The 135,073-nt window shown below is 48.0% G+C and overlaps 4 protein-coding genes across 10 annotated transcripts; 2 read left to right on the forward strand and 2 right to left on the reverse strand.

Annotated features, from left to right (window-relative positions):
- Positions 1-15,512: 15,512 nt before the first annotated feature.
- On the reverse strand, positions 15,513-22,379 carry LOC146356612 (vomeronasal type-2 receptor 26-like). The gene is made up of 4 exons (XM_084830220.1): positions 22,218-22,379; positions 18,883-19,656; positions 17,199-17,429; positions 15,513-15,674 (listed from the first exon to the last, which is right to left on the reverse strand). The coding sequence occupies exons 1-4, from the start codon at positions 22,377-22,379 to the stop codon at positions 15,513-15,515; spliced, it is 1,329 nt and encodes a 442-aa protein (XP_084686346.1).
- A 10,390-nt stretch (positions 22,380-32,769) lies between these two features.
- LOC146356613 (vomeronasal type-2 receptor 26-like) lies at positions 32,770-62,515 on the reverse strand. The gene is made up of 6 exons (XM_084841124.1): positions 62,045-62,515; positions 54,593-54,884; positions 41,998-42,786; positions 39,202-39,432; positions 38,733-38,859; positions 32,770-35,908 (listed from the first exon to the last, which is right to left on the reverse strand). Exons 1-6 carry the CDS (start codon positions 62,296-62,298, stop codon positions 34,998-35,000), a joined length of 2,604 nt encoding a protein of 867 aa, XP_084697250.1. The 5' UTR covers positions 62,299-62,515; the 3' UTR covers positions 32,770-34,997.
- Positions 62,516-71,166: 8,651 nt separating this feature from the next.
- LOC146356614 (major histocompatibility complex class I-related protein 1-like) lies at positions 71,167-92,351 on the forward strand. 7 transcript variants are annotated; one of them, XR_014788658.1, is made up of 12 exons: positions 71,167-71,235; positions 73,432-73,657; positions 75,696-75,953; positions 77,826-78,101; positions 80,380-80,664; positions 82,402-82,485; positions 83,621-83,653; positions 85,315-85,396; positions 86,004-86,036; positions 86,853-87,080; positions 88,367-88,797; positions 89,244-92,351. XR_014788658.1 is itself a non-coding variant. In XM_084841208.1 (10 exons), exons 2-9 carry the CDS (start codon positions 73,462-73,464, stop codon positions 86,008-86,010), a joined length of 1,221 nt encoding a protein of 406 aa, XP_084697334.1. In that variant the 5' UTR covers positions 71,167-73,353; positions 73,432-73,461; the 3' UTR covers positions 86,011-86,036; positions 86,853-87,808. The 7 variants fall into 7 exon arrangements, 3 of the variants coding, with proteins under 3 accessions (XP_084697334.1, XP_084697333.1, XP_084697335.1); XR_014788657.1 differs by having other exon boundaries at positions 88,367-92,351; XR_014788660.1 differs by lacking the exon at positions 85,315-85,396.
- A 21,261-nt stretch (positions 92,352-113,612) lies between these two features.
- On the forward strand, positions 113,613-129,141 carry LOC146356615 (extracellular calcium-sensing receptor-like). The gene is made up of 5 exons (XM_084841197.1): positions 113,613-113,669; positions 115,635-115,926; positions 120,098-120,913; positions 123,555-123,679; positions 129,093-129,141. The coding sequence occupies exons 1-5, from the start codon at positions 113,626-113,628 to the stop codon at positions 129,139-129,141; spliced, it is 1,326 nt and encodes a 441-aa protein (XP_084697323.1). The 5' UTR covers positions 113,613-113,625.
- Positions 129,142-135,073: the final 5,932 nt, after the last annotated feature.

Genomic DNA, 135,073 nt, shown 5'->3' on the forward strand with positions numbered 1-135,073 from the left:
CTCCCAACAAATATTGGGGAAATTGAAGTCCCCCATTACTACTACATCATGCTTCCTTAAAACATTGGCTATTTGCTTTTCAAAAGTTTCATCCTTGTCTTCTCCTTGATTGGGTGGCTGTTAGTAGACTCCGACCACCAGGTTCCTTTTATTCTTTGCTCCATTTATTTCAACCCAGATGCTCTCGATGGGGCTACCAAGCTCCTCCTCCTGTATTTCTGTGCAGAGATATATATTTTTCACATACAGTGCAACCCCACCTCCCTTTCTGTTCCTCCTGTTCTTTTTGAACCAGTTATATCCTTCAATTGCTGTATTCCAGTCATGAGAGTCATCCCACCAAGTCTCAGTTATACCTATCAGGTCATAATTTCCCTCTTGTATTAAGAGTTCAAGTTCATTCTGTTTGTTTCCCATACTCTGGGCATTAGTATATAGACATCGAAGACCATGTGCTTCATAGTCTGGCTTTCTTCCTACATGTGTCTGAAGACTATTATTGGGTGCTATCAGAGCTGTTCTCTCCATTGCAGTGCATGCGCCTATGTCCATCGTTACCCCCAACATTACATCTCCCTTCCCCGTAGGATTCAGTTTAAAGCCCTCCTGATGAAGTTCTTCATGCTGTGGCCAAACACATTCTTCCCATCCTTTGTGAGGTGCAACCCATCCCTAGCCAACAGCCCATCTTCCAGGAAGTATAGCCCATGGTCCCAGAATCCAAATCTCTCTCGTCGGCACCACCTTCGTAGCCAGTCATTCACCCGGAGTATTTTTCATTCCCTTTCTATCCCTCTTCTAACTACTGGAAGGATGGATGAGAAAACTATCTGGGCCCCAAAGTTCTGGAGTTTCCTTCCCAAAGCTTCAAAGTCTGACGTGATCTCTTCGTAGCTCCGCTTGGCGGTATCATTTGTTCCCACATGGATGAGAAGAAAGGGATACCTGTCAGTGGGCTTTATGAGTGCAGGCAACCTTTCAGTCACGTCTCTAATCTGTCCTCCCGGGAGACAACATACCTGGCAAGTCCATGGGTCTTCACGACATACTTGGGTCTCGATCCCACGCAGCAAGGAGTCTCCCACTACTACCACTCTTCTCTTCTTCTTCTTGTAGGCCTGGGTTTCATCACCTCTGTTTGACTGACCTTTAGCCTCTTGCTCACTCTCATGCAGGTTGCCCTGTGATTCTTCCTCTGCAGGCTGTCCTCCAGTCTCATCCTCAAGTACCTGGAATCGGTTCCACAGCTCCACTGCTTCCACTGGTGCAGAGTGGCGTCTAGTTCTTCTTCTCCTAACTATCACCCTTTTCCAAGGAGTATCCTCTATTCCATTTTTCTTCACCTCAGCATTTCCCACTGCCTCATCTTGCTGTTGCTCCTCAAGCTTCTGGTCTGCCCTTTGCTGCTGTAGTTCCCCCATTCTGTCCAAGAACTCTTCGTGTTCTCTTATCCCCCAGAGGGTCGACAGTCGCCGCTCCAGTCCACTTACTTTTTCCTCCAGCAGCGTGATCAACTTGCACTTGTTGCAGGTATAGGCCATGTTGTTCTCAGGCAAGAAAACAAACATTGCACACACCTTGCAGGTCACCACCACTGGAGAGTCCTGTCCTTCCATTGCCTCTTTTCCCTTTTTGTGTCTAGCTTTGTGATTGTTCTAGACTAGCCTGTGCCTGCTCCTCTACTCAGTAGAGGTTAAAAGCAGAGTCCCACTGGTGTGAAAGTGTGTGTTACAAGACAAATACATGGAAAAAAGTTAGCTAAAATAAAAATGAAAAAAATGCTAGGGGCCTCCCCTTTGACCTCCCCTGCCGAACTCCCCTGGCCAACTCCTGTTTGCTCCCCCTGTTCACTCGCTTTGGTTGCTCGCTCTCTGGGAGCTTGCCTGCTTCTGTAGTCCCTGGACCAGCTGGAGCAGCTTGCTCTGCTCTGCTCTGCTCAGCTCGGAGGCAGGAAACCCTCCCAGAAGAGAAGGAAAAGAAGAAGAAGAAGAAGAAGAAGAAGAAGAAGAAGAAGAAGAAGAAGGGTTTCAGGAAGGGATTTCTCCTTCAGGCAGGCTTCCCTGGGCTCTAATTGACAGCTGAATAATAATAGTAAATAACAATAACAATATAATAAGGGTTTCGGGAAGGGATTTCTCCTGCAGGCTACCCTGGTTAGTGCACTTGTGGGTTTTCTGCCCTACCCTCCAAAACGTGGCTTCGCTCACTTGCTCAGATCATCCTCTGGAATTGTTCGATGTACACCCACTTCTCCACTGTGCTTCTACCACATTTTGGTCTGGAAAATGTGTGGCAGAACCTGGGCTGGACTGAGGGGTGTGCGTGTGTGTGCAATTCCGCAGCACAGCTAGAGTTCGTTCAAATTTCCGCTTAGTTCCTTCCATTTCTGTGATTTTAACGTAGGGAGGTACGAAAATCACTTACCTGTTTGCAGATTATGTTTATGGGGGGGGGCGCTCCGTTCCTCCCCCCCAGAATCCTCCACGGCCGGCTGTGCTCTGCGGCGGCTCCGTGGAGCAGCCAGCCAGGCCCAGCCAGGCCAGAGCCATCCGCAGCCTGATTTCCGGCCGCGGAGGGCTCTAGGGGAAAAAAAAAACGCCTACACAAATGGTGGCGGCTATGGCCGCCACCATTTGCATTCCTTATTTTTGACGTCTTAATCTACGTAAGTATTTACGTAGACTAAGACGGTGAAAATAAGGGGAACGCAAATAGCGTAGTGGACGCTATTTGCATTCCCCTTATTTTTGCTGTCTTAGTCTACGTAATTATTTACGTAGACTAAGACGGCCCAAAATAAGGAATGCAAATGGCTGTGGCCGTAGCCGCTGCCATTTGCGTACGCCTTTTTTTTTTTACCCAGTCGTTTTAGGCTACGTAAAAACTTACGTAGCCTATCACGTCTGTGTAAAAAAAACAAAAAAACTGCAAATGGCGGTGGTGGCAGCCGGTCGGAAGACCAGCCGCTGCAGCTGCCGCCGCAGCCACCGCCACCTGGAAGATCCGCCCCAGGTAAGTCTCGTCCCGGGGCATCCGCAGGGGGGCAGGGGGGCAGGCCGTTCCGCCACAGATTTTGGGGGGCCGAATGCACTGGCATTCGGCCTCCCCGAGATCCATGGCAGAATTCTCTGCCATCCCTATTTAATGCCCCCACACCGACTGTTCTGGGATGCTAGGTTAATTTTACACTCTCCTGTTTTCAGTTTCTGGAACCTGATATCTCCTTGGTGTGTGAGAAGGGAGGAGAAAATAATCTGTGCTACTCAAGTGCTCTTGTCAGCCTTTCAGGGCACAACCCTATGCATGTTTAAATAGAAGAAGTCTGGCTGGGGAATGCTGCGAGTTGTAGGACTTTTTTTCTGTCCAAACATGCATGGGGTTGCGTCCTTTATATATCATACTGCCTAATCCTGGCTTTGGCCGCACGTGCACCAGCTCCCTGACTCCCACTGGAATAATGGCTCGGATCTGAGGGGTTTTCTGAAGGGCTTGGGTTTCCCCTCACCTGTGAGGGACGCTGTTACTACCTGGTTTTATTGTTACGGTGTTGCAATGTATTTCATTATATAATTACATTTTTAATTATTTATTGTTGTCTCTTCTTTTATCTTCTCACGTTGTATTTTAATGTGAAGCGCTTAGGGATTTTAAGATGTCAAGCAGTAGAAAAGTATTATAGGTAATAATAATCTAAGAGCTGAGTTTTAAAAGGACTGAGAATATCCCTTTATAGTACATGTCATCCACATTTGCTTTGGCAGCATTTACAGCTCAGCTGCTGATGTTTCAAGTTCTACTCCCTCACTGCCGCCACAGCGCTGTATCACTGATACGACATAGGCTGCTTCCACGCTGGGTGTTTAGTGTGGAATTGACACACTTTGTCCACTCACTTTTTACAGGGCTCTCCAGAAGACATTATCATCTTCCTGCAACTTCCTCATGTTCCTTCCTTATTTGATCAAACTGAAGAATATCAGACTTTTTATTTAAGACCAGAAGACCTGCACAGTCACCGCAGGTGCGGACCGCCTTTTGCGATGCCTTCCTTGTGAGGTGCGGTTCTGATGTGGAGTTTTTCTACATGAGGCTATTAATCGGCTGCTAATCCACTGTATCTACTTCAGGGTTTGTCGCAGAATTGAGATCCAAGCACGATGCGTAGCGTGTTTCCTTCCCTGCCTTTCCACGACATAACCTCTAGGTGGCACTGTGGTATGACAGAATAGTGCAAATGCGCAACAGGAAATCGTGCTTTCTTTTGCTTTCACAATGCAAAGCCACATTTTCCCTGCTCTAAAAAAACCTCACCGGAAGTGCTGGTTAAACACAGAAGTGAAACTGGAGGGTCGCAATGTTGTCTAAAGAGCCCCTGTAGAGGAAACGCCAGAAGACCTTTGTATCTTGAGGAGATAGGTATGACATGCTGCAACTATGCCTTAAATGACTAAACTTTCTGTGAGCCCTTAAAAGTTAGGCCTTTTAGGTTTCCTGGCTTGACTCTTGGTTTCCAGGCTCCTTGGCCAGAAAACATGTTTTTTCTAAGGTTTCTCAAGGTTAGAATCTGGATGGTACAACCTTGGAATGCAGGAAGATTTCCCTGGCTGTGGTCCACCTGCCTTAGCTTATCTCATGGGAGGATGCATAAACATCATGAGACTAAGAATCGGACCACCAAAACAGGTGTGATTGATTAAGGAGGTTGTGGACAGTGCCACATAGACACAAGGGGTTTGGGGTATATAAGTACCTTCGCAGTGGCTATCAAGCTCAGCTTCGGTGCAGGCCGGCACCATGGAGGTGCTGCACATCGGCCACCTGGAGTCTCTGTTGTTATGTGGGGCTCCCGACAGCAGAATGGGGAAGGGTGAGATCTTGCTTGGTTTTGCTTTGAAACCCACATTTTCATTTGTACTCTTTTGCCTGCTACTTAATAAACTCTTTGACTCTTACCTACTGGCGTGCTTATTGCTTCTGAATCTAAAATAAGAGCCTCTCTGCTTTTGGCAGAACAGCTCCTAAGCAACCATCCGTGGGGAGTGACGAGCGCATGATAAATGCCTTGTGTAGAAAAGCCCTTGGACAGGGACGTGTCATGGGCTGAGGCCTTGTCACATGGGGTGGGCAAAGCTTACATATAAAGCAAAGCTTACATATAAAGCACCCAACAGCTCTAATGATGATGCTCTTAACATTCCCATTGTGCAATGAACTCCACTGCTTCATCCAATTCCACTTTCAATGGTCATCAGCAGGGAGGGGGCTGAATGAACCCCACGCTCCTCTTTCCCTGTGCTGCAGGCACGTGCTGCAGGGCAGGTAGGGCTGGGAAAGACTCCTCTCTGAGACTCTGGAGAGCAGCTGCCAGCCAGTGTTTCCAGTGCCGAGTCAGATGGACTAGCTGCTGCTGTTCTGCCACAAATGACACTTGACCATCCCCATATTAATTCCTTCCCGGTGAACTCTGCAGAAAATACTGTGTGCCTCTCTCTCCCCCTGTCCCCTTCTAAATAATCACCTGTTCTGAGAAGGGAATGTGTTACCTGAGGGCTACCACTGAACAGTGGGGGAGCACACTGGTGTAAGAAATAAGACTGCAACTCCTAGAAGAGGAGCTGTGAGCCACCATGTGCCTGAGAAAGAATGGAGGGAGAAATAGCAACATTCCTGGAGCAGATGAAGCTGCTAGTCCAGCAACAAACGGATGTCTCACAGCAGCGAATGGAGGACCAGAGGTGGTGGTGTTGTGAACAGGGGCAGGCCCTGAGAGGGCTGAACCACCAGGCAGAGTAGGGATGGGTAGGGATGGCGGAGAATTTCTCCACGAATCTCTGGGAGGCCGAATACCAACGCATTCGGCCCCCTGAAATTGGTGGTGAAATTCTCCGCCGGTCCCCCGCCCCCCCCCCCCCGGGATGGGACTTACCTCGTGCAAATGTCCCTCTTGGCGGCAGGTCCCGGCGGCGTTTTGGTGGGGGCGGTGGCGGCAGCCAGTCTTCTGACCGGCTGCCGCCGCCGCCATTGCAAAATAAAAAAGGAAAGTAAAAAAACAACAACACACACCCGTGATAGGCTACGTAACGATTTACGTAGCCTATCACGGCTACATTTCCAAAGTCAGCCGTGATAGGCTACGTAAATCATCATGTAGCCTATCATGGGTGACTTTGAAAAAAAAAAAAAAAGCGTGTATGCAAATGGCGGCGCCCATGGGGCGCCGCCATTTACGTTCCTTAGTTTGGCACGTCTAGTCTACGTAAAGATTTACGTAGACTATGGTGAAAATAAGGGAACGCTATTTGCGTTGCCCTTATTTTCGCCGTAGTCTACGTAAATCTTTATGTAGACTAGATGTGCCAAACTAAGGAATGCAAATGGCAGTGCCCCATGGGCGCCGCCATTTGCGTACGCACTTTTTTTTTTCAAAGTCACCCATGGTAGGCTACGTGACGATTTACGTAGCCTATCACGGCTGACTTTGGAAATCTAGCCCGTGATAGGCTACGTAAATCGTTACGTAGCCTATCAAGGGTGTGTGTGTGGGGGGGTTACTTTCCTTTTTTTTTTCACAGCCAGGTAGACGGAGCGCTCCTCCCCGGCCTGAATTTCACCGGTGAGGGATGGGGCGCCTCCCCCCCGGCCTGACTTTCGGCCGGGCGAGGCAGGGCGCCTCCCCCTCCTCGCCTGAACTTCGGGGGGAGAACCGAAGCGCCTCCCCCCCACCGCGAAGCAAGCTGCGGGACCAGGTAAGTCCCTTTCATCCATCCCTAGTTCTGGGGCATGCTGCAGAGAAATCTGCAGTCCCACCCAGCAGCTTCCTTTTTCCATATGGCCTCTCAGCTTCTCCTCATGGGCCCGGATGCACACTGGGGAAATCAACTCTGCAGCACAGCAAAACTCTCTGAAATGTTAAAATAAAAGGGATGGAGGAAAGCTTCCCTTTGGGATTGCTGGGAGCCAGAAAGGGGGGGGGGAATTCAGATTCCCTTATTTTGGAAATGTAAAATCCCGCTGTTACTGAGGAATGCTTCCACGCCAGGCGAAGCAACAACGCCTACTAAAACCCGCCTCATCTGAATGTCTGCAGAAAGCCTTCACACAGTGCACGGTTAAACTATGGAACTCGCAACTGCAGGATGTAGTGATGGCCATCAATTTGGATGGCTTTAAAAAGGGGGTGGAGAAATTTCTGGAAGAAAAGGCTATCCATGGCTATTAGTGCTGATGGCTATGTGCTCCCTCCAGTACCAGAGGCAGTAAGCCTGTGTACCCCAGTTCCTGGGGAACATGGGCAGGAGGGTGCTGTTGCACTCATGTTGTGCTTGTGGGTTCCCGGTCGACAGCTGCTTGACCACTGTGTGAGCAGAATGCTGGACTAGATGACCCTTGGTCTGATCCAGCAGGGCTCTTCTTAGGTTTTTATGATCCTTCCTTCCCCACCATCTTGGGACTCCAAATGTGCAAACACCATGACTTCACAGGGTCAGATTTCCCCCCTCATCTCTTCCCCCTCCCCCATTTTGCTGAACTCTGTTCACTGGTGTCTTGTGTCTGCCTCCGTCCACCTCTATACAGCAGGGCAATGGGTGAAATTTCAGGGGAAAAAATAATAATGTTATAAAATTTAATGAAGGGGAGGAGACCAATAGACCCCCCCCCCCGCTATTTCCTGAGCAGAGAATCCTGGTGACTGGAAGAGCATTTCCCCAGGCAGTGCCAGTTTGCTAGAAAAAGAAGGCACAATCGTGGTTGATCACCGTGAAACAATGTGTATTTGCACATGAATGTATCTGGGAATCCTGGAAGATGACACAGTTGTGCTCTGTGTGTGACCAGATCCTATATATGTCAGATGCCCCAAATCCTGAAAGAGTTATCCCCAGTCTCTCCATCCTACCCACCTTGCAGGCACATGGGTTCCTGCTCCTTTAACACTTCTCATTATCCCACCCACTACTCTCCTCACAGCATGCATGAGTTAATACCCCCCTTTAAAAAAACAAAACAAAACAGGAAACTTTAAAAACACATCATGGAGGGGATGGAGGGGGGCAGGAAGGAGAGAGAATGACCCAGCTTGGATGACCAAAACAAGCCACAATTTGCATAACCACCGCCTGGTTGTGTCATGTTTGCATGTCGAGTCAGCAAGCATGGCTTGCTGGAGGGTTAAACAGCCCTAAAATAACCCATGGGCTGTTCTGTGTTTTTTTTGAGGGTTGTCGAACCCTCCAACAAGCCACGCTGGCCAGGTTCAGGTAACACGACAAGCCATGGCCGGGCGGTGATTATGCAAATCATGCGCGGCATTCACTGCAGCTCACAACAAGCTGCTGTGGCACGTTTAAGCCACTGTGGGTCGTTTTGGTCATTTGAATGGGTCCAATGACAATAACACCTTGGACTGCTACTGCCTCCCACCGCTGGCTTTATCTGAGTGCACAGTTGTTGAACGTCTCTCTACAGGTGGTCAAGGGAAAGTCCAGTTTATTGTTCCTTCCTCCCACATCTGACAGTCTTAGCTGTAAGCTAGTGTGCTATATATTTCCCTCATGAAGAAGTAGACAAGGACCGATGTATTTGTGCCGAGGCTTACTTCTAGATTTGAATGGCTGCTTTATTGATTCCTGTGCTGTTTTCTTAAGAACATAAGAAGAGTCCTGCTGGATCAGACCAAGGGTCCATCTAGTCCAGCAATCTGTTCACATACTGGCCAACCAGCTGTTGACTGGGAACCCACAAGCAAGACACTAGCGCAACAGCACCCTCCCAGCCATGTTTCTTTCTCTCTTTTTCTTTTTTTCCATTGAATCGTATTTTATTATTTCATATATTTGTATGGCACTTGATTTTTTTCTAATGTTTGTATTACATGTTAGTCTTTTAAGTTTCTGAAATCCTCCCAGAGCACATTGGTTACTGGGCAGATTAATAATAATAATAATAATAATAATAATAATAATAATTGCCAATAGAGAGTATTCTGGCAGAGTATGATAGACAAAAGAGAGTAATACTGTCAGAGAGAGCAGAGAGAGAGACAGCAGAGAGTCATACCAGCTGAGACAGCAGAGAGTCGTACCAGCTGAGACAGCAGAGAGTCGTAGCAGCTGAGACAGCAGAGTCGTACCAGCTGAGACAGCAGAGAGTCATACTAGCTGAGACAGCAGAGAGTCATACTAGCTGAGACAGCAGAGAGTCGTACCAGCTGAGACAACAGAGAGTCGTACCAGCTGAGACAGCAGAGAGTCATACCAGCTGAGACAGCAGAGAGTCGTACCAGCTGAGACAGCAGAGAGTCGTAGCAGCTGAGACAGCAGAGTCGTACCAGCTGAGACAGCAGAGAGACGTACCAGCTGAGACAGCAGAGAGTTGTACCAGCTGAGACAGCAGAGAGTTGTACCAGCTGAGACAGACTGCTGCATGACAGGGTCACAACAGTGCCATGCAACTCACACACTACGGCAGTCTTCCACAACTTGGTTCCTCCAGATGTGTCAGTCTACATGCTTTTCACACGCAGCCAGCATAACCAATGACCTTGGTGTCTGGGGATGATAGGAGTTGTAATCAAAACCATACATTTTTAGCATGGTTTTTAAAATAATCATGTTTTACCATGACATTTTATTTGCATCCCCTGAGGAAGGAAATATCTCTCCAAACAGTGTTGGGCTTGTAAAAGCTTTTGGGGGCACTTGAGAACATTTTTCGGCACTTGAGAACAATTGCTTCCCTGCTGCCACCCCACATTTGAAAAAAAACATTTAATGAGTTGTATCATTGGTTTTAATGTATTTGGGTTTTTTTTTTATGTCATCTTGAGAGCACCAGTGATCGGGCGACTCATAAATTGAATGAATGAATGAATGGACAACCATGTGCCTGTACAAGAAGCTGTGATACAGGTCCAGATTCTGGTGGGAGAGGAATTCTTCCCCATATCTAGTATTAACAATCAGCTGCCATCTTTAATTTTCATCATTAGATGCTCCTTTGTATTTAGATCAGGCCTTAATACAATAATGTAACATTTGGGAATAAAGATGCAGCCCAGTAACCCAGCACTGGAAGCCAAGATGGAGAAGATCTGTACAGCCACCATGTATTTCCCCTTGGTGCTCAGGTATGTGGGCACAAAGGACACCCAAACACTGCAGAAGACCAGCATGCTGAAGGTGATCAGCTTGGCTTCATTGAAGGCCCCAGGCAGCTTCCTGGCTAGGAAAGCCACCGTGAAGCAGATGGCAGCCAGGAAGCCCATGTAGCCAAGGGCAGCATAGAACAGAGCAACAGACCCTTCGTTGCATTGCAGGATGATCTCTCCAGGCTGGGAGTGCATGTCTGAGTCTGAGAATGGGGGAGAGGTTCCCAGCCAGATGGTGCAAAGGCCAGCTTGGGCACCGGAGCAAGAAAGGACAATGGCATTTGCCAGACTCTTCCCCAGCCATCTCCTCACTCTGTTCCCTGGCTTTGTGGCCAGGAAAGCCAAGACCACAGTGATAGTTTTTGCCAACAGAGAAGAGACGGCAACTGAGAAGATGATGCTGAAGGCCGTTTGTCTGAGAAGGCAAGTCACTGTCCTTGGCTGGCCAATGAACAGGAAGGCAGACAAGAAAGAAAGCAGGAGGGAGATGAGGAGAATGTAGGAGAGGTCCCGGTTATTGGCTTTGACTATTGGAGTTTCAAGGTATTTAAGGAAGATTCCTAACACAAAGCCTGCAGTTAAGGACAAAAATAGGGCAAAGGAAGCCAGGACGATCCCCAAATATTCTTCATAGGACAGGAAGGTGATAACTTTGGGGACACATTGATCTCTCTCATTGTTCGGGTGTTGATCTTCTGGGCACTTGGTGCAGTGGTCTGCGTCTGAGAAGAAAAAGAGTGATTCAGTATCATTGCCTTGCATTCATAATAATCTGTGTTTAATTACATTGCATAAAAGATATGTTTTGTGCTGAAAGCCTATTTCCCAGAGCCAGACAAGTCAGGGTTGGGGAGGAGATCAAGAAGTGAGAGCATGTAGTAAGGATGAGTTTGGATGCCAGAGCCCTGGACACCCCCCCCCCAAGTGAAGATGGCAACAGAGGCAGAAGCAGAAGTGAGAGCTCTCTCTGCAGCAACCAGAAACCTCATTTAATTTTAGATTTAGAACCTTAGGATCTATGAGAGAGTTTCTGGTGGAGTCGGCAGAATGATAAAACAATCTCAAGGCTGGAGAGAGATAAAGGAGACAAAGGAGAGAATGTTGACTCTTGCACAGCATCCTACCATTAGAGATAAAGTAAGTTGGACATCCCAGCATGAGTGCTTTTGCGTGAAGCTGCTGTGGGCTTTTCTTCTTCTCACCTTTTCTCAAGGGAAAGGTTCTTCTTCAGAATGGGAAACACAAAAGAGCAGTGATTTGCAGAATCACTAAGCATGTGAAGGACCTCCAGTTCCTAATTTACAGTTCTGCAAGTCCTGCGTTTGTTATAAAGGTACTCCTGAGGAGATATACTCTAGGAAAAATTTTGCTTAAAATCCTTCCCAGGTAACTTATCTAATTCTGCTATTCTGCTCCCTTTGTGGATATTTGTTGTTCTTTGAGAAGGAAACAAACAAACTCCACCCTGTCCATGTTTATTTGCTGCTTTTGGGGAGGATACAAACTTGGTATCTATTTATCTTGGTAGCTATTTGTGTTGCCCTTATTTTCGCCGTAGTCTACGTAAATCTTTAGGTAGACTACAGGGACCAAATAAGGAATGCGAATGGCGGCTCCCTATGGGGGCCGCCATTAGCCGTACGCGCTTTTTTTTTTTAAAGTCACCCGTGATAGGCTACGTGGCAATTAATGTAGCCTATCATGGCTGACTTTGCAAATCTAGCCGTGATAGGCTATGTTAATCGTTACGTAGCCTATCACAGGGGCGTTTTTGTTTTTTTTACTTTGCTTGTAATGGCGGCGGCGGCAGCCGGTCAAAAGACCGGCTGCCGCCCCCGCCCCTGACGAAGACCTGCCGAACCGCCGCCGGGACCCGCCGCCGGGAGGGACATTCGTGAAAGGTAAGTCCCATCCCGGGGGGGGGCGGGGGGCAGGGGGGCAGAGAAGTTCTCCCCGAACAACCTTCCGAGGACCGAATGCGTTGGCGCTCGGCCCCCCAAAGTTTCGGGGAGAAATTCTCCCCCATCCCTAGTCCATACCAACAGTTCCTAACAGGACTATGAATCTGCCTGAGATCCGTTCTGGGGCAGGGAGGGTGGAAATGCCTGTACGACACATCCAGCTTCACAAGCCAGTTCAGATACGGGTAGGCGTGCGTCTCAGGTTACCAGCTCCCAGATGGCCAGGCATGAAGTTTCACCTTCACCCTCCTCTGTGAGAAGCAGCGAGCAGGAGGAGGAGGGGATTGGGGACTGTGACCTAAGAGATGCGAGGAGGCGGCACAGAGCTAAGAGGGAAATGTCACTGGCGGAGCTCAGATGGTCACCCCGGCTAGCGATGCATGAGAGGCTACGCAGGGAAGCATCACAAGAGGGGCGGGACCTCCATCCCTAAGTTAGCCTAGGTAGATAGCCTCCCTTTCTAACTGTGGGCAACTTTCGGTGATCCCATTTGAGTCTTGGAGGATTTTCATCTGTAATGAGCCTGTGAATAATGAAATAAAGGCCTGAGACTGGAGCCTCTCCTTTTGTGTGTGTGTGAGTGCTTAAGTCATTCCAGAGTGCAGGACACGGAATCATGGGCTCAAGTGACAGGAAGCCAGATTCCGGTTGAACATCAGGAAAAACTTCCTGACTGTTAGAGCAAGACGACAATGGAACCAGTTACCTAGGGAGGTGGTGGGCTCTCCCACACTGGAGGCATTCAAGATGGGGCTGGGCAGCCATCGGTCGGGGATGCTCTGACTTGGATTCCTGCATTGAGCAGGGGGTTAGACTTGATGGCCTTGTAGGCCCCTTCCAACCCTAATGTTCTATGACTCTACGATTCTAAGGGAAGAGGGGCCCAAGGGATTTGTGGTACCTGAGGCTAGACAGCTGAAATTGTCTGTCTTGCAGCAAATGCAGGGCAGGAGAAGCACGGAGGGAATGATCCCCTCCCCTGTGCTTTTCCTGCCCTGCATTGAATAGGTGGTTGCCTCCGAGTTCAGAGGCGGCCGCCTATCCCCGTAGGATTGTGCCCTAAATGTATTACCTGTTAGGCTGCAGGAGAAGAGGAAGAATAACTGCCTGGATTATCTTTTGTAGCACAAAGGCAGGCTGACAGAACAGGAAGGGGGTTACACTCTTGCTGGTAAGACTGGACCTGCCAGTGGTAGTTGGTGCCTCCTTTCTACCTCGCTTTTAACAGAGCCCGGAGCCATGAGATGAAGACAACATCAGCAACAGATTACCAGGCAACACTGGCCCTAGTGAGGAAGAGCAGACTAGCCTAGGGAATACCAGCTGTCCAGTACAAATGAGGATACCATGGAGATGACTGGAGTGAGGACCTGACCCAACCAGTCCTCTTCGCCCTCAGCAACCTCATCTTGAATGTCTCCAGTGTGGGAGAGCCAACCACCTCCCTAGGTCATTGGTTCCATTGTCGTCTTGCTCTAACAGTCAGGAAGTTTTTCCTGATGTTCAATAATGGGCTCAAGTTACAGGAAGCCAGATTCCGGCTGAACATCAGGAAAAACTTCCTGAGTGTCAGAGCAATACGACAATGGAACCAATTACCTGGGGAGGTGGTGGGCTCTCCCACATTGGAGGCCTTCAAGACGAGGCTGGACAGCCATTTGTCAGGGATGCTCTGACTTGGATTCCTGCATTGAACAGGGGGTTGGACTCGATGGCCTTGTAGGCCCCTTCCAACCCTACTATTCTATGATTCTATGATTCTATGAGTGGGCACAGCATGGAGCTCAAGCACTTCAGCTGTAGGACTCCAGTCCGGCTGGGGCCTCTGCTGCCCATGACCACCAAGCTAAGTGACGATGATGGAGCAGTCCATGGGCCCCCAACCCCAAGGTTCTTCCCGCCACCCTGAGAACTGGCTACTGGACCTCTGCCTCAGTCACAGCCGTATTTGTCTCGGACAGAAGCATGGCCCAGCCAGCAGCTCTCCCCCACCCCCCCCATCTGAACAGGGATCTGAAAAGACGGAGAGCTGCTTCCATGAGCACCCTCGGAAGGCAGCAACCACAAGAACACCAGCAGCTAGAGCTGCCCACTAGAGACAAGCCCCCAGAGTTACTGAACAGGCAGTCTTGCCCCTGTACTGTAACCCTACTGACTCTTCCGCAGAGTTTCTTGGACTTCAGGAGGGCACCTCTTCCCTCCCAGGCCAAGTCTCAGGGGAGGAGGAGGCAACCCTACCCCCACCAGCGTATACACCTTCAGATGTGCTGTCATGGACCATTGAAGCTCTCAAGAGCTTCAGGTATCTCTCAAGAGCTTCAGGTAAGATAACCAGGTTATCTTCAGACAGGGGCAGGCAACCAGAATGGTGGTGATGGTGGTGGTAGACATAACACACACCCCATTCTCCACAGATCAAACAATGACAGGGTTGAGGCCACACACCCTGATGTCATTGGGTCCCTGGTGGGCATGTCGGGAAAATAGCCTCCCAGCACATCTACCAGGAACTACTTGCTGTGTGCAGTTCTTCTTCCCCCAATCCTCTTGTTGTCTCCAGTCAGAGATCTGATCATGGGAGATGGGGCTTCTGGATAGGGCTGCAGAGGAAGCTGAAGCCTCCGCGGGCCAGATGGGCACCTCTGTAGGCCAGATTAGACCCTGGACCAGAGGTTCCCCTCTCCTGCCTTAAGATGGTATGGATCTGTCCATGCTTTAAGATAATCCACTGGTGCGCTGCTTTCTTGCCTGTTGCCACCAGGGTCACCAGGGACAGGGCTTGCTCAGCAGTGACTCCAAAGTTAAGAACATAAGAAGAGCCAGGCTGGATCAGTCCAAATGTCTATCTGCCAGTTGCACCCTTCTGCCCATGTTCCCCAGCCACTGATGTGCATACTGCACAGTTGTAGAATACACTCCTTGGGAAGATCTGATCTCTTTTTATATGGGCTGTGAAAGCTTTTATTCGGGCAGATATTTGAGGTGTGCTTTCTTGCTGGGATGACTGTGTTTATGCTGCTGTAGTTTTGTTGATGGTTTTATTGTTTGTTCTAGTTATAGTGTTTTGTTTTAGGATAGCATTTTGTATACCACTGTGAGTGCATTTTATGTGGAAGAATGGGATAAAAATGAAATGAAATGAAAAACAAAAGCCGACTATGGCCCCTTTAATCTTGAACAGGGTTTGTTTGTTTAATAAATCTGTGCTCCACATTTCCTGGATAACCTGAGAGGTCCAAACTTAAATGTGTGCACCTGGGGCATTGCTAGGAGATTCAGTGCTGCATCAAACTAACTGATGAATAAATTCCCCTATAATGACAGGTGAAACTCATGGTAATTGCCTCTTGCTGTTTAAGGGTGCATCTGCTGCTGTTTTTGTTTTCCCAAAACTTTCCCTTTTCCTAAGGGTCCATTTCTTCCCTCTGGAGTTCCCTACCTTCCTGATTGGAGATGGTCCCTTCTGTGCACTGTGTGCAGCCATGGCAGCAAAATGGCTTCCCTTCCTCAATCACCTTGGTGTATCCATGGCGACAGCTTTCAGTACACCTCGAACGAGGCTGGGTCTGTTCATAAAGAGAAGGAACATCAAGCAAAGAAGGTGTTAAGGGTTTTTCTACCTCTGCTTGTCCACTAAGTCTGTGGCTGTGTTTGGATGTTCAGAGTAGGAAAAGAAGCCGTTCTGGCTTCTTTTCCCCACTGCATGCATGCGGCTGCCATTTGCATAATTACCTGCAATGCTGCATGGGTTGCCATATTGCCCGAACCCAGAACAGTGTGTGGCAGAGGTGATTTCTTACCCATACCACAACCCCTACTACATGTCATGGGTTGTAGGGTAGGTAAAAACACCCCCTCCACACACCACGCCAGGATCGGACAACACAGCAACCCACATGGTGAAGCAGGTAATTATGCAAATGGTGGTCACACACGCAGCACACGTGGGGGCACAGGAAGAAGCCATGGTGACTTCTTCCCACCCACCCCCGCCCCCCGTGATCCTCCAAGCCCAGTCTGTATAAATGAGTCAGAGGGCCAGTTCGCATGACATGAGGGTGGTTAACAAACCAGAGTGGCTTCGGCTATTGGGCAGTATAGAAATGGATTAAATAAATACATGTCAATAAATAAATAGACCACCCCCGTGTGTGCTGGCTGTATTCCCTAATGACCTTTGCTGGGCGTGGGTTGTTGTGACATCCGAACTTGGCGAGGGTGGGTGGCTGGAGTGGTTAATGAACACCTATCGTGACAGCCATTTTTGTTTTTGGTGCCACTGCTCTGAATAGTTGTACAGCCCTCTTGTCTCAACCTTGTTTTTACTATCAAGTGACACAGGCTTTTTAGTGGTGGGTTTTCATTTCTGATGCTCCGTGCCGCATGGAAAGCACACCACTTTGTTATACTTTCTCTTCCTGGTCTGTAATAGCCTGTGATTAATCCCATCAGAACCGGTAATCTCCTGCTCCAACCTCCACCCAGCTAAGCCCCTCTGCCCTTTCCCAGCTGTCACTTCCCAACTCTACACTGATGCTTCAAAGTGGGAGCGTAGCAGTGATCAAAACATAAGCATCCAAATACACATCCATTTCAATCAGGTCTCTAATTCGTTAGGGCTGTAATCCCATGTACACTTATCTACGTATAAGCTCTATTGAACACAATAGGGTTTTATATTGAGTAGACATGCATAGGATTCCACTGTACATGTTTACAGGGCCAGCCCTACCATTCGACGGAGAGGCAGTGATCTCAGGCAACAGATGCTGGGAGGCAGCAGCAAGGAGCTGGAGGAGAGATCTGTGTGCCATGCATCCTGCTCTGTCCCACCCCCCCTAAGATAGCCTGTTGCCTTCAGGTTCAGTATCTGAACTGTACCCATTTTCTGTCATGTATAGCAGCCATTCCCAACCTGGTTCTCTCCCGGTGTGTTGGACCACAACTCCTGGCACCTGGGGATCTAGAGAGTTGTAGTCCAACACATCTGGAGGGAACCAGGTTGTGAAAGGCTGATGACTAGTGCCTGAATGTTACCGGAATGTAAGAGTTGGCAAAGGGAATGCAATGAAACAAATGTCCTTCCCCACCTGGTTGAACCACCTAGGCCAAGTGATGGCATCCTGCTCCATGGTGAGCATTATTGCTTGGGACACCTGTCTCTCGATGCTCCCCACTTTCACTTCAGCAACTGACACGTTATTGGTAAACACTAACAAGTTCACGATGTCAAAGTTGGCTGCCAGGTCTCCTTTCTCATCCAAATACATCCCATGCATGGAAGCGTTGTAAAACTGGGCATTTCCCAGGAAAGGGTGAAGCTAGAATGGCCGAGAAAACACCAGCATTGAGAATACAAATGAGCTCAGGCCTGCCTTATCGGAGCTCAAATCTGCAAGACCTCACAGTGTGCGGACCAGAGACTTCTTCCAGAATCATAGATAGATAATTTTAATTATGGTCACAGACCAGCCACTTTCCAGAATCATAACGGCTGTATAATTTCCCCCTACATTCGCTATGGACCTGAGGCCCATTCTTGGGTCACCTCTTTCTGCTTTAGCATTTGGGGAGAAAATAAAGATGTAGTCATTTATTTTAAAAATGTCTAGGCTGTCATTGCACTACATCACAGCAACTAAAAAAAATCATTAACAAAAATTAACTCAAAAACTACATAAAACAGCACGTCAGACTAAAAGTGATAGTTTAAAAACAAGCAAACAGAAACACACACCATGAACATAAAATAGAAGAAACAAACAGAAAATCAATATCATTTACCATCAACGACCAAGGAGAACTGGAATGTAGCAGTGGGAACGAATGGGTCTGGGGAGGGGGATTCACAACCAGGATGGCACCACAAAGAAGGCTGTGTCTCTTTTAAGTACCCACATTACATTTGGTGGTGAGAGCACCCACAGCCGAGTTTTGGATTGTACTTTCAGCAGACAGACTTTGTTTTTTGCTTCCACTTCAGAATTTAGCAAGCAGGTGCTGGTTCTGCCATGAGGCAAAGGGAAGATGGCTGCTTCAAACACTATGTTTTGGCCATCGTTAAAGGACAGCAAATATAAGTAGTTTATGTGTGTGTGTGTGTGTGTGTGTGTGTGTGTTAAAGGACAGCAAATATAAGTAGTATGTATGTGTGTGTGTGTGTATATAGATATAGATATAGATATAGATATAGATATAGATATAGATATAGATATAGATATATCTTGTGTGGTGAGTAAGGCATTATTTTTACTTTCTGCCTTATGCATCAGATTATATTTTGCCAGCCTGATCCATAGGAAATCTGTGTTGGGACGTAAATGAGATATGTCTGAAGTTTGGTTAACTTAACTTGACCAGCTCTTTTATGGCCCAACACCTCCTTCTGCCCCTTGCAAGCTATTGGTCAGACAGTATGGGCGTATGTACAGGAATTTTGTTCTACACAAGGAACTAGTTATGGATTCTCCCTCACACAGACAACCAGAAGTCTCTTCCCCTTCATTTGGATGAGTTTAGGGAGTCTGGTTTGCCTCCTCTTCCATGATTTTCTAGTTCTCATTCCACCTCCTCATTGACCTCATAGGGGAAAACTGTGTTGCGAGATCCTTGGAAGCAAGGTGGAACATAAAAGAAAGAAAGAAATACACACAAAATTTCACCCCAACACTACATTTGAAATTTTCTCACACTACAGGTACAGAATAGAACAACTGGCAGTCATTTCCAATGAAACTACCTCTGAAGAAAAGGGAGTACCTGCCATGGCTGTACCTTTTGGACACCCAAGCCATTTCCTCCCATAATCCCCATGCGCTTGAATTTGGATGAGCCTACAACATTTAAGGCCTGCACCACAGCCTGAATAAGGTTGTAGATACTGTAGCTGTCCCGGAGGGAGCTACTTCCAAACACATCTTGAGACACGGTCTTCTCTTTCTCTGTGCATCTTCTTCGGTCTTTCACAGACAGAATATGCTTTGACTTAAAACAACGAAATGCTTTCTGCCCAACCTGTGGCTGGACATTTTCATATTCTGTCCTTGTTTTGGTCTGTATTAACAAAGCAAAACTGGTATGAATGTTTTGGAACTGAAATATTTTGTAAAACGCATTCAAATTGATGTCCTGCAAATCAGTTGTGATCCAGACTTTCCCTGCAGTGGGTTGCTCATTCTTTACAGCATGGTACATGACCAGTGCTAGACCGAACATAGTTTGGGAGTCCCCAGAAAAAATGGCAACATTGATTTTTCTCTGCTTGAGGAAAGAAAACATGTGTGAATAGTCTCTGTACACACTTAGTATTGGGATTTTTTCTGAGAAGTCCACACAAATCCTGTTCTTGGTAAGCACAGCTGTCAATGTCCTCATGAACCTCTCTCCATTGTCATTGTCTGGACCAATAAGGCCGATCCATGTCCATCTGAAATGCAAGAGCAGTTTTGCGATGCCCAGGTACTTGGTCTGTGCTGTTGGGACCATCCGGTAGACGAAAGGGAACTGGGTTTTATCATTAACAGCAGGAGAAGCAAAATCATAACTGACCTAGTGAGAAGAAGGAAGAGACTGGAGTTTGGTTCTAGTTTCAGGATCAAGCCCAGATATCTGCAAAAATAAAGAAAATCAGGAATAACTGTCAAAAATGCCTGTTGTTTATATGTAATGTTTATTTGTTTATTTTAAAAAAATTTCTCCTGCCTTTTTGTGCGAGCTTCCAAGGTGGCTAAAGATAGGAAGTTAAAAATCAACTATCTATCTATCTATCCATCCATCCATCCATCCATCCATCCATCTATCAACACAATAATGTATCTAAAACACCAAGGTAAGAACAACAGTAACAACACCAGTAGAAATAGTAGAACAGCAAAGGCAGGGGCCAATACACCATCCATTAAAACCTTGGAGGAATGAAATGGTTGTCTTCACCTGGTCTCTAAAAGCTGCCACAGGAGGTCCCAGCTAGAGATGGTGGAGAATTCCACCACAGAACCCAATGAGTCTGGATTCTAAAGAATCCGGGCCCCTGGAGTCCATGGAGGAATGGAGCACTTACTTCCGCCTCCCTCTGGAAACCTCTTCAGCTGGATCCTCCTTGTGGTGATCATGTGGAGCTGCTGGCCTGCTCCAGAGCACCAGCGATATGGCTGCCATTGCCATATCGCTGGGTGAGGGGAACTGTCTCCAGGCGCAAATGGCATCCAGTATGCCATTTGCGGCCATAAAGGTCTTAGATTAAGGTAAATGCAGCCGTAAATGGCTGCATTTAGCTTACACTAATTATTATTTTATTATTTATTGCATTTATATCCCGCCTTTTTTCCTCTCGCAAGGAACCCAAGGCGGCTTACATTATCCTCCTCCTCTCCATTTTATCCTAACAACAACCCTGTGAGTTAGGTTGGGCTGAGAGTCTGTGACTGGCCCAAAGTCACCCAGTGAGCTTCCATGGCTGAGTGGGGACTAGAACCCGGATCTCCCGGCTCCCAGTCCAACACTCTAGCCACTACACCACACTGGCTCTGTGTGACCTTTACACACAGACCTTTACAGTCACAAATGGCATAGTGGACGCCATTTGCATCCCTGTTTTTTCACACAATAGGCTACGCATAGCCTATCATGTGTCAGGAGCACCCTAGCGGCCTCTTTCACTAGACTCCATTAGCCAACTCAAGACACAGATGAAAGGATTCTTTTCAAGGCTTTAATCCTTTTATAACTTAATGACTCTTGCAGATGTTAATCACCAGCGACTAAGCAAGGAACAGCAGAGTAGCCTATGCTCCAAGTAGGCAGTTGATCCCCGTTTGAAGGAGATTCACTTGAAGACCCTGAACTTATGGGCTAGAGAGAGATCCTCCCTCTTTCCCTTGGGTCCATGGGAGGCGGCCATTGCTTGCGACCAAATGAGCGCTATGCCTCCTTTCCCTGCCCTCCATCACTCGTCACTCCCTGCATCTGAGTCGAGCATCTAGCATGCCCCTTCCCACGCTCTGTCACTGCTTGGATCACTATCTATCTCAGGAATGCCGGCAGGAGGAATCTCTGCCAGCTGCTGTGCCTGTGAGGGATGAGCTGGCTCCTCTCCCACGGATTGCTGATCCTCCACAGAATCAGAACTGCTCGGGGTTCTATCGGCTCAGTTTCCACCCTGACATCACGTAAAAAAAGCAGGGATGCAAATGGCGTCCTGGACACCATTTGCGTCCACAGTCAATACCCCTCCGCCAGCGATACGGCATGGCGGCAGTATCGCTGGCACTTTGGAGCCGTCTGGTGGCTCCGCGGAATTGCTGCGGGGCGGAGCTGGCCGGAGAAGATTCTGGGGGGAGGAACGAATCGCCTCCCCCCCACGGGCAGATTCCCCATGGACCGGAAGGTAAGGAATCCGCCCATCCCTAAATAAAAGTATGGCTTCTAATTCACATGAAGTATTAGTTCCCCTCTACTCAGCACTGGTTAGGCCTCATCTAGAGTACTGTGTCCAGTCCTAGGTACCACACTTTAAAAAGGATGCAGACAAAGTGGAACAGGTTCAGAGGAGGGCAGGTTCAGAAGAATCGGCTGAAGTTACAGGAAGCCAGATTCTGGCTGAATATCAGGAAAAATGTCCTGACTGTTAGAGCAATATGACAATGGAACCAATAACCTAGGGAGGTAGTGGGCTCTCCCACACTGGAGGCATTCAAGATGAAGCTGGACAGCCATCTGTTAGGGATGCTTTGACTTGGTTACCTGCATTGAGCAGGGGGTTGGACTTAATGGTCTTATAGGCCCCTTCCAACCCTACTATTCTATGAATCTATGATGCTATGACCCATGGTGTGATCCAGCTTGGCTCTTCTTATGTTCTGCTACTGAGCTACAGCACTTCCTCTGTTTCTGCTGCTTTCACCAACTTCCCAGTGAACGGAGCTGACATTGGGGCAAAGGAAAGATGAGTGCACACTAGATGGAGTGACATTTCTCCATCCATTTCAGCTCTTTCTAAAGACAAGTATCAGTCTCCAGCTGCAATTTTTGATAGACAGTTCCTTGACTTTTCTGGGTGGATTACAAAGTGGAATTAGACTTATCTTCCTCCTCTCCACCCCCATTCACACCTGTGGGATTTTGTAGATGTTCAACAGAGCTGAAATCTGATTGGAAATTTCAGATTCAGCTCCTTCAAGAACAGCCAGCAGGTGATTCCGCCTTCCGCAGTAGTAGTTGGGAATGTTCTTCTGCCCAGTAGAGAGCAGGTCCACTGTGGCTTCATAAGTCATTCTTGTATTGAAATAGTTCTCATAGATGTTGTAGCCCAGGGTGATGTTGGGTAAGAGGCTGGGATTCTGGTTGACCTCCTGAATGGCAATTGAGAAGGGCAGGATGTGCCAAGGCTTCATGTCTGTTAATCTGCAACAAAAGTTGTGGGTCACAATGCCAGCCTCCATTCAATGATGAGAATGTCACCAAATCTGGCTGCTTTTTTCTGGGTATTTCAGACTCTGGGATTTACTCTTAACATTATATTCATACTTGAAGCACAGGAGCCACTCAACACATAAGGGGTTGTGGGTGCAAGTGTAGGGATGAAGGGAAGGTGGGGTCTTAAGGCAAGTGGATAGCCATTTGCCACATAAAAACAAACCAGAGCTGGTCAGGTCCAGTCCAGTGCTGTAGAAGAGGAGAGCACAGCATTCATTCATTCATTCATTCATTCATCTTGTTACATTTGGGCATTTCTAATCTGCCCAATAACTAATATTCACTAAATATTCACTAAATAACATCCACTAAGGTCCAAATGCATGGCTGGCTGAGGAATGCTGGGAGTTGTAGCACTTTTTTTCTGTCTGTGCATAGGATTGCATCCTAAATGTTTTTAAAGTTCATGAAATGGAAGGATACTTTTTCTGGGAAAGGACTATAACTTAGTTGTGGTTTGCTTCTGAAGCGCAGGAGGAGAAACTCAACCTCTACAATAGAAAACAAACAAATGAGATAGTTTACATGACCTCCCACCTCTTAACGTGCCTAGCTTTGGTAGCCCAACAAAGATACATTCTGTCCTTTAATCTCTGTGAAAAGCAGTTCAGTGGCTCAGTAACGGGGAAGTCCTTGAGATCTGGGGATATGTTGGGTAGCCAGACAGAAAGGTGGGTTATGATGGCTTGAAGAAAGGCTCCAGGGTCCAGCCTCATACATTCTTACTTTTCAATGGCAAACATTGGTTTGGAGAAAGGGAAAAGCATTGTGCAGGTCCAGATGGACATTTTTCTCTTGAACTAGAATTTCTCTCAGCTACAAAGAAGAGGCCCTCTTGTCATGATTGGAGAGTTACCATGATTTCAAGAGTTACCATGATTTCATGATTGGAGAGTTACCTTGATTTCAAGTTACAAGGCCCACTTGTCATGGTTGGAGAGTTACCAGGCCATTAATTTCTCTCCCTGGGGGAGTCATAGTGAAGTTTCCAGTCATATTGCAAAGCCACTGGGAAACTTGACAGTTTCCAGGTTGTTATTTCCTGTCAGCACGGGAGGAGCTAAAATAACATATGCATCAACATTGCATAGCTGAGTATTCTTGTAACCCTCTTTATTTTCACATCAAAGATCACCGCCAGAAAGTATGTCCATCCCTTACCTACAAGGCTAAAGGGCACATGAGATATGCTGTGATCTCTCATTTGTGCATCAGTCGCTGGTCCTGCCCCAGCTTCCAAAGCAGCTCATCATAACAGCCACCATTTTCTAAATATTATGGCTGTTCAGTAGAATGCTCAGGGCTTCTTCACACAAAGCTTTTACCTTGCTACTGAGATTGGTTTCTCATGACATTTGCAGGTCCTTTACGTGACGTCACCAAACTCCACAGTGTCTCCCGCCCAAATGACCATTATTCCATTTTTTTGAAAGATCAGAGATAATGAGTTATGAAATTACCACGCTTGAGTTCCACTTGAGTTCCCTCGTGAAAAAGAAAAAGCCTCAATAAGAGGAGCCAGACCACAGTGCCATCTAGCAGCTGTGTAATGAAATATCTGGAAGGCTCAGATAAGGGGGGAAAGGAGAGGGAAAGGAGGGTGGAAGGGTGGAAGGAAGCATGTGTAAAGAGGGTCCGTCATGATCCTGCATTTAAAACAGAAGTAGAAAGCCTCATTTTAAATGTGGGATTTTAGGATGGTGTAGAGATGCTCTCGGTTTCATAATGGACAGGGGGCCATTTAATAGAGAACAGCTGCAACTAAAAACACATTCAGCGACATTTATGATCTTAATAGTCTGGGCATAGAGGTAGGGATGTCAGAGAACTCTGTGACGGATCTCAGTGATGCTGAATGCCAGTGCATTCGGCCCCCCAAAATCCATCGCGGAATGGCCTGCCACCCCCCCCCCCGCGCTCCCTGTGGATCCCCCCCGGGATGAGACTTACCTGAGGCAGATGTTTCGGATGGCGGTGGCTCCAGCTGCCTCCGCCGCCACCATTTGCAGTCTGTGTTTTTTTCTCTTTTTTTTCCCCCATAGACGGGACAGGGGTCTCTAGCAAAGCATTCTCAGTACCCTCATGAAACTGCAGGATCCCTTTAGATAAACCGCTTTGAAACCAGTTTAAAGTTGTAATGTAGATTGACCCCTAGACTCATTCACAGCAATCAGAGAGCAAACTCAAACCCCCAGATCATCACACTTTCCAGTTTAAAATGACTCACACCAGCTGCATCCTGTGAAATGACAGGCAGTTGCCTCTGTGTTCAAGCCACCCCATAAACCTTTTGGCACAATCAAAACAGGGTAAAAATGGGGGGAGGGGGGTTAAAAAGGGGACAGAGACTAGAAAATAGGAACTGTTCCTGATAAAGAGGGACGATTAGAGCATATGAAATCAGAACTGGTGAAATTACGATAAACCTAGCACTGTGTAATTACTTACGAGCAATTACTTACGAGTAAAGTTGAGTACAGGGAGAGTAGGAGAAGTTGTTGATTAGGAATATGGCATTTGTGGCAGAAATGATCCCACCAATGAGATAGTCCCCTGCTCTGTAATAATTGAACGGATCAGATCGATCGCTTACTAAATTCAGGGGGCATTTTGCCGTCGGCATCCCACAGACTCCATGGGGAAGCAGCAGCAGCAGCAGCACAACTTGGATATGCCTGCTACGGTCACCTCCTTGGTAACTGCTCTCCATGACACATCCAGCCACCAAACGCTCTTGCAGGACGAGGGCTGCAGGGACTTTGCGCACTGCTGGAGTCCATCCATGGCTGCAGAGTCACCCGGGATTATATCAGATCTCTCACTGACAGTCCTCCCCACCTGTCCACGTGCTCCCATTGACACAGGAGGTCTACATAGTTTCAGGCTCCTTACAAGAAGTTACATTTTGTCGCTTTTGATTCTGGTGCTTATTGGTCTCAGAGGTGACCTTTGGCACATCCCCTTGAGCTTTGGAAAGAAGATGAAGAAATCACCACAATTTTAATAATTATATGGGCAAGAATCATCTCACTCCCCGACCCTCTGAGTGGCTCTGGCTGCAGGTGCAGATGTGGAGGAAAACATGTCTGTGTGCGATACTCAGCGATGCAGCGTCATGTTCTGATTTTGGTCAGCAATGGGGGAGATCAGAGAGGCTGACCTGACCTTTAGTCCGGAGATGTCCCCAAAAATAATCCAGGTGGAACTTATCCCATTAAGAGTTCTATGGATGGATAGTTGTGCTCCATTAATTCCCGGAGGGGTCGCCATTTTACTCCTTACTCTGCAAGGCTCTCTGTCATTTTTGCGCTAGAAATTAGTTATTCTCAAATAGGAAATTGGAAGCTAAGGCTGATGCCTCAACCGATGTGCCCCATGATCAGTGATGATGTAGGATGTCAGACCTTGTGCTTGCTTACAACTTACCCTCCTTGGTCAGCACAGATGTTCCACGTTGTCTAGGTTCTATGTTGCCTTATGAAGCATCTAGCCTTACTCCTAGGTGACAGTTTGTGAAGAAACAAACTGGCATGAGTCAACTCACAGGAGGACTCCTCTAACTATACAGTAATTAAACAGTAAAGTTCAGACTCTTCATAAGGCAATTTTGGACCAGGAAAACATGGGTCCTCTTTGCTGGTCCCAGGCACTCTATCCTCCCCATCTGGATTTGGGCCTGCCAGACCAAGGAAAAGTGTGGGCACATGAAGGGTAATGTCAGGAGGCCCTAGCCGTCCTCTTTCAGTCTACTCCAGTAGCCAACTCCAGACACAGACAAAGGATTCTTTTCAAGGCTTTATTCCTTTTACAACTTTTTACAAGCCAGACCTCCTCCCATGGTCTTTCACTCCCAGGACTGCTATCTATGTCTGGAATGCTGGTAGGAGGAATCTCTGCCAGCTGCAGGGCCTGGGAGGGAAGAGCGCACTCCTCTCCCATGGACGGCTGTTCCTCCTCAGAATCAGAACTGCTCTGAGGTTCTATGGGCTCAGTGTCCACCCTAACAGGTAAAACTCTATGCACAAGAGCCATATAAACCATGTTTTGTTATTTATTTGTTCAGTTGCTTCTGACTCTTCATGACTTCATGGACCAGCCCACGCCAGAGCTTCCTATCAGCCATTGCCATGCTCAGCTCCCCCAAGGTCGAGTCCGTCACCTCCAGAATATCATCCATCCATCTTGCCCTTGGTCGGCCCCTCTTCCTTTTGCCTTCCACTTTCCCTAGCATCAGCATCTTCTCCAGGGTATCCTGTCTTCTCATTATGTGGCCAGAGTACTTCAGTTTTGCCTTTCATATCCTTCCCTCAAGTGAGCAGTCTGGCTTTATTTCCTGGAGGATGGACTGGTTTGATCTTCTTGCAGTCCAAGGCACTCTCAGAATTTTCCTCAGCACACCACAGTTCAAAAGCATCTATCTTCCTTCTAGGGATGTACGAAAGGGACTTTCCTTGTCCCGCAGCTTTTTTCGTGGTGGGGGGGAGGTGCTTCGCTTCTCTCCCCGAAGTTCATGCGAGCAGGGGGTGTCTTCCCGCCTCGCCTGGCTGAAATTCAGACCGGGGGGGAAGCTTCCCACCTCGCCCCCGGCCGAAATTCAGGCCGGGGAGAAGCGCCCCATCTCCCCGGCCGCGAACTTCAACAGAAAAGTAAAAAAAAAAAACGCCCCGTGATAGGCTACGTGACAATTAACGTAGCCTATCACGGCTAGTTCTGCAAAGTCAGCCATGATAGGCTACGTTAATTGTCACGTAGCCTATCACGGGTGACTTAAAAAAAAAAAAGCGCGTACGCAAATGGCAGCCCCCATAGGGAGCTGCCATTCGCGTTCCTTATTTGGTTGCTGTAGTCTACGTAAAGATTTACGCAGACTATGGCGAAAATAAGGGCAACGCAAATAGCATTGCCCTTACTTTCGCCGTAGTCTACGTAATCTTCATGCAGACTACAGCGACCAAATAAGGAACGCAAATGGCGGCTCCCTATGGGGGCCGCCATTAGCCGTACACGCTTTTTTTTTTTTTTAAGTCACCCGTGATAGGCTACATGACGATTTACGTAGCCTATCACAGCTGACTTTGCAAATCTAGCCATCATAGGCTACGTTAATCATCACGTAGCCTATCACGGGGGCGTTGTTTTTTTTTACTTTTCTTGGAATGGTGGCGGCGGCAGCAGCTGGTCAAAAGACCAGCTGCTGCCCCCGCCCCTGTCGAAGCCCTGCCGAACTGCCGCTGCGACCCGCCACTGGGAGCGACATTCGGGAAAGGTAAGTCCCATCCTGGGGGGGGCGGGGGGCGGGGGGGCGGAGAATTTCTCCCCGAAACTACTTCGGGGGGCCGAATACATTGGCGCTCAGCCCCCCGAAGTTTCGGTGAGAAATTCTCTGACACCCCTACTTCCTTCGCTCAGCCTTCGTTATGGTCCACCTCTCGCAGCCATAGGCTACTACAGGGAATACCATGGCTTTAACTATGCGGACCTTTGTTGTCAGTGTGATGTCTCTGCTCTTCACTATTTTATCAAGATTTGTCATTGCTCTCCTCCCAAGAAGTAAACGTCTTCTGATTTCCTGGCTGCAGTCAGCGACTGCAGTAATCTTTGCGCCTAGAAAGACAAACTCTGTCACTGCCTCCACATTTTCTCCCTCTATTTGCCAGTTATCAATCAAGCTGGTTGCCATAATCTTGGTTTTTTTGAGGTTGAACTGCAACCCAGCTTTTGCACTTTCTTCTTTCACCATGTACAAACTTTAATATGTCCAGGGGTGGGGTGCTGAAACCCTCGGTTTCTTTTACAAAGAACTGGCTTAAAATATTTTGGGTAAACTAGGAATAGGAAAACAACCCAGTATAAGACCAGTAGCATAAATAACTCATAGCCTCAAAGACAAATCAACTGAACTCCCTGTTCCCCCAAGCCTCCCATCGCTTTCTAACCCTCTCCCTCAAATGCCTACTTTAACTGCCCTAATGCCCGATCTCCCCTACCATCTCCCTCTGAAATCAGCCCCATAGGTAGGACCGGAACCACTGTAGCACAGTGCCTCCAATACCCATCCCATGGAATAGTGTTGCCCTTATTTTCTCCGTAGTCTACGTAAATCTTTACGCAGACTACAGGGACCAAATAAGGAATGCGAATGGTGGCTCCCTATGGGGGCCGCCATTAGCCGTACGCGCTTTTTTTTTTTTTTTTCAAAGTCACCCGTGATAGGCTACGTGACGATTAACATAGCCTATCATGGCTGACTTTGCAAATCTAGCCGTGATGGGCTACGTTAATCGTTACGTAGCCTATCACAGGGGCATTTTTGGTTTTTTTTACTTTTCTTGTAATGGCGGTGGCGGCAGTCGGTCGAAAGACTGGCTGCCGCCCCCGCCCCTGACGAAGACCTGCCGGACTGTAGGGGTGGACGAAAGTCACTTACCTGTCCTCGAAGCTTGTTCGCGGTGGGGGGGAGGCGCTTCGCTGCTCCCCCCGCGAAGTTCAGGCCGGGGGGGAGGCTTCCCTCCTCACCCGGCTGAAATTCAGGCCAGGGAGGAGGCGCCTTGCCTCGCCCGGCCGCGAACTCAAAAGTTTTTTTTTTAAACGCTTTAAAGAAAAAAAAAGCGCGTATGCAAATGGCGGCCCCCATAGGGAGCCGCCATTCGCGTTCCTTATTTGGTCGCTGTAGTCTACGTAATCTTTATGTAGACTACAGCGACCAAATAAGGAAGGGGAATGGCGGCTCCCTATGGGGGCCGCCATTATCCGTACGCGCTTTTTTTTTTTTTTTTAAGTCACCTGTGATAGGCTACGTGATGATTTACGTAGCCTATCACGGCTGACTTTGCAGATCTTGCCGTGATAGGCTACGTTAATCGTCACGTAGCCTATCACGGGGGCATTTTTTTTTCTTTTATTGGAATGGCGGGGGCAGCAGCCAGTCGAAAGACCGGCTGCCGCTCCCGCCCCGGACGAACACCCGCCGAACCGCTGGCTGGACCCGCCGCCGGGAGGGACATTCGGCAAAGTTAAGTCCCGTCCCCGGGGGGGTGTGCGGGGGGCGGAGGGGTGCAGAGAATTTCTCCCCAAAACTTGTTTGGGGGGCCGAACACATTGGCGCTCGGCCACCCGAAGTTTCGGGGAGAAATTCTCCTCCATCCCTACCGAACCATCGCCGGGACCCACCGCCAGGAGGGACATTCGTGAAAGGTAAGTCCCATCCCGGGGGGGGCAGAGAATTTCTCCCCGAACAACCTTCGGAGGACTGAATGCGTTGGCACTCGGCCCCCCAAAGTTTCCGGGAGAAATTCTCCCCCATCCCTAGACTAGTGTTGGACTGGTGCTTGGGAACCCAGGTTCTAGTCCCCACTTGGCCGTGAAGCTCACTGGGTGTCTTTGGGCCAGTCACTGACTCTCAGCCTAACCTACCTCACCGGGTTGCGAGGCTAAAATGGAGAGGAGGAAGGTCACGTGTGTCACCTTGGGTTCCTTGCAAGGAGGGGAAAAGGCAGGATATAAATGTATAATAATAATAATAATAATAATAATGATGATGATGATGATGATGATGATGATGATGCAGCAGAAGTAATCATGGGGCCCTGTCAGACCTTCCCTCAGCATGCAGCAGTGGCCCATTCTTACCACCTGATAGCCGAAGCTCTCTGGGCGGTTCACAAAAATTAAAACCACAAAGTGCAGCATAAAACCATATAAAGCATGAAAGCTTAAAACCACAATAGAACAGTACAACTGGAATAAAACCTAGCAGCAATGCAGAGATTTAAAATACAGATTGAAAACACCAGAGCTAAGAGACAAGGAAGCAAAATGCTAAAATACTGGGAAAATAAAAAGGTCTTCACCTGGCGCTGGAAGAAGTACAACATAGGTGCCAGCTGAACCTCTCTAGGGAGCTTATTCCACAGCCAGGGGGCCACAGCAGAAAAGGCCCTCATCCTGGTAGCCACCCGCCTCATTTCCTTTGGCAGGGGCTCACAGAGAAGGACCACTGAGGATGATCTTAGGGTCCAGGCAGGCACATACGGGAGGAGGCAATCCTTCAGATAACCTGGCCCCAAGCCATGAAGGGCTTTGAATGTTAAAACCAGTGTAACACTTTTCTTCAGGGTCTCTAAAGGGACTCACAACAAAGGCCTTGTACAGGGACAATTATCATATATCATTTTAATTTCTTAATTAAAAATATTAATACACATGTAATAATTTTACCTCCAGCAAAGGAGATCGTTACATTGTCGTGTGCTGGAGCTTGAGCACCTCAATGACATCATGAGCTAAACCGTGAAGGGACACCCAAGACGGGAAGGTCAGGGCAGAGAGGTCAGACTAAATACGATCCCTGGGGAAGGAAACGGCAACCCACCCCAGTATTCTTGCCATGAAAACTCAATGGATCAGTACAACCAGACATATGTCGGTATACCATCGGAAGATGGGACTCCCAGGTCGGAAGACGGTCAAAATGCTACTGGGGAGGAACAGAGGATAAGTTCAACTAGCCCCAGATGTGATGATGCAGCTAGCTCCAAGCCGAAAGGATGGCTAGCAGCCGACGGTGCTGGTGGTGAACGACGAATCCGATGTTCTAAAGATCAACACACCATAGGAACCTGGAATGTAAGATCTATGAGCCAGGGCAAATTGGATGTGGTTATTGGGGAGATGTCAAGATTAAAGATAGACATTTTGGGTGTCAGTGAACTGAAATGGACTGGATTGGGCCACTTCACATCTAATGACCACCAGATCTACGCCTGTGGACAAGAGGACCACAGGAGAAATGGAGTAGCCTTCATCATTAATAATAAAGTGGCTAAAGCAGTGCTTGGATGCAATCCAAACAATGACAGAATGATCTCAATTCGAATTCAGGGTAAGCCATTTAACATCACAGTGATCCAAATATACGCCCCAACCACAGATGCTGAAGAAGCAGAAGAAGATAATTCTATGAGGATCTGCAGCACCTACTGGATAGTACGCCAAAAAAAGATGTTATTTTCATTATAGGAGACTGGAATGCTAAGGTGATAGTCAAACGACACCTGGAATTACAGGCAAGCATGGTCTGGGAGAGCAAAATGAAGCAGGACATAGGCTGATAGAATTTTGCCAAGACAACTCACTATGCATAACAAACACTCTCTTCCAACAACCTAAGAGATGACTTTATACATGGACTTCACCAGACGGTCGACACCGAAATCAGATTGACGACATCCTTTGTAGCCAAAGGTGGCGGACATCTATGCAGTCGGTAAAAACAAGACCTGGAGCTGATTGTAGTTCAGATCACAAACTTCTTATTGCACAGTTGAGAATCAGAATAAAGAGAATAGGGAAGACCCACAGATCAGTTAGATATGAGCTCACTAATATTCCTGATGAATATGCAGTGGAGGTGAAGAATAGATTCAAGGGACTAGATGTAGTGGGTAGGGTCCCAGAAGAACTATGGACAGAAGTTCGCAACATTGTTCAGGAGGTGGCAACAAAAAACCTCCCCAAGAAAAAGAAAACCAAGAAGGAAAGATCACGGCTGACTTTGAAAAAAAAAAAAAAAAGTGCACACGCAAATGGCAGTGCCCACGGGCGCCGCCATTGGCGTTCCTTATGTGGGCACGTGTAGTCTATGTAAACATTTACGTAGACTACGGCGAAAATAAGGGCAACGCAAATAGCGTTGCCCTTATTTTCGCCATAGTCTACATAATCTTAACGTAGACTACAGTGACCAAATAAGGAACATGAATGGCGGCTCCTTATGGGGGCCGCCATTAGCCGTACGCGCTTTTTTTTTTTTTAAAGTCACCCGTGATAGGCTACGTGACGATTTACGTAGCCTATCACGGCTGACTTTGCAAATCTAGCCGTGATAGGCTACGTTAATTGTCACGTAGCCTATCACGGGGGCGTTTTTTTTTTTTTTACTTTTATTGGAATGGCGGCGGTGGCAGCCAGTCGAAAGACCGGCTGCCGCCTCCGCCCCTGACGAAGACCTGCCAAACCGCCGCCGGGACCCGCCGCCGGGAGGGACATTCGGGAAAGGTAAGTCCCATCCCGGGGGGGGTGCGGGGGGCAGGGGGGTGGAGAATTTCTCCCCAAAACTACTTCAGGGGGCCGAATACGTTGGCACTCGGCCCCCCGAAGTTTCGGGGAGAAATTCTCCCCCATCCCTAGTCTCCAGGGCATCTCGTGCATTAAATGCCCTTTGTTCCATTTTTAAATAGATCAAAGATAATTTGGGGGTTGGACTCGATGGTCTGATAGGCCCCTTCCAACCCTACTATTCTATGTCTATTCTAGGATAATGAGCTATCAAATTACCCTGTTGTGTTCCGCTTGAGTTCCCTCCATGAAAAGGGGAAAAGTGGCAAGAAGAGGAGCTAGGCCAGTGAAACATTTGGAAGACTCAGATAAGGAGGACAAGGAGGGGGAAAGGGGAGGGGGGAAAGGAAGCGCATGTAAAGGGAGTCGTTGTGATCCTGCATTTAAAATGGAAGCAGAAAGCCCCATTTTAAATGCAGGATTTTAGGCTGGTGTAGAGATGCACTTATTAGGGATGTACGAAAGTCACTTACCTGAACCTGAAAGTTGATTTGCGGTGGGGGGGAGGCACTCCGTCCCTCCCCCCGAAATTCTGGCTGGGGGGGAGGCGCCCCGTCCATCCGGCCATGAATCCTGTTCTGCCGGGATGCAAATGGCGGCGGCTGTAACCGCCGCCGTTTGCGTCCCTGCAGTCAGCTGTGATAGGCTACATAAATGTTTACGCAGCCTATCACGGCTGAGTGAAAAACAAAAAAACCCGCACGTACGCAAATGGCGGCGCCCATGGGCGCCACCTTTTTGCGTTCCTTATTTTGGCACGTGTAGTCTACGTAAACATTTACGTAGACTACAGCGAAAATGCGTTCCCCTTATTTTTGCCGTAGTCTACGTAAATGTTTACTTAGACTACACGTGCCAAAATAAGGAACGCAAATGGCAGCACCCATGGGCGCCACCATTTGCGTACGCGCAGGGTTTTTTTTTTTTCACTCAGCCGTGATAGGCTACATAAACATTTACGTAGCCTATCATGGTGTTTTTAAAAAATGTAGCCGTGATAGGCTACGTAAATCTTTATGTAGCCTATCACGTTTTTTTATTTTTATATTTATTTTAATTGGAAATGGCGGCGGTGGCAGCCGGTCAGAAGACCGGCTGCTGCAGCCACCACCGCCGAACCGCCTCTGAACCACCGCCGGAGCTGCCACCACCAGGGACATTTGCACAAGGTTAGTCCCATCCCAGGGGCGCCGGGTGGGCAGACCATTTCTCCACCAATTTCGGGGGGCCGAATGCACTGGCATTTGGCCTCCCCGAGATTCATGGAGAAATTCTCTGACATCCCTACTTATAGTCAAGGTGAAAAAGAAGGATAAAAAACTTTATTCAAGGTAAAAATGAACATACACATAGTCATATCAGCTGGCGGAAAATAAAACATCATCTCATTTCAAATGGAGGGGAAGAAAGGGAGGAGACAAGATAAGAAGGGAAGTGGTCAAGATATAGGAATGGACAAAGGGCAATTAAAGACAGGTTAAGCAAGTATACCCCTTATCTACCAGAGAGAGGATTAGTCAGCAAGCACAGAAAGATTATCACAACTACCACCTCCCACTGGCCCGAACAATTAACTAAGAAGTGTTGTTGCCCATTTCTAACAAGTGTACCAGTAGAGATGTCTCTGGCTGCATCTGAGGGATACATGACAGGGCTTGACCACCACCGTGCTATGTGACTTATACGCTAAAGCAGCCTTCCCCAAACTGTTTTGCTCCAGATGTGGTGGACTACAATGATCATGATGGCTGTGGATGATGGGAGCTGAATTCAAGCACATTTGGAGGGCACTGGATGGGTGCAGGCTAGTTCCAGACGAATAGATGGTGGTGCTTTGCTATGTTGATCTTTTTTAATTTTCAGTCTTTGAATCACTTCCCCCGCCCCACCCTACTGCAGACATCATCCCATAAGAAGATTTTTTTTTCTCCTCCAGTGTCCAACAATTTGCATGTTCCAAGGTCCCTGGGACAGGGATAGGGTGGCAGATACTGCAATTATAGTTGCTGTTTCTAAAACTGTTGCAAAAAATGGTTAATGTATTTTTATCATTGGTTTTATTCTTTATGTTTTTGTTATGTACATTGCCCTAAGAGCTTTGGTTATCATGTGACTCATAAACTGAATGAATAAGTCAATACATCACCCCTTCCCTACAGTGGCAGCCACCCTGTATTTCTGGATCAGGTCACAATCTGTCCAAAATCATTAAAGACAAAAAAAGTGCCTCTAAAAGAAGCTGTGATCCAAGTCCAGATACTGGTTGGAGAGGAATTCTTCCCCATACCAAGTATGAAGAATCAGATGCCATCATTAATTTTCATCATTAGATGCTCCTTAGTATTGAGATCAGGCCTCAATATAATAATGTAGCACTTCGGAATGAAGATGCAGCCCAGCACCCCAGCACTGGAGGCCAAGGTAGAGAAGACCTGCACGGCTACCATGTATTTCCCCTTGGTGCTCAGGTAGGTGGGCACAAAGGACACCCAAACACTGCAGAAGACCAGCATGCTGAAGGTGATCAGCTTGGCTTCATTGAAGGCCCCAGGCAGCCTTCTGGCTAGGAAAGCCACCATGAAGCATATGGCAGCCAGGAAGCCCATGTAGCCAAGGGCAGCATAGAACAGAGCAACAGACCCTTCGTTGCATTGCAGGATGATCTCTCCAGGCTGGGAGTGCATGTCTGAGTCTGAGAATGGGGGAGAGGTTCCTAGCCAGATGGTGCAAAGGCCAGCTTGGGCACCAGAGCAAGAAAGGACAATGGCATTTGCCAAGCTCTTCCCTAACCATCTCCTCATTTTGTTCCCTGGCTTTGTGGCCAGGAAGGCCAGCACCACGGTTATAGTTTTGGCCAACAGAGAAGAGACAGCAACTGAGAAGATAATGCTGAAGGCTGTTTGTCGGAGAAAGCAAGTTGCTGTCCTTGGCTGGCCAATGAACAGGAAGGAGGACAAGAAGGAAAGCAGGAGGGAGATGAGGAGAATGTAGGAGAGGTCCCGGTTGTTGGCTTTGACTATGGGAGTTTCTAGGTATTTAATGAAGATACCTAACACCAAGCCCGTTGTTAAGGACAAGAGTAGGGCAAAGGAAGCCAGGACGATCCCCAAATATTCTTCATAGGACAGGAAGGTGATAACTTTGGGGACACATTGATCTCGGTCCTTGTTTGGATGCTGATCTTCTGGACACTTGGTGCAATGGTCTGCATCTGAGAAGAAAAAGAGCGAGTCAGTATCATCGCCATACATTTATAATAATCTGTGTTCAACTACATTGCATCAATGATATGTTTTGTGCTGAAGGCTTACTTCCCAGAGCCAGACGAATCAGGGATGGGGATGAGATCAAGAAATGGCAATGTGTCGAAAGGATGCGTTCAGATGCCACAGCCCAGGACCCCAGCCCCCCCCTCCACCCCACTTCATCTGAACAGGATCTGAAGACACTGAGCATGGTGGAAAGCTGGTCCCATGACCACCCTGAGAAGGCAGCCACCAAAACAATATCAACACTAGTCACACACCCCCAGGAACCTCTGGGGCCAGTGAGTAGGCAGCCTTGCCCTTGAATGCTAACCCTACGGACTCTTCCCAGAAATTCCTGCACTTCAGGAGGGCGGTTCTCCTCGCCCCAGACACGTCAGTGAGCAGAAGGCGGCCAGCCCACCTGCCAGCACATCTCCCCTCTGAAGTGCTGATATGGACCTCTGAAGCACTAAACAGCTGGGGTCCCAGTTAACTTAAGGCACAGCAGGGCGACCGGAACAGGGGGCAGGACCCCCTCCCCCGCTGGCTGCATGAGGCCACCTGGTCCCTGGTGGGAGGGTTGGCTGCACGGTGCTCTTCTTCCCCCGGTCCTCCTGTTATCTCTGACCAGCAGTCAGAGATCTGTGTAGTGCAACAACAAGTCCTGCTTGCTGGACTAGACGGACCCTTGTTTTGATCCAGCATAGCTCTTCTTATATTCTTAGGTAAGGGGATTCCCCAGCTTCACTCACCCCTCACTGGCATGCAGGGCAATGCTCTTGTTCAACTTCTCTTGGATCAGAGAGAACAAGGGGATTTCTCTCCTCAGCTCCTCACAAAGTGCCCCCATAGCTTCCAGACCAGTGGGCAGGGCTTATTTATTCATTTATTACACTTATATCCCACCTTTCTTCCATTGTGGAACTTAAGGTGGCTACATGTAGGGATGTACAAATTACTTACCTGACATTCTGGTGGGGGGGGGGTCCATGGGGGGGAGGCGATCCATCCCTCCCCGCAGAATGCTCGCTGGCTGGCTCTGCTCCGTGGCAATTCCGCGGAGCCACTGGCCGGCTCCATAGCACCAGCAATACGGTCACTATTGCCATACCGCTGGCTGAGACTCCAGACGCAAATGGCATTTGCAGCCGTAAAGCCCTTAGTTTAAGCTAAATGCAGCCTCAGCCAGCTCTACGGCAATGGCGACTGTATTGCTGGTGCTACAGAGCCGGCCGGTGAAGAGGATCCGGTTCCGCGGGGGTGCAGAGGGAGGCAGAGGGAGGTGGAGCTGCTCCGCCACAGACTCTGGAGGCCGGATTCAAATGAATCCGGCCTCTTGGAGTCTGTGGTGGAATTCTCTGTCATCCCTAGCTACATGTCATTCCTAGGTGGTCTCCCCTCCAAGCACTGACCAGACCCAGACCTGCTTAGCTTCAGCAAGGTGGCTGCCTCATGTGCCTTCGGACCATGTCTTGGGACTTGGGGAGGGGCTCGGGAAGGTGAGAGGCTTGGGGAGGCGGAGGGGCCTGCAGCTGGGCCCAAAGCCTCTGTGGGTTGGCTGAGCAACCTCTGTAGGCCAGGTCAGGCCATAGGTCAGAGGTTCCCCTGCCTCAAAGTGATAGGAACCTGTCTGTGCTTTGAGATAGGCTATAGATACTCTGTTCTCTTGACTGTTGCCATCATGGTGACCAGGGACAGGGCCTGCTGAGCAGAGACACCACAATTATAAACAGGAGAACATAAGGAGAGCCATGCTGGATCAGAACCAAAGGTCCACCTGCCTGTAAGAAACCCACAAATAGGACATGAGTCCAACAGCACCCTCCTGCTAATGTTCCCGAGCAACTAGTGTGCACACTGCACAATTGTGGAATACCTTCCATGGGAAGATTTGATTTGGTTTTATATGGGCTGTGAAAACATCTGTTCAGGCAGATATTTGAGGTGTGATTCATTGCTGGGTTGACTGTGTTTATGCTGCTGTAGGCTTGCTGATGGTTCTATAGTTGCTTTATTCTGATAATATTTTGTTTGTTTGTTTTTAAGATAATATATTGTATTCCACTGCGAGTACATTTAATGTAGGAGAACTGGAGAAAAGTGAAATGAAAAGCAGAGCCTGGCCCATTTAATCTTGAACAGGGTTCAATAAATATATACCTATCATGATCTGAAAAGCCAAAGAGGTCCAAACACTCAGCCTGCTACAGTCTCTAGGAGATCCAGTGTTGTGTCTAGCTAAATGATGAGTAAATCCCCCTGATAAAGACAGGTGAAACTCGGGGTAATCGCCTCTTGCTGTTTAATGGTGCATGTGGCCTATTTTCTTTTCTTTTTCAAAAATTGAAAAATTTCAATTGAAAATTGAGTCCTTCTGCATGCCAAGTATATGGTCTACCCCTGAGCTATGGCTCCCTCTGGAGTTTATTCATTTAAAACATTTCTTGGCTGCCTGTCAGGGCGGAAGCCCTCCCAAGGCAGCGTACAGCAATAAAATACATAAAAACAATTAAAATATTAAAAATGATACAAACAATAAAAATGACAATGAAAGCCAACAATAAAACCAGCAGCAATGATAAAGGCAGCAACAACATTAGTCATATCAAGAGAAGGTCACGGTAAAATAATGTTTTCAAGGCCTTCTTAAAAGCCTGCAATGACGGAACATGGTGGACCACTGATGGCAACTTGTTCTAAATGTGTGGGGCCACTGCAGAGAAGGCCCTCTCACATGTGATCACCCACCTGGCTGCTCTCACGGGTGGGCACCCACAAATTCCCTACCTTCCTGATTGGAGATTGTCCCTTCTGTACACTGTGCGCAGCCGTAGCAGCAAAATGGCTTCCCTTCCTCAATCACCTTGGCAAATCCATGGCGACAGCTTTTAGTGCACCTTGAATGAGGCGGGGTCTGTACATTAAGAGGAATATCAAACAAAGGAAGTGTTAGGGGCATTTCCATGATTAGCCAGTCAGTGTCAAAACCTGACTTCCGGATAAAGAGGCACAAATCTCAGTAAAACCTTTTTTATTGCAGTAATTCCAGGAATTAGCTAGAAGCCTTTACACTCCCGATGAAGATCCTCAGACAACAGGTTACAATGAAGTTCCTTGACCAGAATCAGTTCATGCATGAGCATCACAACAACACATCCGGAGGGAACCAGGTTGGGAAAGGCTGAATAGTACCTGAACATTACTGGAATGTAAGAGTTGGTAAAAGGAATGTAGTGAAACAAATGTCTTTCCTCACCTGGTTGAACCTCCTGGGCCATGTGATGGCATCCTGCTCCATGGTGAGCATTACTTCTTGGGACGCCTGTCTCTCGATGCTCCCCACTTTCACTTCAGCAACTGACATGTTGTTGGTAAACACTAACAAGTTCATGATGTCAAAGTTGGCTGCCAGGTCTCCTTTCTCATCCAAATACACCCCATCCACGGAAGCGTTGTAAAACTGGGCATTTCCCAGGAAAGGGTGAAGCTAGAACAGGAGAGAAAACACCAGCATTGAGAACACTATGGTGGATAAGCTCAGGCTTGCCTTATTGGAGCTCGAATCTGCAAGACCTCACAGTGTGTGTGGACCAGAGGCGTCTTCCAGAATCATAATGGCTGTATACATTTTTCCCCACATTTACAATAGACCTGAGGCACTTATTTCTGCTTTAGCATTTGGCAAGAGAATAAAGATCATAGAATCATAGAATCATAGGGTCAGAAGGGGCCTACAAGACCACTGAGTCCAACCCCCTGCTCAGTGCAGGAAGCCTGATTCCCAGGCGGTCTCCCATCCAAGTACTAACCAGGGCTGACCCTGCTTAGCTTCCGATATAGTCATTTATTTTAAAACTGTCTATGCTGTCATTGCACCACATCACAGCAGCTAAAAACTCATTTTAAACACAAAATAAAAATAAAGTACAACAGAGCCAATCATTAAAACAATAAAACAATGGTAGAAACAATAAAATATTAAAACAGCATGTCAAACTAAAGTCTTTTGATACAGTCTTAAAAGCCCAAAACAAACCCTACACACGTAAAATAGAAGAGATGAACAGAAAATCAATATCATTTGCCATCAAAGGCCAAGGAGAACTGGAATGTAGCAATGTGGGTGAATGTGTCTGGGGAGGGACATTCACAGCCAGGATGCCACTACAAAGAAGGCTATGTCTCTGTTAACTACCCACTTAGCATTTGGTGGTGAGAGCACTGAGAGCATCTAAAAACTCATTTTAATTTTTTAAAAAATATTTATTTATTTATTTATTTCTAGAGAAATTCTATCCCAGTTTTCATTAAAAAAATAAATATGTAAATCCCAAAGCATTTTAGAACATGTAATCACGATAAAGTACAACAGAGCCAATCATTCAAACAATGAAACAACGGTAAAAACAATAAAATATTAAAATAACTAGGGGTAGCTGATCATGCTAGTGCAACAAACTAAAAATTATATTATCCAGAAAAACAGCAAACACACACCAAACCTGAGCACAGAAGAGATCAACAGAAAATCAATATCATTTACATTCAAAGACCAGGGAGTCGATCTGGAAAGTTTTAAGCTGGTGCCTAAAGGATAGCAGTGTGGGCGAAAGTGTCTGGGGAAGGAGATTCACAATCAGGGTGCCACCACAGAGAAGGCTGTGCCTCTGTCAAATACCCACTGGACATTTGGCGGAGGGACCATCTAGAGCTGGGTTTCGGATTGTGCTTTCAGGACACAGGCTTCGTTTTGCCTCAGCTTGAGAATTCAAAAAGCAGGTACCAGTTCTGCCATGGGGCAATAGGAGGGATGGTTGTTTCAAGTGCTAAATTTTGGGCATCGTTAAAGGGTAGCAAATGTAAGTTATTTAAATAAGCATTATTTTTTATATGGTGTGGTGAGAGGGGCACCATGTTTATTTTCTGCCTTATGCATCAAATTATATTTTGCCAGCCTGATCCATTAGGAAAACTGTGTAGGGATGAAAATGAGATATGTCTGAAGTTTGGTCAACTTAACTTGACCAGCTCCTTCAAGGCCCAACGCCTCCTCCCTCCCATTGCAAGGTATTGGTCAGACCGTATGGGTGTATGTACAGGAATTTTGCTCCACACAAGGAACCAGATACGGATTCTCCATCACACAGACAGCCAGAATTTACTTCCCCTTCATTTGGATGAGTTTTGGGAGTCTGGTTTGCCTCCGCTTCTATGATTTTCTAGTTCTCAGTCCACCATTGACCTCATGGGGTTGTTGTGAGGATAAAATTGAGGGGTGGGGAGGGGGGAAAAATCATGTTGAGAATTCCTTAGAAGCAAGGCAGAATATAAAAGTAAGAAAGAAGCACAAACGTTCACCCCAGCACTACATCTGAATTGTTCTCATTGTACTGATACTAGGGATGGCGGAGAAATCTGCCACAGACTCAAATGAGGCCGGATTCTTTAGAATCCGGACCCCCGGAGTCTGCGGTGGAACGGACTGCTCCCCCCCCACCCCGTGAAGGCCGGTCAGGATGGACCCTACCTGGCGGCGACCGGTCCAGGTCCGTCGTCTTCATTCCGCAGCCATCCACTGCCGGGCTGCGGAACAAAATGGCGTTCGGCATAGTGGACGCCATTTGCGTCCCTGCCCTTGGCCGAGATAGGCTATGTAAATATTTACATAGCCTATCACAGCAAAGAGCAGGGACGCAAATGGCATCGACTACACCATTTGCGTCCCTGCTCTTTGCTGTGATAGGCTACGTAAATATTTACATAGCCTATCATGGCCAAGGGCAGGGACGCAAATGGCATCTGCTACACCGGATGCCATTTGCGTGGCAGCAGCTGGAAGTCCGGCTGCGGACAGGCCCAGCTGGAGGCTCCATGGACTTGCTGCAGAGCAGAGCCAGCCAGGGAGGATTCCGGGGGGAAGGACGGATCGCCTCCCCCCCCAGTGGACCCCTTCAGCGGAAGAGTAAGTAGGTTTCGTACACCCCTAACTGATATAGAATTGAAGAACTGGCAATAATTTTCAATGGAGCTACTTTTGAGGAAAATGGAATACCTGCCACGGATGTACCCTTTTGACATCCAAGCCATTTCCACCCATCATCCCTATATGCTTGGATCTGGATGAGCACACAGCATCAGAGGCCCGCGCTACAGCTTGGACGAGGCTGTGAATACTGTAGCTTTCTTGGATGAGGCCACTTCCAAGCACATCTTGAGACGCGGTCTCCTCTTTCTCTGTGCATCTTCTCCGGTCTTTCACAGACAGAATATGCTTTGACTTAAAACAACGAAATGCTTTATCTTCAACCTGTGGCTGGACATTTTCATATTCTGCCCTTTTGGGGGTCTGTATTAAGAAAGCAAAACTGGTATGAATGTTTTGGAACTGAAATATTTTGTAAAACGTATTCAAATTGATGTCCTGCAAGGACGTTGTGATCCAGACTTTCCCTGCAGTGGGTTTCTTGTGCTTTACAACCTGCTGCATAATTAATGCTAGACCAATCATAGTTTGGGAGTCCCCAGAAAAAATGGCAACATTGATTTTTCTCTGCTTGAGGAAAGAAAACATGTGTGAATAGTCTCTGTACACACTTAGTATTGGGATTTTTTCTGAGAAGTCCACACAAATCCTGTTCTTGGTAAGCACAGCTGTCAATGTCCTCATGAACCTCTCTCCATTGTCATTGTCTGGACCAACGAGGCCGATCCACGTCCATCTGAAATGCAAGAGCAGTTTTGCGATGCCCAGGTACTTGGTCTGTGCTGTTGGGACCATCCGGTAGACAAAAGGGAACTGGGCTTCATCATTAAGAGCAGGAGAATCAAAATCATAACTGACCTAGTGAGGAAAGGAAGAGACTGGAGATTAGTTCTAGGTTCAGGATCAAGCCCATATATCTGCAAACCATTAAAAAAAATCACAAATAACTGTCAAAATGGCTGTTATTGATGGGTAATTAATTGTATGTTGGTTTACATGTTTTTTCTTCTGCCTTTCTGTGCGAGCTTCCAAGATGGCTAAACAGGAAAAGTTAAAAATGAACAATAAACATAAAAAACAAGAAATTATCTAAAACAGCAAGTAGCAGTAAGAACAACAGTAAAAACACTGGTAGAAATAGTAGAACAGCCAAGGCATGGGTCCAATACATCATCCATTAAAACTTTGGGAGAATGGAATGGGCTTCTTCACCTGGTCTCTAAAAGCTGCCACAGGAGGTCCCAGCTAAATGGTCCAGTCATCATCCAAAAGAACAAAATGGGAGGGGGGCAGCTACATGGTTTGGGAGGAGGGGACATACTTCTGTTGTATGTGGTGAGCCCTTGGCTACTATATATATATTTAATCTGTATTGTAAATAACTTCTGTTTTCCTCATCTTCATATGCAGCTTTAGCATTGTTTTATGATGTTTAGACAACAGCATGTTGTTCCTCACTAACTTCCTTTTTCTTCTTTCAATGTCATCCCACCTCTGCCTGCTCCATCCATCTGAATCATTTGCCACATTCAGAGAGCAATCCTCTGGCCACTAGACACTGTCTAGAGGGCCACAGGATATGCTCTATTCTGGGAACCAAACTTGTGTATGCCCCGGCCGTGGGCTGCTAAGGTTTGGAGGTGCGGCGGAAGTGATAAGCCAGATCCAGGTTTACTTACAAGGAGACTTTATTGAGTACTTACAGCACACAGGCATACCCAGTGGTTGGATCAGACAGCTTCTGTGAACCCCTAGACAAGGGGTACAATGGGTTTTATACCATATGTTAATCTGGTACTAAAAAGGGTTAACAAAGAGTAAAGATGGCTGATTTAATCTGGGAGAGGCCTACAAGAAGAGCCCCTAGAAGACCCCAGACTCATAACCAGCTGTATATTTCAGACTCTTGACCCCTGGGCGAGAAGACTGTGAAGTTTGATTCTATACTAAATGATGTTATTTCACTAACTGAGACTCTGAGATTTTTCAGGACTGTCTTTGAAGGAGGGGAAAAAAATGCAGCGGTCTTTACAAGCAGCTTCACAGAGCTTGCTCAAGGCCACGACGTGCTAGCAGAGTGTCTAAAGGAGATGAACAGCAGAACTGAGCATGCTCAGATGCCTACTGAGAGGAGGAAAAGTAGTGTTTTGACTTCTCGTGGTGTACACCTGCTGATAAGAGAATGTCCCTACTTGATGCTAGCTGGGTGGGGAAGTGTAGCTGGGTGGGGAAGAGCATGAGTAACAACTAGGAGGAGGTGTTTGGGCAGGTATGACCAAAAATGGCCAAAGATGACCGGGAGTTCAAAGAAGATATACCAAAGAGAAATGCGTCAGTCAAGATAGCATGCCCAGATGGTAGACTTTGGGTCATATGTTGGGACATTTCCAAGTAGCCCGTTTGTAATGGTGCCAGACACATTCCCCAGACACATGAAATTATGGGAGATAGATGGGGCACCTTGTTTCTGGTGAGTAAATGCTCTAATGTGCACCCCATTTTCTATTGGAGGCTGATTGTCTCATTGCTTCTTGGGCCCCACCTTTGACCAGAGCAGGGGTATAAAAGCCCAGGGAATGGGAGCTCCGGGGTGATGTTTTTTTGTTCCTGCTGCTAGTCCACTTCCCTCTTTCTGCAGTGCCACCAGACCCACGGACTTAGGTAACTATGGACCTCTTTAGACTCTTAGACGTTGGCACTTAGAATGATTTCTGGGTTTGGGACTTGGAGTGTTTTTCTAAGCTTGAGACTTGGAGGTTATATCTGAGGAGGAGATTTGGAATCCCATCTTCAGAGGTGACAACTGGAATTATTCCCAGGTCTTGAGTTTTCTGTTCATTCCAATTCCTTCCTCTACTCTTCCTATGCCTAGAAGAACTTAGTAATGCTGCAGCATAAGTTTTGTATTTAAGTAAGAAGCAGGAGGAGGCCACGGGAGGATTAACACATAGGTTGGATTGTTTTCGTTTAGCTTTGAACTGCAAGTAGTAAACAGGAGTAAGTTGGAAAGAGGAGTCATAGCAATGTGAGAAGCTCAAGCCGTTATCTTGTTGGCCAAGTTCATAGTACCCGCTTTGGCAGTTGAGGGAATTTCTAATGCTCATATAACCACCATTTTCTTTGTTTTGTATTTCTCCTGACTTTTCTGTAATAAAGCCATAAATATGGAGGTTCTGAGGTTAAACAGAACCAAATTTATGTACACCATACATGTTAGCAGTGAGGCAGCACGACAGCAGCAAGCACTCATTAGCGTTCATCTGTGACTAGGGATGTCAGAGAATTTCGTCACGAATCTCATGGAGGTCGAATGCCAGTGCATTCGGCCCCCAGAAATTGGTGGCGAAACGGTCTGCTCCCCCGCCCCCCCAGGACGGGATTTACCTTGTGCGAATGTCCCTGGCGGCAGCGGCTCTGCCGGCGGTTTGGCAGCGGTTCGGCGGTGGCGGCGGCCGGTCTTTGGGCTGGCTGCTGCCCCCACCATTTCCAGTAAAAAAAAAAAAAAACCGTGATAGGCTACGTAAACTTTTACGTAGCCTATAACGGCTAGATTTTAAAAAAATACCGTGATAGGCTACGTAAATGTTTATGTAGCCTATCACGGCTGAGTGAGAAAAAAAAACAGCCCCCCCTGCCCCTGTCCCCCAGCAACCATGCGGAGAGGAGTGCTGCCTCCGACCCTTGTGGAGGGATATGCAGCCCCAACGACTAGATACCATCAGGGACGTGGCGCAGCTCAAGACTTTGGGTCTCATCAGAACACCATGGAGAATGCGGCCCCTGGAGAGTGTGGGGCGGGGCGCTGCTAGACTCTTAAGAGATCCGGGGCACAGGCCCATAATGCAAATTTGTTCATGCGCATGCATCTCCGAGTCGAAGCGGACCTCTCAGAAGTGTGTTGGGGGGGCGTGCGTGCAGTGTGCTCATGTGTGTGTATAGATTACATACATACATACATACGAAGTGTGCATTGACCCCCACCCCACTTCAACTCAGTCCCCGATTCAGCATTTTGGAAAACATCCCACTTCTGCTCAGGCCAATTTGTAGTCGGACCACTTCAGCTCAGCACCAAACCTGAGTGAAGGTTTGGGAAAATGAGTCTTTGTGCTTCCTGTTGACTACAGGGATGGCGGAGAATTTCTCCACGAATCTTCAGGAGGCCGAGTGCCGACGCATTCGGCCCCCCGAAATTGGTGGGGAAATTCTCCGCCGGCCAACCGCCCCCCCCCCCGGATGGAACTTACATTCGGCGAATGTCCCTCTCGGCGGCGGGTCCCAGCGGCGGTTCGGCAGCAGTTCGTCGGGGGCGGGGGCGGCGGCCAGTTTCCCAACCGGCTGCCGCCGCCATTACAAAATAAAAAAGTAAAGTTAAAAACACACACACACCCGTGATAGGCTACGTGACGATTTACGTAGCCTATCACGGCTAGATTTCCAAAGTCAGCCATGATAGGCTATGTAAATCGTCACGTAGCCTATCACGGGTGACTTTGGGGGAAAAAAAAAAGTGCATACGCAAATGGCGGCGCCCCATGGGCACCCCCATTTGCGTTCCTTATTTGGACAGGGGTAGTCTACGTAAAGATTTACGTAGACTACGGCGAAAATAAGGGAATGCTATTTGCGTTGCCCTTGTTTTCGCCGTAGTCTACGTAAATCTTTACGTAGACTACCCCTGTCCAAATAAGGAACGCAAATGGCGGCGCCCATGGCGCGCGGCCATTTGCGTACGCGCTTTTTTTTTTTCAAAGTCACCCTTGATAGGCTACGTGACAATTTATGTAGCCTATCACGGCTGACTTTGGAAATCTATTTGTGATAGGCTTTGTAAATCTTCATGTAGCCTATCACGGGTATGTGTGTGTGTGTGTTTTGTCTGTACTTTTTTTTCGCGGCCGAGGAGACGGGGCGCTCCTCCCCGGCCTGAATTTCGCCAGCGAGGAATGGGGCGCCTCCCCCCCCGGCCTGAATTTCGGCCGGGCGAGGCGGGGTGCCTCCCCCCCTTGCCTGAACTTCGGGGGGAGAAGCGAAGCGCCTCCCCCCCACCGCGAAGCAAGCTGCGGGACAAGGTAAGTCCCTTTCATCCATCCCTAGTTGACTACCATGGGGAATTAGGGAAAACTGTAACTTTTTTCTCTTGGTCAGAACTGGATAATTTCTGGCATAGGAGCCCTCTAGAAGGGAATTACACCTGCCCAATGTTAGAAAAATAGGTGCAGGGTTTGTATTTTTATTTTCTTTTAAAGGGAACTGCCAATAACATTTTTATTCCTTGGAAGAATTGGATACAAATTTCAGGATTCATTGCCCCATCTTAGGAGATGATGCCTGCCAAATTTCAGAATGATAGCCACAAGGTTTTGTGCAAGGGTGGCCCTGGCATTTTGAGGTCTCCAAAAGACAACATACTTATCTCCCTATGATCCTTGTGGACCATTGTTCTCAAAGTTACAGACAGTCTACAGTTGTCCCTAACTAAGAAACCAGCAAAGTTTTAGAAGGACAGGTGCAGCAGTTCATGTGGAAGGGGAGTTCTCCAGTTTGGGGTAGGGAGTGATTTGCTTTCCCTTCCATTCACCCCTTCCCCAATATTTTTTGGGTAAATTTGTATGAAAATGCACAGGTCATTAGAGGTTTCCCTCAGGCAAGAAACCTGCAGAGTTTCTGAGGGATATACATGCATGCAAATTTAGAATTACTAGAATGTATTTGCATTTTGTATGACCTAAATCATATCTATTATGAATATACAGTGGAGGTGATGAATAGATTTAAGGGATTAGACCTGATAGACAGGGTGCCTGAGGAACTATGGATGGAGGTCCGTAACATTGTTCAGGAGGCAGCAACGAAATCCATCCCAAACAAAAAGAAATGCAAGAAAGCAAAGTGGCTGTCTGATGAGGCTTTACAAGTAGCTGTGGAAAGAAGAGAAGCGAAAAGCAAGGGAGACAGGGGAAGATATATCCAACTGAATGCAAAGTTCCAGAGAATAGCAAGGACAGACAAGAAGGCCTTCTTAAATGATGATTGCAAAGAAATCGAGGAAAACAATAGCATGGGAAAGACTAGAGATCTCTTCGAGAAAATCGGAGATCTCAAGGGAATGTTTTGGGCAAAGACGGGCATGATAAAGGACAAAGAAGGCAGGGACCTAACAGAAGCAGATGAGATTCAGAAGAGGCGGAAAGAATACACATAAGAACTATACAGGAAAGATCTGAATGTCCCTGATAGCCATGATAGTGCGGCCACTGAACTTGAGCCGGACATCGTAGAAAGTGAAGTCAAGTGGGCCTTAGGAAGCATTATTAACAACAAAGCTAGCGGAGATTACAGTATTCCAGCTGAGCTATTTAAAATCCTAAAAGATGATGCTGTTAAAGTACTGCACTCAATATGCCAACAAATTTGGAACACTCAACAGTGGCCACAAGACTGGAAAAGGTCAGTTTACATTCCAATTCCAAAGAAGGGCAATGCCAAAGAGTGTTCAAACTACCGCACAATTGTGCTCATTTCACATGCCAGCAAGGTGATGCTCAAAATCCTACAAGCTAGGCTTCAGCAGTATGTGAACTGAGAACTACCAGAAGTACAAGCTGGTTTTCGAAGAGGCAGAGGAACTATAGATCAAATCGCCAACTTTCGCTGGATCATGGAGGAAACAAGAGAATTCCAGAAAAACGTCTATTTCTGCTTCATTGACTACGCTAAAGCCTTTGATTGTGTGGATCACAACAGACTCTGGCAAATTCTGAAAGAGATGGGGGTACCAGACCACCTTACCTGTCTCCTGAGAAACCTGTACGAGGGTCAAGAAGCAACAGTAAGAACCAGACATGGAACAATCGATTGGTTCCAAATTGGGAAAGGAGTATGACAAGGCTGCATATTGTCACCCTACTTATTTAACTTATATGCAGAGTACATCATGAGAAACGCCAGGTTGGATGAATCACAGGTCGGAATTAAGACTGCCAGGAGAATTATCAACAACCTCAGATACGCAGATGATTTTATTTTTATTTTCTTGGGCTCCAAGATCACCACATACGGTGACTGTAGCCATGAAATTAAAAGATGCTTGCTCCATGGGAGGAAAGCTATGGCAAATCTAGACAGCATAGTAAGAAGCAGAGACATCACCTTGCCGGCAAAGGTCCATATAATCAAATCTATAGTTTTCTCAGTAGTAATGTATGGCTGTGAGAGCTGGACTATAAGGAAGGCAGAGCACCGAAGATTTGATGCTTTCGAACTGTGATGCTGGAGAAGACTCTTACGAGTCCCCTGGACTGCAAGAAGGTCAGATCAGTCAATCCTGAAGGAAATCAACCCTGATTGCTCATTGGAAGGACAGATCCTGAAGCTGAAGCTCAAATATTTTGGCCACCAAACGCGAAGAGAAAACTCTCTGGAAAAGACCCTGATGCTGGGAAAGACTGAAGGCAAAAGGAGAAGGGGACGGCAGAGGATGAGATGGCTAGATAGCATCACCAATGCAATGAATATGAACTTGAGCACGCTCCGGGAGAGAGCGGAGGACAGGAAGGCCTGGCGTGCTATGGTCCATGGGGCCACGAAGAGTCGGACATGACTGAACGACTCAGCAACAACAACAACAACAATAACAACAACTATGAGCCAAAGCAAAGCATTATGGATCTCTAGGACCCTCTAAAACTACAGATGACTTGGTTACAGGTCATTACACCTCAGAGCCCACCTTACGAGGTTGGTTCCTGGAAAACTGACCTCCCCCCTCATCTGCGCAGCCTCCAAGGCAGCGTGGAGAAGCCCCATCCTCCAATCTCAGAAGATGAGCGCAGAGCAACTGCAAAGGGGCGGGGCAGGGTGGCGTTCGGGGGCAGAGAGCGGAGCCGCACGTACAACACATCCAATGTGTTGTATGGCAGCTTCCTCTCTCAGTCGCCCCCCCCCCGCCACCTCTAGACAGCTGAAAACATCTCTCTACCAAAAAAGAGCAAGGCGGGAGAGGCGCGGAGGGAACGATCCCCCCTGTGCCTCCCCTGCCTTGCTTTGGATAGGTGGTCACCTCTGAGGTCAGAGGTGGCTGCCTATCTACTTAGGATTGCACCCTAAGTAATCTGATCTGTCTGTCTGTCTGTCTGTCTGTCTGTCGATAGAGAGATATAGATATAGATAATAACACCTTCCAAATTTCAGAGTTAGAAGAACTGTTTGGATAGAACTACGATCCAGTATGTTAACTGAATGTTTTTAATGTGCATACGCAATAGTATCGTAATGTTTGCCAAGCTTGGATGTTGTCTTTTTTATTTTAAATGCTGTGCAGGGATCATCCTCTTCTGCTCAAGCTTCCATGGAGAGTCACCACTGGTTCATAGTTCTAGTATAGGAGGAACGGCTGAGAATGTAACGTTATATGGATGAGCTGGTGTTTTACATTTAAAAACAGCAATAATGATTTGAAAGAGATGGACATTAATTTTCCCAGAGGGGAAAAAAGGACGATAGGAAGGTGACACACTCAGTCAGACTGCTGTTGTTGTTCAGTTGTTCAGTCATGTCCGACTCTCCGTGACCCCATGGACCATAGCACGCCAGGCCTTCCTGTCCTGCGCTCTCTCCCGGAGCGTGCTCAAGTTCATATTCATTGCATCGGTGATGCTATCTAGCCATCTCATCCTCTGCCACCCCCTTCTCTTTTTGCCTTCAGTCTTTCCCAGCATCAGGGTCTTTTCCAGGGAGTTTTCTCTTCGCATTAGGTGGCCAAAATATTTGAGCTTCAGTTTCAGTATCTGTCCTTCCAATGAGCACTCAGGGTTGATTTCCTTTAGGTGTGACTGATTTGACCTCCTTGCAGTCCAGGGGACTCGTAAGAGTCTTCTCCAGCACCACAGTTTGAAAGCATCAATTCTTCGGCGCTCAGCCTTCCTTATAGTCCAGCTCTCACAGCCAGACATTACTACTGGGAAAACCATAGCTTTGATTAGACGGACATTTGTCGGCAAGGTGATGTCTCTGCTTCTTACCATGCTGTCTAGATTTGCCATAGCTTTCCTCCCAAGGAGCAAGCATCTTTTAATTTCATGGCTACAGTCACCGTCTGCGGTGATCTTGGAGCCCAAGAAAATAAAATCTGTCACTGCTTCCATTTTTTCCCCTTCTATATGCCAGGAATTGATGGGGCCGGATGCCATGCTCTTCGTTTTTTTTTAAAGTTGAGTTTCAAACCAGCTTTTGCACTCTCCTCTTTCACCCTCAACAAGAGGCTCTTGAGATCCTCTTCACTTTCTGTCATTAGGGTGGTATCGTCTGCATATTGGAGGTTGTTGATAATTCTCCCAGCAATCTTAATTCCAACCTGTGATTCATCCAACCCGGCATTTCTCATGATGTACTCTGCATATAAGTTAAATAAGAAGGGTGACAATATGCAGCCTTGTCGTATTCTGTTCCCAATTTTGAACCACTCGATTGTTCCATGTCTGGTTCTTACTATTGCTTCTTGACCCTGGTACAGGTTTCTCAGGAGACAGGTAAGGTGGTCTGGTACTCCCATCACTTTAAGAATTTGCCACAGTTTGTTGTGATCCACACAATCAAAGGCTTTAGCGTAGTCAATGAAGCAGAAATAGACCTTGCTTTCTCCATGATGCAGTGAATGTTGGCGATTTGATCTCTAGTTCCTCTGCCTCTTCGAAAACCAGCTTGTACTTCCGGTAGTTCTCGGTTCGCATACTGCTGAAGCCTAGCTTGTAGGATTTTGAGCATCACCTTGCTGGCATGTGAAATGAGCGCAATGGTGCGGTAGTTTGAACACTCTTTGGCGTTGCCCTTCTTTGGAATTGGAATGTAAACTGACCTTTTCCAGTCTTGCGGCCATTGTTGAGTGTGCCAAATTTGTTGGCATATTGAATGCAGAACTTCAACAGCATCATCTTTTAGGATTTTAAATAGCTCAGCTGGAATACTGTCATCTCCACTAGCTTTGTTGTTAGTAATGCTTCCTAAGGCCCACTTGACTTCACTCTCTAGGATGTCTGGCTCAAGTTCAGTGACCGCACTATCATTGCTATCAGGGACATTCAGATCTTTCCTGTATAGTTCTGTGTATTCTTTCCACCTCTTCTTAATCTCATCTGCTTCTGTTAGGTCCCTGCCTTCTTTGTCCTTTATCATGCCCGTCTTTGCATAAAAAGTTCCCTTGAGATCTCCAATTTTCTTGAAGAGATCTCTAGTCTTTCCCATTCTGTTGTTTTCCTCGATTTCTTTGCATTGTTCATTTAAGAAGGCCTTCTTGTCTCTCCTTGCTATTCTCTGGAACTCTGCATTCAGTTGGATATATCTTCCCCTTTCTCCCTTGCTTTTCGCTTCCCTTCTTTCATGAGCTACTTGTAAAGCCTCATCAGACAGCCACTTGGCTTTCTTGCATTTCTTTTTCTTTGGGATGGATTGAGCTGCTGCCTCCTGAACAATGTTACGGACCTCCGTCCATAGTTCCTCAGGCACTCTGTCTATCAGGTCTAATCCCTTCAATCTATTCCTCACCTCCACTGTATATTCATAAGGGATATGATTTAAGTCATACCTGAATGGTTTAGTGGTTTTCCCTACAGTCTTCAATTTCAGCCGAAATTTTGCACCAAGAAGCTCATGTTCTGAGCCACAGTCAGCTCCAGGCCTTGTTTTGACTGACTGTATAGAGCTTCTCCATCTTTGGCTGCAAAGGACATAATCAATCTGATTTCGATATTGACCATCTGGTGATGTCCATGTGTAGAGTCGTCTCTTGTGCTGTTGGAAAAGAGTGTTTGCTATGATCAGCGTGTTCTCTTGGCAAAACTCTATTAGCTTTTGTCCTGCTTCATTTTGTACACCAAGGCCATGCCTGCCTGTTATCCCGGTGATTTCTTGACTTCCTACTTTAGCATTCCAATCCCCTATGATGAAGAGGACATCTTTGTTTGGTGTTAGTTCTAGAAGGTGTTGTAGGTCTTCATAGAACCGATCAACCTCAGCTTCTTCGGCCTCAGTGGTTGGGGCATAGACTTGAATGACTGTGATGTTGAATGGTTTGCCTTGGATTTGTACTGAGATCATTCTATCATTTTTAAGATTGTACCCCAGTACTGCTTTTCCCACCCTTTTGTTGACTATGAGTGCTACTCCATTTCTTCTAAGGGATTCCTGCCCACAATAGTAGACATGATGGTCACCTGAATTAAATTCGCTCATGCCTGTCCATTTGAGTTCGCTGATTCCCAAGATGTCGATGTTCAATCTTGCCATCTCATGTTTGTCCACCTCCAGCTTACCTTGATTCATTGATCTGACATTCCAGGTTCCTAAACAATATTGTTCTTTTCAGCATCGGACTTTTTTTTCACCACCAGACACATCCACAGCTGAGTGTCCTTTCGGCTTTGGCCCAGCCGCTTCACTCTTTCTGGCACTACTTGGAAATACCCTCTGCTCTTCCCCAGTAGTATATTGGACACCTTCCGACCTGAGGGGCTCATCTTCCGGCGTCATCTCTTTTAGCCTTGTGATACGTTCCATGGGGTTTTCTTGGCAAGAATACTGGAGTGGGTTGCCATTTCCTTCTCCAGTGGACCACATTTTGTCAGAACTCTCTGCCATGACCTGTCCGTCTTGGGTGGCCCTGCACGGCATAGCTTATGGCTTCACTGTGTTACGCAAGCCCCTTCGCCACAACAAGGCAGTGATCCATGAAGGGGAGCTTCATCTAGAGTCAGACTAGTCATTCATCTTGCCCAGTATTGTCAACACTGACTGGCAGCTGCTGTTCCTCAAGATTTCAGGCAGAGTTTGTTTTTTTCCAGTCCTTCCTTGAGATACCAAGCACTGGACCTGGGACTTTCTGCATGCCAAGCTTGTGCTATCACAATAGGGAGGTGCTATTGCACTCATATTCTAAAGGTAAAAAATGTAAAGGTGTTCCCAGCCAGTCGTGTCCAACTCTAGGGGGTGGTGCTCATCTCCATTTCTAAGCCGAAGAGTCAGGGCTGTCCAAAGACGCTTCCGTGCTCATGTGGCCGGCATGGCTGAACACCGAGGTGCACGGAATGCTGTTACCTTTCCTGCCGAAGCGGTACCTATTTATCTACTTGCAATTTCTTGCTTTCCAACTGCTAGGTTGGCAGGAGCTGGGACTGAAGACGGGAGCTCACTCTGTCACGCGGCACTCGGGTCTCGAACTGCTGTCCTGCAGACCTTCCGGTCTGAGATTCAGCGACTTAGCCACTAAGCCACCGCAGTCCACCGCACTCATATTGAGGGTTTCCCACAGGCAGATCATTGGCAACTGTGAGCTCAGAATGCCAGATGAGATGGACCCTTGGTCTGATCCAGCATGGCACGTTCTTGCAGTTTTATGTTCCACCACTGAACTACGCCCCTTCCTCTGTTTCTGCTGCTCTCACCTTCTCCCCAGCAAACAGAGCTGACACTGGGGAAAAGGAAAGATGAGTTCACAGTAGAGGGAGCAAAACTTCTCCCTCCAGTTTCAGCTCTTTCTAAAGAGCATTGTGAATCTCCAGCTGCGCTTTTTGATGCCCAGTGTCCCCTCCCCGCCCTTGACTTTTCTGAATGGATTGCAAAGTGGAATTAGACATTTCTTCCTTCCTCCCATTCCACCCACCATTCTCACCTGTGGGATTTTGTAGGTGTTCAAAACAGCTGAAATCTGGTTAGAGATTTCGGATACGGCTCCTTCAAGAACAGCCAGCAGGTGATTCCGCCTTCCGCAGTAGTAGTTGGGAATATTTTTCAGCCCAGTGGAGAGCAGGTCCACTGTGGCGTCATAAGTCATTATTGCATTGAAATAGTTCTCATAGATGTTGTAGCCCAGGGTGATGTTGGGTAAGAGGCTGGGATTCTGGTTGACCTCCTGAATGGCAATTGAGAAGGGCAGGATGTGCCAAGGCTTCATGTCTGTTAATCTGCAACAAAACATAAGTGTCAGAATGCCAGCCCTCATTCAGTGTCAACCATGTGATCTGTTGGATCCTACGGGCCTTTCTGAGTCTTTCATCAGTCTCTAGGTTTTGCACTTAGAACTATATTCATGCCTAGATCAGATCCACAGCCAGAAGCACAGCAGCCCAATCCCCATATAATGGTTTGTGCGTGTCACCTGCAGATGGAGGGATGTCACCTGCAGATGGAGGGTCACCTGGGCATGGAGGTCAGGTTTTAAGGCAAATGAATAGCCATTTGTCACTTAAAAACACAACACCCAAGACAGATGCCTGCCCAGTGCTGGAGAAGAGGACAGCACAGTACAGAGAAGATAGGCTTGCGGTCAAGTTTGGCAGCCTCCACAGGGAGATGGTGGCTCTGAAGTCATTGGGAGGATATGAAGGATATCAATAGAGGATATGAAGTGGAAGTTTGGAAAGTTGCCGGCAGTCTGGGCAAGAACTTCATAGCCAGGCTTCGCAGGGATGCCCCTCCGTTAGGCTCCCTACTTTGTCTATCACGGAGTGGCCAACCTGGCAGAGCATCTTAGCTCTGCCCCTAACTTTTCCCACTTTACTCTGCAATGGACTCTCATATCCTTCAAGTCATGCCCTTGACCCCCTCCTCCTTTGAACCTTGCCTTCTCATGCTGGAGGAATGGGGGAGCTGTTCTGTCCTTTAAAATGTGTCAGCTCAGTGGCACAGTGACGGGGAAGTCCTTGGCCCCAGGGCATAGTTTGAAGCCACATGAGGCAACCACCTTGCTGAAGCTAAGCAGGGCTGGGTCTGGTCAGTTCTTGGGGGGGAGACCACCTGGGGACCACATGTAGCCAACTTGAGTTCCACCATCATCATCATGATCATCATCTGGGGATATATTAGGTAGCCAGACTGAAAGGTGGGTTATGATGGCTTGACCAAAGGCTCCAGCCTCATATATCATCACTTTGCAGGACTTTAGGGATAGATACTATGGACCTATGAGAATATGATGGATTGGTACTATACTTTATACTGTTGTCCTTTTAAATTCTGATATTTTAGACAATTCTAATATTACTGATGCCCCGTCATGGATCACTGACTTGTTGTGGTGAATGGGCTTGCGTAACTCAGTGAAGCAATAAGCTATGCCATGTAGGGCCACGCAAGATGTACAGGTCATGGCAGAGAGTTCTGACAAAATGTGGTCCACTGGAGAAGGAAATGGCAACCCACTCCAGTATTCTTGCCAAGAAAACCCCATGGAACGTATCACAAGGCTAAAAGAGATAACGCCGGAAGATGAGCCCCTCAGGTTGGAAGGTGTCCAATATACTACTGGGGAAGAGCAGAGGGTATTTCCAAGTAGCGCCAGAAAGAGTGAAGTGGCTGGGACAAAGCCGAAAGGACACTCAGCTGTGGATGTGTCTGGTGGTGAAAAGAAAATCCGATGCTGTAAAGAACAATATTGTTTAGGAACCTGGAATGTCAGATCAATGAATCAAGGTAAGCTGGAGGTGGTCAAACATGAGATGGCAAGACTGAACATCGACATCTTGGGAATCAGCGAACTCAAATGGACAGGCATGGGCGAATGTAATTCAGGTGACCATCATATCTACTACTGTGGGCAAAAATCCCTTAGAAGAAATGGAGTAGCACTCATAGTCAACAAAAGGGTGGGAAAAGCAGTACTAGGGTACAATCTCAAAAACGATAGAATGATCTCAGTGTGAATCCAAGGCAAACCAATCAACATCACAGTCATTCAAGTCTATGTCCCAACCACTGAGGCCGAAGAAGCTGAGGTTGATCGGTTGTATGAAGACCTACAACACCTTCTAGAACTAACACCAAACAAAGATGTCCTCTTCATCATAGGGGATTGGAATGCTAAAGTAGGAAGTCAAGAAATCACCGGGATAACAGGCAAGCATGGCCTTGGTGTACAAAATGAAGCAGGACAAAAGCTAATAGATTTTTGCCAAGAGAACACGCTGATCATAGCAAACACTCTTTTCCAACAGCACAAGAGACGACTCTACACATGGACATCACCAGATGGTCAATATCGAAATCAGATTGATTATGTCCTTTGCAGCCAAAGATGGAGAAGCTCTATACAGTCAGTAAAAACAAGACCTGGAGCTGACTGTGGCTCAGAACATGAGCTTCTTGTTGCAAAATTTCGGCTGAAATTGAAGACTGTAGGGAAAACCACTAAACCATTCAGGTATGAACTAAATCATATCCCTGATGAATATACAGTGGAGGTGAGGAAAAGATTAAGGGATTAGACATGATAGACAGAGTGCCTGAGGAACTATAGAGGGAGGTCCGTAACATTGTTCAGGAGGCAGCAACAAAATCCATCCCAAAGAAAAAGAAATGCAAGAAAGCCAAGTGGCTGTCTGATGAGGCTTTACAAGTAGCTGAGGAAAGAAGGGAAGCGAAAAGCAAAGGAGAAAGGGGAAAATATATCCAACTGAATGCAGAGTTCCAGAGAATAGCAAGGAGAGACAAGAAGGCCTTCTTAAATGAACAATGCAAAGAAATCGAGGAAAACAACAGAATGGGAAAGACTAGAGATCTCTTCAAGAAAATCGGAGATCTCAAGGGAACGTTTTGTGCAAAGACGGGCATGATAAAGGACAAAGAAGGCAGGGACCTAACAGAAGCAGATGAGATTAAGAAGAGGTGGAAAGAACACACAGAAGAACTATACAGGAAAGATCTGAATGTCCCTGATAGCCAGGAGAGTGCAGTCACTGAACCTGAGCCGGACATCCTCGAGAGTGAAGTCAAGTGGGCCGTAGGAAGCATTACTAACAACAAAGCTAGCGGAGATGACAGTCTTCCAGCTGAGCTATTTAAAATCCTAAAAGATGATGCTGTTAAAGTACTGCACTCAATATGCCAACAAATTTGGAACACTCAACAGTGGCCACAAGACTGGAAAAGGTCAGTTCACATTCCAATTCCAAAGAAGGGCAATGCCAAAGAGTGTTCAAACTACCGCACAATTGCGCTCAATTCACATGCCAGCAAGGTGATGCTCAAAATCCTACAAGCTAGGCTTCAGCAGCATGCGAACTGAGAACTACCGGAAGTAGAAGCTGGTTTTCGAAGAGGCAGAGGAACTATAGATCAAATCGCCAACATTCGCTGGATCATGGAGACAGCAAGAGAATTCCAGAAAAACGTCTATTTCTGCTTCATTGACTACGCTAAAGCCTTGATTGTGTGGATCACAACAAACTGTGGCAAATTCTTAAAGAGATGGGATTTCCAGACCACCTTACCTGTCTCCTGAGAAACCTGTACGAGGGTCAAGAAGCAACAGTAAGAACCAGACATGGAATAACCAATTGGTTCAAAATTGGGAAAGGAGTACAACAAGGCTGCATACTGTCGCCCTGCTTATTTAACGTATATGTAGAGTACATCATGAGAAACGCCGGGTTGGATGAATCACAGGTCGGAATTAAGATTGCCAGGAAAATTATCAACAACCTCAGATATGCAGACGATACCACCCTAATGGCAGAAAGTGAAGAGGATCTCAGCAGCCTCTTGTTGAGGGTGAAAGAGGAGAGTGCAAAAGCTGGTTTGAAACTCAACTTTAAAAAAAACTAAGATCATGGCATCCGGCCCCATCACTTCCTGGCATATAGAAGGGGAAAAAATGGAAGCAGTGACAGATTTTATTTTCTTGGGCTCCAAGATCACCGCAGACGGTGACTGTAGCCATGAAATTAAAAGACGCTTGCTCCTTGGGAGGAAAGCTATGGCCAACCTAGACAGCATGGTAAGAAGCAGAGACATCACCTTGCCGACAAATGTCCGTCTAATCAAAGCTATGGTTTTCCCAGTAGTAATGTCTGGCTGTGAGGGCTGGACTATAAGGAAGGCTGAGCGCCAAAGAATTGATGTTTTTGAACTGTGGTGCTGGAGAAGACTCTTACGAGTCCCCTGGACTGCAAGGAGGTCAAATCAGTCAATCCTAAAGGAAATCAACCCAGGCTGCTCATTGGAAGGACGGATTCTGAAGCTGAAGCTCAAATATATTGGCCATCAAATGCGAAGAGAAAAGTCACTGGAAAAGACCCTGATGCTGGAACGTATTGAAGGCAAAAGGAGAAGTGGACGGCAGAGGATGAGATGACTAGATAGCATCACCGATGCATAGGGATGTACGAAAGTCACTTACCATTTCGCAGCTTGGCTTCGCGGTGGGGGGGAGGCGCTTCGCTTTTCCCCCCGAAGTTCAGGCAAGGGGGGGGAGGCTTCCCGCCTCACCCGGCCGAAATTCAGGCCAGGGGGGGGAGGCTTCCCGCCTCGCCCGGCTGAAATTCGGGCCGGGGAGAAGTGCCCCGTCTCCCCGGCTGCGAAACAAAAAGTAAAAACAAACAAACAAAAAAAGACCCCATGATAGGCTACATGACGATTTACGTAGCCTATCGTGGCTAGATTTCCAAAGTCAGCCATGATAGGCTACGTAAATCATCACGTAGCCTATCACGGGTGACTTTAGGAAAAAAAAAAAAAGCGCGTACGCAAATGGCGGTGTGCCCTTATTTTCGCCGTAGTCTACGTAAATCTTTAAGTAGACTAGACTTGCCAAAATAAGGAGCGCAAATGGCGGCGCCCCATGGGCGCCGCCATTTGCGTACGCGCTTTTTTTTTTTCCGAAGTCACCCGTGATAGCTACGTGACGATTTACGTAGCCTATCACGGCTGAATTTGGAAATCTAGCCATGATAGGCTACGTAAATCATTACGTAGCCTATCACGGGTGTTTGTTTGTTTTTTACTTTAGTTTTTTTTTTTTTTTGCAATGGCGGCAGCGGCAGCCGGTCGGGAGACCGGCCGCCGCCCCCGCCCACGACGAAATGCCGCCGAACTGCTGCCAGGACCCGCCGCCCAGAGGGACATTCGCCGAAGGTAAGTCCCATCCCGGGGGGGTGGGGGGCCAGCGGAGAATTTCCCAACGAACTTCCGGGGGCCGAATGAGTCGGCGCTCAGCCTCCCGAAGATTCGGGGAGAAATTCTCCACCATCCCTACCAATGCAATGAATATGAACTTGAGCACACTCCGGGAGAGAGCAGAGGACAGGAATGCCTGGCGTGCTATGGTCCATGGGGTCACAAAGAGTCGGACACGACTGAACAACAAAAAAATTTATAAGTTTTACTAGTTTTTGATGTTGTAAAGTCTTCAGTCCCAGGAATGGAGAAAAGGTGGGATAATAATAATAATAATAATAATAATAATAGTAGTAGTAGTAGTAGTAGTAGTAATTTACCTTGGCAAAAATTGGTTTGGAGAAAGGGAAACTCATTGTGCAGGTCCAGCTGGAAAATATTCTCTTGAACTAGCGTTTTCCTCAGCTACAAAGAAGAGGAAGCTTGTCCTGACAGGAGAGTTACCAGACCATTGATTTATGTCTCTGGGGGAGTCATACTGAAGTTCCCAGTCATGTTGCAAAGCTCTGAGAAACTAACCTGAATACTTCCCAGGGTTTTATTTCATCTCAGATGGGAAGAGCTCAAAACACCATCTGCATAATCATTGCATAGCTGGAAATTCCTGTAACCTCTTTATTCTAACATCAAATAGGATTACCTGAAATTACATCCTCCCCTCCCACCCCCCATTACAAGGCAAATGGTGTTTCTTTGCCCTGCTCTATGCTGTGTTCCTTAATCTTTGCACCAATAGCTGGTCATGACCCTATTTCCAAACTTTCAAGTAACAGTTGCATTTTCAAAAATATATTAAGACTGATAGAATGCTCAGTTTCATAATGGACAAGGTTTTACCTAGTTTTATGCTGGGTAAGGGGGGATGCGATGAACCGACATTTGATGTGTTGACAACCCACCAAATGGTACAGTCATACTGTTATGTGCTCTACACTACCCACAGTTCCTAGTGCAGCACTGTCTGGGTTTGTATATCACCTTCCTCAAACATAATTCAGAACAATCCATTCTAGCAATCTCCTCCCATAAAGAGAAACCTCATTGTTGATTAAGGAGCATTCAGGCACATTGACACTCCTTTGTCCAAATCAGACGGCCAACTCACAACACCAGATGATCACATGTTCACTTCAACACCTTCACTTTCACCAGCTGCAACCTGTGAAATGGCTGGCTGTGGATTAGCTGGTACCTCAGTGTTCAAGCAGTCCATAAGCCTTCTTCCCAAATCAAAATAGTTCTTATCTCAGAGGCATTTCACCATTTCTGTGAACATGGGCAGTAGGATGACGTTGCACTCATGCCCTGCATGTGGGTTTCCCGTGGGTGGCTGGGTGGTCACTGTGTGAACAGAATGTTGGACTAGATAGACCCTTGGTCTGATCCAGCAGGGCTCTTCCTATGTTTGTATGTCTCTTCCTGCTCTTCCTCAAGTAATTTGCTCTGCATCTCTTCTGAGATTTCTGCCCTGAGATGTCTGAGGTGGGCTACATTCCAAAGTCACTGTGTTATAATAACAACGCAGCAAGAGCAAGAGGAGGAGGAGGAGGAGGAAGTAGAAGAAGAAGAAGAAGAAGAAGAAGAAGAAGAAGAAGAAGAAGAAGAAGAAGAAGAAGAATTCAGCTACATTGCCCCCTGGCCCCCTTGGATGGGGGAGGTTAATTTTACTGCAGCTCTACAATTCTTAGGTTTTATATTGTGCTTTACTGTAGTGAAACTATGGAATTCGCTACAACAGGAAGTAGTGGTGGCCACCAATTTGGATGGCTTGAAAAGGGGGTTGGACAAATTCCTGGAGGAAAAGGGTATCGAGGGCTACTAGTCCTGATGGCTATGTGCTACCTCCAGTACCAGAGGCAGTGAGCCTATGTACATCAGTTGCTGGGGAACATGGGCATGAAGGTGCTGTTGCACTCATGTCCTGCTTGTGGGTTCCTGGTGGACAGCTGGTTGGCCACTGTGTGAACAGAATGCTGGACTAGATGGGCCCTGGGTCTGATCTAGCAGGGCTCTTCTTATGGCTCTCTATAGGGCAAAAACAGGGGTGGGGGTCTTATGTAGAAGGGGCAGAGAGTAGAAATAGAGATTCTTCCTGGTAAACAGGGACAATTGGATCATATGAAATCAGAATCAGCAAGAATCACAATACATCCTTCACTGTGTAACTACTTACGAGAAAAGTCTTGTAGAGGGAGGCTCTGAGAACTTGTTGGGTAGAAATATGGCACTCGTGGCAGATATGATCCCGCTGATGAGATAGTCCCCTGCTCTGTAATAATTGAATGGGTCAGATCGATCGCTTACTAAATTCAGTGGGCATTTTGCCTTCAGCATCCCACAGATTGCATGGGGAAGCAGCAACAGCAGCATTACAATTTGGAGATGCCTGCTACAGTCGACTCCTTCGTAAGTGCTCTCCATGACCATGACACATCCAGCTACCAAACCCTCTTGCAAGACAAGAGCTGCAGGGACTTGACTCACAGCTGGAGTCCATCCATGGCTGCAGAGTCACCTGGGATGATAATAGACTGACCTAGTCCACCCCACCTTTCCATGGGCTCCCAGTGGCACAGAAGGTATTTATGCACCAGTAGTTTCAGCCTTGTGACAAGAAGTTGCATCATGTTGCTCTCGGTTCCGATGTTTATGTTATTGGTCTCAGAGGCGATCTTTGGAAAATCCCCTTGAGCTCTGGAAGATAATGAATAAATCACCGCAATTTTAATAATGATGGGGAGGGGTTACTGAGATTCACCTCACTTCCTGGACTCTCTGTTCTGCTCTGGCCGCAGGTGCAGATCTGGAGAAAAACATGTTTGTGTGATACTCAGCGATGTAGCATCAGATTCTGATCTTGGTCAGTGATGGGGGAAACCAGAGAGGGTCACTTGACCTTTAATACAAAGACCTCCCAAAATAATGCAGGTGAAACCTATTCCATTACATTTTATATGAATGGTTATGCTCTATTAATTCACAGAGGGGTAATCAATTTACTCTGTTGCACGACTCTTTATTCTTTTCGCACTATAAATTAGTTACTCTCAATAGTATACATATAATGCCCCCCCCCTTTGAGCATATAATGCCATGCCTTCCTTCCTGAGAGCCAGCAGGGTGTAGTGGTGAGAGTGTTGGAACGGGAGCCGGGAGATCTGGGTCCTAGTCCCCACTCAGCCATGGAAGCTCACTGGGTGGCTTTGGGCCAGTCACAGACTCTCAGCCCAATCTACCTCACAGGGTTGTTGTTGTGAGGCTAAAATAGAGAGGAGAAGGATAATGTAAGCCACCTTGGGTTCCTTGCAAGAGGAAAAAAGGCAGGATATACATGCAATAAATACATGTATAAAATAAATAAAAATAGCGCTCATCCACTTCACCCAATATTGTCTGAAGTTGGTTACTATTCCTCTGTTGCTGATTTGTGCAAAACTTTGAAAAAGAACTCAGTGAGTTAACTGAATATGAACCTAATGTTTAAATGGTGTTGTTGTTCAGTCGTTAAGCCGTGTCTGACTCTTCGTGACCCCATGGACCATAGCACGCCAGGCCTTCCTGTCCTCCGCTCTCTCCCGGAGTGTGCTCAAGTTCATATTCATTGCATCCGTGATGCTATCTAGCCATCTCATCCCCTGCTGTCCCCTTCTCCTTTTGCCTTCCATCTTTGCCAGCATCAGGGTCTTTTCCAGGGAGTTTTCTCTTCGCATTAGGTGGCCAAAATATTTGAGCTTCAGCTTCAGGATCTGTCCTTCCAATGAGCAGTCAGGGTTGATTTCCTTTAGGATTGACTGATTTGACCTCCTTGCAGTCCAGGGGGCTTGTAAGAGTCTTCTCCAGCACCACAGTTTGAAAGCATCAATTCTTCGGCGCTCAGCCTTCCTTATAGTCCAGCTCTCACAGCCATACATTACTACTGGGAAAACCATAGCTTTGATTAGACAGACCTTTGTCGGCAAGGTGATGTCTCTGCTTCTTACTATGCTGTCTAGGTTTGCCATAGCTTTCCTGGGGCCAGATGCCATGATCTGAGTTTTTTTAACGTTGGGTTTCAAGCCAGCTTTTGCACTCTCCTCTTTCACCCTCAACAAGAGGCTCTTGAGATCCTCTTCACTTTCTGCCATTAGGGTGGTATCATCTGCATATCTGAGTTTGTTGATAATTCTCCCGGCAATCTTAATTCCGACCTGTGATTCATCCAACCCGGCGTTTCTGATGATGTACTCTGCATATAAGTTAAATAAGCAGGGTGACAATATGCAGCCTTGTCGTTGTCCTTTCCCAATTTTGAACCAATCGGTTGTTCCATGTCTGGTTCTTACTGTTGCTTCTTGACCCTCGTACAAGTTTCTCAGGAGACAGGTGAGGTGGTCTGGTACTCCCATCACTTTAAGAATTTGCCACAGTTTGTTGTGATCCACACAATCAAAGGCTTTAGTGTAGTCAATGAAGCAGAAATAGATGTTTTTTCTGGAATTCTCTTGCTTTCTCCATTATCCAGCAAATGTTGGCGATTTGATCTCTAGTTCCTCTGCCTCTTCGAAAAACAGCTTGTACTTCTGGTAGTTCTCGGTTCGCATACTGCTGAAGCCTAGCTTGTAGGATTTTGAGCATCACCTTGCTGGCATGTGAAATGAGCGCAATTGTGCAGTAGTTTGAACACTCTTTGGCGTTGCCCTTCTTTGGAATTGGAATGTAAACTGACCTTTTCCAGTCTTGCGGCCATTGCTGAGTGTGCCAAATTTGTTGGCATATTGAATGCAGCACTTTAACAGCATCATCTTTTAGGATTTTAAATTGTTCAGCTGGAAGACTGTCATCTCCGCTAGCTTTGTTGTTACTAATGCTTCCTAAGGATCACTTGACTTCACTCTCTAGGATGTCTGGCTCAAGTTCAGTGACCGCACTATCATGGCTATCAGGGACTGTTAAAGTGCTGCACTCAATATGCCCACAAATCTGGAACACTCAACAGTGGCCACAAGACTGGAAAAGGTCAGTTTACATTCCAATCCCAAAGAAGGGCAGTGCCAAAGAGTGTTCAAACTACTGTACAATTGCGCTCATTTCACATGCCAGCAAGGTGATGCTCAAAATCCTACAAGCTAGGCTTTAGTAGTTTGTGAACCGAGAACTACTGGAAATACAAGCTGGGTTTCGAAAAGGCTAGGGATGGCAGAGAATTTCTCCACAAATCTCTGGGAGGCAGAATGCCAACGCATTCAGCTCCCTGAAATTAGTGGAGAAACGGGCTGCCCCCCTGCCCCCACCCCGTGATGGGACTTACCTTTGGCAAATGTCCCTGATGCTGGCATCTCCCGGTGGCGGTTCCGTGGCGGCCGGTCTTCTGACCGGCTGCCGCCACCGCCATTTCCAAGTAAAAAAAACCTCAAGCAAACGTGATAGGCTACGTAAAGATTTACGTAGCCTATCATGGCTGACTGCAGGGACGCAAACGGCGGCGGCTACGGCCGCCACCATTTGCATCCCAGCTGGCAAGGAGGATTTGCGGCTGGAGGGATGGGGCGTCTCCCCCCCGGCCAGAATTTTGGCGGGGAGGGATGGGGCGCCTCCCCCCCTGCCAAGAATTTCAGGGGGAGGAACGGAGCGCCTCCCCCCCACTGTGAAGCAAGCTGCGGGACCAGGTAAAGGACTTTCGTCCATCCCTAGAAAAGGCAGAGGAACAAGAGATGTAATTGCCAATATTCGCTGGATCATGGAGAAAGTAAGAGAATTCCAGAAAAAACATCTATTTCTGCTTCATTGACTATGCTAAAGCCTTTGATTGTGTGGATCACAACAAACTGTGGCAAATTCTTAACGAGATGGCAGTACCAGACCATCTTACCTGTCTCCTGAGAAACCTGTATTAGGGTCAAGAAGCAACAGTAAGAACCGGACATGGAACAACCGATTGGTTCAAAATTGGGAAAGGAGTACGACAGGGCTGCATATTGTCACCCTGCTTATTTTATTTATTTGCGAAGTACATCATGAGAAATGCCAGGTAGGATGATTCGCAGGTTGGAATTAAGATTGCCAGGAGAATTATCAACAACCTCAGATACGCAGATGATACCACCCTAATGGCAGAAATCGAAGAAGATCTAAAGAGCCTCTTGTTGAGGGTGAAAGTGGAGAGTGCAAAAGCTGGTTTGAAACTCAACATTAAAAAATCAAAGTTCATGGCATCTGGCCCCATCACTTCCTGGCATATGGAAGGGGAGAAATGGAAGCAGTTAAAAGACAGATGTGATTTTCTTGGGCTCCAAGAATGGAGCCCAAGAAAATCATACAGTCAGATGGTGACTGTAGCCATGAAATTAAAAGACACTTACTCCATGGGAGGAAAGCTATGGCAAACCTAGACAGCATAGTAAGAAGCAGAGACATCACCTTTCCGACAAAGGTTTGTCTAATCAAAGCTATGGGTTTCCCAGTAGCAACGTATGGCTGTGAGAGCTGGATTATAAGGAAGGCTGAGCACTGAAGAATCGATGCTTTTGAACTGTGGTGCTGGAGAAGACTCTTACAAGTCCCCTGGACTGCAAGGAGGTCCAATCTGTCCGTCCTAAAGGAAATCAACCCTGAGTGCTCATTGGAAGGACAGATCCTGAAGCTGAAGCTCAAATATTTTGGCCACCTAATGTGAAGAGAAAACTCCTTGGAAAAGATCCTGATGGTGGGAAAGATTGAAGGCAAAAGGAGAAGGGAACGGCAGAGGATGAGATGGCTAGATAGCATCACCGATGCAATGAATATGGACTTCAGCACGCTCCAGGAGAGAGCACAGGACAGGAAGGCCTGGCATGTTATGGTCCGTGGAGTCACGAAGAGTTGGAGACAACTGAACGACTGAACAACTTAGGATTGCGCCCTAAATTTCATGCCACTCGTTTCCCGGACAGTGCATGGATACTAGATGTGGCAGTCATTTCCCTGCAAGGCTGACTCACCTCTACCTAAAGATCTTCACATTTGCGCAAAGGCAAATTTTTTTTTTTTTTTTAAACAATTTCTGGCGATCTAGTGAACGATTGCACAATTGCTTGTCTGCTATGCAGCCCCCAGAGGCATATTCCCCTCTTGTAAATATCCTTGCCACTTTCTTCTCTGTACATGACTTCACCTAGCCCAGCAGAGCCATATTCCGCCTTTGTCTTGTCAAAGAACTTGTAGTCAAAGCAGATGTCAAAGCTGGTAATGAGCGCTCCATGTCACCGAGGTCACCTGGGCCTTTAGTGACAAAGATGGTCCAGGAGCACACTCCAGATGCCATCCCTGTTCCTTCAGCGGGAGTGCAACCCCACCCGAATGTATCAAGTTTATACAGTGGCCTAAGACTGATATATGGGGCCACGGTGGCTTAGTGGTTAAGACGCTGAACTGCAGACTGGAAGGTCAGCAGGACAGCAGTTCGAGACCCGAGTGCTGCGTGACGGAGTGAGCTCCCGTCTTCAGTCCCAGCTCCTGCCAACCTAGCAGTTCGAAAGCAAGAAATTGCAAGTAGATAAATAGGTATCGCTTCGGCAGGAAAGGTAACAGTGTTCCGTGCACCTCGGTGTTCAGTCATGCCGGCCACATGACCACGGAAGCGTCTTCAGACAGCGCTGGCTCTTCGGCTTAGAAACAGGGATGAGCACCGCACCCTAGAGTCGGACACGACTGGTTGGGGACACCTTTACATTTTTAAGACTGATATGCCCCTGCACCCCCACATAAGCTAGGGGCTGACCCCTATCATATATCACTATGGCTGGGGGACCTTCCCCAAGATAAACAATAGTTCACTCCAATTAAAACCATCGTATTTGCACAATGCCTAGTAATGCATGATGACCTCAGATGACAATTACAAATACGGAACGGGAGGTATGAAACCCAGAATAAGGTTTGAGCCATCCCAAATGACACATCCATGCCTCTGGGAAAGTGTTCTCTGTGTGACAGAATGGAATCCTATCCAACTCAAAAGCTTTCTTTGGGAACAGGACATGGTTGAGCATGGCACCTCCTGCCAATAGAAAACAATGGGGAAAAGAAATGTAGAAATCCCAAGTGCCTATAGAAAAAGGTTTATCATAGTTCTTTTTTGATTGGCCTGACACGTTTCAGAAAGGTTGATTTCCTTCTTCAGGTTCTTATCTTGTGTTACTCTTGAGTTCCCTCCATGAAAAGAGGAAAAGTGGCAAGAAGAGGAGGGAGACCAATGAAAGATAACGGAAGGCTCACATACGGGGAGAAGTGGGGGGGAGGAAGCAGGTGAAAAAGGGAGTCATTATGAGCCTGCACAGAAGCAGAAAGTCCCGTTTTAAATGCAGGATTTTAGGCTGGTGTAGGGATGCCCTGTCAATCCCTAGTTTGTGGGCACTGCGGTATATTTGCTAGCTCAGACCAAACAAACCAAGAACATGTGACCTGGTCTAGGAGAAGCGATTGCATTGCGCAGGAACTCTGCTCAGCGTCTGAAACCATAAGATAAGACAGACCACTTTCTGATATCTGGATGTTGTGGTAATTTATCTTTCACTCGCTTCCAATTAGGGGCGTGAGAGAATTCTGCCACGGACTGAAATGGGCCCCCTTAACCCAAGCAGTGAGAAACAGTCTGCTTCTTATATTGTCAGTCATCGTTACTTCAGTTTTGGGCTAGATTAGCCTTCAATTAACTAGCTCCAATTTAGTCCCCTACTATGGTCTAAAACTGAGCTTGTCCTGTGATTGGAGGATTTTCATTGGCTGTAGAGTGAAAGAACTGTGTCCTAATACTTAATATATCCACCCCTCTTCACCAAAAAATGCTAGACCATCATGCTCAACAGCCCTACTGAGAAAGGAACAGAATGGATGGCTGCAAAAAAGGCAAATGCTATTTGGGGCTGCATTAATAGTATACCTTCCAAATCACATGAAGTACTTGTTTCCCTCTACTCGGCACTGGTGGTTAGGCTTCATCTTGAGAAGTGTATCCAGTCCTGGGCACCACACTTTAAGAATGATGCCGTCCCCTTCTCCTTTTGCCTTCAATCTTTCCCAGCATCAGGGTCTTTTCCAAGGCGTTTTCTCTTCGCATTAGGTGGCCAAAATATTTGAGCTTCACCTTCAGTATCTGTCCTTCCAGTGAGCAGTCAGGGTTGATTTCCTTTTGGATTGACTGATTTGACCTCCTTGCAGTCCAGGGGACTCGTAAGAGTCTTCTCCAGTACCACAGTTCGAAAGCATCTGCATTTGTTTGCATTAAGGAGGATGCAGACAAACGAGAAGTAGGGATGTACGAAAGGTATGAAACCTTTCACGGATTATGTTGATGGTGGGGGGGAGGTGCTCCGTTCCTCCCCCCCCCCCGGAATCCTGGCCGGCCGGCTGTGCTCCGCACATTTAAAGTAGCATCTGTTTGACCCTAAGACAAGTAACACAGAATCGCCTTGGGGATGTGTTTGTACACTGCACGGCTTCCCAGCCAACATTCTTAAGGCAGGAGGGCCAAAAGTATATTGGTTCTTTGAAATGGCCACAGGAACACAGGAAGCTGCCCTGTGCTGATTCAAGCCCCTAGTTCACTTAGACAAGTATTGCCGACACTGACTGGCAGCCATGGCTCTCCAGGGTTTCAGGCAGGAGCCTTTCCCAGCCCTACCTGGAGATGATGAGGATCGAACCTGGGACTTTCTGCATGCAAAGCAGGTGCGCTACCCCAAGCTGCCCCCCTCCCCACACTGAATTTCCAAGTGGCCCATTGGAGTGCACTATCCGGAGCATGAGTTTTTACTTTGGGGCAGGGGGCGAGGGCCTCAGGCCCAGGGATACAACGCACTCCTTCACAGTTCCCCATTCTCCTTGCCCCCTTCGCCTGTAGCCCTGCCCCTGCCTACCACTGGATTGCAGCCCCTAAGAACCTGCCCACGATGGAAATCAGCACTGGGGCTGAAGGAAGTCCTGCACCCCAGTCCACCCACTAGGGGTGTGGGAACTTGCCTGAGTCTGCCCTGCGACCTGCTCACTGGAACAGTGCTGACTGCCGGACCCGGCTCGCGCTGGTGGTTCGCAGGGGCCCAGCAGGTGCTGTCGCTCCCACCACCATGAGCATCTGTGTCCCTGTGTGCTGAGCTCCAGGAGAGAGGGGGACAGTTGCTGTGGGCAGTGGCGGCCATGGGAGAGGGCCTCCCCCGCCACTGCTGCCACCCAGAACAACTGGGCCCTCTCTGCCAAGCACCGGCAGATTGGAGAGCAGTTGCTTTTGGCAGCAGGATGGGAAGGCTTCCCATCTTGCCGTCGCCCCTCGGGCAAGGAGCAGGGGCCTCTGCTCTTGCCCGACTCGGCATGTGCCTAGTCAGGTGAGAGCAGGAAGTCACTGAATGGAATTCAGGGGGCCGACCTGGAGGGAACCCGCTGAGCTCGAGCCCCCAAATGGACGCTTGTCACATCCCTAACAGCCACTCATATTCCTCAGTCCTTGGTGGGGTAGAGAGGCAAACAGAAGGTTTGCTAATGAGCTGGATGTGGAAATACAAAGCTGAGCTGGGGGCAAGTGGGGTGCTGACATGTGTAGGAGTAAGTCGCATTGAACTCAGTAAGACTTACTTCTGAGTAGACATGCACAGAGGTGGTTCTCCTCTCCATTTGAGCCTCACAACGTCACCAACAAGGCTGGATGTGGAAACAGAAAGCCTAGCAGGGGGAATAATACCCATGCAGGGCTCCAGACCGGCATGGTCATTTTAAAAGGGTTTTTCTTTCTTCCTTTCAAACAGCATTGCTTTAAGCCAAGAGTGCATCACTCAGGCACACCTAGGGCAGCCTTGTTTTGGGAAGCCCTGAAGTGGAGGAAGTGTTCTGGCTGAAAGTAAATGGAGATGGAGGATTTCAACTGAAAAAGAACACCCACAAACAAGGCGGTGAGCACAATTCATTAAAAAAAAAAACTTAGGTATTTATTATCGGAATATACTACCTTGCGTTTTTATTTACGAAAATTTCACGACTGTGAGGATGACCAAAAAAAAGCCGCATGACTGCTGGCTCCTTAGGACCTCGTGGTGCCATTCTGCAGAGGATTCCGTGGCACAGACTGAAGGGAATTCGATCCCATTTCAGTCTGTGGCAGAATTCTCTGACATCCCTAAGATTCAGGGTACAGATAGACAGTTTAACTTCCTCTTTCCATCTTGAAAGGCAAGATCTGCCCAGCAACCCTCTAGCCCATTCTCCCCATTGGTCAAATGGTCCCTTATCAGCCAGTCCCAGCCCCAGGAGAAGGCCGGGACCCTACGACTACGAGGATCGCTGTCTGAGTCCAGATGGCAAGAGACGCGGTGGAAAGCGGTTTGTGGGTTTCGTGGTTCCTGCTGATAGGGGGCTGCTCTGGTGAGTACGTGGGGAATTGCAGATAAACAGGGAGGGTGCTATGGGTGGCAGAAATGGCTCCCAACTTACCAGGGAGAGAGAGCACGCATGCAGTGTGCGGGTCCCGGCAGCCTGGAAGTGGTATCTGCCATTGCAACAGCCGGACGCAGCTGCCTCTCTCTTCTGATTATTGTCGGGGGTCACATCGGTATGTGGGTTGTGTGCATCAGCTCCTCATGTGTGCATACGACGTTGCTGGCCCAGCTGGTGGTTTTTGTGGGTTACCCGAATGCTCCATTTGCCAGTCGCTTTTGACACTGTAGAAATGAGAGTTAAGTGGGGTGAAGCGGCGGACGACTCCCTAGCTTCTCGATGCCCTAGCTGTTTACAACATCAAGAAGGAGACTGTAATCTCGAATTCGAGGGGGTTTGCAGTTTTGGTTCCCCTTGCCGGGGCTGCACCAAAGTAGAGACAGAAGTGCGGGGAGGCGAAGGCGGAGACCCCTCCACCCAGGAGAGAGTCAATTCCCCTCATTCCCCAGAGCAGCCCCCCCATCATGGCACCTGTAGGTACTGTGGTGCCCACAGGCACCTCCAACGATGGCGTCCTTGGAGGCGGTCCCCAGTGTTGCACCCACAAATCTTGGTTCCTGTTTTGTGTTTTTATTATACATACATGGAATCATATATATCCATGCCTACCTTTGAAATGCATACAACTTAGGCTTCAGCAAAAAGTGGAGCAAATATCCAAATAAGTATCCACTTGATGGTTGAAATGGATTTTGAACCTGTTCAGATTTTGAAAGCATTGCAAAGTCCTCAATCCATTGTGTTCTAGGAGGTGAGTCTTTATCTTCCCAATGTAGTAATATCAATCTCTTCTCTGTCAAAAGGGCACAGTGAACCTGTTTGTGCCGCCTGTGCGTTAATTTCCAAGAAGCAAGTGAAATTTATTTATTTATTTATTTATTTATTTCTATACCACCCAATAGCTGAAGCTTGTTAAATTCTATGAAGCAGGTAAACAATTTAAAGAGCATGTCCATCAGTGAATATTAAAGAGTGAGCATGCTCCGGGAGAGAGCGCAGGACAGGAAGGCCTGGCGTGCTATGGTCCATGGGGTCACGAAGAGTCAGACACGACTGAACGACTGAACAACAACAACAACAACAACCTCCTCCCCTCAAAATCCACTACAGGACATTGGCAGAATATACGTATGTTTAAGAGAAGCATGATCAGAATTCCACTGCCAGCAAATCACCAAATTAGACAGTTATTCAGGAGACATTGTGGTGTCCAACAGACATGAAAGAAAAGATGCCACCTAAAATCCATAGACACAATGGTGATTCGTGGATTAGGCATTTTGTGGTGCTGCCCACAGCAGTCTCTAAAATTCCCAAATGGACCCACAGGTCCAAAAAGAGAGGGGACCCCTGCCCTAGAGTGAGCATGTGAATGTCAACACCCGTATGATTTGGATTAAGGATCTGTTCTCAGGAAAGCAATAGATTAAACACATTTGTAAGGGTCAGTTGGGAAAAAAAATATGCTAAATTATTCTGGGCATAGTCTCCAGCTACCAGATGTAGGGCGGTCGTAAGAGTGAGGGGCTGGAATGCAGATTGGGGGATAAAGCAACTGGGTTGGAAAAGTTGAGACATATCTTGTGGACTTCGGATGCAATCCTGGTGCATTTGCCAGGGCACAAGTCTCACTGAATTCCCTTCAGAGGAGACATGCGAAGGATTGCAATTCTGGCAGAACACCACTGCAAGATCCTTTAAGCGCAATGTTAGACACTCTGACTATTTTCTTCCTTGGTGCATTCATGTGATGGAGTGCCTGTATTAATGTCCAATGCTCTAATCTTTTGGATCCAGACACCGCTCTAGGGAAACCAACAGCTTATCGAGTAGTTCAACTGTTGTTGTTTTGGTCTTGAGGAAGCAGACGCGGTCGCCCTCACTCACCATACTTGACACAGACAAATACACCATGTGACGTGCTCTTAGTTACCTCTTCAGAAGAAACTTCCTGTCATGCCTGTGTGTTTTCTTTATAGTGGCTTAGGGAGAAGCTTGTTCCCAAGGTGTGGGCGGTCTCTGCTGAGTTGTGTCGAGATAGAGATGGTACCTTCAAGTTAAACAAGAAAAGACTAATGCGCTCTATCCAGGCACTTAATTTCTGTGCAAATTTCTCTTTGTCAGTGATGCAGAGTCTCAGGGGAAGTCTTCTGAATGACTGTCAACAGAATTGGGAGCGCCTTTCCCCCGAACGGTTGGCTATTTCCCTGTTGGCCAATCCCAGTTCCTTCCTTCCCATCACGGATTGCAATGAAAACAAGCAGTCAAGAGGACTTTCGATGTCCGGTGCAGAGGGGTCTGGCTTGGCTTTTGGGGGCATATGCCCTCTTGTTGCTGTGGGGCTGCTGTGGTGAGTATCTCGGAGCATTAAACTCCCCTGGTTGTAGGGAAGGGAGAGCAGGATTTGCACATAGTCCAATTGTCTGGGGGATTGCTGCATGAAATGCATTTGGGGGGCATCCAGAAAAGGGAGTTGGATGTTTAGGCAGAGAAAGATCAAGGCCATGATCACAGAATCATAGACTAGTAGGGTGGGAAGGGGCCTACAAGACCATCAATTCCAACCCCCTGCTCAATGCAGGAATCCAAGTCACAGCACCCCCGACAGGTGAGTCCAGCCTCATCTTGACTGCCTCCAGTGTGGGAGAGCCCACCACCTCCCCAGGTCATGGGTTCCATTGTTGTATTGCTCTAACAGTCAGGAAGTTTCTCCTGATGTTCAGCCAGCATCTGGCTTCCTGTCACTTGAGCTCATGATTCCGTGTCCTGAAATCTGGGAAGATCGACAAGAGATGCTGGCCGTCCTCTGTGACAGCCTTTCTTTCAACTACTTAAAGAGTGCTATCCTATCTCCCCTCAGTCTTCTCTTCTCAAGGCTAAACATGCCCAGTTCTTTCAGTCTCTCCTCATGGACCCCAGGACTAACCATTTGCAGTGCGGCCTTTACTGAATTTACTGAATCTGGCCCAAATACTGAACTCACACATGACGCTTGGACGCATGCGCACACACCATCAACAATGTTCAACGCACAAACAATTTTCACTGCATGTTTTCAAGGAAAGCATTTTTGTTGTTCCCTGGAAGCGATGGACTAATATATCTAATATATTTTTGTGAACCTCCCAAAGAGCTCCAGCTATTGGGTGGTATAGAAAATAAATACATACATACATACATACATACATATCTTCCATGGTAAAGAATGCAAATACAAACACAAGCTTCCCTTTTGGCAGCAAATAGCACACACGGAAAAGATAAACACATATTGAAGCACTCTCTCTCTGTCACACACACACACACACACACACACACACGAAAGAGACATAGGCTGACTCAAGGCCTCATTCAGACACAGCAGCCAGACAGAACACACACACATACACAGCCAGTCTGGCCCAGGACACTTTGCTGCCGGAGCAGAACCAGGGAATGCCTCCCACTTCTCACTGGATGACCATTACCTCCCAGCCTAACCTACTTCACAGGATTGTTGTGAAGGTAAAAATGGGGAGCTCTTTATTTCCTGGAGGAAATGCAAAACATAAATACAGTAACATGAAGTAAATAACTGGATGCTAGAAAAACATAATGGTCTTACAGTATGTTCCTCCTAAGCCTCCCTGGCCTGTAAAATGGCCACCTGTGTGTTTCATTACTGTGTGCTCTCATTTGGTACCCCGCTTGGCAATTTATCTTACAGAGACCCTGGAGGGGGCAGGGGTGGGCAGCCGGAGGACCGACACCATCTCTTGTAATTCGTATTAAACATTCAAACTTTGAAAAACACCCTCCTGCTTCTCCTGTGCCCCAACTCTAAGCCTCCACCTTCTGCACGAACATCAGCTCAAAGGAGCGTCATTCACTTCATTACTAAGACTAGCCAATGTATTTCGATTCAAGCATTGATACATTTATATCCCGCCTTTCTTCCTCTTGCAAAGAACCCAAGGCGGCTTACAAGTTCCTCCTCCTCTCCATTTTTATCCTCACAGCAACCCTGCGAGGTGGGTTGGGCTGGGAGTCTGTGGCTGGCCCAAAGTCACCCAGTGAGCTTCCATGGCAGAGTGGGGCCAGAAGCCGGTTCTCCTGGCTCCCAGTCCAACCTCTCGCCACACGCTGGCTCACACTCTCCCTCTGAAAGGCAACCTTTCTCTTGCCTCGCTCCACCTCCCTGCCCGGGCTGTCCTCAGTGTTCACAGACATCCCCACCCAGCCATCTGCAAAGAGCTTATCAGGGGCTGTTTGGGAGTGGCGTTGTGTGCTTTTCCACGGTGGAGCAAACGTGCTTCTTCCCACCTTCATGGAGGAATCACGGGAAGCGAGGCGGCTCGTAGCTCACCCCTGCCCTCACTCCGCCTTCCCTCTCTCCTCCTCCCTGACAGGCTGTTCCTCACACTCCCTGCGCTTTCTCTACACGGGGCTGTCGCAGCCCGCCAAGGGGCAGCCCGCCTGCACGCTCGCAGTGCTTGTGGATGACCAGCCCATCAGTCTCTACGACAGCAGCACAAGGCGGAACCTGCCCCGCGTGCCGTGGCTGGATGAGACTTGCTGGGACCGGGACATGCAGGACACGCAGACAGTTGATCGCACATGCAGCGTGCAGCTGGGGGTCCTACGGAATCGCTACAACCGGAGCACTGGTGAGTAACAGGGGGGCACCAACAGCGTATTGTTCAAGGACGATGTCATCCACTGAAGGGAAGACACCTGAGCTATCTACACCTACTAGCCGAGAGCGGAAACTGTGCCGTGAAGGGGTACCCCTCGTTGGCTGAAAGACTATGATGGCCAAGGGTGGGGGGCAGAATGTTATGCATCGGGGGGGAGTTACTGTGGGTTAATTATTGTTTGAACCTTGGCAGCTTTTGTAGAGTTGGGAGTAGCAGCAGTGGGTGGAGCTTCTGCTAAGAGCTTCTGGAGCTCTGCTTCTCGAGCTTCTGCTTCTGGAGCTCTGCTTCCGGAGCGTCTGCTTAGCTTCTTCTAAGACAGCAGTGGGTGGAGCTTCTGCTAAGAGCTTCTGGAGCTCTGCTTCTCGAGCTTCTGCTTCTGGAGCTTCTGCTTAGCTTCTTCTAAAGGACAGCAGTGGGAGGAGCTTCTGCTAACAGCTTCTGGAACTCTGCTTCTGGAGCTTCTGCTTCTGGAGCTTCTGCTTAGCTTCTTCTAAAAGACAGCAGTGGGTGAAATTCTGCTAAGAGCTTCTGGAACTCTGCTTCTGGAGCTTCTGCTTAGCTTCTAAAGGACAGCAGTGGGAGGAGCTTCTGCTAACAGCTTCTGCTAAGTGCTTCTGGAGCTCTGCTTCTGGAGCTTCTGCTTAGCTTCTTCTAAAATACAGCAGTGGGTGGAGCTTCTGCTAACAGCTTCTGGAGCTTCTGTTTCTGGAGCTTCTACCTAGCTTCTTCTAAAAGACAGCAGTGGGTGGAGCTTCTGCTAAGCATGCAAAGGGTAGGGTAGGGCTGCAGTGTACACTGAAATTAAATGCCTTTTGACACAAGTTTCTGCTATAAAAATGGATTTATTGAGAGAAGCAGATATTTACAGGCATTTGAAAGATGGGAAAATAATAAAAAAAAGGGTCAAGAGTTCCTGGAGGAAAAGGCTATCAATGGCTACTAGTCTTGATGGCTATGTGCTGCCTCCAGTACCAGAGGCAGTGAGCCTGTGTGCACCAGTTGCTGGGGATGCACATAGTGGGGTGGGTGGGTGCTGTTGCGCTCATGCCCTGCTTGTGGGTTTCCTGTGGGCAGCTGGCTGGCCACCGTGTGAACAGAATGCTGGACTACATGGACCCTTGGTCTGATCCAGCACGGCTCTTCTTATATTCTTATGTTCAAGAAGACAACACAGCAATGTTCATACACCATCATGAGGGGAACCATCATATGGGGAATTTGGCCCCAAATTCCCTTGGGCATAACCTGTTTTGGCCAAAGCCCGCAGTGACAAGGCGATATCTGAAAGAGCTAGCCCCCCGCCACACACACACACACACACACACACACGCACACACACACAGACACCCCATTGTAATGATGTATTATTGAAATGGATAGATTGAGATGCATTCTTGTATGTATATTGCTGTTGTTGTGTCGTGAGCAGCTTTGGGCACACTGTGAAGGAAAATGGCATGCAGATTAAAGTGGTCCACGAATCATCCATTTACCTCACACTCTTCCTTTCTTGTTCAAACACACACATCCATTCACACATCCCATCCGTTCGTTCATTGACACACACGTCCAAACAGAGACGCGTCGCCGAGTCCCACATTTTTGGAAATATAAAGTCCCTAAGGCTTGTCTCCAATCCTAGGCGGAACGCACAAGTTCCTTCACAGGCAGGCCGTTCTCACAAAGCTCGAGCCTTTGAAGAAACAGTGTCTTGACCACATTGGGCAACGATGAAACTGAGCAAGGCCAGCCACTCTGGGATGCCTATCAAACGAGAGTAGCAGAGTAGCGATTGGTCCCTACCCTACTTTTGAGGCACTCACCGAAATGTGTCCCTTTCAGGATCTCACACCTGGCAGCGCATGTTTGGCTGTGATGTCAGTGACAATGGCCACAAAAGAGGCTATTACCAGTGCGCGTTTGATGGGAGGAGCTACATTAGCTTTGACAAGGAGACCCTCACCTGGACGGCAGCCGATACCTCGGCGCAAAGACAGAAGAGGCGCTGGGATGCCAACTTGCCCCTCTGTCAATCCTGGAAGAACTACCTGGAGGAAGACTGCATTGGGTGGCTGCGGAAATATCTAGACTCTGGGAAGGAGGCTCTGCTGAGGAAAGGTGAGGATGGCATACTTCTGGGAGGAGGGGATGGGGCGTCCTCTGCATTTACCCTGCCTCTGCATCCTTCCTAGAGTGAAGAGCCAAATGTACTCATTGCACAGGTGACAGAATTCGGGGCAGTGCCATTTCAGACCAAGAGGGGTGGAGGAGATTGGGGTCATAGTTTTGAATGATCTCCTCTGTCAACCCCTTCCCTTGAAAAAAAAAAGTAGAACATCATTGTGAAGGATTGTTGGTTTCACCCCAACAACCCTGCAAGGTAGGACAGGCCCAACTTGGCCACAGATTTCCCCAAAGTAACCCATTAGCTCCCACCCAGGCCAATAGGCACTATATTTAGCACTGAAGTTATTCAGGTAAACCACACCAACTGAAGGTTGGATAAAAGTTTATTAAAAACAAAAAAAAGGAAGGGGGCAAAGAGGAAGGAATAGGGGAGAGGTGGTAGGTTGAACAGGAAATTACAAGCAAAGTACAGAACTCTAAAGAAAACCAAAAAACACCAAACACCAAGGCACACACTCCCAAGAGTAAAACAATAAAGTTTGCTAGTCTATCCTATACATACCAGAGCATGGGCCTCCCAGCCAGGACGTCCATCGACCAGCAGCACACCCTAGTCCCGTCAGGGCCAGGAGAGACACCCACCCCTTCCTTAGTGCTCTTTTTATTGCCCAGCGCTAGCAACTCCAGGCTGATTTGGAACACGCAATCTAAGCCCAGTCCCAGGACACCCCACTCGACCCTCCTAAGGAGGTTGCATCTTCCCACCAGCCATGGCTGTTATCCCTTCCCCAATTAGTCAGAGAGCAACCCCTGGCCTTGAGCTGCCAGAATGCGAAAGGGCCAAAACCCACCAACCTCCAGGTGGCTGCTCTATACCTGACTGCCCCAATGGCCCTTCCTCTATTAACCGTTTCTTGACAATCATCCTTTATTTCTGCTGTAAATGCAAGTCACTCTTCTTTTCTCCCCGCCCCCCTTCTTCACTTCCCTGTGACGGGCAGTCAAAGATATCCTCTCTCCCAGTCTTTGGAGGGCATGTTTTTTTCCTGCACTCCCTTGTCCAGGCTCATGACTTGCCCATCTGTAGGGAACACAAAGGATTAATTGCAAGGGAGGGAGGTTCAAAGGGGGGCTCCAGAGCATCCAGGAGGAGGAGTGTGGCATATGCCCTGGTTCAGAGATTCTCTCAAACTATATTGGCAGTATGTTGGCAACCTCTGATCACCCGTCTACTGTGTATACAGTCAGATTTCTCTTACAACCAGATACATCTAGAGCCAGTTCAATACTTCACTCTAATATGGGTACTACCGAATTCTATTTCTTAAGAAACACTCCCTCAGACAAGGGGACGGCAGAGGATGAGATGGCTAGATAGCATCACTGATGCAATGAATATGGACTTGAGCACGCTCCGGGAGAGAGCGCAGGCCTGGAGTGCTATGGTCCATGGTGTCACGAAGAGTCGGACATGACTGAACGACTGAACAACAACAACAAAGTATTAGCATAACAGTACTAAATAGGAGAGCTTAGGCATGCATAAATCCAAGCACACGACACATCTAACATCATTCTTAAACAAGGCTCCTAAACAGGGTCAAGTGCATTTTGTTGTTGTTCAGTCGTTAAGTCGTGTCCGACTCTTCTTGACCCCATGGATCCTAGCACGCCAGGCCTTCCTAGTTCTCAACAATAATCAATACCAAGCTTACCAGGTTGATTCTACAGGCAACACGTTGGGGAAAGCTGATCCTAAAGGAGAGCTTTCTCTGCTTCATGTTCTGAGTCTCCTTTATATACTTTTTGGATACTATAAAATATGTCCAAACTATTTTTTCCTATGGCTTATATTTCTTATTCAAGAATTCCAAAGATGACTTTTCTACTGTAAATCTTTATACGTCTAAGCAAAATTATCAAATTTTGAAGTTTCTTATCGAGATTAATGTGCATACTGACGTACTTATCGAAACATTTCAGCTTTTTCTGACATGTTGCAGGCATGTTTTTGACACAAACATATTTACTTGACATCATCCTGTCTTGTGAGCTTGTTTTTCTGACATCTTTACCGTCTCCAGTGAGGCCTCCTGGTCACTTACCTGATGGCCCACCTGACCTTATAACCTTAAGAGGCTCAACTAAGGTCTGATCCAGTAGAGCTCTTTTCACGTCTCTGCTTTCTTGATCTTAAAGCACCTTCCATGAGGGACGCTGGGAAGCACTGTGTTACCAACACTAATTAATGTCATTACCAAATTTGCAGAGCCTCCCATAGCGGTGGTTGGACGCAAGGCAGGCTATGAAGGCTTGGAGACCCTTGTTTGTAGAGTCCACGGCTTCTACCCCAAGGAGATCGACGCCACCTGGAGGAAGGACGGGGAGGTCTGGGACCACAGCACCTTCCACAGTGGCATCAGCCCCAACGCAGATGGGACCTACCACACCATGCTCAGCATCAAGATTGACCCCAAGGACAGGGGCTGCTACCACTGCCACGTAGAGCATGCTGGCCTCCAGGAGCCCCTTGATGTGGCCTGGGAGGACTCTGGTGAGGGGCTGCAGGGGAGGAAAGGCTGGATTCTTTGGTGTGATTGATATGTGACACTTGGAATCCGTGACCTACCCAGTGGAGTCTACAATTGTGCAAAACTTTAAAGCAATCCGATAAGATTTGCCAGAGGGGCAGCAAGCTACATTGTTCTGAAAACTGGCACATTTGTACTTTTTACTTCACGCTGCAGCTCAGCATATCATATATTTCTCTCAAATTCTGGTGTAATCTTCTGATGTGCTTGATTCAGGCTGGTTGAGGAGGCATGCCTTTGGTGAAGTTCTGAGCAGCAGTTAAAGGTTATTAAAATGCGTTTTGCCCCATGAAAGCCTTTTGCAACAACTGCTGGCAAATTTATATTGGGCATGCTCAGTTTCACTCTGAAGCTAGAATGCCGCCAGTACTCCAGTGTTTTCAGAGGAGTTCCAGTGCACCTGTCAGCATTCTGACAGTCAGGGAGGGAAAGCGGGAAACTGTCCAGTGAGAAAAGAGTGAGGTAATTGTGAAGGCAGAGGGAATCACTCTCACTGATTGACAGATCCCCGATGAAGAGGGGATAGGGAGGGAAAGGGTATGCTGGAATCCTCTGCAGGCTTACTCAGAAGTAATCCTTTCTGAACATAGAGAGAGCCAATGTGGCATAGTGATTTGAGTGTTGGACGAAGTCAGGAGATGGAGGTTCTAGTCCCCACTCAGCCATGGAAACTGGGTGACTTTGGGCAGTTACAAACTCTCAGCCCAACCTACCTCACAGGGTTGTTGTTGTGAGGATAAAATGGAGAGGAGGAGGTTATGTACGCCGCCTTGAGTCCCTTAAGGAGGAAAAAAGGTGGGATAGAAATGTAATGAATGAATGAATTCATTCATTCATTCATTCTTTCATTTGTATACATCTAGTCACTTCACGACTTGTTAATGTTTTCCTTTCAAGTCTGTGTTTTTTTCAGGACATTAATAATACATTTCATTTTTAAAAACAGGATCAATTTCATGATTAAAGAACCTGACAGTTGAAGACCATAGTTAAGGCTATCTCGTTTTGCCCCAAGCTCCCCAAAGCCAGGAAACGGGAAGCTAAGGGTGATGCATTCACAAACATGCCCCGTGATCAGTGACAATGTTTTGCATTGTCACAAAGTGTGCTTGCTTACAAGCAACACGTATGCATGGGTCCCTCACAGGGGGATTCTTCTAGCAATATAGTAAGGCTTAGATGCTTCATAAGGCAATACAGAACCAGAACAACATGAGGTACCTTTGCTGTTTCCAGTCACTCCATCCTCCCGATCTGGATTTGGTCCTGAAAGACCTAGGAAAAGTGTGTGTGCGTGGAGGGTAAATTATAAGCCAGTACAATTTGTGACATTGCACAACAGCATGGTCTCTTGAGTTTCTCTGTGGGGAGAGAATTCTGCTGTAGTGGGGCCCCTGCAGAGAAGGCCCTGCTTTGCACCCTCCTTAAATGGATGTCATTCTTTTATGTAGGAAGAGAGAGAGCCCCAACTTCCAGCTCCACAGGGTCTCTTGTGAACCTCTCCACTCATCTGTAGACTCTAAGTGATGAACGGTTTGGGCGGGAGGTAGGGCTGTTCCTCTAAATTCTTCATTTTCTTGCTTAGCATGACTAAGTCCACTGGTTCTTCTACTCTTCACACTCATACAGGGCTTTCCCAGTAGCAAAGACAAGCTCTGGGATTTCCTGTTCGGTCATGTTAATTCTTTTCTCCATTTCAGCTTCCTTGGAGCTCATTGTGGGAGGTGTCTTGGGATCCATGGGCGCTGTCCTGTTGATGGCTGTCATGACTGTCGTGTACTTCAGTAAGTAAACTATGAAGGGGCTGTGTAAGGATTCTGGGAGGGGGACCTGGCACCCCAATCCCCAAATCCCCCCCCATAAATGGCATCTGGATGTGGAAAGGAAAGTTCTCTGCACATTGGGGTAAATCTGTCCTCTCTAGATGAAAACACAAAATCCAGATGTAGGTCTGGAGCCTGAATATAGCTGTGGGTCACCATCTATTGGCTAGATAGCATCACCAATGCAATGAATATGAACTTGAGCATGCTCCGGGAGAGAGCGCAGGACAGGAAGTCCTGGCGTGCTATGGTCCATGGGGTCACGAAGAGTCGGACACGACTGAACGACTGAACAACAACAACACCATCTATAGTCCTTGGCTGAATGCCTAGCCTGGTCTTAAATCTATTTGTTAGATATTCCCTCCGAGTGACTTCTATGGAATCCCTAACATCTATAATATTTATTATTATCACTATTAGAAACATAGTTTGTTAAGAAAACCACACACTCAACTAGTAAGGGGTTGGACTTGATGGTCTTATAGGCCCCTTCCAATCCTACTATTATATGAAGGGAATATGTGATAGCATGGATGAGCAGGACTTTGGTTTTCTCGTTTATTTCAGCATTCCCAGCAGGGCGGCTTACAAAAGAGTAAAAAAAACAGACAAACAAATAGCACAATGCAACTAAGGGTGCAATTCTGTACCTGAGATCTGCCAGCTGAGGGCTTCTTCGACCCCCCAGAAACCTCACTACCCTGGCAGAACACCAGACGCCCCAGCGGGACACACCACAGATATGCCGGTGGAACACAATACCGGCTGAGCTGTTGTGCTGGCCAAGTCATGCTGGCGGAGTGGCCAAAAAGGGGTGGAGACAACAGATGGTGGTGGTGGCAGAGATTCCAGGCAAGGGCAAGTGTGTTGAACCTGTGGACCTCAGATGTTGGACTCCAACTCCCATCAGCCCTAGCCAGCATAGCTGATGGCCATAGGTCATGTTTCTTGTAGTCCAGCAACATCTGGATGGCCCCTGGTTTCCCAACAAGGAATTTGGGTCTGTGAGAGCCCTGGCCTTGCTGCAGGGGGTGGGATGGGATGAGTTCTAGAGGTCCCTTCCAGCCCTGACTTTCTGATTCTGTCCCTCCAGAGAAACGGCAAAGTGGTCACCCAGCAGGATCGAGTAAGTGACGGTTCCTTCTTTGAAATGTTCTTAACACGTGGGGCAGCCCTGGAATGGGAGGTGATGGCACACAGGTGGATTAGCCGAATTCTGTGTGTACCTGCACCATTACTAGGGCAGCTGTGAAGATGCAGAAGGGATGCACCAATGAACCCAGCCCCCTATCAGGGGAACCCATCAGGGACCCTGTTGCTGTTTCTCATGTACATGCATCACAAGGGGGCTGGACTCAACAGTCTTATAGGCCCCGTCCAACCCTACTATTCTATGATACTATGATCATAAGAAGGCACTTCTGGTCTGGTCCCAGAAATGAATTGCAGAGACCCAGGCCTCTGTTCATCCACCTATACTCCAGAGCCATCCTTACTGTTATTTGAGCACCTAGACATCTTCAACTCTAGTTAGATCTTTGTACAAACTTGCACACGTTCTAATGAGACTCACACACCTGCTTATAAGGACTACTTAGACATTGGCAATAGAGCATCTATGGCTAAGAAGGTGCTTCCCACCCAAAGAGATCCACACTCAGACACTGTTGGAGAGGCCAATGCCACAATGGCACATTTATCGGGGTTTACAAAGATTCGAATGTACAAGCGAGTTTCGGGGGAAGTAGCTGAGCAAATGGATGTAACACTTAGGATCAACTGGGGATGCTCCGGCCTTCACCAAGTTATGCTTTGGTGGGGAAATTAGCGGCATTCTTGGTGAAGTTGAGCTCCAGGGCTAAAAGCAGCTTGCACAACTGTGGGAAGGAGTGTTGCTGAGGCTTGAAGCACGCAGAGAGAGAGACACAGAAGGGAAAGTTGGGGTGGAGGCTACAATTTCTCCTAAGAAGAAATTACTAAGAACTTTCCTTGGGCTGAAGCCCTTTCCTGCAGACAGGAATGAGTGTGCCTTGCAACTTCAGCTCTCAGGTGAAGAGGAAGGAGAGCAGAGAGCCTTGACTAGGGGAGGCAAAGCCCCCACCGTTAGTTAGCACCTTGCTCTGGCAAGCAAGGAGCTTAGCCATTTCGGAGATTTCAGCATGCTGCCTTTCCTCTGGGAGGAGAGCCTCAGAGCGAGTTCAGCGGCAGTGTGGCACCGTACCCCTGGAGGGGTGAGGCGCCTAGTGATTTCAGCAGCATGGCCCCCCACCACTGGGAAGAGGGGGACTTGGGACTGCCCCAACCGGAGGCTTCTTGTATAGTTCAGAGAAAGGCAGTGACATCACAACTTCGATGAGCCAGACACTGCTCATCGGCACTGGAAAATGGTGCTGCTTGCTGTGGCAGAAAAACTGAGTTGGGCTCCCATCTCGTATAACAAAAGATGGTGCGTGGGGATGATGGCTGTACTTGCGGGAAACAAAAGTTCTACTTGCTATCTCTCACTCTTTTAACAAAAGAGAACTTTATATGCTAATGGTTGTCTTAAGGACAGGTGTCAAGGCTGGAGTTCAACAATAGGAGCACATTGCAGGTGGCTGACTAGGTAACTTACCAGATACCACTCTTGCTATCCAGCCCATTCATGTTTTGCTGAATTTTGGCCACCACCTTTGCCTTTGGGGAATGCATTTTAGGAAGCCCATCGGAAACAGAATTGCTTGATCTAGTCTTGCACGATGCTCTCAACCCATTCCTGTGCCTTTCTCCCATCTTTGCTGAGGCTAGGGATGAAGATGCCTGGCTTTCTGGCCATGTCTCAAAATGGAGTCAGTACTGTTCACTCAAAAGAGAGCTACCTTGCAACAAGGTAACATACTATAAAGTTCTGTACTCCAAAACAATACAAACAACTAGTTTATAAATCAATAGGGATAGGGATACACACACACACACACACACACAGAGTGAGATTTTTTATTTTTGTTATCACAAAATTTTATTTTGGCATAAAATGCCACTTTTGGTCACAAATAGCTCACTGAAGCTGGTGTTTTATGCCAAAACCTTTCTAAATTTTGAAACCTGTTTGTAATTTTTTTAAAAAAAATCGACACGTGTATGAACTGGTTAGGCCATCATTGGTCATTTGGTTTGGTTTGGAGTGCTGTGTTGTGTGCATCACATCACCTATGTCTTGTTTTATAGAGTAATGTACAGTAACATCCAATGAAACACAACGGGGTGGTGCTACAGACAAAGCCCTGTGTCTTGGACCCACCCGTCTCACCTCTCTTGGTGGTGTAATTTTGTTTGTGTTCATCTTTTGTGTGTCTCCTATATGAATGGTTTGAAAGTGAAGCTGTGTCTGTCAGTGTGTCTGAGAAAATGGAGAGGGAGGGAGGTCTGGGGAGACCAGCTACTGGAAATGCTCAAAGTTATACTGACTCCCTTCCTTCCTCTTCTCCCCTTTGCAGGAAATGAAGAGAACTCAGCCAGCTCTTCTGAGAGTAAGTGCTGTGGGTGGAAAGTGGTTAGCAACCATCTCAAAGGGAGGGGAGCTGACCCATAATTAGGATTCAAGAAGGGACTTCTCTTCTGGGCCAGGCTGCCTAGAGGTCCTCCAAATATTTTGGATTCCCCCCCCACACACTAAAACATGCACCTTGGCTGAACTCATCTGCAGTAGGGATGGCAGAGAATTCCGACATGGCCTCCATTGAGGCCGGATTCTTTCGAATCTGGCCTCCAGAGTCCATGGCGGAACTGGTCCACCTATCCCTGCCTCCTGCCAGATCCTCATGGAGCCGGATCCTCCTCGCCAGCTGGCTCTGTACAGCAAGCGATACGGCCGCCATTGCCATGCTGTATCGCTGGGCACTCACTGCAGGAAGGGATCCAGATGCAAATGGCATCCACTACGCCATTTGTGTCTCTGTTTTTTCTTGTGATAGGCTACGCATGTTTATTTATGTAGATAATTGCGTCCAGATCCCTTCATTCAATGAGTGCTCAGTGATATGGCACGGCGATGGCGGACGTATCACTTGCTGTATGGAGCCGGCCAGCCAGGATTCTGGGGGAGGGGGATGGGTCGCCTCCTTCCCTGCGTACCCCCCTCCTGGACTGGCAGGTCTGCAGGCAGCCTTTGGCAGTACGCATGTGGCTTGATCTGTGGTGGGATGGTGGTTGAGACATCCCTGCCCCAGCTGGGAAGTGGGAGGACTAGATGGCCTTTGAGTTGCCTCCAACTCTGGGATTCTGATGTCCCCATACAGAGCACACCATGATGTTAACTTTACCCTCTTCTGCTTTTGGCTTTGCAGAATTATGTCCTCCTAGAGCTTGAGAAGAGAGCAAAGGGAAATCCATACGCTGTATTCCTCATGAACTCCTGCCAGTCAAGGACAATGTTTCCAATATGGCCAATTTCTGGTTATGGTGCAGAGAAGTGACAGTGTGGTTTGGATTTTGAGTGACAAGAGTTTGGAGTGATTTGTTTTTCAACTTATTTTCTTCTCAGAAATGGAGAAAAAAACCATATTCTTTAAAAGGTATGGGAATAGTCATGTATACTTTCTGCCAGTTCCACATACCATCTGCAGAGTTTTTGCCATTATCTATAGCTCATTCACTGGTCAGTCTCAACACTCCCGGCTGAATTTAATTCAATATATACTTCTGAATTTTACTCTGCAAGTGAAGTAAAATGCACCATTTACGACTGTAGTTTTCCTGCGATAGGCTCATGGCAGCCGCCATCAGCATATTGCGTCTTTAGAAAGCTGGAGAGCCACTCTGCCAACTCCAGTGGATGTGGCAGGGCTCCAGAGGACTTGGTGGGGCCCCAAGCAACCCGAATTGCCCTGCAGCAGACCCGGCCGGGACAGTGGGGGTTTCGTACATCCCTACTAAGGAGACTGGGATGTCACGGGAAAAAGAGAGCAGGAATTCAACTGTGGAGAAGGAGGAGAGAGAAAGAGAGATGATGTTAGTGAAGGGGAAGGGGAAAAGTGTTCTTGCTGGAATCCTTGAAAGTTGATTTATTGAGTCAGGCAATATGGGCTGTGTTTGGAGGCTGGCAACAGAGCTTGGTCTAAAGATGGGGCAACAAAGCCTTAACTGCGAAGGACGGAATGGCCTGGAGGGGGGGGGATTGGCAGCTTGCAACACAGCGTGCCTTTCTGGATCTTGCCTTCTATCATTGGGCGTATTTGGCCAACCCCAGTACTTGCCCTGGGAAGGAGGGTATAATACAAATAAAGCTTGTATTGGAACATTCTTTAATATTTACTGTTATTAGGGGTGTACGGATTCCCCACCATCTGGGGAATCTGTGTGCGGGGGGAGGTGATCCGTTCCCCCCTCTGAATCCTCCAGAGCAGCTTCACTCTGCGAGGATTCCAGGGGGGGGACTGTCTTGGGGGCCACTTACCTTCCCTCCTGCCAGCCAGAGCCATTCACCTCTTCCCTGTCCTGCTGATTGCCATGTCTTTTATTTAAAAAAAAAAAATGGATACATAGACTTAGATGTAAGCTTCATTACTCTATTTGTGTCTAAGTCTATGGGCACATCCTGCCGATCACCATTTTTTTTTTTTTTAAGACATGGCGATCGGCAGGGATGGGGAGGAGGCGAACGGCTCTGGCTGGCAAGAAGCAGCCGAGTGCCGTTCCGCCTCCAGTCCTCCGGAGTTCTTTGGAATCCGGCCTCATTTGAATCCGCAGCAGATTTCTCTGACATCCCTAACTGTTGTATGTGTCCTCTTCAATTATCTACCTGCTTCCTGGAAGTTAACGCACGGGCAGCACACACAGATTCTCTGCACTCTTTTGACAGCTAACAGACCTTTGCATCCGGTTATGCGACAACGTGCCGGCACTGTCGTTGTCCAGGTCAGTTATGTGCCTCGTGCAGGACCAGATATTGCACAGGCAGCAGCGCAATTCAATGCTACCGCCAGAGCCGTTGCTTTCGGATTGTGGGAGGACTGTGTTAATTACATGAATGGAGGCCTGACCTTCTCGCACCAAAGAGAATTTAGGAATTTGGCAGTAAACATTAGATCTGCCCATAAAAGTGCTGCTACGTGTAGGAGAAGTTCCAGTGATTGGGATCCTGAAAGATCAGAGTGGCCAACCCTTGGGCCCGCCACTCCACGCAGTACCATTCTGCAAATTGAGCCTATAACCCAACCCACTGGAGGCATCAAAGCACATCTGCAGCTCAGCCTCGACGAGGAACTCGTGTTGCCTGAAGTGGAAACTCTGGTGAGCTCTGGAAAAATTGTAGCCCAAACCAAAATCCTCTCCCACGGCACGAAAAACCCTAACTTAGTGGTATGGGAGCCTAAGCCCTTTTGCCTTCCCCTTTGCCCACTCCTTTTTGTCTCACAGGAGCACCATAAGCCACTTTACCTCAGGAAAATGCTTGGGAGCGGTACTGCTGTGCTACTCCTCAATGATTTCCATTCTCACCTCAGAAAGCAGCAAACGTAGGCATGGTAATCAATCAATCAATCAATATCCAATAATTTTTATACAAATTAACAATGTGGCCATCTAAACCAGATGATCAATAAATATACCAGTAAAATAACAGCAAACACATCATCAGTAACATAATCTAAAAATAACATTCCCTTGGCCCCGTCCTTCCTCCAGCAAACACACCAAGGAGTGGCTTCATTCTCAGGCCTTTATTTCATTATTCACAGGTCCATTGCAGATGCAAATCCGCGAAGACTCTCTGGCTGCAGAGGGATGCCTCCAGGGGATTCAAGTGGGACCACCAAAAGTTGCCCGCAGTTGAAAGGGCAGCTGTCTGGCTACGCTAACTTAGGGAGGGAGGTCCCTCCCCTCACCTGCTGCTCCCCAGCATAGCCTCTCACACATTGCTAAATGGTTCGAACGTCTAAGCTCCAGCCCTGATGTTTCCCACTTAGCTCTGCATCTCCACATGGCATCTCTTAGGTCACAGCCCCCAATCCCCTCCTCCTCCTGCTCGCTGCTTCTCACAGAGGGGGGCGAGGAGGAAGCTTCATGCCCGGCCATCTGGGAGCTGGTAACCTGGGACGCACACCTACCCGTATCTGAACTGGCCTGTGAAAAAACCTCCCCCAGTTCTGGCTGCTCCTCTTCTGAATCTCAGCTGCTAACTCTCTCCATGCACTCAGAATCAATCCTGATTTTGGCACAGATTAATGGAGTTCAGCACAATCACCCAGAGACATAAAAATGGATAGTGGTCCTTTGGTCTTCTCATTGGGAAGAGTATTCCCAGTTCCTTGGTCACCATTCCGAACACTTAGATTAAGTTAGAGGATTGGGCAGTAACCCCCAGGGGCCATAACAGAAGATCATCTGAATCATGGACCATACTCTGCAAACCCATCCTGTCTCTCGCCCCCATTCAAAAGGTGCCCACTGCTGAGTTGAAAAGGGCTACAGGTCAACCAGCATCCCACCAAGCACCCGTTAGCCACTATTGCTCAGGAAGGGACTCTCAGATTAAGAACCGACAAGGCTGCCTGCAACAGGCCTAGAATCCTGCTTGCTGCTCCTCCTGATCAATATTTAATTTAACCAAATGTTCCTGCTGTGGATAGATTTCTGATTCAGAGAAAAGAGGGCCTTACGCTAGCCAGGAAACGAATCCCAGAGCCCTTCCAAAATTCCCTTTTCAGAGCACCCTGTATCCTCCTGCCACAGGATCGCCACAATGGTCACAAGAGGGGCTACTGGAGAGGCACGGGGCAATAGCCCTATCTAATAACCCAAGGATGGTACCCTTTAGATAGGGCTATTGCCCCATGCCAGCCTTCTGCCCTGTTTATCCAGCCTAAGGTCCTGCAACCATTAACTTTGGGGGCAGCTGGGGCAAGTATGTAACCCACTTCCTATTGTGCCTTCTTAGTAGAATAAGAATAAGCAGATCCAGACACAGGAAACTTGTGAACAAAATCCCTCACTGCAGTGGGACATTGTGTGATCTGGATGTGGTCACTGCTGGACCTACCTCAAAGCCCAGCCTGGCCGGAGTCCAAAATCACAGCCAGTGTTCCTGATCCTTGATGTCCCTCCCATTGAATGAAGGGGTCAAAGGCCAATCCAACCCCTTTGCAGAAATGTATGTTGGAGAACACCAGTGAAAATGATGAAACCAGGCACAAAGTACCCCGTATGTGACACCATCTCCCGTCTCACCCTGTCTTGTTCCCTATCCCCCGGCTTGTTATCCTTTAATTACTGTTCAAAAAATGGGTGGAGAATTACGTCTACAACTCACCCCTCTGTAACTTCTCTGGTAGCTGGCAGTAGATAGCATCACACTGGTGGTAGTACCATCACTTGGAATTGCATCTTTATCAGCCTTGACATACAGGTCATCCCTCCCTAAGATCCCTGCTATACCACAGCCCCATGTAATCCCCCCCTCCACAGGTGCTATACCACAGCCACATCGGTCCCAGGAAATGCAAGCACATGACCCTTCTCACCTCGATCCTGAGTTGCTGTGGCAATAGCATCAATAGCCTGGCCTGGTTCTGCCACTGCAGACACCTGGGAGATGGCTGACATAGGGGGCGGGAGAGTTGAAACTATATGTGCTAACACTGAAGCTGACCCGGTACTGGGTAACTATAAAACTACAGAAGGTTTAATAGCATGTAGGTAGCCTGAGTCTATGCAATGAATATGAACTTGAGCACGCTCCGGGAGAGAGCGCAGGACAGGAAGGCCTGGCGTGCTATGGTCCATGGGGTCACGAAGAGTCGGACACGACTGAACGACTGAACAACAACAACAACAACAACAAGCCTGAGTCCATAATTACTGACATAGAGGGTGCCAAAGTCTATGAGGATGCCACTAACTCAGATACTATGCCTGATGACATAGGCTAGCTTGATCTCTTGATAGCCGCAGGAGAAACTGTGCCCATAACCTGTGGCACAGCCATGCTGGATGAAGCTTCAGTCGTTCCAAGCATGCTGCAGTGGGAAGCAATGAGCTGTGTTGGGTCTGGCCCCACGTTTGTTTGGGCCGGGAGCCCCCTGCTGCATTGGAGATGGGCAAAGCGCACAATCCCTTTATCTTTCTCTACTGCCTCCAATCTGGCCAAAATGTACGATAACTCTGGGTTGGCCTCATCTTCAGAGGAAGACTCACGCCTCCCCCAAGACTGCTGAGTGGGTGGATGAGGTGCTTTCCCCTCCCCGTTCTTGCACCCATGCCCTTTCTTGGGGGGCATCCTGTTAATGTAAACGTGTGTCTGGCCTCTTGAAGTCAAATCACCCACCCCACCAAAACCAAAGACACAGGGTGGTTAACTAAGGCCACACACACACACACACATGAACGGGATCCTCAGGTGGTCACTTGTATTGGCCCCAGGAATGTAACCAAGTCATTTGTAGTGTTAGAGGGGCCTAGAGATCCATATTGCTTGCTTATTAGTTCATAAGTTCATTATTGTTGCAATTCCCTTGTTAGTAAGCCTCTGATCATGTGAAGATGAGTCAAAGGGCCGACAGGGCAGCCTAGCACATTCCATACTAATGAGTGAATCAAGATGTGTCTGGGAAGCGAAGATTGTTTGTTTTAAAGCTGCAGGTGGCTGTGCTAAGAACTAAGCCCTGCTAGTCTATGCTGGGAATGAATGCTAGGGGGCGCTTGCTGCTGCTGTGCTGACTTATGGCTAACATGTATGTTATAAGACCCATTGTGCCCCATGGCTCTGGGTTCAGAGAAGCTGTTTGATCCAGCCATTGGGTACACCTGTGTGCTGTAAGTTACCCAATAAAGTATCTCCTTGTAAGTAATCCATTGAATCTGATTTATCGCTATCTTGGCACTTCTAACCTAAGAGTTCAACGCCCACTACAGGAGTGATGCATCACCCATCCAAGCACAGACCAGACCCGACCCTGCTTAGCTTCAGCAAAGCAGCAGCCTAACATTCCTTCATCCAATGCCCTTAGAGTGAAACTAGGGATGTACGAAAGTCACTTACCGTTTCGCGGATCTGCTTTGCGGTGGGGGGGAGGCACTCCATCCCTCCCCCCAGAATCCTCAACGGGGGGGAGATGCTCCATCCCTCCCCCCGGAATCCTGCCTGGCCGGCTCCACTCCGCGGGGATTCTGCGGAGCTGCCAGCCGGCTCTGCCGGCAACCGGACATCCAGCCGCTGGGCAGCAGGGATGCAAATGTTGGCAGCCGTAGCCGCTGCCGTTTGCTTCCCTGTACTTAACCATGATAGGCTACTTAAATATTTACGTAGCCTATCACAGCAAAGTAAAAAAAAATGCGTACACAAATGGTGGTGGCTACAGTGGCCGCCATTTGCGTTAGCTATTTTTCACCATTCTAGCCTACGTAAATATTTACATGGCAGGGGATTGAACCTGGACATGGCAAGGATTGAACCTGGGACCTTGGGCACAAAAATCAGGGGCTCTACCACTGAGCCAATGCCTTTTCCTGCGACGCCGATGGGGAAAGAACCCGGGATCCCCTGTATGCAAAGCAAGGGCTCTTCCACTGAGCTGCTACACCAGCCCTTAAGGACCTCCTGCCCCAGCAGGCTGCTGGTCTCCCTGCCACCCACACGAAGAAATTGCCACAGGGCCCACTCGCACATCCTGGCCTAAAGGAAAAAAGCAATTCTCAAGTCGGGCCTCACCCTTTCTGCTCCTTGGAGAACGACGGGAGGCGATCTAGAAGGCAGGAGGGCAGCAGCAGCCATGGCCCTATCCCATGCCCTGGCACACACCCGCCAGCCTCATCAGGTGGGCAGGCAGCTGGAGCACCCTGCTGCTCCTCCACACCGAAAAAATGCTGGGCCCCCTCACTGCTGCTGTGACGTGGCAAGAACCAGGCCAACACGCGGCCACAGAAGAGGGAGCCACTCTCTGGCAGATGCCTCCACTGCTTGGAGAGCCGCTCCCTTGGCGCTGCTCCCTGAAACCAGCCAACCGACCAGCACCAAGGCCGCCTCTCTCCTGGTTGCAGGAGCGCATGCCACTCTCTCAGCAGCCGCGCTTCTGAGAGGAGGGGTCCGGAGAGCTCACAGCACCTCTCTGGCCCCTCCCACACCCCATGGCAACACCAGAAACTGACAATGGTGGTCGCCAATGCCCCTCCTCTCCCCCACCACCTGCAATCCCCCACCCACCCATGGCCAGGCAAGCCGGACGCAGGGTAGGTCAGAAATTAATGGAAACTTTGAGTTCTTACGTTATGTTTGAAATGTTATAACTGTCTCTATTTTTGCTCTTTTGGGGGGGGATTATATCTTGTGATTTGTGAAAAGAAAATTTAAAAATGCAAAAAAAGAAAAGAAAAATGTTTTCCACAACTGTTTTTTTTTAATCTATTTAATATTTAATAGCATACGTTATCCTACAGAACTTATTGAAGAGCAGTTGCTTCTTTCTGTCATGATGTCTGAAGGAACAGATCTGTCTGACAATTTTGTATGTAGTTTGGCTTGGGTATGATGGGATTAGTGGCTGGATCAAGAGCTGGGGGATGATGAATCAGAGTCTGGGGAGCCAAACTAACAAAAGCTCGTTCAGCTCCACCCCCAACTGAATTCTTCCGACATCCCTAACTGCAGGTTAAATAGTATTGAAAATTGACACCACTGTACTTCTTACCCAAGCTGCAGCTTGGTATACTGTATACTTCTGAGAAATTTGGAAGAGGGTGGGACTACTGAGGTATGTTATTCAGTCCCTTTCATTGTTTTGGTGAAGTTCTGAGCAGCAGTCCGTTTCTCCGTATGTCAAAGCAGGCACAGTGTTGAGTGGACTAGAACACCTGGACTCTGCCACAGAAGCACTGTGGGTGACAATACCAGGCTCCAAAGCTAACTCAGTGCTAGGAGCATGTTATCATCCCCCAGACCAGAATGCTCAGGGTGATGTTGAGATGGAAAACAAAATCAGGAAGCTTCCAAATGTAGGGATGTACAAAAACCACTTACCTTTGCTCCGTCCCTCCCCGCGGAATCCTCAACGGGGGGGGGGAGGCGATCCGATCCTCCCCCCCCGGAATCCTTGATGGCTGGCTCCGCTCCGCGGCCAGGGCCATCCGCAGCCGGATTTCCGGCCACAGACGGTCTGGTGTGGACGCAAATGGCAGCCGCCGTAGTGGCCGCCATTTGCGTCCAGCTAGACAGCCATGATAGGCTACGTAAGAATTTACGTAGCCTATCACAGCTAACATCAAAAAACAAAACAAAACACACAGCGTATGCAAATGGCGGCGGCTACGGCAGCCACCATTTGCGTTCCCTATTTTTCGCTGACTTATCTTACGTAAATATTTACGTAAGATGAAATGGCGAAAAAAAGGGGAATGTAAATAGCGTAGCGGATGCTAGTTGCATTCCTTTATTTTTCACCGTTCTAGCCTACGTAAATATTTCCTAGCGGTGACCAACAGCAGCAAAATAACGTACCCTCCCCTCTCACCGGTCTCCATGAGTTTCCCCCTTGCTTTCTGAGCTATCAGTTCATGACTGAGGACCAAATGACACAAGTTAATCACGTGACATGCCCCCAAGTGCAGAGTTTTCCTTTCACAAATAGCCAGCATGGGACACCCAATCCCCATAAGTGCTGAGGCATTGTGGATAGAGGGATTTAACCCTTTGACCCCCACTCCTATTTGCATGTGGTGGGAAAGCATCCACTGAAGCTCTTTTTCATTTTCCTGGAGGGAATCCTGACTCAAGTTAACCCCCCCCCCGCCCCCACCACGCAACCTGTGGTATTTTGTAGATGCCCAATATGGTTGAAATCTGCATGGAGTTTTCAGAGTTAGCCCCTTCAAGGAAAGCCAACAAGTTATTCCATCTTCCACAGTTGTAGTTTGCAATGTATGCCTGCCTTGTAGATAGGGATGTACGAAAGTCACTTACCTTTCCGCAAATTATGTTGATGGGGGGAGGCATTCCATCCCTCCCCCTGGCATCCTCGACGGGTGGGGAGGCGATCCGTTCCTCCCCCCCGGAATCCTCCACGGCCGGCTGTGCTCCGCGGCAGCTCCATGGAGCAGCCAGCCAGGCCCAGCCAGGCCACAGCCATCCACAGCCGGATTTCCGGCCGCAGAGGGCTCTGGGAAAAAAACAAAAACAAAACCGCGTATGCAAATGGCAGCGGCTACGGCCACCGCCATTTGCGTTCCTTATATTGGCCGTCTTAGTCTACGTAAATATTTACGTAGAGTATGACAGCGAAAATAAAGGGGAATGCAAATAGCGTAGCGGGTGCTATTTGCGTTAGGGATGGCGGAGAATTTCTCCCCGAAACTTCGGGGGGCCGAGCGCCAACGTGTTCGGCCCCCCGAACAAGTTTCGGGGAGAAATTCTCTGCACCCCCCCGCACCCCCCCCCCGGGACGGGACTTACCTTTGCCGAATGTCCCTCCCGGTGGCGGGTCCGGCCGGCGGTTCGGCGGGTGTTCGTGCGGGCGGGAGCGGCCGCTGCCGCCATTCCAATAAAAGAAAAAAAAACGCCCCCGTGATAGGCTACGTTAATCGTCACGTAGCCTATCACGGGGGCGTTTTTTTTAAAAAAAAAAATTTGGAGTTCGCGGCAGGGCAAGGCGGAAAGCCTCCTCCCCGGCCTGAATTTCGGCCGGGCGAGGCGGGAACCCTCCCCCCCGGCCTGAATTTCGTTAATCCAAGAAAAGTAAAAAAAAAAAACGCCCCCGTGATAGGCTACGTGACGATTAACGTAGCCTATCACAGCTAGATTTGCAAAGTCAGCCGTGATAGGCTACGTAAATCGTCACGTAGCCTACCACGGGTGACTTAAAAAAAAAAAAAGCGTGTACGCAAATGGCGGCCCCCATAGGGAGCCGCCATTCACGTTCCTTATTTGGTCGCTGTAGTCTACGTAAATCTTTACGTAGACTACGGCGAAAATAAGGGCATCGCAAATAGCGTTGCCCTTATTTTCGCCGTAGTCTACGTAATCTTTACATAGACTACAGCGACCAAATAAGGAACGCGAATGGCGGCTCCCTATGGGGGCCACTATTAGCCGTACACGCTTTTTTTTTTTTAAGTCACCCGTGATAGGCTACGTGACGATTTACGTAGCCTATCACGGCTGACTTTGCAAATCTAGCTGTGATAGGCTACGTTAATCGTCACGTAGCCTATCACGGGGGCGTTTTTTTTTTTTTTACTTTTCTTGGAATGGTGGCGGCGGCAGCCGGTCGAAAGACCGGCTGCCGCCCCCGCCCCTGTCGAAGCCCTGCCGAACCACCTCTGCGACCTGCCACCGGGAGCGACATTCGGGAAAGGTAAGTCCCATCCCGGGGTGGGGGGTGGGGGGGCGGAGAATTTCTCCCCGAAACTACTTCGGGGGGCTGAATACGTTGGCACTCGGCCCCCCGAAGTTTCGGCGAGAAATTCTCTGACACCCCTATTGAACCCTTCCCTGAAAAGGAATACATATCAAATTGTCAACCTGTCTTCAATGAAACTAAAAAACTCAGTTTTTGCTTCATTGATTCTACAAGCTTTTCTAGGGAATATAAATCCCCAAATCACATTTCTAGAACTTTTTACTCATGCCAGCACTGATCCAGAAGCACAACAGCCAATACCCACTTAATGGTTTGCTTGTGTTGAGGCAGCCGGTGGACCTGGAAGGAGCCTTGTTTTAGTGTCAATAACTGTTATCCATTATAAAACAAAACCAGCACAGATGTATGTTCCAGGGCTAGAATTAGACATGTGCAAGGTTCATTCAACAATGGGTCATTGCTCTAAGGCAGGGGTGCACAACTTTTTCCACCACAAGGGCCAAATCTGGCTCCAGCTGTGGACCAGGGACTGCACATGCATACGAAGAGCCCTGCTGGATCAGACCAAGGGTCCATCTAGTCCAGCATTCTGTTCACACAGTGGCCAACCAGCTAGCAATTGGGAACCCACAAGCAGGACATGAGGGCAAGACCACCTCCCACCCCTGTTCCCAGCAACAGATGCTGTGATACTGGAGGTAACACATAGCCAACAGGCTTAGTAGTCATGCATAACTTTATCTTCAATGAATTTGTCTAACCTTCTAAAGCCATTCAAATTGGTGGCTGTGAAGGATTGTTAGTCTCTCTCCAACAATCCTGCAAGGTAGAACCAACCCAGCCAGGTATCCGATTTTCCCAAAGTAACCCAGTAGCTCCCACCCAGGCCAAAAGGCACTGTATTTAGCACTGAATTTACTCAGACAAGTCACACCAACAAAAAGTTGGGATAAAGTTTATTGGTAAGGAAAGGGGCAAAGAGAAGGGGATTGGGGAAAAGGGTTTGGGTGTTACGAGATTTTATAAGCACACTGACTGAATACAAATCTGCAACCCAATCCAGAGATCACCACTCTCCAAGCGTATACTCCCAAAAGAAAGCAATAAAGCTAGCTAGACTATCCTATACATACCAAAGTATGGGCCTCCCAGGATAACCAACGACCAGCAGCATCCCCTGGTATCGTCAGGGCAAGACAAGACGCTCACCTCTTTCTTTGTTCTCCTTTTAAGGTCCGGCCCTAGCAACTCCAGGCAGATTTTGGCAGTGCCCAATGCCAGCTCAGTTCCAGATCACCCCATCCTGCCCGTCTAAGGAGGGCACCTCATTCCGCCAGGCACCGTTGTTATCTCCTCCCCCCCTTATGCAGAGCAACTTCATGGCCTTGAGCTGCCCAGCTGAATAATGGCCCGGGCCCAGTAGTCTCCAGGTGTCTGCTGTGTACATGACTGGTCCTCCAACTCCTTACTCTATGGACCCATTCTCGACATTCCTCCCTTTAAAAGATGGGGACTCAGGGGACAATCTCCCGAGTCTCTCTCTTTCTACTTAACCTATGTCTAAAAACTTTTCAAAAAAATATTCCCTCTTAAAAACAAGAAATAGCTACCCCCCCAAACAAGACTCAGCACTCTTGAATTATCCAACTAACAACCCCTCCCTTCCCCCGCCTGAGTCATGCACCCAGGAGAGACTGTCAGCCAGGATATTCTTCTTGCCCAGTATATGAGAAACCTCAAAGTCATAGTCCTAAAGTCAAAGGCTAAACTCCATCATAACATCTTCTGGTTGGACCCTTTGACCCGGTCTAGCCAGCACAAGGGAGAATGGTCAGTGTGTAACAGGAATTTCCGGCCCCACAGATAAGGTCTGAGCATGCCCAAAGCCCACACAATGGCTAGACACTCCTTCTCTACTGTGGCCAAGTTCCGCTCCCGGGGCAGCAACTTTTTGCTCAGATAGACCACCGGATGCAACTCTCGATCAGGCCCCTCTTGCAGAAGAACAGCCTCCGTTCCTGCTTCAGAGGCATCTGTTTGTCGAACAAAAGGGCCCTCAAAATCTGGGGCCTGTAAAATCGGGTAGTCTACCAATCGTTTTTTCAGTTGATCAAAGGCTTGTTGACATAGAGCCGTCCACCTCACTTGGATCGGCTGCTTCTTTTTACACAGATCTGTCAAAGGAGCCACTAAGTCACTAAAGTGAGGGACAAAACGTCAGTAATACCCCGCTAGGCCCAAGAAGGACTGGACCTTCTTCTTAGTCTTGGGTACCGGCCAATCCCGAATGGATGCAATCTTGGCATCAAGAGGCTTAATAGTACCTCCCTCCACTCTATGGCCTAGGTAGGTAACCTCCCCCAGGCTGAACTGACACTTAGAAGCCTTAACAGTTAAACCCAGTTCTTTGAGGCACCCAAACACTTGACGAACATGCTCCAAATGGGACTCCCAGGTCTGGCTAAAGATAGCTACGTTGTCCAAATAGGCAAAGGCAAAAGATCCCAACCCATTCAGTAGCCCATTAATTAACCTTTGAAAGGTACTGGGGGGCCCCTTCAGGCTGAAGGGGAGTACAACAAATTCATATAGGCCGAGATGGGTGACGAAAGCCGACTTCTTAATTGCCTCCTCGTCTAAGGGCACTTGCCAATACCCCTTAGTCAAATCAATGGTCGTGATGTATTGAACCTTCCCCAGGTCCTCTAAAAGGGCGTCAATCCAGGGCATGGGGTAGGGGTCCGGCTGCATTAATAAGTTCAATTTTTGATAGTCTACACAGAATCTGATCCCCCCATCATCTTTTTTTTCTACTAACACCACAGGAGAGGACCAAGGGCTATGGGATGGCCGGATGACTCCCATCTCCAACATAGCTTGAATTTCCTGGGCAATATCCACAGCATGTTTGCCTGTAGCTTGGTAGGGGGAAGATTGAATAGGGGGGTTGTCTCCAGTCATGATAGAATGGCTGGCTAGGGTAGTCCGCCCCAGAACAGCAGAAAACAGTGACTTAAAGTCTTGTAAGAGGACTGCCAGCTGTTGTTGCTGCGATGTAGTCAAAGTTGGTGGGAGGACCACATCTTCTACCCCCCTCCCCATGTCACAGCACTCTTCCAGCATGTCCACCACTTCCCCCACCTCCTCTTTCTCGGCCAAAAATTGGAACACCATATGCTCTCTACTCACATAAGGCTTTAGCATGTTGACATGGAATACCTTCAACCGTCAATTTGAATCGGGATAGGCCACCAGATAGTTAACCTCCCCCAATCGCTGTTGGACCACCTTGGGACCTTCCCATTTCACAGATAACTTATCAGGCTTAAGGGGCTTAAGGACCAACACCTGGTCTCCCGGTTGAAACACCCAGAGTTTAGCTTTTCGATTATACCAGATCTTTTGCCCCCCTTGAGCTTGAGCCAGATCAGCTTAAGCCTCTTCCCGGACGTCTCTTAAGGTGTTTTGTAAGTTCTGCATAAAGGTCACCACTGATTGAGGAGAAGAAGCCACAGCCCCCTCCCACTCAGCTCCTAGCAGCGCCAGGGGCCAAACATTTCTCAGCCAACCAAGTTCATTGGGTGAAAATCCCAGGCTCTCCTGAGGCGCATCCCGATAGGCAAATAACAAAAATGGCAAGGCTTGGTCCCAGTCCGCTGGATGCTGGAGTACATAATCCCGAATCATTTGGCCTAATGTCTAATTAAATCTTTCTACCAACCCATTGGTTTGATGATGATAGGGAAGACTAAAAGAAGTCTCAACATCCCCCGATCTCCCATAACTTCTGCAGGAGTCCCGAAACAAACCCGGTGCCCTGGTCCGACAAAATGGTCTTGGGCATTCCTAGGCGAGAACAAATGGAAAGCAAAGCTTTAGCTAAAGCGCTAGCTGTGATAGTCGACAAAGGCACCGCTTCCGCGTATCTGGTGGCGAAATCTGTGATCGTCAAAATGAACCTCTTTCCTGATTTAGTCGGCGGGTTAAAGGGTCCCATGATGTCAACACCGACGCGTTCAAAAGGAGCCTCCACCAAAGGGAGAGGCTGTAGCGGAGCCTTAGGATGATCTTTGTTAAGACCTACCCTCTGGCAGGTTTCGCAGGAAGCACAATATTCCTTCACTGCTTGGACCACTAGAGGCCAGTAGAAACCTTTAGATACTCGACTCTGTGTACGCTTAGCTCCCAAATGCCCCCCCCCCATGCCACCTCATGGGCCAAACCGAGAACTTGTTCTCAGAAGCTTTGGGGGACAACCAGCTGAAACTGGTGGGTCCACTTCACCCCACATCCCTCAGGGGCAAACTCTCTGTACAGCGCCCCATTCGCCCACAGGAACCGGGCCGGGCAGTCTGAGGAAACATCGGCAATACCCCGGGCAGCCTCTTCTCGGCAAGTCTGGAGGGTAGGGTCAGAGATCTGGGCTGTAATGAAGCTTGGACTAGGGCCACCCCCAGGGTGTCTCCATCTTTATTTTCCCGTTCCGAGTCTCCGTCGTCTACCCTGGCCCCAGGACTAGCAGAGGCCCCCTTGGTTGCAGCCCTAGGAGAGACCTCTAGCAAGTCAGCCCCCCAATCAGGAGTTGCCCCCCGCAGTTTAGCAGCTTGGCTACGGGTAACGGCCTTCATCTGTGCCCTGTAAGCAAGGTCATTCCCGATCAAAATATTCCATGGGGCGGAGGACTCCTCCTGATGAACAATCACATCCAATTCCCCCCTTATACTCCACCCGGACCCTAGCTACAGGAACCTCAATACTTGGGGAGTTATAAGGAGTGACGGAATAAGTCCAGTCTTCCTTAAGCTGCCCCTCCTCCAAATACCATCTGTCCACTGCTGTTACATCTGCCCCTGTGTCCCGGTAAGCCCTGACTCGAGCCCCATTAACAACAATACACTCACAAAACTGCATCTGGATCCATTGGTTCTGTTCCAATTGTACCAGCTGCATTCCCACTGGGGAGCCAGTAAAGCTGTGTTGATCGGTTCCAGTTGATTGAACAACATCCAGGCTTTCAGCATCTCTCCAAGCCTGCGGGGCAACTGGCAAGGGAGTTTCTGACGGACAGCCGTTTTCCCCTTGTCCTTTCCAGTCTTCCTCAACCCATTCAGAAGTAGAGGGGCCCCCAGCAGGGAGTTGTGGGCGGGCAATCATCGCCACCTTTGGCTGAGTCTCCATCACTTTCTTCCGAGCCAGCTTGGGGCAGTCGCGTTTCAGATGGCCCACCTCTTTATAGTAATAGCAGCCCCCCATTTGGGGGTCAGACGTGGCTCTAGGTAGAGGCTCCCGCTGGGTCACTTCCACTGTTCTCAGGGGCCCTTAGTCATTTTGGTTCGCCCCCTCTCTCACTTCCCCCTCCGCTAGCTCCTCCAAAAATCCTGGAACGCACAGATCGGGAAGAGTCTCTCTGGCGATGGATGCTCATCTGGTCAGCCATGAGCCCGGCCTCTTGCAAGGTCTGGGGATTCCTGTCACTGACTAGAGCGGCCAATTCCAAAGGGAGTAAGGACAAAAATTATTCTAGCCCTACCAGTTCTCGCAGCTTCTCAAAGGACCGAGCCCCCGCCGCCTCCAGCCATATGTCCATAGCCTTCGCTAGTCTTCCCGACAAGGCAAAATAGCTCTCCTTTGCTACAGACTGGAGATTCCAGAACAATTGGCCACAATGGTCAGCAGACAGGCCGAAATGCTGTTTTACTAGGACCTTAAACATTTCATAGTCATTAGCATCTGAATGAGCCACGGATCCTAATAAATCTGCCAGGTCTCCCATAACATGAGCCCTCAAGAGGGCCATACGCTGATGGGGTGGTACCTGTTGATCTTCACAGGCTAGCTTGAACAGAGAGAAAAACCCAAGCATATCCTGCCCTGGCTGATAAACCAGAAAAAGTTTACGACCCAACCGGGCAAACACATTCCTTTCTTCTGGGGGCCCCAACTGGGCTTTCAACACTTCAATTTGCAATTCCAACCGCCGCATCTGCCGGGCATGGGTCTCTTGGGAAACACACCTCCATTCCTCGGTGCTGCTAGGGAGGCTATCTGATTCAGAGGCCAGTACCAGGCCCTCTCAGTTCCCACTAACCAGAGAGGCAGCAGGTAAATCCATAAGCCAATTTTCCACCTCCGTAGACATAGTTGGTAGCTCGCCTTCCCACTATCCAGAGGCAGAAGCCTCCACCACCCATTCAATGACGGCCAAACTCCCGGCCTCTGCTCCAGGCAACTGGGAGGAAACAATCTCCTCTCTATCCTATCCACTTCGGGCCAATGCCTGCATATTCCCTGACTATACAAAACAACAAACCTTGGGAGTATAGCCTGGTCCTGGCATCTCCCTCTCCCTAATGCCTCCATGCCCCGCAACTCCTTGAACAACTTCAGTGCCTTATCCCAATGCTACCACCATGTGAAGGATTGTTGGTCTCTCTCCAACAATCCTGCAAGGTAGAACCAACCCAGCCAGGTCTCCGATTTTCCCAAATTAACCCAGTAGCTCCCACCCAGGCCAAAAGGCACTGTATTTAGCACTGAATTTACTCAGACAAGTCACACCAACAAAAAGTTGGGATAAAGTTTATTGGTAAGGAAAGGGGCAAAGAGAAGGGGATTGGGGAAAAGGGTTTGGGTGTTACGAGATTTTATAAGCACACTGACTGAATACAAATCTGCAACCCAATCCAGAGATCACCACTCTCCAAGCGTATACTCCCAAAAGAAAACAATAAAGCTAGCTAGACTATCCTATACATACCAAAGTATGGGCCTCCCAGGATAACCAATGACCAGCAGCATCCCCTGGTATCGTCAGGGCAAGACAAGACGCTCACCTCTTTCTTTGTTCTCCTTTTAAGGTCCAGCCCTAGCAACTCCAGGCAGATTTTGGCAGCGCCCAATGTCAGTTCAGTTCCAGATCATCCCATCCTGCCCATCTAAGGAGGGCGCCGCATTCTGCCAGGCACCGTTGTTATCTCCTCCCCCCTTTATGCGGAGCAACTTTATGGCCTTGAGCTGCCCGGCTGAATAATGGCCCAGGCCCAATAGTCTCCAGGTGTCTGCTGTGTACATGACTGGTCCTCCAACTCTATGGACCCATTCTCGACAGTGGCCATCACTACATCCTGAGGCAGCAAATCCCATAGTTTAACTATCTGATGTGTGAAGAAGTCCTTGCTTTGATCTGTGCTGAGTCTCCCACCAGTCATCTTCATGGGATGACCCTGGGTTCTAGCATTAAGGCAGAGTGAGAAAAAAAAGTCTCCCTAGTGTTGCGAAGTAGCTCTCTTTTGAGTGAACAGTGCTGACTCCATTTTGAGTAGGGGTGCACGAAACCCACTTACCTGGTCTCGCAGCTTTTTGCGGTGGGGGGGAGGTGCTTCGCTGCTCTCCCCCCGAAGTTCAGGCTGGGGGGGGAGGCTTCCCACCTCGCCCGGCCGAAATTCAGGCTGGTGGGGAGGCTTCCCGCCTCGCCCAGCCAAAATTCAGGCCGGGGGGGAGGCTTCCGCCTCGCCCGGCCGAAATTCAGGCCGGGGAGGAGGCGCCTCGCCTTGCCTGGCTGCGAAATTAAAAGTAAAAAAAAAAAAACACGCCCCCGTGATAGGCTATGTGATGATTAATGTAGCCTATCACGGCTAGATCTGCAAAGTCATCTGTGATAGGCTACGTAAATCGTCACGTAGCCTATCACAGGTGACTTAAAAAAAAAAAAAAGCGCGTACGCAAATGGCGGCCCCTATAGGGAGCCGCCATTCGTGTTCCTTATTTGGTTGCTGTAGTCTACGTAATCTTTACATAGACTACAGCGACCAAATAAGGAACGGGAATGGCGGCTCCCTATGGGGGCCGCCATTATACGTAAGCACTTTTTTTTTTTTTTTTACGTCACCCGTGATAGGCTACGTGACGATTTACGTAGCCTATCATGGCTGACTTTGCAAATCTAGCAGTGATAGGCTACGTTAATCGTCACGTAGCCTATCACGGGGGCGTTTTTTTTTTTAGTTTCATTGGAATGGCGGCGGTGGCAGCCGGTCGAAAGATCGGCTGTCGCCCCCGCCCATGACGAAGACCCGACGAACCGCCGCCAGGAGGGACATTCGGGAAAGGTAAGTCCCGTCCCGGGGGGGGGTGCGGGGGGCGGGGGGGCGGATAATTTCTCCCCGAAACTTGTTTGGGGGGGCCGAACACGTTGGCGCTCGGCCCCCTGAAGTTTCGGGGAGAAATTCTCCGCCAACCCTAATTTTGAGGAACAGCCACAAAGCCAGGTGTCTTCATCCCCAGCCTCAGCAAAGGTGGGAGAAAGGCACAGGAAAGGGTTGAGAGCATCCTGCAAGACTAGATCAAGCAATTCCGTTTCTGATGGGCTTCTTAAAATGCATTCCCCAAAGGCAAAGGTGGCGGCCAAAATTCAGCAAAACATTAATGTGCTGGATAGCAAGAATGATATCTGGTAAGTTACCTAGTCAACCACCTGCAATGTGCTCCTATTGTTGAACTCCAGCCTTGACACCTGTCCTTAAGACAACCATTAGCATATAAAGTTCTCTTTTGTTAAAAGAGTGAGAGATAGCAAGTAGAACTTTTGTTTCCCGCAAGTACAGCCATCATCCCCACGCACCATCTTTTGTTATACGAGATGGGAGCCCAACTCAGTCTTTCTGCCACAGCAAGCAGCACCATTTTCCAGTGCCGATGAGCAATGTCTGGCTCATTGAAGTCGTGATGTCACTGCCTTTCTCTGAACTGTACAAGAAGCCTCATGTTGGGGCAGTCCCGAGTCCCCCTCTTCCCAGAGGTGGGGGGCCATGCTGCTGAAATCACTAGGTGCCTCACCCCTCCAGGGGTACGGTGCCACACTGCCGCTGAACTCGCTCTGAGGATCTCCTCCCAGAGGAAAGGCTCCATGCTGAAATCTCCGAAATGGCTAAGCTCCTTGCTTGCCAGAGCAAGGTGCCAATGGTGGGGGCTTTGCCTCCCCTAGTCAAGGCTCTCTGCTCTCCTTCCTCGTCATCTGAGAGCAGGAGTTGCAAGGCACACTAGTTCCTGTCTGCAGGAAAGGGCTTCAGCCCAAGGAAAGCTATATTGCTTTTGGAGGTTTTTTCTAGAAATTGTAGCCCCCAACCCCTCTTTCCCTTCTGTGTCTCTGTCTCCCTCTCTGTCTCTCTCTCTTTCTGTGTGTGTGTGTGTGTGTGTGCTTCAAGCCTCAGCAACACTCCTTCCCACAGTTGTGCAAGCTGCTTTTAGGCCTGGAGCTCAGCTTCACCAAGAATGCCGCCAATTTCCCCACCAAAGCATAACTTGGTGAAGGCCGGAGCATCCCCAGTTGATCCTAAGTGTTACCTCCATTTGCTCAGCTACTTTCCCCGAAACTCACTTGTGCATTCGAATCTTTGTAAACCCTGATAAATGTGCCATTGTGGCATTGTCCTCTCCAACAGTGTCTGAGTGCAGATCTCTTTGGGTGGGAAGCGCCTTCTCAGCCATAGATGCCCTATTGCCAATGTCTAAGTAGTCCTTATAAGCGGGTGAGTGAGTCTCGTTAGAATGTGTGCAAGGCTGTACATGGTTCTGACTAGAGCACATCATGTAACGCTATCCACATTCTCCGCACAAAATGCATAATTCTGTACACCTCTATCATGTCTCCCTACTTCACATGAGTGGTGTAGGAGGGCAAATGTGTCCATTTTTCCAACACCTGAAGAAGAACCATGGGTTAAGGGAATATAGGGTCTTCCCCAAATTGGAAGATGCTTTAAATCATAATCTGTAAGCATACCAAGCATGGTGACCCACCTCTCTGTCTGTCCTATCCCCACCCCTTTTTTTTTGACCTCCTACGCCTGTCCATGCCTGCCTTCAGGTCTACTGCCAGTAGGAAGAGAGTGAAGAGAGAGAGAAAGAGGGTGAGGCATCCTGGTTTACTGCACTCATGGCTACATCACATTTACTCCTCAGTAAACCATGAGCAGACTCTCTCCTGTTCTCTTCCTCCTTCACTGTCTCTGCACTTAGCCCAGTGCCCCATTCATGCATTCCTGTAACCTATATGGGCATCAAGACAACTGGGAAGAATCAACTGGGAACACGTCACCAACTTCAGTCTTGTCTTTGACAACTGCAGGAGTTTTACTCATGCAAGGGAGCCTAACCATATTTTCAGATCCCAAGGAAATGGTAGCAAATCTCTGGCTGGCCAAGTCAGCTTCCCCCCTGGTGCCCTGAATCTCGGTCTGGGCAGTGGCACCGGAGTAGGGATGTCAGAGAATTCTGCCATGGATCTCGGTGAGGCCGAATGCCAGTGCATTCAGCCCCCGAAACCCGTGGCGGAACGAAGCCCCTGCCTCCCCCCACAAAAGGCGCACGAAACAGATCACTTACCTGCTGCCATCCATGCTGACTTGCGAATGGCGGCTGCCCTGCGGCCACCATTCGCTTCTTCATCATAGGCATGATAGGCTATGTAATTATTTTCGTAGCCTATCACAGCAAGCCAAAAAACAAAAAACAGCGTACGCAAATTGCGGTGGCTATGGCGGCCGCCATTTGTGTTCCCTATTTTTTTCTGTTTTATCCTACATAAATATTTACGTAGGCTATTACGGCGAAAAATAGGGAAATGCAAATAGTGTAGTGGGCACCATTTGCATTCCCTTTTTTTCGATGTTTTAGCCTACGTAAATATTTACGTAAGCTATTACGGCGGGGAAAAAAAGGAGAAAAAAATGGCACTACGCCATTTGTGTTCCCCTTTTTTTTTCTCACCATAATAGCTTACAAAAATATTTACATAGGCCAAAACAGTGAAAAAAAGGGAACGCAAATGGAGGCCACCATAGCCGCCGCCATTTGCGTACGCTGTTTTTTTTTTTTTGGCTTGCCGTGATAGGCTACGTAAATATTAATGTAGCCTATCATGGGCTACCATAGGGACGCAAATGGAGTCCCCTACTCAGGATGCCATTTGCGTCCGTACCAGCCTGGCAGTGGATGCAGGCCCCTCTACGGGTTGGCCCAACTGGCAGCTCCGCAGACTGGCCGCAGAGCGGAGCCGGCTGGGTAGGATTCCGGGGGGGAGGACCGGATCACCTCCCACCCTGTCGAGGATTCCAGGGGGAGGAACGGATCGCCTCCCCCTGCCCCAGCAGATGCCCTGACCAGAACCAGGTAAGTGATTCGTACATCCCTACACCAGAGTAATTTCGGCACAAACTTTGTAAGAAGTTCTTCAGATGTGAAAAGGTCAGTACGTTGCTTCATGCTGCTCTTGATTCAGATGTTGATGTTACGGACTCCAGGGTAACCTTGTGCTGGTGGCTGGGGTGGGGTGGGGCGAGCTTTGACAAGAATAAATTACTATGATTTTGATAATTACTGGGAGAAGCATCACCGCTGAAGCTTGGTGATGCTTCTTCCTAGCTTGGTCTTCCTTTCCTAATGCCTCAGAAACAATTTCTCTTCTGAATGTCCTTCTTCATGTTTACTGCTGTACTGTAGTACCGTAAAGGAACTTAGCTGAAGGGTGGGATATAAATTCCTATAATTAACAACTGAATAAATAGAGAGAGAGCTTTATCCAGCGGTTTCCACTCCACCTCCTCCATCAAATGCACAGCCATCTCCTCAAACGTAACCTGCAAGAAGAGGAAGAAAACATTTTATGCTCACAGGTGATGGTGCAACCCAACAAACCAGTCAATTCAAGGTGGCTGGAGGTTTTTCAGCAGGGTCTAAACCTTCCACAGTGGCATTCTACGTCTTCACCGTGGGCAGCAAGGAGAGTATCAAGAGGAAACATTCTTTCAGGTCCAGAGAGATGTGCAAGGAGCAGAGGCCCCTAGACATGAATCCATTCATTCTTCTCCCACCTTATCTTGCTGTACAGCAACCATTTCTATTTGTCTGGATGTGGAGAAGGGCCCAGACTGAATTGGTTTTCTTCTGCTGCCTGTCAGGGAGAGAAAGAAGGTAGTTGGAGGGCTTGCTTCTGGCAGTTCCACATGAACCTGTGGCCCGGCTGGAGTCCCCCAGGGAAAGAGCCTTCAGTGTGGTGGCCCCCTTCCTGTGGAATTCCCCACCTTTGGAGGTCAGGCAGCCTCCAATGTTGTGTTGCTTTCGGCACCCCCTGAAGACAGTATTTCGAGAGGCTTTCGCCGAGGGATTAGCCACAGTTTATTATGTTCAGAATCTGTTCTTTAAAATGTTTTAATTATGGGGTTGTTATTCTTTGATCTTGTTATCCACCACTCTGAAATCTTTGACGAGGAGTGGTATATGAATATCGTAAATAAATAAATAAATAAATAAATAAATAAATAATACATAAAAAAGACAGGTGGGGGAAAAGTTTGTCCCTGTAAGCTCCCTGGCCCAGTTCACGGTGCTTCTTCTCCCCTGTAAAGCCCTGAACTGCCTGGCACTCACATACTGCAGAGATCACGTTCTCCCACAGGCACCTCCTCTCTCGTTAAGGTCCCAGAGAAAAGATGTGCTTTGCCGCCCCCCCTTCAGGGTGCAATCCTATGGGGATGACCGTCAGCCTCTGAACTTTTATGGCCATTGTCAGGGAAATCGTGGTCCAAAAGACTGGAGGTCACACGTCTGGAGGATTTGGCAAAGCACTTTATTCATGCATGAGGTTGCTCTCCTGGGAGAAGAACAACAACTCTAAAATGGTGGCACACACATATAGAGTCATAGAATCATAGAATCATAGTGTCAGGGTGGACACTGAGCCCATAGAATCCCAGAGTAGTTCTGATGCAGAGGAAGAGCAGTCGCTCCTTCGGGAGAGGAGCGCGCTCCTTTTTTCCCAGGACCAACAGCTGATGGAGATTCCTCCCACCCACATTCCTAGTTTAGAAAGCAGTCCAGGGAGTGACTCAGCACAGATAGCAGACTGGGGGGGATGCGCGGTGCAGGCGCACAGAGCGGCGCCAAATGGTTCGCGCTCAAAGAACGGTTGCACCCAGAGGATCCAAGGGAAAAGGGGAGGGATTCTCCCTAGTCCTTATATTCAGGGGTCTGCCAGTAATTGCCTTTCAAATGGGGACCAACTGTTCCAACTTAGGGCATACGGATGCTGCTGCTCAGATCTAGTTGCTACCGGTAGAGCTGTTAAGTTGTAAAAGAAGAATAAAGCTTTGAAAAGAATCCCTTTGTCTGTGTCTGGACTTGGCTACTGGATGAGACTGAGAGAGCCCTCCAAGGAGCCCTTGACACATAGAATAGTAAGGTTGGAAGGGGCCTACAAGGCCATCTAGTCCAACCCCTGCTCAATGCAGGAATCCAACTCAGAGCATCCCTGACAGATGGCTGTCCAGCCTCGTCTTCAACGCCTCCAGTGTGGAAGAGCCCACAACCTCCCTAGGTCATTGGTTCCATTGTCATATTGCTCTAACAGGCAGGAAGTTTCTCCTGATGTTCAGCCGGAATCTGGCTTCCTGTCACTTGAACCCATTATTCCGTGTCCTGCACTCTGGCATGATTGAGAAAAGATCCTGGCCTTCCTCTCTGGGACAATCTTTCAAGTACTTGAAGAGCGCTATCCTATCTCCCCTCAGTCTTCTCTTCTCAAGGCTAAACATGCCCAGTTCTTTCAGTCTCTCTTCACAGGGCTTTGTTTCCAGTCCCCTGATCATCTTTGTTGCCCTCCTCTGAACCCTCTCCAGTTTGTCTACATCCTTCTTAAAGTGTGGTGCCAGAACTGGACACAGTACTCCAGATGAGGCCTAACCAGTGCTGAGTAGAGGGGAACTAGTACTTCCTGGGATTTGGAAGCTATGCTACTATTAATGCAGCCCAAAATAGCATTTGCCTTTTTCGCAGCCACATCACATTGTTGGCTCATATTCAGCTTGTGATCGACAACAATGCCAAGATCCTTCTCGCTTGTAGTGTGGTTGAGCCACGTATCCCCCATCTTGTAACTGTACATTTGGTTTCTTTTTCCTAGGTGCAGAACTTGGCATTTATCCCTATTAAATGTCATTCTGTTGTTTTCTGCCCAGTGCTCCAGTCTATCCAGATCACTTTGAATTTTGTTTCTTTCTTCCAAAGTATTAGCTATCCTGCCCAATTTTGAGTCATCTGCAACTTTGATCAGCATTCCCTGCACCTCCTCCTCCAAGTCATTAATAAAAATGTTGAAGAGCACTGGGCCCAGGACTGAGCTGGTACTGTGGTCTTATGTGTATATATATATGACATGGCCTCTGGGCGGGGCAGTTCCACCTTCAAGGCAGCCTCCATGGAACGGTTACACAGCCAATAGCAAAATTTGGCTGCAAATTACAACCAATTCCAATGCTAGTTTGGGCTGCATTAATAGAAGCATAGCTTCCAAATTCCATGAAGTACTAGTTCCCCTCTACTCAGCACTGGTTAGGCCTCATCTGGGGTACTGTGTCCAGTTCTGGGCACCACACTTTAAGAAGGATGCACGTAGGTATTTACGTAGCCTATACTACGTAAATACTACGTAGGTATTTATACTACGTAGGTATACTACGTAAATACTATGTAGGTATTTACATAGCCTATCACAGCAAAGAGTAGGGACGCAAACGGCAGCTGCTACACCGTTTGCACCGCTGCTCTTTCCATGATAGGCTATGTAAGTATTTACATAGCCTATCACAGTAAAGGCAGCCACGCAAATGGCGGCCACTACACCATTTGCGTGGCTGCCTTTACCGTGATAGGCTACGTAAATACTTATGTAGCCTATCACGGAAAGAGCAGCGGCACAAATGGCGTAGCGGCCGCCGTTTGCGTTCCTGCTCTTTGCCTTGATAGGCTACATAAATACTTATGTAGCTTATCACGGCAGCCTGGCAGGACACAAATGGCGGCCGCTACAACGGCCACCATTTGTGTCCGCAGCGGTCCGGCCAAAAGACCATCTGCCGCCGCCGCCCCAGGTAAGTTTCTTTCCGGGAGGATTCCTCAGGGTGGCGGGGTGTGTGTGGCCGTTCCGCCACAGGTTTCGGGGGCATTCAGCCTCACTGAAATCTGTGGTGGAATTCTCTGCCATCCCTACCAAGGAGTGTTCCCCTTGATAGGCTACGTAATACTTATGCCGTGATAGGCTACGTAAATACTTATGTAGCCTATCAGGGCAGCCTGGCAGGACGCAAATGGCGGCTGCTACGGCGGCCGCCATTTGCGTCCGCAGCAGCCTGGCTGCGGCTGGAACTCCGGCTGCTAGTGGCCCTGGCCAGCGGCTTCACAGAGCCGCCGCGGAGTGGAGCCGGCCAGGGATGATTCTGGGGGGAGGGACGGAGTGCCTCCCCCCCCACCGCGAATCACACCTGCGAAAAGGTAAGTGACTTTCGTACATCCCTACTCCTTGGTGTTAGGTGATTGGGAGAGGCACATGGTTGTCTTGGGAAACATGAAATCCTGAGCTGCTCCTGTTGAGGCTGCCATGGTGTGAATATTCAAGTACCCCCAAACAGCTGTTTTAGGGGACACCAACATCACCTCCAAGACAGGCAGATGTCTGGGCAGTGGGGTGGATGGTTCACCAAGAGCCAGTGTGGTGTAGTGGCTAGAGTGCTGGACTGGGAGCTGGGAGATCTGGGTTCTAGTCCCCACTCAGCCATGGAAGCTCACTGGGTGACTTTGGGCCAGTCACAGACTCTCAGCCCAACCTACCTCACAGGGTTGTTGTTGTGAGGATAAAATAGAGGAGAAGGAGGACTATGTATGCCGCCTTGGGTTCCTTAAGGAGGTAAAAAGGCGGGATATAAATGCAATCAATCAGTCAATACTGCCCAAGCCTTCCCAAACTGGCCCCCTCCAGATGTGTTGGACTGCAATTACCATTTCCAGCCACCATGACCATGGTGATGAAGGATGATGGGAGTTGAAATTCAGTACATCTTGGCCAGGTGGGGTGGCTCTGGGTTGGGGAAGTCTGAGCTATCCTGTACATCAAGGGACCTCTGCAGCCATTCTGGCCCCTGTAACTGTCTCCTGTTCAGCCCCTCAAACCCATAGCTCCATGCATCTTTAAAGGAGATTATGGTCCTAGCTCTTGTGAATGTGCCTTTTCAGGAAAGTTTAGCCAAAGTCAGTAATCCATTTAGTAGGGAGCCACACTTGGGAATTTTTGCAAAGCTGCTTTTGCCAGCTGTGCATGACGCCACAGAGAGAATTCAGGATGTTCCACAGACAATTCTCCTTCTCTCCTTATAATTATCAAAACCATGGCAATTTACTCTTCTTCTCACCAAAGCCTCAGGGATTAAGAATGAAGAGCCACATGGGGTGATGTTTTGTTTTTAATTGCTTTTTTATATACCACTAAATATAATAAAATCCTTAAGAGATGGATTGCATGTGATTCTGAAAGGACTTATAATTATCAAATTATGGTGGTTTATTATTATTATGCTCATGAAATCTCAAGGTATCCCCCCCCAATTGCCTTTGACATAAATATCAGATTCAAGAGCAACATATGGTGACGTCTTGCACCCAGATCCAAGACCACTGGTTCGTCAATGCCTCTTGTGCCACAGAGAGCTTGGGAGGAGGTTTAGGGCAGGCGAGGAGGTCTTTGTGGGTATGAGCTTGACTTCCTATCATCCCATACAGATGTGAAGCTGTGGCTGCCTGGGCTCCTTCTGAAAACTACTGAATCTTTGGTCTTGCAAGGCAACTTCGGCTTCTTCTAAGTCATTGAAAGGAGCAAGGTGAAGGTTGTCAAAGGCAAACCCAGAATGATGACATTCTTGCTGTTGCTTCTGCTGCTGCTGCCCCAGACATGTGGGATGGCCAAAGCCAAATGCTCCTTGACTTTGGAAAAAGGTAAAACAGACCCATGGAGTTATTACCTGCCAGGAGGCCACCTCATCAATGGGGTCATCTCTGCAACTGTTCCGAATTTTGCACAGGCAGATGTTTTTGACAAGCTTCCCTCTAGCAACCCTATGCACCGGCAAGTCATTATGTAGTGACGCAGTTACTGCTACTTCTCTCTTTACTGATTTCCTTACCTGCTATCATCCTTTATTTATTTATTTATTTGATTGATTGATTGATTGATTGATTGATTGATTTCTTAGGCGCCCATCTGGCCAGCTACCCAGCCACTCTAGGCAGCATACAATCCTAATAACAACATGAAATACAACGAATTTGCATAATCAACTGAACAAAACAACATAACGAAACAACACTGCTCTAAAAAACCCTAACTCACCCCAAATGCCTGCCTGAACAGCCAGGTTTTTAAAGCCCAGCAGAAGCTCATCAAAGAGGGCCTTATCCCATTATCCCAGGCAAATAACTTGTCTTCAGTTGCCTTTGGAGGAAGACCTAGGGCTTTCATCAACAGCAAGACCTCCTCCACAGTACAGTACAGAGGCTAGCGATGTTTCTTTTGAAATGTGTGGTAACTTTTTATAGGACACTGAGGTCTTTCTGTCATAACTTTAATACACAGAACAAGATCCACTTTTCTTGTAAGTTGTGTAACTTGATCTTCCAAGTACAAAACCCCACATAACACCTTAGTTGATGTTCAATGATGCTGAATGTGTTTGAATTCCAGGCAGCTCTTCTGTGGTAAAATGGGCCAACTCCTCCATGAAATGCAGCATCAGATCAGATGCTCTTGGATTTTCAGAGGGAAGCAGTTATGTTTTGGTTTACTCATAGGAGGGCGGGTTCTTGCAGAGGAAATGAATACAGGACAGTGCAGGCAGAGCACAGCAAACAGGAAGGGATAATGGGGGGGAGGTTGTATGGAGAGGCAGAAAGCCTTGATGGGAGAATGTAGCGGGGTGAGATGTATTTTCAGCTACTGAAACTGGAATTTTAGCAGTTTAAAAACAGTGTTATTTTAGTGTCTGCATTTCTTATTCTGAGCATAGAGAGGGAGGGCAACCTACGGGCATTGGCTACAGTAATGAGGTGGCTCATTTGTGAACAACAAACCATGGGTTCTCCTGGTGGCTTGTTCAGACAGCACATGAACCCATGGTTCAACGAACAACCCACAGTTCCAAACAACCCACACTCAACAACTGAGCGTGGGTTAGCATGTTGCATGAACAGCCCCAGAGAGACAGTGACAGTACACTATTGCCACATACGCCTAGGGGTGTTCGAAACCCCACTTACCTGGGTCCGCTGGAGGTCCGCCGGTGGGGAGGCGATCCGTTCCTCCCCCCTGGAATCCTGCCCGGCTGGCTTCGATCCACAGCCGGGCCTCTGTCCACTGCCGGGCTGCTGCAGACGCAAATGGCGTCCTGCGTAGGGGATGCCATTTGCGCCCCTGCGGGTAGCCACGATAGGCTACGTAAATATTTATGTAGCCTATCACGGCTACCCACAGGGATGCAACCGGTGTCCATTATGCACGACGCCATTCATGGCCACACACTGGACGGAGGACAGCAGCGGCCAGATCCGGACCCGCCGGAGGCAGGTAGGATCCAGTCTGCACAGGCTTCGTGGGGTGGTGGGGAGGATTGCTCTGTTCCGCCATGGAGTCTGGGAGGCTGGATTCTTAAGAATCCAGCCTCACTGGAGTCCATGGTGGAATTCTCTGCCATCCCTACTTACGCCACAGTTTTGCACCCTGCCCCAACACAGACAAACTATGTGTGTTTCTGCCTTGAATTTTGGTTCAGTGTTGGCAGGAGTCCAGTTCTAGAAATCCACATCTCTACTGAATCCAGATCTCTATATTGCCTGGAAACTTAGGCTTGTGGGGTCAAAGAAACAAGTTCTGAATATGCTGTCTCTCTTGTACTTTTTTCCCCTCAGGAAAGGAGACACAAAATACTGGAAGATGCTGCCCTTTCTGATTCCCATTCAGGAGATCAATCAGAATCCCAGGCTCTTACCCAACATCACTCTGGGCTACAATGTCCATGACAATTATTTTGATGCCCGAATGACTTCCGATGCCTTATTAGAGATGCTCTCTACTGGGCAGGCAAATGTTCCCAACTATAGTTGCGAAAGACATGATCACCCATTGGCTGTACTTGAAGGGGCTGAATCTGACATCTCCATTCAAATTTCAACGATGTTGGGCATCTACAAAATCCCACAGGTGAGGATGGAGAGGGGTGGGGCATTTGCAGGCTGAGCCCAATTCCGCTTTGCCATGTCTCCAGAGAACATAAAAAGTCCACAGTGGACATCTAAATGGACTCGAACCCTTTGGGAAACTACCCTCTGTTATGACCCAAAGGTAAGCTGTGCAGTGCATTCCTATTTAGGTTAACCCAGAAGTACATGTTATTGTATTAAGTATTATTGTTGTTGTTGTTGTTCTTGTTATTAATGACATTTCTCTACTGCCCAATATCCGAAGCTGCTTAGGTTATGTGTTTAGGATTTCAGATTTGGGCATCTGCCTTTCATTTTATTTAAGAAAATAAAGAGCGAGGGACGGACAAGAAGAAGCAAGGTTGGCCTTTGGAAGGAAGCTACACCTGAACACAGCACATAGTTGAATTGTGGGATTTGCTCCTGAAAGATACAGTGGTGGCCACCAGTTCATACAGTGGTGGCCACTAGCGGCGGCAGCGGGGGAGGCAGGTGCGGCTGCAGCGGGGGCAGCAGCGGCGGTGGGGGGTGGTCTCCTGGCCAGCCACGGCTGGGTGCAGCATACGCAGATGGCAGCGGCTACGGTGGCCGCCATTTGCGTTCGCTATTTTTAGCCATTCTAGCCTATGTAAATATTTACGTAGGCTAGAATGGCGAAAAATAACGAACGCAAATGGCAGTGGCCATAGCCGCTGCCATTTGCATACGTGTTTTTTTTTTTTACTTTGCCGTGATAGGCTACGTAAATATTTACATAGCCTATCACGGTTAAGTACAGGGATGCAAACTGCGGCGGCTATGGCCTCCGCCATTTGTGTCCCTGCTGCCCAGCGGCTGGATGTCCAGCTGCGGGTGGAGCTGGCTGGCGGCTCTGTGGAATCCCTGCAGAGTGGAGCTGGCCGGGCAGGACTCCGGGGGGAGAGACGGAGCGCCTCCCCCACCCACCGCAGAGCAGATCCGCGAAATGGTAAGTGACTATCGTACATTCCTACTCCTCTTTCTTCTCCTCCTTCTCATTACCCACAGCTGTACCCACATTGGCTGTGTCGCCACAAAGGCGGAATCATGGAATCATAGGGTAGGGAGGGCCCTACAAGACCCTCGACTACAACCCCCTGCTCAATGCAGGAAGCCTGATTCCCAGGCGGTCTCCCATCCAAGTACTAACCAGGGCTGCCCCTGTTTAGTTTCCGAGATCAGACAAGATCAGGCACATCCAGCCTGATTGGTTCAGCTCATCGCTACTCAAATTTAAGAAACAAAGAGAAAATGCTCACATAAAATGAACATGCCATGGGGTTGCAGCCTCACCTGGCTGGCTTCCGCAGTGATTTGTTTTGCCAGTGGACTTGGGGGATTAGGAACACCCGACGAACTGCCAGCCGGACCCGCCGCCGGAAGGGACATTCAGGGAAGGTAAGTCCCGTCCCGGGGGGGGTGCGGGGTGTGGGGGTGTGTGGAGGATTTCTCCCCGAAACTTGTTCGGGGGGCCGAACACATTGGCGCTCGGCCCCCCGAAGTTTCGGGGAGAAATTCTCTGCCATCCCTACTTCTTGTCCCTTGGACAGGTTTCTCAGGAGACAGGTAAGGTGGTCTGGTACTCCCATCTCTTTAAGAATTTGCCACAGTTTGTTGTGATCCACACAATCAAAGGCTTTAGCATAGTCAATGAAGCAGAAATAGGGGGTTTTCTGGAATTCTCTTGCTTTCTCCATGATCCAGCGAATGTTGGTGATTTGATCTCTAGTTCCTCTGCCTCTTCGAAACACAGCTTGTACTTCCGGTAGTTCTCAGTTCACATGCTGCTGAAGCATAGCTAGTAGGATTTTGAGCATTACCTTCCTGGCATGTGAAATGAGCACAATTGTACAGTAGTTTGAACACTCTTTGGCATTGCCCTTCTTTGGAATTGGAATGTAAACTGACCTTTTCCAGTCTTGCGGCCATTGCTGAGTGTTCCAAATTTGTGGGCATATTGAGTGCAGCACTTTAACAGCATCATCTTTTAGGATTTTAGATAGCTCAGCTGGAATACTGTCATCTCTGCTAGCTTTGTTGTTAGTAATGCTTCCTAAGGTCCACTTGACTTCACTCTCGAGGATGTCCGGCTCAAGTTCAGTGACCGCACTATCATGGCTATCAGGGACATTCAGATCTTTCCTGTATAGTTCTCCTGTGTATTCTTTCCACCTCTTCTTAATCTCATCTGCTTCTGTTAGGTCCCTGCCTTCTTTGTCCTTTATCATGCCCGTCTTTGCACAAAACGTTCCCTTGAGATCTCCGATTTTCTTGAAAAGATCTCTAGTCTTTCCCATTCTGTTGTTTTCCTCGATTTCTTTGCATTGTTCATTTAAAAAGGCCTTCTTGTCTCTCCTTGCTATTCTCTGCAACTCTGCATTCAGTTGGATATATCTTCCCTTTTCTCCTTTGCTTTTCACTTCCATTCTTTCCTCAGCTACTTGTAAAGCCTCATCAGACAGCCACTTTGCTTTCTTGCATTTCTTTTTCTTTGGGATGGATTGAGTTGCTGCCTCCTGAACAATGTTACGGACCTCCATCCATAGTTCCTCAGGCACTCTATCTATCCGGTCTAATTCCTTCAATCTATTCGTCATCTCCACTGTATATTCATCAGGGATATGATTTAGGTCATACCTGAATGGTTTAGTGGTTTTCCCTACGTTCTTCAATTTAAGCCGAAATTTTGCAAGAAGCAGCACATGATCTGAGCCACAGTCAGCTCCAGGTCTTGTTTTTACTGACTGTATGGAGCTTCTCCATCTTTGACTGCAAAGGACATAATCAATCTGATTTCGATATTGTCCATCTGGTGATGTCCATGTGTAGAATCGCCTCTTGTGCTGTTGGAAAAAAGTGTTCACTATGCTCAGCGTGTTCTCTTGGCAAAACTCTATTAGCCTTTGTCCTGCTTCATTTTGTACACCAAGGCCATGCTTGCCTGTTATCCCATTGATTTCTTGACTTCCTACTTTAGCATTCCAATGCCCTATGATGAAGAGGACATCTTTTTTTGGTGTTAGTTCTAGAAGATGTTGTAGATCTTCATACAACCGATCAACCTCAGCTTCTTTGGCCTCAGTGGTTGGGACATAGACTTGAATTGCTGTGATGTTCAATGGTTTGCCTTGGATTCATACTGAGATCATTCTATCATTTTTGAGATTGTACCCCAGTACTGCTTTCCCCACCCTATTGTTGACTATGAGTGCTACTCCATTTCTTCTAAGGGATTCTTGCCCACAGTAGCAGATATAATGGTCACCTGAATTAAATTCACCCATGCTTGTCCATTCTAGTTCGTTGATTCCCAAGATGTCAATGTTCCATCTTGCCATCTCATGTCTGACCACCTCCAGCTTACCTTGATTCATTGATCTGACATTCCAGGTTCCTAAACAATATTGTTCTTTACAGCATCGGATTTTCTTTTCACCGCCGGACACATCCACAGCTGAGTGTCCTTTCGGCTTTGGCCCAGCCGCTTCACTCTTTCTGGAGCTCCTTGGAAATTCCCTCTGCTCTTCCCCAGTAGTATATTGGACACCTTCCGACCTGAGGGGCTCATCTTCCGGCGTCATCTCTTTTAGCCTTGTGATACGTTCCATGGGGTTTTCTTGGCAAGAATACTGGAGTGGATTGCCATTGCCTTCTCCAGTGGACCACATTTTGTCAGAACTCTCTGCCATGACCTGTCCGTCTTGGGTGGCCCTGCACAGCATCGCTTATGGCTTCACTGAGTTACACAAGCCCCTTCACCACAACAAGGCAGTGATCCATGAAGGGGGGCTAGGTTCTACTCAGTTATTAATTTTATTTTTATACTGTAATCTTAAATGTTAAATTTTTATATTGTCTGTTATTGTCTGGACATTTTATGGTTTTGATTAATATGAACTGCCCAAAGATTCAGTTATTGGGTGGTATAGAAATGCAATAAATATACATTGTGTGTTAACAAATATTTGATGGATGATATTCTGGAGGTGACGGACTTGACCTTGGGGGAGCTGGGGGTGGCGACAGCTGACAGGAAGTTCTGGCGTGAGCTGGTCCATAAAGTCACAAAAAGTCGGAAGAGACTGAGTGAATAAACAATAAACAAATATTTGTCCTTTGGACTGAATACATTACTCTCTTCCTTTCTTTACCAGGTGAATTATGATTTTGTTTCTCGTGATCTCAGTGATGAAGCTCAGTTGCCTTATTTCTATCCGATAATCCCCAAAGACCAAACCCAGAACCAAAGGATTGTCAAACTGCTCCTGCATTTCAGATGGACGTGGATCGGTCTCTTTGCTGCCGACACCGACAATGGGGAGAGATTCATGAGGACCTTGACGCCTGAGCTCAGCAGGCATGGTATTTGCGTTGTCTTCTCACAAACCATCACAGGACTGAATACGAACAACATTCAATTCCATCAACCTTCATTTCATGAATCGGGAGTAGTCAATGTTTTTGTATATTATGCAGAGGCAAGTTCATTCTTAGATGGAATATACATTATCCAAATATATGTTGATCGCTCTATGAAACCCGTTGTGGGGAAAGTCTGGATCACAACAGCTGTATGGGACTTCACTTTGCAGTTGATGTTTTATAGAATACCTTCCCAATGCATCTATGGCCTATTTTCCTTCCTCATCCAGACAAATCAAATGACAAACTATGATGATTTTCTATCCTATTATTTTGTTATTGAGAAGTTTTGGAAGAACGCATTTAATTGTTCATACATGAAGCATGCGCTCTCTGTGAAAGGGCGGACAAGATGCACACAGAATGAGAACCTGGAGCTGCTGCCCCAAAAGGAAAGGGAAAAAACCTTGTCTCTAGATGGCTATATCATTTACAACACCATTCAGGCTGTGGCCCATGCCTTAGATGCTGCTTATGCATCCAGATCCAACAGAAGGAGGATGGAGGGTCGAGACAGCCTCGATGTTCCAAGGCTACAACCATGGCAGGTATTGCCCTTTCTGTCGCAGATATCCACGCTGAACTCCACTATCAATTGTACAGTTGCAGAATATTTGCCTAAGGTTTAGGATCAGAGATAATGCCCAATGTAGTAGTGAGGTGAACAAAGCTGAGGAACTGCCTGTGCTGGTCTCTATTTTGCCCCCTTACACTGACTTCAGAGGGCGCAGCCCAACAGGTCGTATCCCCCAGCACTGGCTCAGCTCCTTCGTGTCTGCATTGGCCCCTTCCCTCTGCTCCACTGCTGGAGTCGGCCATCTTGCTGGCTCTGTCTGGTCTTTCCTGCCTTCTCACTTGACCTCTACTTTGGCGATTACCCAGCTGCACTATGGCACCTCCCTCCCTCTGCCAAGATCCTTCCTTTGTCTGCAGGGATGGGGAATCTGTGGACCTTTGGCTGAATTCCTCAGCCCCCTTCTCTGTTTGCCAGGGTTTATGTGATGCTGGAGCCTGTTCTAGGTGTCTGGTTGCTCATGTGATAAAGATGCACACCATTTTTGACTGTGTCTCTCAATTCTGTGCCAATTGGCACTTTTCTGCATTCCTGCGTATTAAACATCCTTTTCACATATAGCACTGTTTCTTTTTATATGTATACAGAGCAGTTCGGTGATGCCTGAGGCAAGAGATTCAGGGATCTCCCAAGCACATATTAACAACATAATATTTACAGCGCAGTCCTATGCTTGTCTACTCAGACATCCCATCAAGTTCAATGGGACTTACCCTTTTCACTCTATATAGCAGCATTCCTTGTATCTGTTTTTATATAGAGCAGATAATTGATTTTTTTAATCAACTTGTACAGCTATGTCCCTCTAGAGTAGACCCTCTTTCCCTACCCATGCCATCCCCACATCTATTCTCCTCCTCCTTCTCTTTGCTGCTAGGACTCCTCCCCACACACAACCTACTAGTCAATAACATTAAACCATTGCTTTTCATGCAGTTCTTCATGAGGCATTGATTTATCACACACTGTTTACAGGTTGTTTCACTTCTATGTCTAGCCAGTACTTTCGGTGAGTTTTTGAGAACAGGGAAAATGCGGCATTGAATTGTAAAAGTGAATGAAAGTGTGGCTTCCACTCGTGTATTTGCACTATCCCACTATACCACAGTGCCACCTAGAGGTTATGCAGTGGAAACACAGGAAACTAGATGTAGTGCTTGGACATTAATCCTGCAACGAAACGGAAAGTGTTTTATTGTGTGCTCTTTGGTTTCAACTTTTGTGAACTGCCCAGAGAGCTTCAGCTATTGGGCAGTATAGAAATGAAATAAATAAAGCAAGCAAGCAAGCAGATACAGTGGATTAACAGCCGATTAACAGCCCCGTGTAGAAAAGCTCTTAATGTGTCTGTCTTCATAATTAGAGTTTGTATGAATGAAATTCAACCCTATAAAGTGGCTGTTGCCTTCGGGCTCTTTGGGGGGCTGCTAGCACCACCAGTCATGCCTTTCTGCTGTGAGGTACAGGCAGAATAGACATGCAACTCTCCATGCTGTCAGGGGATGTAGCTGCCTCATCCTGCTGCCTGCTGTCCACACCAGTTGGTGGAGAGTGGCAGGTTGGATCAAAGTCCTTCCCCCCCTCCACTGTTTTTTCCCTGCTTGTGCTGAGGGTTTTGTTGTTGTTGTTCATTTGCGCAATTACGCAAATCTGGACTATCAAAGGTTCATTGTTTTCTCCTCCTTCATCCTGATTTAATGTTTCAAAACTCATGCTGCAAGAGCTAAGGAGGAGAGTGACAGGCATGAAGTGCAGGAGGGAGTAAATGGCCACCCTCCACTACCTGATTTTTGAACTACTCAGTGTGGAAGGAGCCAGAGCAGTGAGCGTCCGATCTTCTGGGGTTGTACGCTTCCAGATGAATGAGGCACAGTAATAAAACGCTGTTGAGATATTATTTCCCTCACCTCATAGTCCCATATGTGCGTTCAGACACGTTGGATGGATGGGAGAATAAAGCAGCAGCAGCGGAGGGAAGGGGAGAAGGTGCGGTGGGCTTTGAGAGAGAAAGAAACACAGTTTCTGGTGGAGAGCACACCAACATCACGTTACACATCACAGAGACATGCCAACACAACCCAGGCTCCCAAGGTCAAGCAGCCACACCGCTCTTTTATTACGAATCACAGCAGGCAAGAAGACAATTACTGGGTCTTCTCCACTGCGAAAAAACATGGGAGAAGCAGGGTGCAGGGACATGGAATTACATGGGAGGACTGCCAGACTCTGGCAACATCGTGGGGGAAGCCCCCAAATTCTTGCCAATCAGGCAATCCCATAGCACCTTAAAACCTCCATCTGGAATAGCCCTAGTAGTCTGGCCTTTGGGATGTGTGTTTTAATTCCTTTCAATATTTTTTTGTCCAGGGTTAAGTAACTGTGTCTTTAATCTCCAGCCCCCCTTAACCCTTCAGGAACCATGCTTCAGAATGCTCAGTGCTCAACGTTAAAACAGCCCTGCAAGTGTCAAGGTCGCATGTCTGGAAGTGTGCACTCGGGCATCCTTGGCAGCACAGTCCTGAGCGGCTGGAGATTCAAGCATGAACTGGGCAGAACCGAGAGACTGAGTATAGTTTCCTGGGCACTAAATGCTCGTGCTTTCTCTGCCATTCCAGCTTGGCTCTTTCCTGAGAACTCCTGAGTTCCACAACACTTCCGTAATGGATGGAGTTTATTTGGATGAGGACGGGAACCTGGCCGCTGAGTTTGATATCGTGAACTGGGTGGTGTTTCCCAATAGGTCGGTTGTTCCAGAGAAATTTGGGAGCATAAAAAGACAGGGATCCTCAGACCTCAAGTACACCATTGAGCAGGATGCCATGGTGTGGCCCAAACGGCTCAACAAGGTGGGGGAAAGCATTTTCTTCATCTCCTCATACTGAATATCTGCCAATTTCTTGGTCCATCAGGCCCAGTATTATTGACACTGATCAGCAGTGGCTCTCCAGGCATTCAGAAATGTGTTTTTCTTCCTGTATCAATCTGGAGGCCTGATCCACTCAGGACCCAGTCGAAACAGATTCTGGATTTACCAAGATGACACACACTTTATTGAGTGGCTGTAATATGGAAGCAGATGAGCAATAAATGCAATGGAAAGCTTACACACACACCTCCACTGGCAGATCACAATGCCTTCAATGGGTGTTGCATTGTTCCCCAAGGGCCCGTGATCTCTAAGCAGGCGGGCACCCTTCCTTCTCCCAAAGTGAGAACGAAGAGTGAACCAGCCTTCTGGATTTTACAGGGGTGTTTCTTCAGTTCTAGAACCTGGCAGGAGAAACACAGGCTGGGAAACAAATCACTCTCCTCAAGAGAAGGGAGGGGGGACCTTCAGTTTGTCATGGGAGAATGAAACAATGTCCTTAACTCCAAAGGATGAGGAAAGAGTCCAAGGTGCCTTGATGGCCACAGTAAAATGCCCAAGGTGCAGGTCTTTGTGCACTCAAACAGCATGTGGGACTGTGAAGGTTGGAAGCCCACAGAAGCAAGAAAAAGGTCAGGCATAGAGGCCTGGATATTTTTGTGGGGAGGAGGTATCCCTGAGAGGATTCATTTCATTTCCCTGGATAAGTTTCATTTTCCCCAGTTAAGTTTCATTTCTTCTGGTTTGAAGCAGCACTTTCGGTCTTGGGGGAGGAAAGGTATAAAAAGCAAGAGTCAGAAAGACTAGAGCAGTAAGAGCAGAGTCAGGGAGACCAGAACCTGAAGAGGGGGCAGGAAGAAGCAGCCTAGAGAAGTCTAAGGGAGCAATCCAATGTGGAGAGGCAGCTGCCTCCGAACTTGGTGGTGAATGCCTATCTGGTGCACGATGGGAGGACCACGAAGGGCATCCTCTGCTCTGTGCTCAAGCTGCCCTGCATTTGTGGCTAGATGGCTGATTTCGACTGTCTAGCTGCAGGACGTCAGAGTGTGGGGTGGTGAGGCCGGACGACACATAGGAAGCGTCATACTGGCATTTCAGAACTCCCCACCCCCTTTTGACATGCTCCGCACTGCTTATCCAAGCACAGAGTCTGAGTATGATCCACACCACCTATGAGGGGGAGGGAGAGGGAGAGGGGGTGGGGAGGTGGCTCTCCAGGAACCGACCATGGAGTGCTGGCTCCGAGGTCAGTTCCCAGAAACCAACCAATCCTATGGCCATCTAGCCTCTGTCTAGAGGCCATAGGAATGTGCCCTTAGTACAGCTAGGATAAAGGAACTTGCCTTTGGCAACTTTTATTTTCTCTTAATGCCTTTTGCATCACTCAGCTCTCTTGTGCAATTCCTTTTAGTGGTGATTTCTTGCTTTAATTTACCAGTAAACTGCTGTGGATAAACCCTGTGTCTAGAGTACCAATCACCCCACATCTACAGCCTAAACCCCACATTATTGGGAAGGGGAAGTTTAGAAGAAGGAAAGTGGGACTGTCAAGGAGGCAAGAGATCCTTGAGGAGTTGCTCAGTGGTTCCAGGTCACAAGGGGACCCTGGACAAGGATGCTGTGCCATTTCACACTCGACTCCTCACCATTCTTCCAAAATCCAATCCAATACACTACCTTGAGATGCAGGAGACAGGACTTGGGACCTTATGCATACAAAACAAAACAGGAGATCTGCCAGTGAAGGCTGCAGCCAGACTGTAGTCTGGGGCTGGCTCTAGGGAATATGTGACTGCCATGTTACAGCCGCTGCACTGGCTACTGATCCATTTCCAGGCACCAATAAACTGCTAACTCATTTAGGGCCTGGCGGCCTATAGGACTTCCCCTAGGGATGTCAGAGAATTTTGCAATGAATCTTGGGGAGGCTGAATGCCAGTGCATTCGGCCCCCTGAAATTGGTGGTGAAACGGTCTGCCCCCCCCCCCAGGACGGGACTTACCTTGGGTGACTCCTCCTGGCGGCGGCGGCTCCAGCGGCGGTTCGCCAGAGGTTCGGCGGCTGCAGCAGCCGGTCTTCCGACTGGCTGCCACCGCCGCCATTTCCAGTAAAAAAACAACAACAACAAAACGTGATAGGCTACAAAAAAAGATTTACATAGCCTATCACGGCTAGATTTTTAAAAAATACCATGATAGGCTACGTAAATGTTTACGTAGCCTATCTAGGGGTGGACGAAAGTCACTTACCTGTCCTCGAAGCTTTTCGCGGTGGGGGGGAGGCGCTTTGCTGCTCCCCCCACGAAGTTCAGGCCGGGGGGGAGGCTTCCCGCCTCGCCCAGCCGAAATTCAGGCCAGGGGGGAGGCTTCCCGCCTCGCCCGGCCAAAATTCAGGCCGGGGAGGAGGCGCCTCGCCTCGCCCGGCCGCGAACTCAAATGTTTTTTTACAAAAAACAAAACGCCCCCGTGATAGGCTACGTGATGATTAACGTAGCCTATCACGGCTAGATCTGCAAAGTCAGCCATGATAGGCTACGTAAATCGTCACATAGCCTATCACAGGTGACTTAAAAAAAAAAAAAGCGCGTACGCAAATGGCGGCCCCCATAGGGAGCCGCCATTCGCGTTCCTTATTTGGTCGCTGTAGTCTACGTAAAGATTTACGTAGACTACGGCGAAAATAAGGGCAATGCAAATAGCGTTGCCCTTATTTTCGCCGTAGTCTACGTAAATCTTTACATAGACTACAGCGACCGAATAAGGAATGGGAATGGCGGCTCTCTATGGGGGCCGCCATTATCCGTATGCGCTTTTTTTTTTTTAAGTCACCCGTGATAGGCTACGTGACGATTTACGTAGCCTATCACGGCTGACTTTGCAAATCTAGCCATGATAGGTTATGTTAATCATCACATAGCCTATCATGGGGGCATTTTTGTTTTTTTTTCTTTGATTGGAATGGCGGCGGCGGCAGCCGGTCGAAAGACCGGCTGCCGCTCCCACCCCGGACGAACACCCACCAAACCGCTGGCTGGACCCACCGCCGGGAGGGACATTCGCCAAAGATAAGTCCTGTCCCAGGGGGGGGGCGGGGGGCGGGGAGAATTTCTCCCCAAAACTTGTTCGGGGGGCCGAACACGTTGGCACTCGGCCCCCCGAGGTTTCGGGGAGAAATTCTCCACCATCCCTAAGCCTATCACGGCTGGCTACAGGGATGTAAATGGCGGCTATGGCCGCCACCATTTGCGGCCCGGCCGGCCAGGATTTGGGGGTGGAGGGACGGAGTGCCTCCCCCCCGGCCAGAATTTCAGGGGGGAAGGAATGGAGCGCCTCCCCCCCCCATTGCGAATCAAAATTTGTTCAAGGTAAGTGACTTTCGTACATCCCTAACTTCCCCATATAAACCTGGCTGTAGTTTAAGATCGTGGGGAGAAGCCTGTCTCTTCCTCCTGCTAACATTTGGAGCATATTTGGCATGCACTGGAGAGAGGGCCTTTTTGATGTCTGCACCCAGGCTCCCTCCCTAGGGAGGGCCATTTACCCCCTCCCCTATTCAGGTAGTCTTGGGTATGTCCATCACTGGGAAATCAGGACATTTCTGGCCTCGCCAGACTTCCACAGCCTGCCCGACTTGGCTTGCTTTTGTGAGGTGAGTGGCACGGTTTCCCCAAGTTCCAGGAACTTTCAACACTTTTCTTTTTTTTTATCTCAGCTACAAATAGCACAAATGGAGATTTCCACAAGTTGCAGTCACAACGTGCGCAATTCTGTGTAATTTGCATAAATTTTGAATGTCGCGAATAGCAAATCACTATTTTTGCATTTAAAAAGCACTTGCACAAATTTCAGCGGTGAATTGCGCAAATTATGCAAATTTGTGCAATTCACAGCCAAAATTTGTACAAGTGTTTTTTTTTTTAATGCAGAAAAATAGTAATTTACGGATATTCCGCCAGCTGGCCCAACTCATTGTGCACTGAGTTCCCCCAGCTGGGGGAAGACAGAATGGACTCTGGGGGAGGGGTGAGCTGACAAAAGCTCATCAAGCTCCACCCCACCGCTGAATTCCTCCAACAACCATATCTTCTATTTACTAGTTCCTATAGAAAGGCCTTTGGCCTGTTAAGCTGTTTTACTGTATCTGCTGCAACTGCTTCTAATTTTTACATGGAATAATGTGCCTTGGAAAGCAATCCTATGAGCCCTGGGCAAGCATCCCACGGATCATAGGATGGATCATAGGATGGATCAGACAGCACTCCAACAGTGGAAGTCGGAGATCTGCCCCTGGCAGCTGGCATGGAGAGAACTGGGCCAGCTGCCTCTCCGAGGACATAAATTTAACTTCATGGAGGGGGGAAAGAGAGCACGTCAGAGCAGGGAGTGGAGGAGACTGAAGAGGCCATGATTTCTCCTGAGCCTCCTCCAGCTTCTTTCCCTCCCCCTCCAAAGGACCATTGCTAGATGGGCTAAAAAGTCCATCTAGTAGAAATGGCCAAGTATTGAGGACAGGGAGGCAGAGACTGCTTCCGCTTCTCCTTCTGCTTCAGCCTGGCAAGACGTAGGAATCTTGGAAGCTGCTGAGTTTGGGGGCTTCGGAGCTGCAAGGACACAGTCCATAGGATTACAGGCTGAAAACCTGAAACGAAAGTGACCTCGGGAAGGGGAGTTGGAGAGCCAAACCCAGAGCCCACACCCTCACAGCTGGTGCAGAGATAACTGTGCCAGCTGCCTCTCCAAGGTCACAAATGTGACCTCAGACTAGGAGGAAAGCGGGCGTTCTGTTAGGCAGGAAAGAAAGAGACCAAAGAGGCTATTCTGATGTTCCTCCAGCCTCCTTCCTTTCCCTTCCAAAGCACCGTCGCTGGTAGCAGCATCCCTTCAAGATCAGGAAAGAGGACTTTCCCCAGCTCACCTACTCAGCTATGCATCAAAAGGCTACTGCCTTCAGACACATGCTTGGTAGTGAAATGGTTTGTTCATTTATATAGCCCCCTCAATGGGCATGACCATTGACTTAGTACAAGGGGAGAGGTCCCTGGCCCAACAAGAATACAACTAAAACTGGACATGGAGGAAAGAAGAGTGGAGGTGGAGGGACGTGGAGGTCACGGGGACAAGCAGGAGAGCCATCTGCAGTTTTTTCAGATTGGGATACGGGCCACAAGTTAAAGCAAGATAATCCTGCAGCTAGAGATTCAATTCTGTCCTTTCCAATGATCAGTACCCTTCCCATAGATAAAAGATTCCTACATGTTTTCCTTGATCTCCTATGTTTTTGTGCTTAGCCCCTGCCCCATTCCAGATGCGTGGAAAGCTGTCACCCTGGATTTTTGAAGGTGGTTCAGGAAGGAAAGCCGTCTTGCTGCTATGATTGTCATCCCTGTGCAGAAGGGACCATCTCCACCCAAGAAGGTGGGTGACTTTGAAGGAAAAGACAGCCCCTAGGGTGGGTGGGCAAAGATTCCCATAGACATTTTCTGTGGAGGTTCTTTAAAGCTATTGCAAAACCTGGATCATTTCTTCTTTGTCTACTTGCTTTAATAATAATGGGAAGTTGCAAATGAAGGAGGAGGAGGAGGAGGAGGAAGAAGAAGAAGAAGAAGAAAAGGTTCAGCCATTATAAGTCTCTGCTGTTAATAAAAATAACACCTGTTCAGCTAGTAATGTAAAACCTGGCAGCCGTAGTCTACCTGAAGAGGTCTTGTTGTTCAGTCATTAAGTTGTGTCCGATTCTTCGTGACCCCATGGACCACAGCACACCAGGCCTTCCTATCCTCCACTCTCCCCCAGAGCATGCTCAAGTCCATATTCATTGCATCGGTGATGCTATCTAGCCATCTCATCCTCTGCCGTCCCCTTCTCCTTTTGCCTTCAATCCTTCCCAGCATCAGGGTCTTTTCCAGTGACTTTTCTCTTCGCATTTGCTGACCAAAATATTTGAGCTTCAGCTTCAGGATTTGTCCCTCCAATGAGCAGTCAGGATTGATTTCCTTTAGGATGGACTGATTTGACCTCCTTGCAGTCCAGGGGACTCGTAAGAGTCTTCTCCAGCACCACAGTTCGAAAGCATCAATACTTCGGCACACAGCCTTCCATATAGTCCAGCTCTCACAGCCATATGTTGCTACTGGGAAAACCATAGCTTTGATTAGACGGACCTTTGTCGGCAAGGTGATGTCTCTGCTTCTTACTATGCTGTCTAGGTTTGCCATAGCTTTCCTCCCAAGGAGCAAACGTCTTTTAATTTCATGGCTACAGTCACTGTCTGCGGTGATCTTGGAGCCCAAGAAAGTAAAATCTGTCACTGCTTCCATTTCTTCCCCTTCTATATGCCAGGAAGTGATGGGGCCAGATGCCATGATCTTCATTTTTTTAATGTTGAGTTTCAAACCAGCTTTTGCACTCTCCTCTTTCACCCTCAACAAGAGGCTCTTTACATCCTCTTCGCTTTCGGCCATTACGGTGGTATTGTCTGCGTATCTGAGGTTGTTGATAATTCTCCCAGCAATCTTAATTCCGACCTCTGATTCATCCAACCCGGCGTTTCTCATGCTGTACTATGCATATATGTTAAATAAGCAGGGTGACAATATGCAGCCTTGTCGTACTCCTTTCCCAATTTGGAACCAATCGGTTGTTCCATGTCTGGTTCTTACTGTTGCTTCTTGAACCTTGTACAGGTTTCTCAGGAGACAGGTAAGGTGGTCTGGTACTCCCATCTCTTTAAGAATTTGCCACAGTTTGATGTGATCCACTCAATAAAAGGCTTTAGCATAGTCAGTGAAGGAGAAATAGACATTTTTCTGGAATTCTCTTGCTTTCTCCATGATCCAGTGAATGTTTGATCTCTAGTTCCTCTGATCTCTAGTTCCTCTGACTCGTAAGAGTCTTCTCCAGCACCACAGTTCGAAAGCATCAATTCTTCGGCGCTCAGCCTTCCTTATAGTCCAGCTCTCACAGCCATACATTACTACTGGGAAAACCATAGCTTTGATTAGACGGACCTTTGTCGGCAAGGTGATGTCTCTGCTTCTTACTATGCTGTCTAGAAATCCATCCCAAAGAAAAAGAAATGCAAGAAAGCCAAGTGGCTGTCTGATGAGGCTTTACAAGTAGCTCACGAAAGAAGGGAAGCGAAAAGCAAGGGAGAAAGGGGAAGATATACCCAACTGAATGCAGAGTTCGAGAGAATAGCAAGGAGAGACAAGAAGGCCTTCTTAAATGAACAATGCAAAGAAATCGAGGAAAACAACAGAATGGGAAAGACTAGAGATCTCTTCAAGAAAATCGGAGATCTCAAGGGAACATTTTGTGCAAAGATGGGCATGATAAAGGACAAAGAAGGCAGGGACCTCACAGAAGCAGATGAGATTAAGAAGAGGTGGCAAGAATACACAGAAGAACTATACAGGAAAGATCTGAATGTCCCTGATAGCCATGATAGTGCGGTCACTGAACTTGAGCCGGACATCCTCGAGAGTGAAGTCAAGTGGGCCTTAGGAAGCATTAGTAACAACAAAGCTAGCGGAGATGACAGTATTCCAGCCGAGCTATTTAAAATCCTAAAAGATGATGCTGTTAAAGTGCTGCATTCAATATGCCAACAAATCTGGAACACTCAACAGTGGCCACAAGACTGGAAAAGGTCAGTTTACATTCCAATTCCAAAGAAGGGCAACGCCAAAGAGTGTTCAAACTACCGCACAATTGCGCTCATTTCACATGCCAGCAAGGTGATGCTCAAAATCCTACAAGCTAGGCTTTAGCAGTATGCGAACCGAGAACTACCGGAAGTACAAGCTGGGTTTAGAAGAGGCAGAGGAACTAGAGATCAAATCGCCAACATTCGCTGCATCATGGAGAAAGCAAGAGAATTCCAGAAAAACATCTATTTCTGCTTCATTGACTACGCTAAAGTCTTTGATTGTGTGGATCACAACAAATTGTGGCAAATTCTGAAAGTGATGGGAGTACCAGACCACCTTACCCGTCTCCTGAGAAACCTGTACGAGGGTCAAGAAGCAACAGTAAGAACCAGACATGGAACAACCGATTGGTTCAAAATTGGGAAAGGAGTACGACAAGGCTGCATATTGTCACCCTGCTTATTTAACTTATATGCAGAGTACATCATGAGAAATGCCGGGTTGGATGAATCACAGGTCGGAATTAAGATTGCCGGGAGAATTATCAACAACCTCCGATATGCAGACGATACCACCCTAATGGCAGAAAGCGAAGAGGATCTCAAGAGCCTCTTGTTGAGGGTGAAAGAGGAGATTGCAAAAGCTGGTTTGAAACTCAACATTAAAAAAACGAAGATCATGTCATCTGGCCCTATCACTTCCTGGCATATAGAAGGGGAAGAAATGGAAGCAGTGACAGATTTTACTTTCTTGGGCTCCAAGATCACCGCAGACGGTGACTGTAGCCATGAAATTAAAAGACGCTTGCTCCTTGGGAGGAAAGCTATGGCCAAGCTAGACAGCATAGTAAGAAGCAGAGACATCACCTTGCCGACAAAGGTCCGTCTAATCAAAGCTATGGTTTTCCCAGTAGTAATGTATGGCTGTGAGAGCTGGACTATAAGGAAGGCTGAGCGCCGAAGAATTGATGCTTTCGAACTGTGGTGCTGGAGAAGACTCTTACGAGTCCCCTGGACTGCAAGGAGGTCAAATCAGTCCATCCTAAAGGAAATCAACCCTGAGTGCTCATTGGAAGGACAGATAATGAAGCTGAAGCTCCAATATTTTGGCCACCTAATGCGAAGAGAAAACTCCCTGGAAAAGACCCTGATGCTGGGAAAGACTGAAGGCAAAAGGAGAAGGGGACGGCAGAGGATGAGATGGCTAGATAGCATCACGGATGCAATGAATATGAACTTGAGCACGCTCCGGGAGAGAGCGCAGGACAGGAAGGCCTGGCGTGCTATGGTCCATGGGGTCACGAAGAGTCGGACACGACTGAACGACTGAACAACAACAACAATGGGAGATACCATTTTGGGATGTTATAAACTAAATGGACATCTCTATATTAAAAAGTATAGTAAACCTAGTGATAAGAACACTATATCACATTATACCAGTAACCATCTTGTACTTTTAAGAGATAATTTAGCATTTGCACAATTTTTAACATTACAGTATATCTGTCTGCACTTATTCAGACTTGTATAATAAACATGGATATACATATATATGGCGATTGAAATTAAGTGGTTTTCTGCAAGAGGTCATTAGAAGAGTTGGTGAGCAATCCTATGTTAGCTAATATCTTGGAAGATGGAAACAAAATTCAAAGTGATCTTGATAGACTGGAGCACTGGGCAGAAAGCAACAGAAGGACATTTAATAGGCATAAATGCCAAGTTCTGCACCCAGGAAAAAGAAACCAAATGTACAGTTACAAGATGGGGGATACATGGTTCAACAACACTACAAGCAAGAAGGATCCTGGAATTGTTGTAGATCACAAGCTGAATTTGAGCCAACAATGTGATGTGGCTGCAAAACAAGGCAAATGCTATTTTGGGCTGCATTAATAGAATCATAGCTTCCAAATCCCGGGAAGTACTGGTTCCCCTCTACTCAGCACTGGTTAGGCCTCATCTGGAGTACTGTGTCCAGTTCTGGCACCACACTTTAAGAAGGATGCAGACAAGCTGGACAGGGTTCAGAGGAGGGCAACAAAGATGATCAGGAGACTGGAAACAAAGCCCTGTGAAGAGAGACTGAAAGAACTGGGCATGTTTAGCCTTGAGAAGAGAAGACTGAGGGGAGATAGGATAGCGCTCTTCAGGTACCTGAAAGGTTGTCCCAGAGAGGAAGGCCAGGATCTCTTTTTGATCATCCCAGAATGCAGGACATGGAAGAATGGGCTCAAGTGACAGGAAGCCAGATTCCAGCTAAACATCAGGAAAAACTTCCTGACTGTTGGATAGGGATGTACGAAAGTCACTTACCTTTTCAAAGGGTGACATTCACGGTGAGGGGGAGGCGCTCCATCCCCCCCCCCAATATTCTGGCCGGGGGGGAGGCACTCCGTCCCTCCCCCCTGAAATCCTGGCCAGGGGGGGAGGCGCTCTGTCCCTCCCCCCCCCCCGAATCCTGGCCAGCCAGCTCCGCAAATGGCGGTGGCCGTAGCCGCCACCTTTTGCGTCCCTGCAGTCAGCCGTGATAGGCTATATAAATGTTTACGTAGCCTATCATGGCTGATGTAAAAGAAAAAGAAAAAAACGCTCGTACACAAATGGTGGCTCCCTTGAGCGCCGCCATTTCCGTTCCTTATTTTGACACGTCTTAGTCTACGTAAACATTTACGTAGACTAAGACAGCGAAAATAAGGGGAACACAAATAGCGTAGTGTCTACGCTATTTGCGTTCCCCTTATTTTCGCCGTCTTAGTCTACTTAAGTGTTTATGTAGACTAAGACGTGTCAAAATAAGGAATGCAAATGGTGGAGCCCATGGGCGCCGCCATTTGCGTATGCGCGGTTTTTTTTTTCTTTTATATCAGCCGTGATAGGCTAGGTAAACATTTACATAGCCTATCATGGTATTTTTTTAAAATCTAGCCGTGATAAGCTACGTAAATCTTTACGTAGCCTATCACATTTTTTTGTTTTGTATTTTACTGGAAATGGCAGCAGCGGCAGCCGGTCAGAAGACCGGCCGCCACAGCCACTGCCGCCGAACCGCCGCCGGAGCCGCCGCTGCCAGGAAGATTCGCACAAGGTAAGTCCCATCCCGGGGGAGGCGGGGGGCAGACCGTTCCGCCACCAATTTCAGGGGGCCGAATGCGCTGGCATTCGGCCTCCCTGAGATTCGTGGCGAAATTCTCTGACATCTCTACTGTTAGAGCAATATGGCAATGGAACCTATTACCTAGGGAGGCGGTGGGCTCTCCCACAATGGAGGCATTCAAGACGAGGCTGGACAGCCATCTGTCAGGGATGCTTTGACTTGGATTCCTGCATTGAGCAGGGGGTTGGACTCAATGGTCTTTTCTCTGTGCCGGATATGTCTCTGCACTCAGAAACAAATCATGGAGATGGAAAAAACAGAGCGGTCACATAGAGGGGCGGGGAGGAGATGACAGAAGCCGTGTTACTCAGCTTCTGGTGTGCCAAGCAGCCTTCCCTCCTCCCACTCTGAAGTTCACGCGCCAGACAGGCAAAATTGCCTGTCTAGCCAAAAATTCAGTATGACCAGCGCATGGAGAAAATCACCTCCACGCTCTGGCCACCCTGCATTGGATAGTCAAC

Source organism: Heloderma suspectum, chromosome 2 (assembly GCF_057233095.1).
Source record: "Heloderma suspectum isolate Gila_16-S chromosome 2, 16-S_ref, whole genome shotgun sequence".
Classification (NCBI taxonomy): domain Eukaryota; kingdom Metazoa; phylum Chordata; class Lepidosauria; order Squamata; family Helodermatidae; genus Heloderma; species Heloderma suspectum.

Bases quoted from the DNA above. Each gene is read 5' to 3' on its own strand.
- LOC146356614 (XM_084841208.1), top strand. From the start codon at position 73,462: ATGACTGTCAACAGAATTGGGAGCGCCTTTCCCCCGAACGGTTGGCTA. The intron at 80,665-82,401 runs GTGAGGGGCTGC...TCTCCATTTCAG, and splicing joins TGTGGCCTGGGAGGACTCTG to CTTCCTTGGAGCTCATTGTG. The intron at 82,486-83,620 runs GTAAGTAAACTA...CTGTCCCTCCAG, and splicing joins CATGACTGTCGTGTACTTCA to AGAAACGGCAAAGTGGTCAC.
- LOC146356613 (XM_084841124.1), bottom strand. From the start codon at position 62,298: ATGGTCATGGAGAGCACTTACGAAGGAGTCGACTGTAGCAGGCATCTC. The intron at 54,885-62,044 runs GTAAGTAGTTAC...GTTTTGTTGCAG, and splicing joins CCCTCTACAAGACTTTTCTC to ATTAACAGACATGAAGCCTT. The intron at 38,860-39,201 runs GTGAGGAAAGAC...CTTAATGTACAG, and splicing joins GGCCCAGGAGGTTCAACCAG to ACCCCGCCTCATTCAAGGTG.
- LOC146356612 (XM_084830220.1), bottom strand. From the start codon at position 22,379: ATGACTTATGAAGCCACAGTGGACCTGCTCTCTACTGGGCAGAAGAAC. The intron at 17,430-18,882 runs GTACAGCCATGG...CGGCCATTCTAG, and splicing joins ATGGCTTGGGTGTCCAAAAG to CTTCACCCTTTCCTGGGAAA. The intron at 15,675-17,198 runs GTGGGGAAGGAC...CTTTATGAACAG, and splicing joins GGCCTAGGTGGTTCAACCAG to ACCCAGCCTCGTTCGAGGTG.
- LOC146356615 (XM_084841197.1), top strand. From the start codon at position 113,626: ATGTGGGATGGCCAAAGCCAAATGCTCCTTGACTTTGGAAAAAG. The intron at 113,670-115,634 runs GTAAAACAGACC...TTTTCCCCTCAG, and splicing joins CTCCTTGACTTTGGAAAAAG to GAAAGGAGACACAAAATACT. The intron at 115,927-120,097 runs GTGAGGATGGAG...TTTCTTTACCAG, and splicing joins GCATCTACAAAATCCCACAG to GTGAATTATGATTTTGTTTC.